This window comes from Eulemur rufifrons, chromosome 2, assembly GCF_041146395.1.
Source record: "Eulemur rufifrons isolate Redbay chromosome 2, OSU_ERuf_1, whole genome shotgun sequence".
NCBI lineage: Eukaryota > Metazoa > Chordata > Mammalia > Primates > Lemuridae > Eulemur > Eulemur rufifrons.
The window spans coordinates 19,686,280-19,829,191 of record NC_090984.1 but is presented as its reverse complement, the minus strand read 5'-3'; the positions used below and the strand labels follow the sequence as shown (position 1 = coordinate 19,829,191).

General features: G+C 47.5%; 3 protein-coding genes across 4 annotated transcripts; 2 read left to right on the top strand and 1 right to left on the bottom strand.

Annotated features, from left to right (window-relative positions):
* Positions 1–78,801: 78,801 nt before the first annotated feature.
* CHRNB4 (cholinergic receptor nicotinic beta 4 subunit) lies at positions 78,802–96,100 on the top strand. The gene is made up of 6 exons (XM_069456937.1): positions 78,802–78,856; positions 83,707–83,855; positions 90,702–90,746; positions 90,849–90,958; positions 91,655–92,639; positions 95,960–96,100. The coding sequence occupies exons 1-6, from the start codon at positions 78,802–78,804 to the stop codon at positions 96,098–96,100; spliced, it is 1,485 nt and encodes a 494-aa protein (XP_069313038.1).
* Positions 96,101–99,227: 3,127 nt separating this feature from the next.
* CHRNA3 (cholinergic receptor nicotinic alpha 3 subunit) lies at positions 99,228–137,233 on the top strand. 2 transcript variants are annotated; one of them, XM_069481530.1, is made up of 7 exons: positions 99,228–99,481; positions 101,377–101,516; positions 101,627–101,671; positions 102,846–102,955; positions 109,793–110,804; positions 120,106–120,234; positions 137,100–137,233. In XM_069481530.1, the coding sequence occupies exons 1-6, from the start codon at positions 99,427–99,429 to the stop codon at positions 120,232–120,234; spliced, it is 1,491 nt and encodes a 496-aa protein (XP_069337631.1). In that variant the 5' UTR covers positions 99,228–99,426; the 3' UTR covers positions 137,100–137,233. The 2 variants fall into 2 exon arrangements, with proteins under 2 accessions (XP_069337631.1, XP_069337623.1); XM_069481522.1 differs by lacking the exon at positions 137,100–137,233 and adding an exon at positions 121,205–122,124.
* Positions 123,342–133,077, bottom strand: CHRNA5 (cholinergic receptor nicotinic alpha 5 subunit). Its single transcript, XM_069481542.1, has 5 exons — positions 133,040–133,077; positions 130,247–130,291; positions 128,824–128,933; positions 125,985–126,816; positions 123,342–123,543 (listed from the first exon to the last, which is right to left on the bottom strand). The coding sequence occupies exons 2-5, from the start codon at positions 130,271–130,273 to the stop codon at positions 123,382–123,384; spliced, it is 1,131 nt and encodes a 376-aa protein (XP_069337643.1). The 5' UTR covers positions 130,274–130,291; positions 133,040–133,077; the 3' UTR covers positions 123,342–123,381.
* Positions 137,234–142,912: the final 5,679 nt, after the last annotated feature.

The window sequence follows — 142,912 nt, the reverse complement described above, 5'->3', positions numbered from 1 at the left end:
AAGCATTTACCCTAACAAACTAATTAAACATGTACATCAAGATTTAGTTACCAAAAGTGAGGGCAGCAGCAAACAGTTATGAGGCCATTGGGGAACTTTGAACATTAAATATTTGATGATAATATGGAATTATTGTTTAATCTTTTTAGGCGTGACAATAGTATTGTTATTACTATTAAGTTTTTTAAACGAGGGTCTTTATCTTTCACAGATATTTATGGGTGAAATAAAAAAGCAAAGATTTGGTTAAAATATTTATTCTAGCTCTTTTTATAATAGTAAAAGACAAGAAAGGACCCAGAGTCTTAGAATTGGATGTACCATGTTTTGGTAACGTCCATACAATGGAATAACATACAGTCATTAAAAAAAGGTTGTGTATGTATCTGGATGGATACACTGAAATGGTAACAGTAGTCATTTTTTGGTAGTGACTTTTCAGGTGATTTCAATTTTCTAGCTGTTTATATTTTCTGAAATATTTACTTTGAGGATATGTTATTTATGTAATTAACATAAATACCTAATTTTAAATTGGTTTATAGAGATTTAAAGTAGAGAAAGGTAAATTATAAAAGAATTTTGCAAAGAAATTTTCAAGGGCTAGTAAATATGTGGCTGTTGTTTTTTTTCTATCACAAAGAGACACCTGAAAGAGATGTAGCTCAGAGGCTAAATTACAAATACCTGAACTTCAGGGCCTAGGACTAACAGCCAATGCAACTGACACTTTTTTTTTTTTTTTTTTTTTTTTTGTTGAGACAGAGTCTCACTTTGTTGCCCAGGCTAGAGTGAGTGCCGTGGCGTCAGCTTAGCTCACAGCAACCTCAAACTCCTGGGCTTAAGCGATCCTACTGCCTCAGCCTCCCGAGTAGCTGGGACTACAGGTATGCGCCACTATGCCCGGCTAATTTTTTCTATATAGATTTTTAGGTGTCCATATAATGTCTTTCTATTTTTAGTAGAGACGGGGTCTCGCTCAGGCTGGTCTCGAACTCCTGACCTTGAGCAATCCACCCGCCTCGGCCTCCCAGAGTGCTAGGATTACAGGCGTGAGCCACCGCGCCCGGCCGCAACTGACACTTTTGAAATCTCACCTTCCATTGGAAGAATTCCTCCTCCCCAGATCAAGATGAGTGAGGACACTTTTGCTTTGGGTTTAGGTTACAGGCTCCTTACATAGGCATTTCCTCCTTTGGCAGATTTGTCGCTGGGTCTTTCACTTAGCTTGTGGTCCTTCTCCGCAGAGCAACTGCAGCGTGAAGCAAGACCTCCCCATGCCTGTGCTCCACGGCTGCAAGGTGGTGCTATTTCCAGGAGGAATTTGTGGAAACACAGACTTGATTCTGTGTTTGGGGTTTGCCATAATCAATTAATGCATTATGGGATTTTGAATAGCCGAAGTGCCTAGGATCTGTAGTCATCTCCCCGGTCACATTTAGGTCTCATCTTGCAAGATATGAAAAATTAAGTAATAAGAAGCACAATCCTTCAGATCTAATGGGCCAAAGGGAAGATGACCTGGCTCGCTCAAGGCAAGGATATTTTTAACATTTACAGACAAGCTTCTCCTGCTAAAAGCCTCGGGCTCCACTCAGAGATGATGAAGACAAAACCTGAAAGGAGACTGTTTGTGGTAGAAACCAGAGGAGTGGCCAGGGGACTAGGGGCTGGTTCTGGCTCTCTTGGTCACTCTGCATGGAACAGGTGGGCAGTCACGTCCTCTAACTGAGCGTCAGCTTCTGCGTGCATCAAGAGGTGTGCTGGACAGGGTTCATATTTTCATCATTCAAACATTTGCTTAGTTTCAAGTATGTGCAAGGCGGTCGGCTAGCTCTAAAGAGAATAAAGGGTCAAGTTGCTTATAGGCCCGAGGGCAGAGCAAATGTGAACACCACAAAGGATCAGATAGCCTGAAAACAGGATGGTAAGTAGTGCTTTTTTGGAATGGAGTGTGGAAGGACAGGGACAGGAGAAAGAAATGCTTTGTCTCAATTGAGGAACTGATTTGCTTTCTACTTTCTAAATATAACAGTTACGTTATTTAGTTTCCCTCGGGATTTCCAGGAAGCCTAGAGCTGGTGGTAGTTTGGGTTCTTCTAGAAGTAAACTCTGAGACACAGATTACAGTGCAAGTGATCTGTTTTGGAGGTGAGCCCAAGAAACACTATAGGGAACTGGGGAGATGAGGCAGGGAAGCTAAACAGCTCACCATGCAGGCAAGTGGGCTCAGTCCCTCCACGGAACTCTGGGGACATTATATATGTATGTCAAAATTCCCCCAACCATGGGGGAGAAGGCCGATGTGTTGATCTGCCAACTCCCCATTCATTATTGGTTTATGGGCTGTTTCTGCAGGCATTCACGCTCTGGCACTTTCGGCTTGCATTGTGCATGGCTGCACACGGCCCCGGGAGAGAGGGCTGCAAGTGCTGGCAGGCCAATCTTTGACTCTCAGTTTTGGATGTTTGTGGTCTCTCTGTGGTTGCCCCTAACCTCGGCCATTATCCCCTTTCACAGTAAGAGCTGTCATTGGACATGCAGCCACCTAACCAGAGACTTAAACCTTTTCCAACTTCCCTTGCAGGTAAGTGTGGCCACATAGCTAAGACAAGGACAGTGGGGTATGCCTGGAAGGGATGTGCGCCACTTCTCAGTCTTGCCTTTGAAAGGAGAGGACATGCACCGTCCTATGCCCCGCACCACTTCCTGCTTCCTCCTGCTGGACAGGCAGGCCAGAGCAGCCAGCCTGGCCTCGGGGATAGAAGCCACACGTTGGTAAAGGAGCCGCCCTTCCAGCTCTGGAGTGTGTTTCATGACTGCTGTGTAGGAGAGAAATAAACTTCTTTCTAGTTTAAACATTACATTTTGTGATCTCTTTGTTATGTCAGCTTAGCTTGTTCCCTCACCAGTACTCTCCCTTTCTCTCAGGACTGTTTTTCTTTTTCCTTTTTAGTCTTATTTTATTACTCTTTTGGATCATGTCTTTTAGCACGACTCCAGGCAAGAGGCAAGTCATTTTAAAAAATAAGGAACGACTAAACTCTCATTAATGATATTTGCCATATTCGTGGCTGCCAATCATCATCTCTTTACTTGGGAAAGGTTCTGTCAAAGAGAAACGAAGCCAGACATTAGTTAACGTGGTGAAAATAGGTTTTATCCAGTAACTACTGACAGTAGGGAGAGAGCTGAGCTCCATCCCGATCTGCACAGAGGTGACTGGGCATCGGAAGGGAGAACGAGGGAGCAGGAAGGGGGAAGAAACAGGGCTAAATGAAAAATTACCCAGGGTGGGTCAGTGTAAAGGAGATTAGGCCAGTGTGTCCGCTTGCTGCCGGGCGTCAAAGTTAGAATATTATCCTCCCACTGAGGCCGGGAGACAGAGGTCCAATCTTTCCTGATGATTACATTTCAAAGGAACGGCTTTCAGGACCTTGAGAAAAACACTCCTGAGTTGTGGGAGATACATATACATCCCAAAGAGAAAGAGAAAATATTCATAATCATAAGCCCATTTTAGTAAATGCTGTAAGAAGTGGGGAGGTCAGGGTCTATCTCAGGTGCTGGCTAGAACGAACAGTACATTTTTTTTTGACAGCCTTGAGCTTTTCCAGCTAAAAACTCAAAAGGGGACTGGTTTATCCCAGGGTCAGTGTCTCAGGCTGCCAGGAGCCGTTAGGGTTTGGTGCAGTCTGGTAGTGCAGGGGTTTGAGTGGAGTGTTCCTGCCAAGGGTTTTGCTGACCTCAGTTCCCCCAGGAGGAATCCCACCTCCTCCATGTTGGAGTCAGAACTCGCACCTCCAGCCTCCTGTGGCCGGGGTGCGGGCACTTAACCAATCCCTACTGTGCTCCTGGAGTTGTGAGCGAGCAGGGTGAGGAGGCCAGGCTGGGGAGAACGGTCGTCAGGTAAGTGTGGAGGTGAAGGTATTGGGGTGCGAGGGCATGGCGTGCCTGGGTCTGAGAGTGTACACAGGCTGCAAATGGAAGTGCTTGTGCCCCCGGAACCAACTGCCACCACCAGGATGAGGCTTGCTGCTGGGGTGGTGAAGTTAATGAAAACAAGAGACAAAAACAAAAGAACAAATCACTTCTCTTTTCTCCAGCCTTTCAGTCTCCTTCAAGGATCCCCTACTATCCTGTAGGCAAAGGAGAAATGTGTCTGTAGCCCCAGCACCCCAAGCCAAGAATAGAAGGGTCAGTTTGAAGCCAGCACAGATCTTAAAGTAAAGGTGTTATATGTTCTTAGGTGTACGTCACTTGCACAATGGCATAAATTTGATTACTGCTTCATTTATCTCTCTTCCCCTTGGCCTCTGCTCTCTCCCTAAATGAGCTCCTTCATTCCCATGGCTTCAGTTACTGTCTCTATGCCTGACTCCAACTTTCCACTCCCAAAGCAGACCTCTTTCCGGCACTGCCGTCCTGCACATCCAACTGCCTGTCCTGTGCCTTCTCCCCTTTGTCTCCCAGGCCCCTCACACTCAACGCGTCCAAACCCAGGGTCTGTCCCTTGGGCCTGCTCCTCCTGCAGCATTTCCCAGCTGCAGGCATGCACCACCCCTCCTATCTCACGCCAGAGCTGAGAGTTACTCTTCATCCTTCCCCTCTTTCTCTTCTCTCACACTCAGCACAAAGTGGCCTCCTAAATATCTGTAGATGTCATCTTCATTTCTCCCCGTCTCCACTAGCCCTGCCTTGGTCCAAGCCACCACCCTCTGCCGCCTGAGCCATTGCGGCAGCCGCCTGAGTAACTGCCTGCGTCTGCCTTGCTCCCGCCACCGCGGGCTTCTCAGTGACCTCATAAACATCTGTCATGACACCTCCATGTTTAAAAAACCTCCAGTGATTTCCCTCTACTCCTAGGGTAAAGTCCAGCGTGCTGGCCACAGCCTGCCAGGCTCTGAATGGTCTGACTCTGCCTACCTCCCCAACCCGTTTAAACCCCTAGACCATCTGTACACCAGGCTACAGGTTTGCTTTTGGTTATTTCAAAGCTCCGTCTCTTTTCTGCCTCAGAACCTTTGCACATTCCTTTCCTTCTGCCTCGATTTCTCTTCCCGTCTCCCGGGCCTTTTGCCTCACTATCTTCTACTCATCCCTCAAGTCTCAGCCAAAATGTCACTTCCTCAGAGAAGCCTTCCTGGATCTCACTACCATCATTGCCACCTGGGCTAGCTAAGGTGTGCTTTTATCAGCTCCAACAGCACCTTCTGATTCTGCTTGGCATTCATCACATGTGTAATGGTTTATCTGTGTAATTATTTGCTCAGTGTATCTTCTCAGTACACATAAGCTCCATGAGGACAATGTCCCCTTGTTCATGCTATAGATCTAGCACATATCACAGTGCCAGGCACAAAACAGTGCTCAAGAAATATTTGATGAATGAATGAATGAGTGAAAAGATAATGACTTTGAGAGGCAGCATAGCATAGGAGAAATCACACTGGACCAGCAGCCACAAGACCTGGGTTCTAACTCTGGTTTCATCATTTCCTGGGTAATCTTTAGCAATAATATTAATGCATTTCAGTAAGCTTTACTGCCCTAGTCTTTCAAACAAAAGGATAATGGTCTCCAAGATTTCTTTAGTCTCCAAAATGCAGTGGGGATTACTTCCTAATGATGACCCCTGTGGCCACGTGAAAAGATGTCTCTATCTTGACCTCAGTTCTGGAAGGGAAGAGCAATACCTTTCCCCAGGCTTCCCAATTCACCTTTCCCACGTCCTCCCAATCTCACCACTTTGGGCTTGATTTTGGAGTAAATATCCCTGTCATTACCACCAAACCTACAGTTGTCCGATGTATTGGGGAGATTAAGAAATGAGAGAAGTTAAGGTGTGTCGAGTTCCAGCAAAGACAGGAAACTGGTTCCCCTGAAACAACTTCCCCTCTCAGGCTTGAGAATCACAGGGTCAATTTAATGCAAGTCACCGGAACATTGCCCAAACCCATAAGCTGTTCCCATCCTTCCGCGGGGAAAATGCTGTTCAGGTGCGGGCAGGGAATGGTGCTGAGGGTAGAAGCCGGCACAAGCCTCGGTTCATGCACAGCGGGCGCTGGGATGGGTTGGGGCCTGCTTGCGTGTGGGTGTGTCAGGTATTCGGGAATTCATGTCAAACAAAATCACTTCTCTACGACAGGAAGGTCTGAATCACAAGGCCCTGACAAGCTGTCTGGTTTCCCCACCCTGTGGCCTTGAACTCTTCCTTCCCTCATCCCCAGCCCACCCAGGATCAGTGCACCCCCTGCACAAGGGGTGCCAGCTCCAGCCAGAAAGCAGTCCTCAGACCCCGCCCGGCCCAGTGCTCCAGGCGATTCTTACCCCATCCGCGCAGGGTGGCGTCTCAAAGCTCTCTCGGGAACAGCACAATTATATCCAGAACAGCTGAAAATAACATTTGCCCCCAAAGATCCCATGGCCCCACTGGATTACAATACTACCTATGCCAACTGTGCTAGCAAGGGCTCTCTTCTCACATGCAGGAAGCTAAGGAGGAACTGTGTGAAAAAGATCACTCTGCAAACAAAAATATCACATTCCCACAATATCTGAGCCGTAATATGCTTTCTCAGAGAATTATACTGAATTGGTCACCTTTCTGAGATGGAGTGACTTGCCAGCTTGCTCTACCTAGGGGAGACCAGCTGCTTAAGGCTGTGTGCGTTATTTGCAGAGAACACCTGACATGGGGCTGACAGCCTCCCGTGCCCCGTGCCAGGCCACGTGTTGCTCGGGCTGCATCCTTCCAGAGCCTGCGCCTTTTTCTAGTTTGCACAAAAGGCGTCATATGAGCTTGTGGTGGTTCCAGCCTAGGACTCCAGGTCTGCAGAGGATAATGACATGTCAGGAAGAAGCATGAGTTCACGTTGTGCCTTTGGTCCTCTCCTTTTCTGAACCGCCTGCAAAACATTATCTTATTTCTTCAAAACAGGATCTGGTCATTTATTCATCTTCTTTGTGCTGGGCAGGATGCGTCATTAGGAAGTTGTATCAGAATGTATTTCCCAAGAGAAACCAGAAGGTACTCTTAGATTAGGATAAGTCAAGGAAGAGGTTTATTAACAAAATAACAATTTATAAAGGTTGTGGGGGAACCACAAGGAAAGGTGCAGTAACCTAGAGCAGAAGTTCCCACCATCCTCCCCACCCTGCCCCCCACCCGCAGGAGGTTGGGAGGGCGGGGCTGGGAGGAGTGAAGCGTCACATATTTACATTTACAGCCACTCCCCATCTCTGCATCACTGTCTGAGCTCTGCCACTGCCCCCCCACCTACCCCCCCCACCCCAGTCTGTGGAAAAATTGTCTTCCATGAAATCAGTCCCGGGTGCCAAAAAGGTTGGGGGCCACTGACCAAGAGCTACTAGCAGCCAAGCTATTGTCATCCCTAGACTTAAAGAGATGGGAGCATTATCAACCCCTTGATTACCAGAAGTTGGAATAGGAGAGAATTAGGTAGAGCAATGTTATTCAAAGTGTGAACTGCAGACCTGTGCGGGTCTGCACACTGTCACCAGTCTGCGAGATACACATGACAGCTTGAAGCAGAGGTTTAGGCCCTCCTGTTATGACAGGGGCTCCGTTTGTTGTCTGTGGCAAACGTGTCTTTACTCAATAAACTTGACCTTGTGCTTGTCTTTAAAAACAAAAAGTAGATATTTAGAAAATTTCACAGGAATTTAACATTGCCATAATATCAAAGTATGTGATCAGTGTCAGCAAATGTTTGGAGTTTAGGTTTGCGTAGGAATAATAATGATAATGCAGCTGAAATGATAGGAAAACATTCTAGCACACTCACTCAGACTGAGATGCTCCCACCAGAATGGAAGCCGCCTGCTTCCCTCACTGAGAAAGTCCTGTTCCCTGCCCCGCCCCCTAAACAGACAGACAAACGAATGCATGAATGTCAGCAGAACTTTCGGTGTGCTAGGTGACATAGCAAAAAGTGTGAATTCCATCAAGGGTAGCTAAGGTGTTCAGTTTGAGCTTATCTTCTTTACTGTGTGATGATACGGAACGCTGATGGTGAACGACTGTAATCACACGCTGACGTAGGGGGGCTGTCTAAGGGAAGAGTCCTGTCAAGAAAATTTGAATGATAGAATGAACTCTTTGTGCTTCTGCAGACAGGTCGTGGGTTTGGTCCCAACTTTTCCAGGTTGCGAAATGAACAGCCAGGCCTGCTTTTTTGTTTGATATCTTGAGGATTTTAATAATCTTAATACTTTCATGCAAGGAAGGAATGCAAGCCTGGAAGAACAGAATTTCTACAAACTGGGATAGCACGTGCCATTACTTAACAATTATTAATGAAGTTGGTGATAATTCTGATAATCGTACGTATGTCAAAAGTTAACACCAAACATCTTACAAACAAATTTGAGAGAACATTTTCAGTTTTATTTTTCATCAAAAGAAGATCCACACATAGGAAATGGATAGATCCAGAACTATAAATTTATAGCATAAACTTCGCCCTGGCTACTGATGAAGGATTGGAGATGAATTTTTGAAAATTATAGCATCACTTGCCCTATTTTGTATAAAGGTAAAAAGTGAATAACCCAAACCTGCTGAAATTGCTGAAAATCTCTTCTTCCATGCCTATCGACATACCTTTTTATGACTTATTTTTCTATTATAAGTGTAATTTTTTTTAAATGTTGAAACAGTTTACACATACACCACACCATGCTGGTATCAGTGTTGTCAATCCAACCTAGATTAGGTAAATTAACAAGCAAAAATCAAGTTGTTTGTCACATTAAAAAAACTTAAAATATTAATATATACATTTTTCTTTCAAAGTATGTGTAGGCATTTAATATGCACAGTTACTATATCCTTCATAATGTTTAATTTAGATACAGTTATGGAATGACAAGAACTTAGGCATGTAGCAACAATTCTCTATATTAACCACCTGTATGTAGATTTTCAATAAGCAACATATATAGTTTTTTTGTAATTATCTTCTTTTGTTCTCTATGTTAGGTTTTTTTTTAAATTATCTATTTGTAATATAACTTTAGTAATAAAAAATATGGTCTTATATTTTGCAAGTCATTGCTTTTTAATTTTTCTATGAATTAATCTTTTAATAATTCACGTTTCATTGTATTTTATAAAAGTATGAGTCTCACTTGATTGGAAGTCAAATAAAACAAACTGGCTTTCCGCCCCTGATGGTTTGGGGAGCGCTTTTGTGGAGTCAGCTGCAGAAGACGAACCAGGAACTTCGGTGAGGGATGCAGCCAGCCCGCAGCTACTTTTTAGGGACAGAGGGACAAACAGACCCCTGACTGCACCCGCCTGCCTCCAGTCTCCAGCTGGGGCCCTCTCCCATTGGTCCAAACCAGCCAGAAGCCAGAGGCCCTGGCACCCTATAGAGCCGTCCTTACAGGTCAGCCTCCAGGACAGAGGGCAGGATGCAGGAGAGAAGGCACATCTGGGAGGGCACAGAGATCAAAGTAAAAGCCATAGTTTGTGTCCCAAGATGCTGGTTGTTTTGTGGGCAATAGGCAAATAGACAGTCAAGAGGCAGTGTAGGCCGGACGCGGTGGCTCATGCCTGGAATCCTAGCACTCTGGGAGGCCAAGGCAGGAGGATCGCTCGAGGTCAGGAGTTTGAGACCAGCCTAAGCAAGAGCGAGACCCCGTCTCTACTAAAAATACAAAGAAATTATATGGACAACCAAATATATATATAGAAAAAATTAGCCGGGCATGGTGGTGCATGCCTGTAGTCCCAGCTACTTGGGAGGCTGAGGCAGGAGGATCGCTTGAGCCCAGGAGTTTGAGGTTGCTGTGAGCTAGGCTGACGCCATGGCAGTCTAGCCTGGGCAACAGAGTGAGACTCTTGTCTCAAAAAATAAATAAATAAATAAAAATAAAATGTTAAAAAAAAAAAAAAAAAAAAGAGGCAGTATAATCAGTGCCAGGACAGAAAGACAGCTGGGGTGCCAGGGAGAACACGGGTCTACTCTAGGGCACATCTAACAGGCCTGGGCGTTCAGGAATGCAGTGGCTTCCTAGGGAATGTGATGTCCAAACTGAGGAATGAAGGAAGAATGATAGTTAGGCAGGAGACAGGCCAGCGGGGAGTCGCAGAAAGGGTCACAGCAGAGGGAACAGCCTACACAGAGCCGCAGAAGCTGAATGACGTGAACACAGAATGCAAGCAGGTGAGCCCGGACAGCTGAGCATGGTCAGACCATGGGATGTCAAGGACTTTGACTTTATCCTAAAATAAACCAGGTGTAGGTTTTATGCTACAGACGAAAGTATTGATCAAATCAAAACGCAGGGGAGCGGGGTAAGCAGGAAGAAGCAAAGTTTGGAAGGAGTAGAGATGATTGTAGCAATAACTGAGCCTTAGAGAAGGCTTATCGGTGCCACACACAGTCCTAAGCTCTTAACAGGCATAATTCATTTAATATTCCCTACACCCCAAAGAGATACCTTTATTATTCCCACCTTATAGATGAAGAAACTGAGGCACAGAGAGGTTGAGAAATGGCCCGAGTTCACACCACTAGTGGGAAAAAGAGCTAGGATTTGAACCTAGGGACATGGCTCCAGCATCTTTGATCTTAATCACACTCTGGGGCAGAGGACAAGCCAGAGTAGGGAGACGGGGGCCGGGGTGGGGTAGGGCAGCGTCTGCCTCCCTCACTGTCTCCTTTATGGAGAGCCCAGCGAGCATGAAAGCTGTGGCTGCCCCTCCTCCAAATCAGCTATTCCCCAGTGCCATGTTGGTCTTTGCCCCCACGCCTAAGATGCCCAAACCTGTCATCTGTGTTGGATGAGCTTTTCTCCTTTCCATTTGGCGTCTTGGCTTATGCTACAATGGCAAGAACACAAGAGGTTGGATGCCTAGTCTCACGTCCCAGCCTGACTCTATGGCCCTGGTCACTGAACCAATGGATGGACACCTGCCCGAAGTAAGTGTTCCTCCTCTGGTGGCCCCTTCTTTTGTCTTTTGCACAGCCCGATACAAATGTGCTGTCATTGCCGCATTCTCTCCCATTCTGGACATTTCGGTGATTGATAACTGCGTTATTTTATTATTGGTCTCTGACTGTATTTGCTTTTCCAGTTGATCTGTGTTGCTTGCGAAGTGCCTTGTCATCTATTAATCCAGGATAGTGTCTGAGTTCCTGTAGGGGGCACAAACAAGCAACTGGATGTGTGAGCCTGTGTGTCCCGAGGGAACAGGACACTGCTGAGTTCAGGCTAATTATTAGCTCGTGGTCTGTCAGCAAAATACATTCACAAGAAAGCAATGTGCTGTTTTGTCTCTCGCAGTGACGTCATGTTGTTCATGTTTTATGTTTTTCAGAGTTCATTAGTTTTTATTTGTTCCCGGTTACTATCCAGCTCAATGGATCGTGTAAGTGGAATACCCCAAACTCAAAGTCATCCACTTAAAATATAGTTGGCAATATGTGCTCGTTCATTTTGTGTAGCTGACACTGGAAAGTAAAACAGCTAAAGGGCACAGGATCTTGCAGCTAGACTGCCTGCTTCACATGCTGACTCAGCCAATTGCTAGCTGTAAAATACTTAACAGCTTTAAGCCTCAGTTTCTTGATCCAAAAAATAGGAATCATTAAATGAGAGAGCGAGCCCGTCTCAGGAAAGTCCTCAACCATTATTAGCTTCGATTATCATCATGTTGACTACATGTGCATTAATGAGAAGGAAAACGCTCCAGAACCACCGCTGAGCATGCCCATTCTCTCATCACATCAGGAGAGGCACATGTGTGCACACTCATGTTCTGGTCCAAAGCCCCTAGTCCAGCAAGGCTCTTGAACTCAGAGGCCTGGCCAGTATCCAGTTTACTTTACGGTGGAGCCATCACTTCTGCTGATTAATGAAATTGACATAGCGCCCACTTTTTTTTTTTTTTTTTTTTTTTGAGCACCAACCACATGCTTAAAGCTGTATATGTCAAGAAGAGCATGCTTCAATGGGTTGGAGTGGGCAATCCAATTTGGGGAAGAAGGAGAAATGAGAGTGTGGAGATGGCCGGGCTCGGTGGCTCACGCCTGTAATCCTAGCAATCTGGGAGGCTGAGGTGGGAGGATCTCTCAAGGTCAGGAGTTCAAGATCAGCCTGAGCAAGAGCCAGACCCCTTCTTACTAAAAAATAGAAAGAAATGATCTGGACAGCTAAAAATATATATAGAAAAAAAAAATTAGCCGGGCATGGTGGCACATGCCTGTAGTCCCAGCTACTCGGGAGACTGAGGCAGGAGGATTGCTTGAGCCCAGGAGTTTGAGGTTGCTGTGAGCTAGGCTGACACCACGGCACTCTAGCCCGGGCAACAGAGCAAGACTCTGTCTGAAAAAAAAAAAGAGTGTGGAGATAAGAATAATAAATGCTCAGGGTAGGTAGGAATCTCTGAAGGTCAGGAAAAGGAATTGGGGCCCATTAATGGGTCAGGACAAAGCTGGCCACGCGCTGGTCATACAGATGGCTCTTTGGAGAGGACATCATGCAGGCCCAAGGCTACAGATCCTAAGGGACTGCCTGCCTGCAGCTCCAGGCTATCTGTGGAAGAGGAGAGGGTGGCATCTGGTTGAAAGAGGGATAGGAGATGTGGCTTGAGCTTGTGTCTACAGGTGGAGTAACCTGATTCCTGAAACAGGGGTGGGAGATTATGCCCCGACCTGGGGACCTCAGATCAGAACTCTGCCCACTCACACCCCCTTCTCCTCAGAGCTTCCTTGACCACAAGCAATGGATAAACCATTAATTGTTGGAAAGCTTGGCAGACTCCCACGATAGTGTCTACCAGGCTAGGCCTAGCTGCCCTTAACCTGTGACTGAGGGTGATGCCACTTGCCCGTCAGCGCACTTGGGAAAATCTTTACATTCGTGGACACGCCATGACCCACAGAGGCAGCTGTGGAGGGTTCTTCTGGTTTGGGTTGCAGCCCTAGCAGTTGCCTTATAAATGTATAGGATTGAAAGGAGATGCCCTGGAGCTTCGCTAACCTTTCTTTCTCTCTCTCTCTCTCTCTCTCTCTAAAATGAAGGTACTGTAGTATTGTTTGCTTTATGAAAGATAGATCTGTCGCTGCTTTAGAGCACTGGGGAAAGATCTATTGGGAGGAAGCTAGCCTGAGCCCTACAGAGACACTGTGGTCCCACCTATCTGAGGTACCCAGCCCTCTTTCACTGAGCACCAGCTGTGGCGTCCCGGTTATTAATCCGGGTTCAGCCACCCTCCGGTGTGTGGCCTCTGAGCAGCTGCTTGACTGTGCTGAGTCCTGGCTTCTGCCGCTGTGAAGGAGGTGGTCACATTGCCACAGGCAGGGAGCGCCCTGCCAGGCACTCTTGTAGGGTGATGGTGAGGAGTAAGTGAAATAATACATGTGATTGGTACCTTAGTAAATGATCAGGCACATGCTAGGTGCTCTGTAAATTGTAGCCCCAATAAACTTTATACTTTTGAGGGAAGGGTTTCCCTTGGATTCAGCCAGTGACAGAGGCATTTGAAAAGACTAACTTGTATGATGGCTATTTCCTACAGGTGCGAACCTCCCCTATCCTCACCTCCAGAGACGCTGGGCATTTGCCCAGCGGGGCACCTCATTCTCTTTGCTCTTGCTCTGGACTGCAGCAATTGCCCTAGGGCTAAGCAGGACAGCCACTGCTGACTGGATTGGAGAGAATCCCCCTCTCCCCACGCTAAGCATAGGAAAGCCACTTGTATCCTATGACCCCAGGAATTCAAAGGAAATGAAAACCTCAATTTAGTCCCCTACTCTCCAGTTGATGGACAGTAGATGTTTGCTATTGTGAACTGAGCTGTTAGGAACATTCTCTGTACACGTCTCCTGTTTTGCATAGGTAGAGTAAAATTGCTGGTTTGGGAGGTGTGAATATTCAACCTTATAGGATGGAGGCAAACTGTTTTCCAAAGTGGTCATACCAGTTTACTCTCCTAGCTCCAGTTCAGAAGAAATCTCAGGATCTATGCCCTCTGGTGGAGTCACGAGCAGTCAAAAAGAATGAATACCATCTACAAACAGCAACAGGGATGAATCTTGGCAATATGATATTAAGTGAAAAAAGCAGTTCACAGAAGGATGCATACAGCATACTTTATATAACTTGGAGAACAGCCAAAAAGAATATATATATATATCTTCAGCCTTAAAAGGGAAGGAAATTCACCATGGATGAACCTTGAGGGTATTATGTTAAGTGAAATAAGCCAGTCACAGAAAGACAAATACTGGATGATTCCACTTACCTGAGGTATCCAGAATAGTCAAATTCATATATTAATAATAGAAAGTAGAAAGATGGTTGCCAGCGGTTGAGGGGAGGGGAAAACAGGGAGTTAGTTAATGGGTGTAGAGTTTCAGTTTTGCAAAATGAGAGGAGTTCTGGAGATTGGTTACTCAGCAGTGTGAATGTACTTAGCATTACCGAACTGCACACTTAAAAATAGCAGTGATGGTAAATTTCATGTTATGTATATTTTACAATTAAAAAAGGAAAAGAAAAAAAGGAACTTAAGGGAACAAGAAAGCTGAGATTCAAGGAAGTGATTACCTGTGGGGAAGGGAAGTGAGAGGGAAAGGCTTGGGGAGGCACCACGTAGCTAGCTGTGGGTTGTTGTCAAGGCCCGAACTTTCATTTTGAGTGGTGAGTTCCTGAAAAATCATGTTTATTATGTTTTTAAAACAAACAAACAAACACATATATTAAGATGCTCCTACATGTACCAGTGATGACAGTGTATCATGAACCAATTCCCAACACCTAAAGGGAAAAATAGCCTCAAAATCCTCTGTGGGAAATTATAAACTGTTTTAAAATTTTCAATAAGTAGGTAAACATCTCCTCTAACATTTTCCTTGTGTCATTTTCATAAAGTTCTGGTTTACATTATTCCAGATAGAAGCTGCAGATAGAAGTCCGAACCAGAAAGATCCCCGTCTGTCAATTTCAGTCAAATGTCTGGCACCCAGGAGGGGCAAAGAGAAACTTGCCCCTTCTCAAAAGCTAGATTTTAAACCAGTTAAACAAAATGCTAATTTATTAAATAGCCCAAGTGAGAATTTGGTTGCAAGTTGGACACTCAATATTTCCAAGTTTTTAATAAAATTGATCCATAATAATTTTTTTTTTAAACAGTGTCTTGCTCTGTCTCCTGAGCTAGAGTACAGTGGCATCATCAATAGCTCACAGCAACCTCAAGCTCCTGGACTCAAGCAATCCCCCTGCCTCAGCCTCCTGAGTAGCTGGGCCTACAGGCGCACACAACCACAACCGGCTAGTTTTTCTATTTTCTGTAGAGATGGGATCTCACTCTTGCTCAGGCTAATCTCAGACTCCTGGCCTCAAGAGATCCTCCAGCCTTGGCCACCCAAAGTGCTAGGATTACAAGCATGAGCCACCACACCTGGCCCCATAATAAATTTGATAATTGACTTATTCTGATTCAATTTTGTTATAGGATGCTGGCTTAACAAGGCTTTGTTTAGGTCTGCTTATGTCACAGGGTCACAAAATATATTTCAGAACTGAAAGTAACTGTTGAGATCATCTTGTCCAGAGATAGCAAATACTTGGCACCCTTGCCACTATCCCCCAAACCCATGCCCATGGCAGACATTGCTAATCAATTGTGGCATATTTTCCCAGTAAGCCTGGCCGACTTCAAAATCTTTTATGACACAGTTCTCCAAGCAGCCACTTGATCAGAGTCCATGAGATGAAACCTAGTTGACATCCCTTAATCTGGTCCAACCCTTTGCTTGTACATAAAGAGAAACAGAGTAAAGGAAGTGACTTATCCAAGGTCACACAGGAGACGAAACTCACATTTGTGTCCCCTGAGTTCCAGTCCAGTTCCTTTTCCACTACCTTTGAGTAGTGGAAAGTGGAAGTGCAGCATAGCCCTTCCTTTGGGGCTCTGACATAAACCAGACATTCTTGCCATCACAAGAATCCCAGCCTTTGCTGCTCTCATGAGCTGAACCCAACCCCCATCCAGCAGCCCCATCCACCAGCACTCTTCTTTCCAGCACTCACAGGCCTCTCTCTCACTCTCCGTCCTTTCAGATGCTACTGCTGCTGGCGAGGAGGCCCTCCAGGGAGGGGAAAGCATCCTCCTCATCTTCTATGAAGTTCCCCTGGCATCTCCCCAAACAAAGCGCTTGTGAAGTGCATCACAACACTGCCAGATCTGGGGCAGATGGAACCCATCCTGCGGCTGGTCACTGAGCAAGAGCATCTCCCTTCCCAGGTCATCTTGTCAACATGGAGCAGGTTCCACTCCATCGCCTGAGATGATTCCCCCTCCATAATAACCTCCCGCCCCACCCCATACCCAAATGACCAGAGCATGATTTCTCTAAGAAAACCTACAAACTCCAAACTGTTAGGCAAATGAAATGGAGAGAAAATTGCAGGCACAGGTAAGCTGGCCATGTGCTGTGTGAGATAGCTGTGGAAACAAAATGAAAGAACATGTGGTGCCCTCTGGAAGGAGCCTGGATTAGGATGCTTTGACAGAGCTGGAGAAAGGCAGCAGCAGCTGAGGATCTTTTAGCGCCACAAAATGATGGAAAGGCCTCGCACCTCTGCGAGAGGCACCGAGGGGCAGGCAGGGCATCGTCTTCTTCCTTGAATCATGTGAGGGCATCTTACAACCTCTGCCCAGATGCCTAGACTCAAAGGAAAGCTCAGGTGGTTTTGTGAGAAGTATTAATAAATACTTCATCTTAAGGCCACAGGAAAACCACTGGAGATAACTGGTCCAACCTTTTCATTTGGGGCACGGGAAAGTGCAGCACAGGTCAGACGGGGCCTGGCCATAGGTCATACCTCGGTAGTCAAAGCTTAGAGTCAGCGCCCACGGCTTCTGCCTAGAGTCACGGCTCTCCCTCAGACCCTGCACCATAACCAGTGGGCCTTGCTTGGGTGCCCTGGAAAAGGGATGTACCAAATAGAGCAAGGAAACCTAGAGCTGAAGGCTAATCTCCCTGGGGACACACTGCTGCTGGTTTATTGCTTGAAAGTCAGGGACCCCACAATGGGAGGGTCGGAGTGGACAGGCGGGACTGCGACTGACAAGCCGACTATGTGCTGGCATGGTGCTAGTGCCTTGCAGATACCTTCTGATTTAATGATTTCAACAAATCTGGGTGATTAAACCCATTTCATGGATGAGACCATGGAGGCTCAGAGACAGCAAGTAACTTGTCTAAGGTGGCCTCACTAGAAGTTGCTGTGCCATTCAACCCCAGGTCGGTCCCCAGACCCTGGGCCTTCCTGTCTGACACACACTCAGGGCCACCCGAGGCCACACAGAGTCAAGCCACTTCCACGTGGATTTTTAAGAACCTCAAAGTTAGGTAGAAATATATTTTATTTGGACGCTTCCAAGGAAAGCCCTGGGTAAGCAACAAGACTGGGGGTGGGGGTGGGGGACTTTTTATCTTTTTATTTTTTGTGGCAGATATTTAATCCTTTTAGGAGAATAAAATGTTCTCAAGCCACTTGGCGGTAGCTATTTTTGTAGAACTATTCTATTATAAGGTATTACTTCTAGCTCACTGGCCTACATCTTCCAGAAAAGAAAACTTTGCATTTAATGTTGAAAATGAAATAAATACTTATTTTCCTAAGGTATACTGTTTTGTTTCATTGTCAAGCTAAGGTATACTGTTTATACATTATTGCGAATTTGAGCACTATAGGAAATTGGTAACTGCTCTGCACACAGCGTTTCACAACGCGGGGTGCTCAACACGCTCAACTCATACTTTATTTGTGGACATTTATATTGTTTTCAGTTTTTAAAGTATTACCGACAACATTGTAACAAATATCCCCTAGTTAAGTCATGGCTGAAATACATTATTTCCTTATAATAAATTAATAGAAATTATTAGTCAAGTTTAAGATGTTTGATACATATTGTCAAATTGCCCTCTAGAAAAATTGCTCCACCTTACATTCAGATAGCACTGTATGAAAAACTAATTTTTCCAAACCCTCTTTAACACTGGGTTTATTTTGTCTTTTTTTTATTATTACTAATGAAATTGAATCTTATTTTATATACCCATTGGCCATCTGTATTTCTTCTTTTCTGAATTGTCAGTTCATTTCCTTGACCCATTTTTCTATTACTGTACTTGTCTTTTTCCCATTAATGTGTTTTGATATAGTGGGAATATCCACACTGATATATTTCACCGTATAGAAATCAAAACACCAGAAAAACAAATTAAAAGACAGAAGATCAATTGAGAAAAACAAATTTGCAACAGATGAAACAACTTTTCTGTGTGGCTTCCAAACCGTACTGGCATCATGCTTACAAAGTCCTTCATCATCCCCAAGATCATGCAAATATTTAATTTTTGTTTTCTATTAGTTGTTTAGTATGTTTAGAGTCTCATTTGTTAACATCATTGCAATAACTGGAATTCATTTTTGGTATGAGGTTTAAAGCAGTAATGATTCTAACTTGATTTTTCTCCAGGTAGTCAGTTAATTTTCTAACATAATTTACTGAATAATCCTTCCTTTCTCAGGGGTCTTTACACCACCTGTATCACATGCTAGCGTATGTTCTTATAACAATTCAGGCTTATTCCTGGACTTTCTATTTTGTTCTATGATTTGTGATCTCGTCTAAATTCTAAAGCTGCCCCTATTCCAACAATGGCCCCAAAATTGTCAGAAATGAAGTTTGCATTTACTTCGGAGACCTCTGTTCACATTCTTGTCTCTTACACTAGACTGTGAGTTCCTCAAGGGCAGGGTCCTGTCATATCCCCTCTGCGCCGGAGAGCCCAGTGCTGTGTAACAAAGGTAAGGCACCACAGCACCCTGACGAAGTGGAGCAAACCCCGGGCTTGGGGTTACCAGATTTAGCAAAGAAGAGTGCAGGATGTCCGGTTAAATTAGAACATCAGATACGCAACCGATGATTTCTCGTGTGAGTGTGTCCCGTGCGATATTGGAGATCTACTTAACCTGAAAGTAATCCAGACATCTCCACTGGAACACTCATCCTCCTCCGACCTCGAATCTCCTCTTGCCAGGGCGTCTAAGCTGGCGAATAAGGAATTCATCTCTACGTGCCAGATGCCGCAACCGACACAGGCTCGAGTTGGAAGCGCCCAGCTGGCTGAGTGTGAAGTAGCGCATGCAGCCTTCCACACCTGCAGAGACCGTGTCCCCAGCCAAGGAGGGACGGATTCACGGCCAGTCCTCCCCAGGGGCCTTGGCCTGCGTGGAGCAGGGCAGACACTGCACGATTCCTCAGCTGACCATTCACAGAGCTCATCCTCTCCTTCCCAGAGAAAGAGAAAACAGGACTGTCCTCCTCTGATGCCACTCAGTGTGTGAGACCGGGTGGGACACGCTCTGGGGACATTCAGGGGATGCTGGTGAAGCGGTCATTCTGCTTCTCTGTTTTTATTCTATGCTTTCTCCTCAGTGACAGCAAAAATTTTATTCACACTTCCACAGGGGATCCAAGCCCACATGGCCTACGTACTTGGTCCAAACGGCCCCTAGTTTGTGGCAGGCACAGTGCTAAACACTGGGCTTACAATGATGTCGTGGAGCTTATTGTCAATCACATGCTCAAATTTTATGCAATTGAAAATGTATAAGGAGACATGAGAGCATGTAGCAGGGGCCCTAATCTGATGGAATGGGCAGTCAACACCCCAAACAGGGGATATTTGAGAAGAAGGCCACTATCTATCTAGGAGAAGTATTTCTGGCAGGCAGAATAGCATATGCTCAGGTCCTGGGGTGGGAGAGCGAATGAGTGAGAGAGAAAGAATGGAGCAAGAGAGGGCTGCAGAGGCAGGCAGGGGCCAGACCTTACAGGCCAAGGGCGAGTCAAGGTCATTGCAGGATTTAGCAAGAGAATGACGTAATGATTTTGGGTTTTTAAAGATGAATGTGGCTGCAATGCCAGAATGGATGGTTGGAAGAGACCAGAGTGGAGGCCGCTGGGGATGTGTGTGTGAGAGCTGACTGTGACCTAGCGGTAGAAACAGGGAGGGAGAGAAGTAGACTGTGCTGGGCTTGGTCACCGTTGCATGCAGGAGAGAAAGGTGTCTGCGGGGTGCTGGCACAGCCAGGGAAGACTTCCGTCTCGCACTGGCATGGAGGAGGTGTGGTTCACCTGCGGAGAGAAGCAGGGGCCTTAGCAAGGATGGGAGAGACAGAGTGAGGGGGAGAAGGAGCAGGAGCGCTGAAGCTCAGAGTTCAGAGGGCCATGGGAATCCTACAGGGCCAGGTCACAGAGGTGGAGCAGAGGGAACTCACGCCTTGCCCAGCTTTCTCTCCTTTTAGCTTCAAAGAGATCCTGGCAGCCGGGAAGCATTACCCCCACTCTGCAGGGGAACCAGCCATGGTGCAGATCGTCTGCCAAAATTGCAGAGCCAGGATTCAAACTCAGGTCTGTCTAACTATGAAGCACATCCTCTTTCCTCTCTACCAGGAGCCCACCCTCCTGCTCCCCCCACCCCATCCTCAGGCTGATAAGTTTATCAAGGTCTAGCAGCTAAAAGGGATTCCCCGGCAGGGGAGGAAAGTGGCTAGGTGGGAGGGCTAATCCTCAGTTCCTATAGTGCTGAGAGGTGATGACGCTGGGGACCTGGAAGGCTGGGGAGTATGGGGAAACCGTGGCAGCCACAGAGTGGAGACAGCAAAGGGCCGTGGTTCTCAACCCTGGCCACCCACTGCAATCAGCAGGCGAGCTTTGAAGAACATTGGTGCCCAGGCTGTCCCCCAACCAACTGCCTCAGGATCTCTAAGGTGTTTTCAAGCTCTCCACGTGATCCGGTGTGCAGCCAGGTTGAGAACCACAGCTCCTTTCTTGAGACCATCCTCTTGTGGCCCCTCAGTCTGGAGTCATCTTAGAAAGGCCTCTCACAGCTGTGTCTGGGGCTACACTGCCCAGGATCCCAGCCTAATATGAGTTTAGGGCATAACTAAGATCTTTAGAGGCCCAAGACACTGCAAAAATAATTGTCTATCCCCCTTTCTTTTAAGTAATGCAAAATAGAAACAAGACTTGGCCAGGCTCGGTGTCTCATACCTGTAATCCTAGCACTTTGGGAGGCCAAAACAGGAGGCTCACTTGAGGCCAGGAGTTGGATACCAGCCTGAGCAAAGGTGAGACCCTCCCCATTCCGTACTCCTCACCCCAATCTCTACAAAAATGGAAAAATTAGCCAGGCGTGGTGGTGCACATCTGTAGTCCCAGCTACTTGGGAAACTGAGGCAGGAGGATCACTTGAGCTCAGGAATTGGAGGTTGCAGTGAGCTATGATGATGCTACTGCACTCTAGCCCGGGTGACAGAGTGAGCTCCATTGGGAGCATGAGACAGGACAGGAAGACTTCTCCATTAGGAAAGTGACCCTTGGTCTGTCTGGTTTTAATGGACGAGGGTGCTTGATGCAATGACCAGTTCTGGTGGGGGAATTAGTCAAGGCCACGGGCATTGTCTTTACCACTTGTGTTCCACCAAGGGCCCAAGCTTGAGGGACAAAAAGTTCCCAGAGGTGGATCAAGAGTGGTGTGCATGTCAAGGCTGCCCAGGCTGGGTTCTTCCAACCACCCCTGGGTTCTGCCCTCTGGAACCCTGGGCAGGTTGGCAGAGCCCTGCTTGGGGTCTAGGCTTCTGACCAGGATGCCCATGGCTTCCTGGCACCCAAATGGGGAAGCCTGGTTTGAAGACCCTGAAACTAGAACAGCGACTAGAACACTTGATGTTCACTAGAACATCAAGTGAACCCCAGATGTGACTAAAACTGCCTCTGATGGCAAAGCGCTTGATGGCAAAGGGTCACAGAAAGATGGCTCTGAGCATGGCACCTCTGACCAAATCCCTCACTCTGACCCCCTGAGCTTGTGAGCCCAGCCTTGCTCACAGTCAGGATGGAAGAAGGCCCCCACGGAGGCCAAGTGATATCTGTCCCTCCTATGTCCTTGTCACAGCTGATTCCACCCACACCGTCTTCTGCCCCACCCAGCCCCGCCCTGCCATGCCGTTGCAATCAGGGCTGTCTTGGGTGTGAGTTACAGAAAACTCACTCGAGTTAGCTTAGGCAAGAAAGAAAGTTCACTGGCTCAGTAAGTTAGCCATGGGCAGGGCAGGGAACAGCTGGGCCTCCGGGGCACCTGCGCTCAAGGCCACCAGCACTGTTAGGACTTACAGCCTCCTTCCTTGTCTGTCTTGGCTTCTGTCTGCGCACCAGCTTTGTGCTCTCAGAGCAACTTTCCCCACAAGGTTGGAATCAGGCTGTTGATAGCGTTAGGCTCTCATCTTCCTGGCTTTCCCCCAAAGAAAGGATGGGGGCTCCCCTCCATTAGTTCCTATTCAGAAAATTCCAGAGGAAGGTTTCTGCTTGGTCTGGTCTGGCTGGCTTTCTAGCCCATGGCCGGTGGCTGCCAAGCTCTCTAGTGTCACATGGTGTAGGAGGGTGGGAAGATGGATTGTCAGTTTGGAATGCCGTAACAAAATACCACAGACTGGGTGGCTTAAACAACAAATATGTATTTCTCATAGTTCTGGAGGTTGGGAAGTCCAAGATCAAGGTGCTGGCAAAGTAGCTTTCATTCTGAGGCCTCTTCACTTGGCATGTAGGTGGCTGCCACATTGTTGTGTACTCCCATGGCCTCTGCTCTTTGTATGTTTGTGGAGAGAGAGTGAGTGAGCCTCTGGTGTCTCTTCTTGTAAGGACACTAATCCTATTGGATCAGGGCCCCACCCTTTGAGCTTAATTACTTCCTTAGAGGCCCCCGTCTCCAAATATAGCTACACTGGGGTGGGTGAGTAGGGGTGGTTAGAGCTTTAACATATGAACTTGGGAAAGGGAACAAATATTCAGTCCATATGGAAGGGAAAATACTGTTCACACAAAAAAGGGGTGTAGTGGCCAGAAAAGGGGGGCAGACAAAACCATAGAAGTTCTCCTAATACACAACCAGTACAGTCATGGCTCTGCCTTTGCCCCATCCCCTGAAGGCCGACCCTCACCTCGTAATTATTTACCTTCCTCCTACCTCACCCTCCAGAGCTGCATCATCCTCTAAGTCGTCCTGTGGCTCACTGAACGCTAGGTGCATGTAAATGCAGCCTGGGACTGGGGGTTTCCTGGACCATGGGTGACGCGAGCCCCACCCATGGAACTGGGCAGGACCTGGGTCTCACCCATGTCTGTTGTCCTCATGCAGAGCTCAGCCCTGGGATATGAGCTCAAGTGGGTGCTGGAGGTTTGTTCCATTCGCCCCCAGTCCCCTTTCTCCACCAGCCAAGGCCTTGATACCACTGTCCTTGGAAGAAAGGGCTAGGATTACCCAGCTCACACCAGCCTGCTGGTGGTTTCCCACAATAACAGGACACAATTTTCTAAATCAAAAGAATCCAGAACAGTGAATGAAGAAAGACCTACAACAAGGCATATCATGGGGAAATTCCTGAAAACCAAGGGTAAAGAGACAAATCCTAAAATTTTTCAGAGATCAAAAACAAGACTTAGCATAAAGAACCAAGACTCAGTAGGACACAGGCTTCTCCTTGACAACCTGACAACCCTGGGAGCCAAAAAAAGCAATGCTTGCAAATGTGAGGAGAGGACACACCAATTAGAGCATGATATCCCAGCCAAAGTATTCATCAGGAGTTGGGTTAGAATAATGACATTTTCAAACATTTGAGAACTCTTTCTCAGGAAGCCACCGGAAGATGTGTCTCAACAAAATGAGAGGGTAAATCAAAGAAAAAGAAGATATGGGGCCAGGGAACAGGAAATCCACACAGAAGAGGCAGCAGGAAATTCATGTGATTTTGCAGAGAAATCCCAGCATACTAGCTGTGCCACAGGCTAACAGAGCACCATTCTAGTTTACAGCAGAAGGATGGAGGGGGTGGCTGGCAGGGAGGCCCTCCAGGACAATAATGGGGCACAGTGTGATATTTCAATACATGTACACAGTGTGCAATGATCAAATCAGGATAATTAGATATCCATCACCTCAAACATTTATCATTTCTTCGTGTTCAGAACACACAAAATCTACTCTTCTAGCTATTTGACATATACAATAAATTGTTAATTACAGTCACTCTATAGTGCTGTAGAACATTAGAACATATTCCTCCTGTCTAGCTGTACTTTTGTATCTATTAACCAAACTTTGGCTAGTCCACTCTCCCTCTTACCCTTCTCTGCCTCTAGTAACCACTATTCTAAGAAAATAGATCTTAAATATCCTTGAGACAAAAAAAATGATAGGTTTGTTAGGTGATGGAAATGTTAATTAGCCTGATTTAATCATTTTACAATGCATACATAGATCAAAACATCACATTGTACACTGTAAATATATACAATTTTATTTGTGAATTACACCTTAATAAAGCTGGGGGGGGGGGGTTTAACTATAATGTTAAAACAAAAAACGATTGCTAAAACTAAAGAAAATCACTAATCCAGACCAGTCTCTTGCAGATGAGGTCAATGAAGTTCAGAGAGGTGAATTGACTTGCTCAGTCTTACACAGCAAGGCACTGTCATGCTTCATTCACTTTCCTAGGGACAGTTCTCATGTTACATAGAGTTGAGATATAATAATTCCAGCCTCCTAATAAGACACTCCATGTTTTTGTTTGCAATATGGCCTTATATGGAGCAATATTAGATTTTCATGGGGCTCCTTGCATTTTGCAAATATTACTCAGGCCCAAGCACCCAAAAGAGGACCAGCTTTAGAGTCAAGGACCCCTGGGTTCAAATTCTAGCTGAGGGATTGCAAGCACGTCACTAGCCCACTCTGATCCTATATCCCAGTTGTACCATCCCCACTTCCCACTATTCATGAGGCCCGAAATAACGTATGTAAAGTGCCCACTCTGTGCCAGCACATAGTGGGAACTTAGAAAATTTAAGTTCTCTTGTTTCCCCACTATCCAAATGTATTTGTTAAGGACAGAGAAAGGAAGAGATGAGGGGAATGGCACCGACAAGGCTCCAGCTGTTTGCTTTACAGTCCTACCCAGTGAAATATCCGAATTAGGTCTCAGTTTCCCTTCTATAAAATAAGGCAGGACAGGGTTGGGTAGAAGGAGGAGGACCTTGGCTTTATCGGTTACACTAGGCCCGTCTGATTCCATAGCCTGGGCCTCACTGCCGATTCCAGCCCACCCCACAGCCCGAGCTTCGCACGTTCTGCGCGTCTCAAGGCCAAGGCCAAGTCTGGGGCGTCGGGGGCAGCACTTCCCCATAAAACCTGCAGGTGGCACCAGAGCAGCGCGGGAGCTGCGGGTTCCTCCCCCGCCTTCCCGGAGACTCGGCGCGGCAGGGCGGGCGGACCCGGGCGGGGCCGGAGCAGGGCAGGGGCAGAGCGGGCTGGCGTGGGCAGGGGTGACGGCCGGGCAGGGGCGAGGCCCGGGCGCACGCCGCTCAGCTGGGCAGCTGCTGGGGCCGGAGCGAGGCTGCGGGGCAGTGCATACCCATTGGAAAACAGCACCTGAGTCCTCTGGCTAATTTCCTCTCTTTGGTGGGGCGGTCATGTGATTTATTACCCAAATTCACACACTTCGGAGAGCATCTGAATTAATAATTGCGCGGGGACAACAGGCATAACCTTATCTGCACCTGGCAAACCAGAACATGTGGTCACCCTACTCTCCGGTCACTTTTTCTTCCCTGTTTCCAATCCTTCTTTTAATTTTTCTTTTCTTTTTAAACACGCAACACTCGTTCCCCAAGCACCATTGTCTTTGAAGATGCCCTGGCAATCGGAATATTTTCGAGCATGCGACATCTGCTTTCGCTTCTTGAGTCTGAACGGGGTCGCTCCGCATCCTCTGCGATGGCTGGTTTTAGCTCGCAGTCAGAAGACTCTGTTCCCTGGGTTACCGTCCCCATGACTCAAGCATTAAAGACGCCAGACGTGGAGCGGTGACCTTTATCTCAACTTCTGTGCCTCTTATAGTCCTCTTTACTGAATTTATTCCCGTAATTTTGTTCTGAGTGTTCATGTCCTTTATCTCTTCGAATTTAACTATATTGGTTTATTGAATTGCAAATAGACAAGTCCCATTAAGCAAGATTCTTATATTTCCAAGATCAGCCCATTACTGCATTCAACCCCAAATTAGCATGCCATTTGTCCCCGTGTTTCTGAACCCTCTTCACTTAATAGCCTCATAAACTTCCATCCGTTGCAAAAAGGGCTCAAACTTTTCTCAGTTCCATTTTTAGGTGATTCATTGAGATACAAGTAATGGATTTGTCTAGGGGAGTCATTAGTAGACAATTGTGCCCTTAAATTTATTTTTACGGTTGGATTATGCTAGTTAATACATCTCTCTCTGTCACACAGCAGTACAAATGGCTGTGGGTTTCAGTCTTAACCGAAAATCTAAGTTAGAAATTTGCTTTTATCTGAATGAGATAGATAATGTGAGAAATTTTTTTAAATTTACTGAAACTTTTCTCAGCTGAGAATGACTCTCGTGGTCACAAGTATGTGTGTAAGCAAGAGGAAAATTGGGCTCTCTATATTAAAAAAATCTTAAAATAGCATTAGATCATAAGATTTTTCCATTATTATTATTGCTTTTTTAGTAAAGTATATCTACTATGGTTTGAACGTTCATGTCCCTTCCAAAATTCATGTTGGCACTTAAACACCAATGTGATAGTATGAAAAGGTGGGGCCTTTGAGGCAGAGCCCTCATGAATGGAATTAGCACCTTCATGAAAGGGTTCCAGGGAACTATCCAGCTCCCTTTTGCCCTTTTGCCCTTTTGACCCTCAGTCCCGTCCACAAAGTGAGGACGCAGCGACCCTCCCCACGCACAGTGTTCCTCCCCCTTCCCCACGACCACTAACGACTCCATCTTTAAGGCACCATCTTGGAATGAGAGACCAAACCCTCATCAGACAACAAACCTGCCAGCACCTTGATCTTGGACTTCCCAGCCTCCAGAACTGTGAGAAATAGATTTATTTTTTATAAATTAACCAGTCTGGAGTATTTTATTGTAGCAGCACAAATGGACTAAGATAAAATCTTACATGTGGTAAGGTCTAGATACCTTAAGTTACAGCTGTATATTTTTTACGCACGTACACACCCACATAACCACCACCCAGCTCAAGACATAGAATGTTTCCATTGCCCCAGAGGGCTCCCTCATGCCCCCTCCAGTTGCTGTTCCCCTCAAGGTCAACCACTGTACTGACCTCTCGCACCAGAGGTTAGTGCTGCCTGTTACTGAACATCATATAAATGGAATCATAGAGTGTCTGCTCTTTTGTGGCTGGCTTCTTTCATTCAGCGTAATCCTGTGAGATTCAGCCATTTTGGGTACTAGTAGTTGCTTGTGTTTAATGTTGTGTAGTTTTCCATATTTTATTTATCACCCTTCTATATTTATGTCTAACTCGATGCCTTGTGGGGCCTACGTAGGTCCTTTGTGGCTTGACTGATATTAAAATTTTTCATTATAATGGAGCTTAGGGAAATTTTAGAAGACAAAAGCCTAACTTCACAATTTTAAACCGTTTGTTTCCTTCTCATGCCTGCTTCGCTTGCTGTTCTTCTGTGGTACTTTTTCCTCACAAGGCTGATGGGAAATTCAGGAGCCTGAAAGCTCCTGGTCGTGGCATCGGTTGGAGATGCCGGTCATCTGGGTCATGGCAGACACGTACAATCTGGAAGGTTAAAACAGCAATGGCAAACACCTACATAGCGCTTGCTGCTGCTCAAAGCGTGCTACATATATTATTTTCCTCAAAACGACTCGGAAATAGACACTATATTGTCATCCCCACATTTCAGATGGGGAAATTGAGGCACAGAGAGGCCAGGTAACTTTTCCAAGCTGGGATTTGAACCTGTGTGTGCTGGTTTTGGAGCCTGCACACTTCCCCACCACACCATACTGTGGAGCATGATACTTATATACTTGAAGTATTTTCTTCTATTAGCCTGGGAGAATTTTCTGAATATTTCACATCTTATAAATTTGCTTCAAAGAATATAACTAAATTAAAATGGAAGATCTAATATAGAATATGTGGCATTCATGAATAAATTACAGGACTCTCTGGTTTTAAATAATACCTATTTGCTTATCTTGTGACTTCTGTCAGACGGGGTTGTAATGTGCAAGCCTTTTTCCTTCTCTTCATTAAGAGAAGATGGGCTCAGAGACAGGCACGATTTATCATAAAATCTCATCATCCTGAAAGCTGGAGGTAGGTGAGTGAGGTCGTGGTTGAGAAGGAGTTGACTGCCACTTGTAGCATAGTGAATTTAAGAAAGATGGTTTTTCTCACCAATGCTGTTGCACAGGGTCACGTGAGCCTTGGCAATTAACACGTGATCAACAATTTTCTCACAAAAATTATTGGGGTTCTAGATGCAATTATCTTCAAGTTTTATTCTGCTGCTAAAGTTCTGTATTTTTCTAGATGAACTAATTAATCCTTAGTCACTTGTTTTAGAGAAATTAGACATTTCTCTGCCTCTTTATGCTGTGCTTTATGGCTCTTGATGCCCAGCCCCGGGATTTTTCTTCTACCTGTAAGAAAATCACTGAGATTTTCTGTCTCTCTCTCTCTCTCTCTACTTCTACTTCTTCTTTTTTAGAAACAGGGTCCCACTATGTTGCCCAGGCTGGTCTCAAACTCCTCAGCTGAAGTGATCCTCCTGCCTCAGCCTCCCAGGTAGCTAGAACTACAGGTGTGCCCCACCACACCTGGCTAATTTTCTATCTCTCTTTAACCCTCCCCTGTGTGTGTGTACCCATACGTACACACACATACATGCATGTAGACACACAGACATGCACACATATACACAAATTCACACAAAGACATACACACACACCTGCACATACTCATAGACATATATTCATACACACACACACACACACACACCCCTTGCTTCCATCTTCTCTGGACTCAGGGTTCTCAAAGAGTGCAGAGATCAACATACCCGCTAGTCAAGGATCAACTGTGCCACGTGATCCAGACGTCTTCCCTTTGGAGATCTCTGTTTCCTCAGAAGTAAAATTATAATAATAATATCATCCTTACCCACCAATTAGGGTTCTTTTGAAGATAAAAAAGAAAGGAATAATGTTGTATAGTAAAAAATTAAACTTTGCCCAAAAAGAGGTCTGGCCTTTGGTCCTAGGCTCCTGAAAGGTAATCTCCAGCATGTGATACCTGATAGAAGTGTCTTTGCCTGGGGGCCTTGGGTCCTGGTAATTAGTCTAAAAGTGAGATTTAATTAGGGTCGGGGACAGCCATGCCAGAAAAACCAGCTATGTGCTTTAGGGTGGGGATTATGGGTCATCCCTGGAAAGAATGGAAACTGAGACAGCCATGTGGCCTGTCCACCATGCCTATGCGACGGAGTCCAGTGAAACTCTGAACACGGAGGCTTGAGGGAGCCTCTCTGGCTGGTGACCGGCAGTGCCGGTGCTGGGAGAGCAATGCGCTCTCACTGCATGGGGAGAGGACAGCAGAAGCTCCGCGTGTGGTGCCCTCTTGGACTCTGCCCTGTGCCCTTCATCCCCTAATTTTAATCTGTGTCCTTTCCCTGCAACAAACCATAACTGTGAGCATAACCACTTGCAGTGAGTTTTGTAAGTTCTTCTAACCAGTTCTTAGAGATAAGCAAGCAGAGCTGATCCACCACCTGTCTAAAAATAACCCTATTTTTAAATCCCTGGACCAAAGAAGTCCAGAGCCGAGAGAGCCCTCATGAATCTTTTGATCCAACAGATTGTAAAGCCAAGGCTGAGGGCGTTGGCCTGAGGCCAGGCAGAGAAGAGGCTCCTAGAAGGGAACAGGTGAAGCCCTGCTCAGGCCCTGGCCTCCCGTGCCCTGGCTACTCTGGGCCACAGCCTCTAGGGACAGGGGATGGGACAGACCAGCACTTGTACTTATAGGACTCTGGTGATGAGCTGAGCTGGAAAATGGCGTGGCAATGGGGGGGAAATGTTTTTGATTTCCCAAATCATCCCCTCCCCTTGCTGTGATCTACATTAGAATTCAGTGTGGAAACAGCCCCTTGAACAGCCTAACCCTGAACTCTGGGACATATGGCCCGTGTCCTGGCTTGTTTCCTGGCCTCCAGCTGTGCTTACTCCTTATCAGATCCATCCTCCCAAATGTCCTTTTCATCATGTTACCCTCCCTACCCACTCATGACACTTTCCACACTACAGGAAATGCCTCCAACCTCGGCCTGGCATTCAAGGCTCTTCCAGATGGGCTGCACCACTCACCACTCCACCATATCTCCCTTGGCCCCTGCCAAATTGGATCAATTTTTCCTTCATACAGGCTGGACTGTCCCACCTCCATACTCTTGCTTAGCCTGTGACCTTCCTTGGAATGTTCTCTTCCTCCCTCTCCCCAAGTCCAAATGCTAGAGATTGAATTGTATCTCCCCTAACTTCATGCCTTGAAGCCTTGACCCCCTATGTGATTGTATTTGGAAATACAATCCAGGGCTTTTAGGAGGTAATTAAGGCTAAGTGAGGTCATAAGGGTAGGGTACTAATCAGATAGGATGAGCAGCCTTGAAAAAGGCACGTGTACTGGAGAAAGGCCGGGTGAGTACAAAGGGAGAAGGTGGCCCTCTGCAGCCCAAGGAGAGAGCCCTCTGCAGACACGGACCCTGCTGACACCTTGATCTTAGACTTTCCAGCTTTCAGAACTGTGAAAAAATACATTTCTGTTGTTTAAGCCACCCAGTCTACCGTATTTTGTTATGACAGCCCAAGCTAAAGCACCAAATTATATCCATCCTTCAAGGACCTGGTTTAAACACTAAGTCCCCAGAAAGAAGATTCTGTCTCTCCCCGTCCACGCTGGCCCTCTGTGTGTACTTACCTGGGGCATGTTTTAATAACTGACTTTGCACTGGAGTGGCGTCCGCGCTGCATGACCTCGACTAGACTGGAAGCCCCTTCGGGGCACAGACGTCGTCTGTTAGGCTCTGTGGACCCCACGACACCCAGCACACCACAGGTACTCAATGACCTGAGCAGATACAGGACTGAATATATTCTAGTGAAGCAGACGGTAAACACCATGGGAGATCAGAGAAAAGGAGTTACTCCTGGAGGCCGCGATCGGGAAGGTCTTCCATGAGGAGTCTCTGAGGCACAGTGAGGACCTGGACAGGCAGAGGAGGGAGGTAGAAAGATCTCAGAAGTGGGATCGTACAGGGGTGTTGGGGACAACGAAGATGCCAGGCTGACCAGAGCAGAGGAAGGAAATGGCCATGTTTGCAAACCGGAGAGAAAGATTTGGTAGTCCCAAGGGCAGGGGGATGGACTTGACCTTTGGAAATGATTCAAAATTAAATGGTCCATGCCAAGATTTTACAATGAAAGCTCCAGGGAGGGCCCCTCGAAGGTAAAGCCTTGGGTTGAAAAGTGATGGCGCAGACCCGCTGTAACTAATAGAGAAGCGTCCAAGAGAGATGCGTACGCACGTGCACATTCTGGAGGAGGAAGGGCTCTTAGAAGCGCTCTCATCAATCCTGCTTATTTGGCAGGAGAAACTGAGGCCAAGAGAAGGAAAGGCATCCAGACAGTGGTGGAGGCAGGACCAGATCTTAGACTTCCCGAGACATGTGCTACCCATGCCTCCCTGCTGACTGCTAGTCCTGGGGCAGCTGGGAAGCCAGTTGGTATTTCTTAGCTCAGATATTCCCAAGGAGATGGGCCACCCCAAGCCCCACAGTCCTTGGGGCAAACACTCGAGGTATCGTGTGGGTTTCAGCCTCATGGGTGACATTCTGCAGATCTAGAATGTCACAGTCACAGTGGGATCAGAGAAGGCCTTGAATGCCTGCCAAGAGCTAGACCTTTATCAGGCAGAGGAAGGTCTCTGGGGAGAACAGGAAATGCAGGGGCTGGGAGGACCCAGCCGGCCTGTGGCAGGTGGTCTGGGGGGTTCCGTCCTTGCACATCTAGGTGGGCCTAAAAGGGACAGCTCCCATCTGGCCTCCTCCAAGGAGAGTTTGATTTCCTCCCCCAGTTCCGAGCTTGTCTCTGCCTTTACACAGGGACAGAACTGTGTTCCTTTCCCCGGGTGCTGGAGATCAGTCAGCTGCAGTCTAGGAAGAAAAGGCTGGTGCAGAGAGTGCAGCACTAAACCACCCAAAGGCCAAGATCCGCTCCGTGGCCTGGGCTCCCTGGTATCTGGCTGAAAGAAGAGCAGAAAGACGTGGGGCTGGAGGTCTGTGCCCTTGTTGATTGCGTCTCTGCTGCCCAGCTGCTGTGTGCTGACACCCTACCTCTCTGAACCTCAGCTTTCTTAGCTATAAATTGAGAATGTCGCCATCCTCTCTGGGCTTGAGGGAGGATGAAATGAAGTTCAGCTCTGCGTAGATACTTGTCACTAATTTACCGTCTTCTTCAGCTGCCCCCTGGGAGCTATCAGCTCCTTATCTGCTGGGGCTGGAGACAAAAGGACCAGCCAGGAAGCAGCCGGACTCTCTGCAGACAGGCTCCTGAGTGGCAGAATCATGGAGTGGGACCGAGAAGGATTCTCAGTGGTAAAGGAGAATGGCAGGAGGGAGGGGAGAAGGATGGGAGGAGGGCTTGCGGGTGGGCAAAAGCCATTCCTTCATCTGTCATTTATTTGATCTGACTGTGTACAAGCATGATGCTAGGCCCTGGGGGTTCAAGTTACTGAGACTCTCGTGAATCCGTTCCTTCGCTGAGCAAACCACACTGAGGGACTTGTGCGATGATGCCAGGCACTGGCAGAGCCCGGGCTGGGGGTGGGGTGGAGTGAGGCAGGCAAATGAGCAATCAAGGCACAGGCTGGTGAGTGGCCCTGGGACGGAGGGAGGCAGAGGGCTTTGCAGGGGGAGGGGGGCTCCCATCTGAGGCTTCAGGGAATCCGCTGGGGCTGGAGGGGGCTGTGGGTGTCATGGTGAGAGGGGAAGCAGGAAAGACCAAGAAAGACTCTGAATGCCACCAAGAGTTGGGGCCACGTGGACATAGGGAGCCACTGAGCACCTTCACAAAAGGGCCAGGCCAGGCCAGGCCCAGATTCCGGTCTGGCTGCGTGCGGTGTGGCAAGCGGAATAGAAGCAGGGGATGGAGCACAGATGAAGGGAGGAAAGAGGGGGTGACACTCTGGAGATGGCTGGGAAGACTTGGTGACTGATTGGCTTTTAGGGAGTCGGGAGCGGGCAGGCAGCCGTGACAGCCTGTACTCACTGCGGAGGGGCTTGTGGGCCATCTGAGTGGACATGTCCAGTGGGCAGACCAGAGCTCGAGACTCTGCCTGGAAGTCCCCAGCATTAATGCGTGTTTCTCAACCCTGGCTGCCTGTCGCAGGCCCCGGGAACTTACTAGCCACAGGTTCCCAGGCCCACCCCAGACCCACTGAATCGGAGTCTCTGGAGGGCCCAGCCTAGTGTTCCCCACCTTTGTGGTTGTGTCAGGGGTCCCCAAGTCCAGCTATGGGCTTGACGATTTGCTATAAGTATTCAAAGGACCTAGAAAGGCCATCATACTCATGGTCACAGTTTACTACAGTGAAAGGATATACAGCTTAAAATCAGCCAAGGGAGAAGGAGCATGGGACGAAGTCCAGGAGAAACTGGGTACCAGCTTCCAGGTATCCTCTCCCAGTGGAGTTGCACAGACAATGATGAATTCTCCCAGCAATGATGTGTGACAACATTCGCTAAGTGTTGTCACCCAGGGAAACTCACCCAAGCCTTGGTATCCAGGGTTTTTCTTGGGGGTCAGTCATGTAGATATGCAGCTCCTGGGTGACCAGCCCTGGCCACTCAGTCTCTAGCCCCTAGAGAAGTCAAATTGACACAGAAGGCCCCAGGCCTCAGGCATGCAGAAACACTCTTAGCAGGTAGGATATTCCAAGAGCTCAGAAGTCATCTCCCCAGAGGTGGGCAAGGGCCAATCCCTTCCTTCGAACATGCAGGGTTTGAGTGACCCTGCCTGCTGAACTAACCCTTCACTGCACAGTGGGCTATTCTAGAATGCCCTGGGAGCTTTCAGAATGCTCTCTGCCCAGGCTGCACCCCTGACCAATTACTCAGAGTCTCTGGGGTCTGGCCAAGGTTGAGACCCACTGTCATACACAGTAACTGATACCAAAGGAGGTACTGAGCTCACCCCAGAGGGCATGAGGAGAGGGAGGAGGAAGAGACGGCCAAGGACGGTGGGTTAAGGAGCAGCAGAGGCTGCAGGCCACGGGGAAGAAGGCACACAGGGAAGGCACAGCCAGAGAAACGGGCAGAGAACCAAGGTCCCCAGGGCCTGGACAGCAAAGAGAGAGAGTAGGCAGTCAAGTCACATAGGTGGCCTGGTGCCTATTCGCCTCAGGCTGCTATAACAAATCACCCCAGACTCGGTGTCTTTAACAATGGGAATTCATTTCCCGCAGTTCTGGAGGCTGGAAGTGTGCGATCAGGTGCCAGCGTGGCTGGGTTTTGGTGAGGGCTCTTTTCTTGGTTTCTCATGTGGACGCCTTCTTGCTATATCCTCACAGGGCAGTGGGGTGGGGGTGGGGGAAGCTTGCTCATGTTTCTTCTTATAAGGGCACCAATCCCATGTGAGGGCCACAAGTTTAGCACATAATACCTGGGGAGGGCCAGTTAGGCCTGGGGGAGAGGCAGGAGGGGCAAAAAGTTTCGCAGGCCTGGCCCTTTCCCCATCCTCTTTCTCCTCCTCCTCCTCCTCTCCCTTCTCCTCCTCTCCTTCCTCCTCCTCTCCCTTCTCCTCCTCCTTCTGCTCCTCCCTCTCCTCCTTCTTTTCCTCCTCCTCCCCCTCCTCCTTCTCCTCTTCCTGCTCCTCCTCTGGCTCTGCCACTCCTCCTCCTAGACTTTCTTCCCAGAATCAGAGGCAGGGTGCTGAGCTGGCCTGGGTCACCCTGCCTGTAGGGTGCTGGGAGTGGGTAGTAGGGTCCCCTCTGCGGGCCTCCCAGCTACTCCCCTCCGTGGTTCTGTGGTTGTGACAGGATCTCCAGGCTGGACTTTGACCTTTAATGGTCTAAGCACTGACCAGGTTTTGGTGCTTCTCCAAGGGAGGAATTCAAAGTAAAAACAAAATCATAAACCATACAACCAACATTTATATGTATGCTGAAAATAAAATGGCTCTTTTCCTGAATTTTCCAATTGCAAAAGTCTCAATAAATATTCAGAAGCTGAACCTCTTTTGCCTTCTTTTCTCTTTTGGGGGATGTAATGGTTTTGCAGTTACCTAAACCTGCTTCAGTTCACCGTTCATTGGGTCTCCCAGCCCTGGGACCTGTGGGCCTTGAGCCCCTGGGGACTCCATGCACACTGGGGGATGGGAAAGGCCACTGGACCCACTACCATCCTTCCTGTGGTGGGGGCACTCCCATCCCCCACCCCAATGGCTCAGGGGTGCATCCAGGGGAGGAAAAGGACTTGGATGTGTTACTCAGGGCTCTCCAGGGCAAGCCCTTTGAAACGGTTGGGGTGACAAGGACCATAGAATAGAGTTAACCAGAGCACTGGCTTGCAGGGCTTGGCAGCAGTAGAAGCCGTTTCCCTTCCTAGACGACTGGACACCTCGCCTCTTATGGGGTGAAGGAGTCCTCAGGGGCAGGGTCTGGGTGGGGGTCGGGGGAGGAGCCTTCTGCAAAACCAGCTGTGACTGGCCACGGGCTGGAGCTCCCTCGGCTGAGCTCAGGGGAGACCCAGGTGAATGGGAGGCATCCCCGGCCTGGACTGGGAACGAGGGGAGGGGAGGACCATGTCCGACATCAGCCCTGCCGTATCAGGGACCCAGAAGTTTGGAGGTTCAGAGGATAGCTTGATCTGGGGCTCTGGGATGATCCAAGATGGGTGTCCAGAGAGAGGGGGTGCATGAGCTACTAAAGCCACATCAGAGACCCAGGCCGCATGGTGGCAGCTCGTGCAATGTGGGGTTCCTGGGGCATGGCCTGTGTCTAGCCATGGCAAGAGCTCAAAAACTAATGATAGGCCGGGCGCGGTGGCTCACGCCTGTAATCCTAGCACTCTGGTAGGCCAAGGCGGGTGGATCGTTTGAGCTCAGGAGTTTGAGACCAGCCTGAGCAAGAGAGAGACCCCGTCTCTACTAAAAAATAGAAAGAAATGATTTTGACAGCTAAAAATATATATAGAAAAAATTAGCCGGGCATGGTGGCACACGCCTATAGTCCCAGCTACTCGGGAGGCTGAGGCAGAAGGATTGCTTGAGCCCAGGAGTTTGAGGTTGCTGTGAGCTAGGCTGACGCCACGGCACTCTAGCCTGGGCAACAGAGTGAGACTCTGTCTCAAAAAAAAACCAAAAAACTAATGATAGGTTAAAGTTTCTACCCACCTCCTGCCTCCCTGGCCCACCAAACTGGGGTTCCGCCTCGCCGATGCTAAAGATCGGCAAGCAATAAGCGGCCCTCTCCCAGCCCGGTCCCTTCTGGCCCCAGACCACACACCACCTCCAGGAAGCCCTTGGTGTCCACTGCAGTGTGACTTGCTCTGCTCCGAATCTAGATCTGGGTGTAAGCTTGGCATTAGAAGTCACTTGGCTGAATCAGACTTCCAGTTCCAGTATAGCAATGTCGGTTACTAACCATGTGGTCTCAGGCAAGCTATTTAAGTCCTCTAAGCATCGATTTCCTCATCCTTAAATGGGAACTAATAGTAGTCCCTACGGTGGGAGTTCACAGAGTGAAGTGCGCAGCAGAATGCCTGGCACAGGAGAAGCACTAAGCAGGCACTGATGTCGGGTGAATGAGTAGACTAAGGAGGCGGGGCCTTCCCGGGGATTGACCCAGGGAAGCAGCTCTTGGCTTCCTCCCCAGAAGAATCTGGGCCAAACCCTCCCCGTCACTCAGAAGGCCCCAGGGGCCAGCAGGTGAGGGGGCAGGAGAGAGTGACAGCGAGGGGGACACCTCCAGACTTGAGGGGGGGGTCTGTGGGGCCCTTCCTGGCACCAGGCCATGCTGGAGAAGAGGGGGATAAAAGGTGGGACCTTTCCTAGGGCTAAATGGGATTCAAGGGCAGGTGCCCAATTTACACGATAAAACTCCTTTTGGAAGGAGTGCAAACACCAGAGGTTTTAACAAATTATTTAGCCTCAACGAAAAGTCTGCAAAGGGCAGGAATAACTGTGAATGCCTAATTCAGTCCTCTCAAAAAAGATCCCTGGAAAGTTGGTTTTGTAGAAGGCTTCTCCCCACCCCGCCCAGCCCCTGCCCCTGCGGACTCCCTCGCCCCTAAGAGGTGAGCTGTCCAGTTGCTGCCAAGCCCCACAAGCCAGCGCTTTGGTTAACTTTTTATTCTGTGACCTTTGTCACCCCACCCCTTTCAAAAGCTGTGATCTTTATGGGTTAACATCAAGAAAGCAGGAACTTGCTTGGCATGCTGGATCTTGGGAGATTTTGTTGCCATCCCGGGACTTGGACCTCTCTCACCTGGAGCTGCAGAGGACATTTGAGCTGCACTTCACAATCCTGATTTCAGTTCTCCCCTGTCCCACCCCTATGACCACCAGGGGCTCTGTTATTACTAAAAGGCCTCAGCCTGGCATTGTGACCTGTACCCCACACTGGGTGATGCCTCTCCAGGGTGCCCCCCGCCCCCACTGGCCTCTATTTGTGACATTCACCTTGACGTCAGAGTGCTGAGGACGTCCCCCCTGTGTCCAGCATCCACGGGGCAGACGAATACAGGAACTGCAGAAACCCTACAAGCCAGCCAGGGGAAGTGAAGACCAAACCACCCGAGGCAAAAGGCGGGTAGGTGATCTATTACTCATGGTGCAGGTTGCTTAAACTACAGACAGACAGGCTGACAAAGGACTCAAATATGGCCTGGTCCCAGAGAAGTGTGGGAAAGAAATGCCAACACTAGCAGTCTTGTGCTCGAACTCTGACAAGGAAGCAAAGTCCACATCTGCTGTCCGAATTATGATGGAAGCCATCAGTCGAAAGTTCCATTGGTGGCTACTACAAACCACCTCTCTCAGAATTCAAGGACTCCCACCCTGGGCTTAGTCATGTGACTCACTTTGGCCAATGGGACATTAGCAAGTGTGATACAAGTGGAGGATGCTACCCCTGTTGGAACAAGGCTGCCGTCCCGGGAGGAAGCCCAGGCCATTCTATCAGAGCGAGAAGGGTCGCACACACAGGCCCTGGAGGGTGAGACACTTCATGAGGGAGAAGCCACATAGAGAAGAGAGAACCGAGACACACCAGCCGGACTTCTAGGTGAATACAGTCACATGAGCGACCCCAACCAGGGGCAGGAGGACTGTCCAGCCAACCTACAGAAAATGAGAAAGAATAAACTGCTTAGCCACAAAGTTTTGGGATGGCATGTTATACAGCAATAAATAATCATAGAGCTTTATAAAAACGAGGTGGTGAGTTCTCCATTCTTAGGGGTATTCAGCAAAGAGCTAAAGTTCTACTGGGGGAAACTGTGGAGACAATTTTTACATTGAGTAAAGGGTTGGACTAAGATTACAGAAATCATCCTTCAACACTTGTCTAAATCATAACCATCCTTTGTCTCCACCAACTAGGAAAACATTCTAATACATAAGCCAGGCAGGAAAGTGCAGTGGTCAAAGCCCTAGACTCAGACTGCCCAGATCCAAATCACGGCTCCATTACTTACTAGCTGTGTGACTTTGGATAAACTACACAACCACTCTGAGCCTCTATTTCTTCAACTACAAATTGAGATAATAATATTAATATCTAGTCCATAGGAGGTGATTGTGAGGGTTGACTGAAATAGTGCATACAAAGATCTGGCAACAGTGGTTAGGACATAGAGGTTAGTAGCTAATGTTGCCCATAATATTAATGCTATTATCCCAGATGGCCTCTCACACAGCAGCCCCTTAAAACCTTTAGGAATGCCACAAATCCAGATTTCTGACTCATATCGTACAGTCGCAAGAACTAACATGACCTCTCAGGCTCTGTCAACGCTAGGACTCTCTTCTCTCCCTTCCTTTCTGCCATGCCACCATGGCATGGTGTTGGACAGCAGTGGCAAGTAGCAAGGCAAATAGGACATGCCTGAGCCAAGACGCCTGGGCTCCAGGAGGAAGGTCCGGGGGCCTGAAGGGCAAACTAGGGCAGGAAGAGGAGAGCGGACGGAGGGAAAGTGGCTGCAGCTTAACCTCCTTCCTTCAGTCCCGACAGGCACTTGAGCGAACCTTGGCCAGACACTGACCGCTGACCACTCAGGGATAAGTAAGACACAGTCTCCAGGTAACTCACAGACTTGGGAGGACAGAAATCTCACTAGATGATCTCTGAGTTTCCTTCTGAGTTTTTGGTTCCTGTATTCTAAACCTTGGCAGATTTGGTGATTCACACCATTAGTAACTAACCAAATTTTGCTCTGTGCATGTGTGAGCATAGCCTCAAGCTCTCCTCCCGCTGCCCACCCCGTCCTTCCCGCAACAGGTCACTACGTGTGTGGATAGATCCCAAGGTGACACAGGGCCATGTTTACCAGTGGGCAGGGCACTGCTATGACAGGCTCTGCACTTGGGCATGACATCCATAGACTCCTCCCCTCCATGGGCCTCCCTTCACAGGTCAGCTAAGCCTTGCCATCTTGCTTCCATTCCTCTCTGGGCCAGCGCCCTCCTGGTGCCTCAGTCTCCTGCCCCTGTACCAGCCTGTGGATGCTGAAATTCTGAGGTCCATGGGGATTAGAGCAGTGGGTCTCAACCAAAGAACATTGTCATGACCAGAGGGAGGGTGCTGCTGGCTTCTAGAGGTCAGGGATGCTACTAAATATCCTACAGTGCACAGGATGGTCCCCATAGCAAAGCATTATCTAGTCAAAATGTCAAAGAGAACCCCTGGGATTGGGGAAGGAGTGTTCCCCAGGGAACATGGCCTTAGGGTTTCAGTCCCTCTAAGAAGGAAATGGTCCTTGCCTTACATCTCTTGTGGGTCCAGATGGGAGAGAGAGGACAGTTATACCAGGGTAGGATCCAGGCACTTCTGAACGTCCAAGCCGAATATGGTTCTCCGAATAGCGCAATCTCTTCTATTAATGCAGTTCAAAATAGGGTGAGTAAGAAAAATACTTTCTTCCATCTTCTAGTACATGGATTTAAAAAATATGACAAGGACATTCACTGCAGCACTGTTAATAACTAAAAAGATCAAAAACAACCTAAATGTCCACTTATAGGGACCAGATAAATTATGATACATTCATACAATGGAATTATATGCACTTGTTAAAAAGAATGAGGTGGCAGGCCAGGCACAGTGGCTCACGCCTGTAATCCTAGCACTCCGGGAGGCTGAGGCAGGAGGATCGCTTGAGCTCAGGAGTTTTAGACCAGTCTGAGCAAGAGCGAGACCCTGTCTCTATTAAAAATAGAAAAATTAGCCAGGTGTGGTTGCACATGCCTGTAGTCCCAGCTACTCAGGAGACTGAGGCAGGAGGATCACTTGAGCCCAGGAGTTTGAAGCTGCAGTGTGCTATGTTGGTGCCACGGCACTCTAGCCAGGGTGACAAAGCAAGACTCTGTCTCCAAAAAGAAAGAGAAAAAAGAGGCGGCCCTAAATATAATGTTATGAAATAATCTCCAAGACATATTGTTAAGAATACCAGCAAGATGCAGGAATAATATGCCTAGTTTACCAATACTTCCGTGAAAATATATTTACAAATATTTTATAAACATATATGCTGTATATGCACAGACTCAGAAAAGATAAGCAAAAATCTAGTAACAGTGGTCGTCTCTTGGAACAGAAGCTGGGGCCTAGAGGGGGAAGAAATAGGAGAGAGATCTACTCTTGACTCTAGGTTCTTCCGAATCTTTTGAATTTTATACTCTGTGCATATGTTATCTAGTCAAAATCACACACAGATGGTTCCCAACTTATGATTTTTTGACAATGGTGCAAAAGTGATATGCATTTAGTAGAAACCATATGTTGAGTACCCAAACAACCATTCTGTTTTTCACTTTCAGTACATATTCAATAAGTTACATGAGTAGTCAACATTTTATTACAAAATAGGCTTTGTGGTAGATGATTTTGCCCAACTGTAGGCCAATGTAAGTGTTCTGAGCATGTTTAAGTAGGCTAGGCTAAGTTATGATGTTCGGTAGGTTAGGTGTATTAATGCATTTTTGACATATTTTCAATTTACGATGAGTTTATCGGGATGTAACTCTGTCATAAGTTGAGGAGCATCTGTCCAGTACATACAATGGAACATTATTCAGCCTTCAAAAGGAATGAAATTCTGATACATCCCACAACGTGGATAAGCCTTGAAAACATTATGCTAAGTGAAACAAGACAGACACAAAAAGACAAATACTGTATGATTCCACTTATACAATGTATCTAGAACAGGCAAATTCATAGAGACAGAAAGTCAAATTGAGCTTGCCAGGGGCTTGGGGGAGAGGGAATGGGGAGTTACTGTTTCATGGCTACAGACTTTCTATTTGAGGTAATGAAGAAGTTCTGGAAATGCATAGTCGTGACGGTTTACACAACACTGTGAATGCACTTAATGACATTGGACTGTACACTTAAAAGTGGTTAAATAGTAAATTTTATGTTACATGCATTTTGTCACAATAAAAAAAAAATCCCCAATACATAACAGAGTGTATTTTAAAAATTCATGTTTTATAATTTCATTGTCTGACAACCCCTTAATGAAAATGTGCCCCCTCCAGTGGGAATGTGTGGCATCTAAGTCCTGAGCTTTGGGATCAGACTGAACTGAGGTGGCTCCTGGCTCCACCATTCACTAGTTTTGTAACCTTCTAAATTAACCTTCTTGAGCAGGGATCAGCGAACTTTTTCTGCAAAGGGCCAGATAGTAAATAATTTCAGCTTTGCAGGCCAGACGTGGTCTCTGTTGCAAACAACTACTCCATGAGCAAGCAGCAGCTGCAGGCAACACACAAATGGACAGAGCTGTGTTCCAATAAAAACAGGCAGTGGCCACATCTGGCCCACAGGCCGCCATTTGCCAACCTCTGCTCTATGGCTCTCAGTTCCCTCATTTGTAAGATGAGGACAATAACTGTACCCACCTCTTAGGGTTGTTGTGGGAATGAAATGGGGTCATGTGTCAAATTTTTTGCTCATTGCCCAAGACACAATCAGTAGCTGATAAATGTGCATTATTTTTGATGTGGTTGTTGAGGTAGGTGTTGAGAGTGGGCAAGAAGGAAGTCACATGTATTGAGCACCCACTGTGCACACAGTAGGGCCAACTCGTAACGGGACAGGACTTCATTTTGTTATGTTTATTAGTCAATAAAAATATCTCGTGTGGGCAGAGAGCTTTGTGCTTTTGGTCCACTAGCTCATTCCATCTTCAGGACAGCTCTCTGGGGTCAATGTCCTGGGTCAGGAAGCCAGGCCTCCAAGTCCACTTTGCTAGGAAGAGCAGGGGCAAGGTTTGAATCCTCAGCCACCTTCTTCCAAAACCTGTGTTCTCAACCAAGGTAGAGCTGCCCACCCCTTCTCCTCCCAGTCCCCACAACCAGCCCGGGAGATTCGGGATGTCTGGGGGTGTTTTGTGGAGGTGGTGCTAAGGAATGAGGAGGCACTACTGGAGTTTAACCAGGGTCCAGGAATGCTAAATGTCCTGCAGTGTCAGTCATTTAAATGTCTATAAAATGAAAAATTATTCAGTCCCCAATGTCATTGGTGCTCCATGGGGGAACACTGCTCCACATCACGCTGCCTAGGTGTGAGTCCATTTCCACCCTGCGCTTGACCCATTCACAGTCTCACGTGGAGACAGGTTCACTGAGAGCACAGCGGGACTAGCACAAGGATAGAGGCATCTATGGGGGGCGAGCTGCCATGGGGAGGGTGCCCTCCCTTCCGCCGGGAGTGGAAGGGACAGGTGGTGCAAGTTGTTAAAGTTCAGCATATTCTTTATATTTCCCTCTAAATCTGCAGGAAACAGTGGCATAGCAGAAAGGGCACTTGATGGTCAGAGGCCAAAACCACTGACTTGACCACTGGCCAGCTATGCAAGTGAGGCAACTGGCTAGACCTCTCTAGGCTTTGATATCCTTGGAGTGAAAAGAGGATAATGTCACACGTGTGTCCCCTTGCAGGGCTGTAGCTAGGATCAGATGAAGCACCAGAGAGAAAGTACCTAGCTCTGTACAGAGGGAGAGCATTTTATTAAATGAATCGCAAAGCAGTTGTCAACAAAATAAAGCTCTTCCCTTTTAAATCTTCAGTGTGGCTTCCAAAGGCTATGTGGAGGTTTCATCAAACAGCCACTGGCTGCCTCCCACCCACTCCAGCCCGGCACACTGAGATTTCGGTTTGATTGCATCTCCAGCAAAACCAGCTGGGGTGAAAAATGAGCCCAGGAGAGAGCAACTGCGCTTCCTGTTGGTCATAACTCTTCAGAGTCATGGAGAAGCCATCTGATCCCAGCCAGATGTCGAGCCAGAAAAGGGGCTGGAACAGCTTGATGGGGTCACCTGCCGGTCAGGCCCCACAAGCTGTTTTTCCCCCAGGAGGGGAGGGAAGGGGTTAATAGTTCCCTTGGTCAAAATGCCAAGTTGGAATTAATCCACACAAATGTCAAGCCTGCTCTGCATGCAAAGACAAGCAGGTTCATCATAACAGAAAGCCTGTCTGCAGGACAAAGTGCAGGCATTTTCTCTACAAGACTCTAACTTCTAATTTCTGCTCAGAGCCCTGACGTCAGCTGGGTCCCCTGCCTCTTGAGATCTAGCTAATTGAGGTCCTAGCTCCGTAATTCTGCACCTTCCCAAGGCTTCCCCAAACCTTCTGCAAGGGTCTGCCAGCGACATCACATGGCCTGCCCTCCTACATGCCTTTGTCAACCCAGCCATGGAACTTGATCTCTTCTCTAGTTCCAAAAACAAAAACAGAAAAACAGTCCCAGAAGTTCCCAAAGAGAAAAGAATTTGAACAAGTTTTCCCCATGCCAAGACAGCAGGCAACCAACCTTGTTTTGCAGAAAACAGGTTTTGGAGTCAAACTTCTAGAACCCCCAACTCCCTCACTTACTAATGGGGTGACCTCAGGAAGTCACTTACCCACTGGTTTCAGTATTTTCATCTGTAAAACGGGGCTGCCAATCTCTACATTAAAAGGCTGTTGTGGAGACTAAATTAAATTTGTCAGGTAAATGGCAGGCACATAATACATACCCATTTCAGTTAGAATTCTTTTGGCCACAAATTGATTTGAATAGAAGGAATGTGTAGGCTGGCCAAACTGTAGAGTCTGGCAACTGGTCAGACAGAATTTGATCAGGGCCCTGGCTCCATTTTCTTTGTGTTCCCAGGGCTCTTCTCTCTCCTGTGTAATTGTTTTCTTTTCTGTTGTCCAACTTTCCTCATAGTCATAAAATGACTGCAGCTGTTCCGGGTCTCACATCTACCTTCTGCAACATTAAGAGGAAGAAAGCTCTTTTTTCTTTGCCATTGAACAAAAGTCCTGGGTTTTGTTTTCATTAGAACATTTAAGGTCAAGTACCCACTTCAGAAGCAATCGCTGAGGCCGGGGGATGCCAAGCCTGGATTGACTTTGGCCTGGGTGGCACAGGGGTGGAATTGTGCTCAGCACCCGGAGATACCCCAAAGTCCAGGCTGATCCATGTGGACTCTTGTGTTCACATGTGTGTCCCCAGAGCCTGGCACAATGTTTGACACACAGGAGATGCTCAGTAAGAGCTTGTTGAAGGAATGAGGATTATAAAATCGACAGAGAGAGAATGAATGTGTGTGGTTAGAACGTCTAATCATTCTCTGAATCAGTTGTCCGGTTAGCGGTAATTTCCCAAATATTCTTTTCAATAAAATCCATAGTTACAAATGTTGACCCTCACCTTTCCCCAGAGAACAAACAGCTGCCCCCACTGACACAGTGAGAACCTAAACAAACCCCCTCCCGGGCCCCGCAAGCTGCCCGAAGGCGGCCAGTGCTGTCTCTACACACTCACTTTAGCCAGGGCGCACGAGAATCAAAAATCCACTTCCATTCTTAATCATCGAGCCTAAGAATGGAGATTAAATTTATCTTTAAATAGACTTTTTTAAAAGGGAGATGAGGAGGAAATTGAGGTTTGAAAGGGCAGGGCTTTTTTTTTTTTTTTAAACTCAGCGTGTGTGGGCAGCCAAGCGCCTGAGGGACACGCTCCCCAGCTGGCCCAGAGGTCTGGGCAGGGTGAGGATACAAAGTCTCGGGACAGCCGGGCCACAGTGCCCAGGCCATAAACAGGGACACCTGCCCTGGGGTGTGTCGGAAGAGGAAGAGCAGTGCCCTGAGCTTCGAGAGGATGGGGACCCTCAAACAAGTACGTATTATAAGTCCCTGGGATTCGAACCCGAATATCTGTTGGTAATTACCTGGATGGCACCGTCTCCTCCAACTCACCACATCTAAGCCCGAACTCACCGTCTTGCACATGACTGCTGCTCCCCCAGTCCCAGCCCCAATCTCTGCGGCAGCCCCTCCAGCCCCCAGACTTCCTAATCAGTTGCCCGGCCATTGTGCTAATCACCCCCCACCTCCATCTGTCACGGCCATTGCTCACCAAGAGCTGTCAACTCCACCGTCACCACATCCATTATGTCTCCCGCTCTCCTCTCCTGGCCTTCCCATGCCCTCTCACCTGCACGGCCTGTCTGGCTCCAGCCTCACCCCTCCAGTCTTCCCTCTACGGTGGCGCACAGACCATGTCCCCCATTCACCTCCCAAAAAGCTTCAACAGCCCCCAAGGCCTACAGAATCAAGTCTGTGTTCTTTGCAAGGCGCCCAAGACCCACAGCTTGTCATTCTTCTCTCATTTCCAATGCAGGAGGAGCCTCATTCTCAGAACAAGATGACGCTTTCCTATCTCGGAGCCTTTGCTCACGGTGACACTGGCCTGCTTTGTCCCTTTCTCTTCCTGCTGGTTTTCTAGGTTCTTATTTCAATGCCTCCGCTGCAGGGCACCTCCTCAGGGGAGTGGAGGTGGGGGGTGGGGGTGGAGGGGTGAGGGGGTGGGCAACTGTTTCCTCCTTCCTGCCCCTGCCCTATGCCGGTGTCTCCATTTCAGTATGTTTTTCATTTTGCCCGGGGCAGTGAGGAGGACAGTGCCCTGCTAATGGGTGATATATTAAGCATTTATGTTGTACCAGGCACGGGCCAGGTGAATTTATACACGTGATCTCATTTAATCCACGCGGTTAGGAGAGGCAGTTTGATCCTATTCCACAGACAGGAACCTGAGGCTCAGAAAGGACAAGTGCTTCACCCAAGCAAATGACAGAGCGGCTTCCACTCCGAATCTTCTGACACAAGTCCAGTGACGTTCCTCCTCCACCTCCCTGGACAAGGCAGTCCCAGGGTGGGAGAAACCTCTGGAAACACATCTGTTCTCCGCTTTACTTAAAGAGCCCTCGAGCTCCAAAGCCGGCTGGCAGGACACACTCCGGTGATCACTAATTCGCATTTATCCTCCCTCGCCAGCCCCTGCCCCCCCAATGCCTGCCATGAGTCGGGGCCTCAGGCCCAGGACCGAGCAGGTCTGCATAATTTCCTGAATGTCACCAAACCCATCTGTCACTCCCTGGGCTCCCCGAACACCATCCCCGTGCACCCAGGGAGGCTCTGAGCCATATGGTCGGGAGCCCGCTGTGAAATCCCATTACCGCTTTCAGCTAATTGGCTTTAAAGAACGCAAAGTAATTAGGAAGAGGACCATACACATGTCCCCACCAGGGAACGGGAAGTACTCCAGAGCTTCTTAATGCCCCCCCTCCCCACTGTGAACTCATTTCTTCCTAAATGTCTTCCCTCTCGCCCCGTGGCTCAGTGCAACACTTAGATCCAGACATACAGACAGGAGCAGGTGCTGAGATGTTAACTCATGTTCCCCAGCCCCTCACCATCCTTCCCCCTCACTGCAGCCAGTAGCAGCTCTGGGCTTCACTGCTGTGGGGGAAGGACATGGTAGAGCGGAGGGAGGGGCACAGAGGCCTCGAGAACCCCCGACCCTCTTCCTGCTGCCACCAGCAACAGCGTGGTGTGTCTCGGGTGATCCTGGGCCTGCCACAGAACAGAAATGACAGCTGGAAAAGACGGATGCCTCAGTGGCAACCTGGGGGAAAGGATGGCCGAGGGCAGACGTCTCCCTGCACCCCAACCCCCCTGCCTCCCCATAAGACCACAGAGCCGGGGCACAGCTGACTGCACAGGAAGGGGACTTCGAGTTTCGAGTTTCGGAAACTCAAATGTTGCATTTAAGACCAAGAGTGGCGGTATTTCTTGTATGCTGGGTTCTGGACTGGGATTCAAGGTTCTACTGAGTGAGCACCCACCAGCACTGGGTTTTGTGTTCAGCATTTTGCTCCCATTCTCTCTGACCTCCCAGCAGCCCACTAGAGAAGACATCACCACCCTCACATCACAGATGGGCCTGTGGCCACAGGGAGCCATGGGGAAGAAGGAGAAGCAGGTCCCTAGAGTCTGAGGCTGGACTGGGATCGGCCAAGGACCCACACCTCCCTCCCTCTGAGGGCCACACCGACCAGCTCCCCGGGAGGCCGCCACTGGCAGGGGCAGAACTGGAGGGGTGGACGCAGTCACAGAACCTCCCGGGGCTGCTGCACCACTGCTGGAACCTTCTTTATGGAGGAACTTTTTTTTTTTTTTTTTTTTGCCAAGCACTTCTACCTTGTACCACTTTCCCTGGCTGGAACCCTGTCATTTCTCACAGTGGCCCAAGATGCAGGAAGGCAGGGCAGAGGCATCACAGCCCACTTGCCGGCAGGTGCGAGGGAGGCTGGGAGACGATGCACGAGCCCACCCAGTGAGGAAGGAGGGGGGCTGCGATGGGTGAGCAGTGAGCCTCTGCTGACGGCAGCTGCCTCTGCTGGCGGGTCAGGACCCAATTTCAATTGCAGGTTGAGTATCCCTTATCTGAAATGCTGGGGACCAGACGTGCTTTGGATTTCAGATTTTTTTGGATTTTGGAATATTTGCAATTATATTTACCAGCTGGGCATCCCTAAGCTGAAAATCTGAAATAGGTAAGCACATCCTTTGAACCCAACCTTTGAGCATCATGTCAGCACTCAAAACGGTTCAGATTTTGGAGCATTTAGGATTTTGGATTTTTGTATTAGGGATGCTCAACCTGTATTATCTTCTGAATGGGGTCACCATTCAGGAGACCCCAGGGTTGGGGGAGCTGGACCTGCAGGCCAAAGAGGTGATTTCTGAGCGCCCCCCCCCCCACCACTGCAGAAGGGCCTACGTCGTTAAGGCAGCCCACAAAATAGGAAACCCAATATTTACCTCATGGAACACTGACAAAACCTGCTGAAGATGTCTGTGTCTGACTAAGTCAAATAGAGCCAAACCAATTCGTTATTAAAAAAAAAAAAAAAGACACCAATCTGACTGCAAAAGCACTAAAGTGTAACATAAATCGTCAGTGGTGGTTTCTTAGGGATATGGAGGAGGCGTTTTCACAATACATCACACAACAAAACATCTCCCAAATCTCCTCTAGACATTTCTCTCCACAAGCCCTGCCCTTCCCGTAGTTGCCCACATCTCTGTTGCTCTCTCCAAAAGGCCACTGTCCTCTGTCTTTCTGTATCCCACCCTTCCCTTCTCAGCCCCCCCGGGAAGTCCCTACCTGCCCAGAGCCTCTCGTCCTCCCCTCCTGGCATCCTCCCTCTTTCCTCAAACGGACACTGTGGCCTCTCTTAGATTCTCCAACCTGCATCTCAACCTTCCTCCCTTCGCTACACAGTAATGTCCAGGAAGCCGAGAACCCACAAACAGTTGACACGCTCCCTTTTCAGAAGGGAAGGAGGGAGGTGACTAGAAATACTTGGTTGTAATTTTCTTCCCTGCCTTACGTACTTGTTTACATGGGCAGCACTGAGTCCTAGTTCCAGAAGATCCCAGAACCCAGCTCCGACGAGCATGGGGCAAGCAGGGCCCAGGCAGCCTCTGCTGAGGATCTTGCACCCCTGCCCTGACCTCTGCCCCTTCCTGTGCCCACTAGGCCTGCCGTGTCCTGCCTCAGCCTGCCCAGGGCCGCTGTCTGAGGCTTCCAGGAGGCCCACCCCCAAGCAGGTGTCAGGACCAGCCTGCAGAATCCAGCTGGGGTTTTGGACCAGCCGGGAAGCCTATGTGGACGGGGCGAGCCCAGAGCTGAATGCTGGGCAAGGCAGGCTGAGTCTGAGCCCTCCCCAGTGCCCTCCTGCCCCCAGCCCTGGCTTCCTCCTGGGATCCTGCCACCCGGGCCCCACCCACCCGGCGCTCTGCCCAGTCAGTGACTTCCGCCGTGTTGCAGAACGCCCTGTAAATTATTAGCTGAGCCCACCTCCCATGCCTCCAGATGGGGAGGTTGAGGCCCAGAGAGAGTCGGGGACCCTCACAAGACCACATGGCTTCTGACCAAAGGAGCTAGAACCCCGGTCTCCTAACTTCCAGGCTAGTGTTTTCCCCATAACACAAAGGGCTTAAATAACTTCTAAGGCATGGAGGTGGGTGTTGTTGAAATGAATGAAATTGAAAATGTAAATTGTAAGTCCTCTTCTGGTTATTTACATTTTAAGTGGAACACAAAGATCAAAACATCTTGACACACAGGCAAATCCGCAGAGACGGAAAGCAGATTAGCGCAGCCAGTGCCTAGGGGCCGGGGTGGGGGTGGGGTGACTGCTTCGTGCTAGAGCTTTCTCTTGGGGTGAGGAAAGAGTTCTGGAACTAGCTGGTGGTGATGGTTGCGCAGCATTGGGAATGTACTTAATGCCACTGAATCGCACACTTTCAAGTGGTTAAAATGGTAAATTTTATGCTACGTGTATTTTACCGCAATTAAAAAACATCTCCTTGACTCAAATACGCAAAACCTGTAGGGAGAAACAGGCTCGCTGCGTGGGGGACACACAGTGCATGGAAAGGATCTGCCGTTCAAGTGTGACCACGTGCTGGGAAACAGAACAAAATGGTAAAGGGGTCGCTCCTTGAGGAACATCTAGGAACAGGGGAGGGGCCCAGATCAAACCGCAGGGTCCGTGGCGATCAGTTTGCTCAACTGTGCACCACTGAATGCTCAGGGGAGTTCAAAAGCTGGCTGGTGTTTCCCTAGATCCCACACGTGAACGAGAACCGGCGGCCTTGCTCTCTGCGCCTGGCTCATTTCTCCCAGCACGATGTCCTCCAGGTGCATCGCATTGCAAAGGACAGGATTTTGTTCTTTTTATGGTCAAATAGTGTCCCATTGTGCATAAGACATGAAAAGTGCGTGAGGTGATGGGTACCAACTCCCGATTTGGTCATTATATAGCATATATCTGTATCGAAGCAGAAGATTGTACCCCCTGAATATGTACCCCCCGCAATTACTGTGTGGCAATTAACAAAAACAAGAAAAGCTGGCTTCCGAGAGCAGCAAAGCCTCCTGCCAGCTCCAAGGACGTCACAGGCTGCGGCAGGCCAGCTCTGCCCTAGGCCTTCAGGGCTCACCCCTGTGTTCCCAGCCACACCCCCCTCTTTACCATCAGGCCTTGTCCTCCCCTCCCTGAAGCCTGCAAGCCTGTCTCCTCCTTCCTCACCCAAAAGACTTGCTGTGTTTTCACCCCTTATTAGAAAATGACTTGAGCCATGAGGATTTGCAGAGTTTACCTGCTTTCCCTAAAGGTTTTCCGCTCAAGCAGTTTCCCGCAGGTTTACAGTCTCAGCTCAGGAAAATGGTAGATTTTTTTTGTTTCTTAATCCCCTCACTAAACTCCCTACAGTGCCTGGAACCGTATTCCAGTATTCCGCACACCGTGAGCCAGCTGTCAGGCAGGATGCTGAGCCAGCCCGGTGTGGGGGCTGTGCCGAGCGCTGGGGCCTGGTGGCGCTCCCTGGGTGTGGGAGGGGGCTCCAGGGCAGGCGCAGGCCTCAGGGCACCTCCAGAGCTGGCAGGGCCAGCGATTGTGAACTGGCCGTTTACACTTGCCCTCCTTTGGAGTTCTCTTGCAGGTGGATGTTAGATTTGTGCTTTAGGCAGGGCAAGAGCTCAGAACGGTTCCCCAAGGGCCAGAAACACAAGTCCTTACAAGAGAACAATGCTTGCCCATCTGTTAAGGGATAGTCCTCTAGGAGCCGTTCCTGACCCTGCTCAGCTGTGACCTCCCTTCCCACCCACCCCTCCTGCTCCTCTCCCCCCCCCCACCCCCGCCTGGCCACTGTGCTTGGCCCCCTCTCCTGTGCTGTCCTTCCCCTCTTGCACTGAAGTGTCAGGCCCAACATCTTCCCCAAGGGTGTGGCCCAAACTGGCGCTGAGAGCCGTCAGCCCGGACTGCTGCGTGAATGCACTGGCCGCCACCCCGTGGGGCACAGCCTTATCCCAAGGGTGAGCTTTGCAAACACGCCCCTCCCGAGGTGGGCAGGGGGCCCGGGTCCCGTCTCAGCTGAGCTACTGATCCAGGTGTGACCTTAGTCCCTCCGCTCTGGACCTCAGCTTTCCTCGCTGTATGATGAGGCTGCTGGACTCAGTGAACTCTGATTTCCTTTGAGCTGGAGTGTCACGCTCACAAAGTTGTCCTTGGTGTCACCCAGGCAGCTGCCCCCTCTCATGGTAAAAATAGGAATGAGGAGGTTTGGGTGGGTAACGCCCTTACAGACTGACCCTCCTGGCCTCTTGGCTGGCCCTGCAGGTGTCACCACTCTGCTACTGGCCGCCACCCAGAACCCCCGGACACAGGGCCCTCCACAGACCCGCTTAGGCCTGCCTGGAACCAGGAAGGGGCCTGTCGCCCAGACACACGCTTCCTACGGTGCTCCTCAGCCAACCACAGGGGAGCTTTGAAAATACCCCATAGAAAGGACTCCACTGGAGCTCATTCTCATCAAGTCCCTTTGGGGACAGGAGGCCGCAGAGTGAGAAGTATAATTTTTCCAGTTATATTAGCCATCAGCTTTGGAGGTCTGAGCCCTGAAGTCCTGGGCAATAGAGGGAAGGGGAGGCTGAATATCCACTTCACCCCAGAGGCTGCCACTGGCTTTGCCAGGCCCGGCTCAGAGGAATTGACCCCATGGGGGTGTTTCCTCCCTGAGACTCACAGAGATACACACAACGCCAAGTAGGCAGGTGGGGGAGGCCTCCACCGTGACAGGGCACCTACTCCAGCGCCTGGTCCCCAGAAGGTCCTCAGGCCTGAGCCCCCTTGTAGCACTAATTCAGAGTAGCACTGAACCACCACCCCTCCACTTCCCCAAAGTGTGGCTAGTGGGTCAGCTGTCCTGGTCCAGGGATTTTTTTAGCGAGCAACATGTAGCTTTGGAGATGATGTAATAGTTTTCCTGTGACTGCTACAACAAATAAAAACACATTTGTTGGCTTAAAACAACTGAAATTTGCTCGCAATTCTGGAGGCCAGAAGTCTGAAATCAAGGTGTTGGCAGGGGCCAGTCATGGTGGCTCACCCCTGTAATCTCAGCACTCTGGGAGGCTGAGGTGGGATGATCACTTGAGCCCAGGAGTTTGCAACCAGCCTGGGTAACAGAGTAAGACCCCATCTCTATAAAAAATAAGAAAAATTAGCTGAGCATTGTGGTGCACACCTGTAGTCCCAGCTATACCAGAGGCTGAGGCAGGAGCATTGCTTGAGCCCAGGAGTTCAAGGTTGCAGTGAGCTGTCATCCTGCCACTGCACTCCAGCTGGGGCAACAGTGTGAGATCCCATCTCTTAAAAAAAAAAAACAACAAAAAACAAAGGTGTTGGCAGGGCCATGTTCCCTTAGAAGGCTCTATGGCAGAAGTCTTCCTTGCCTCTTCCGGCTTCCAGCAGGGCTTCCAGATGCTCTTTGGCTTTAGCTCGTGGCTGCGTCACTCCAATCTCTACCTCTGTCTTCACATAGTCTTTTTTGTGGTTTTTCCTTTTCTCTGTGTGTGTGTGTGTGTGTGTCTCTCTCTCTCTCTCTTTTTTTTTTTAGAGACAGGGTCACACTCTGTCACCCAGGCTGGAGTGCAGTGGCACAATCATAGCTTCCTGCAACCTTGAACTCCTGGGCTCGAGCAGTCCTCCCGCCTCAGCCTCCCGAGTAGCTGGGACTACAGGCTCACACCACCAAGCCTGGCTAATTTTTCTGTCTAAGAACACTTGTCATGAGATTTGGGGCCCACTCAGATAATCTAGGATGATCTCATCTTGAGACCCTTTTTCAAAATAATGTCACATTCACAGGTTCTGGGGGTTTTTGCAGGGCCACCGTTTAACCAGCAACACGTGTCACTGGGTTTCCCCACTCCCCCAAATTGCCAGCCAGACTCTGCTGTTTGTTTACTCTCTGTGATAAGAACAACAGCAAAGCAATGCTAACTGATAACATTCCAGCACTTACTGAACACCAGGCATTTCCTTAACATATAGTAACTCATTTAATTGTCACCACAACCCTTCAAGAGGTTTCTATTATCTCCAAATCACACTTGAGGAGACTGTGGGTCAGAGAGGAACATGCCATTGGTAAAAGTCGGATACAGAACTCAAGCCCGGGGACCACAGCATCCCGAGTGGACATAGGCAAAGGGAAGAGCAGTTGACCCTGGGGCTGGAGAGGTGATGAAGGGACTCTGTCCGTGTCACTCTGCCCCTTCCAGCTGTGAGGGCCTGGCCAGCTATGAGCCTCTGTCAAGTAAGGTATGAAGTGGACTCTTCCTGGCCCAGGCCTGGCTCGAGGACACTGGTTCCTAACCCTGGATACACATTAGAATCTCCTGGGAGCTTTTAAAAATCCTGGTGTCCAGGCCACACCCCAGCCCAACTATAGAAGAGTCTCTGGAGCGGGGCTGGCATGGGTGGCTTTCGAAGCTCCCAGATGATTTCGATGAGCAGTCTGCACCAGGAACCGCTGCTCACGTCCGCCCGGTCTCTCTCTGGCTCGCTGTGTCCAGCAAGGAAGCCGAGGATCTGGAACTCTCTCTGAGTCCCTGCCCACCAGGAGTTCCTGGATAGGCAAGAGACGTGCCTGGTTTGGTGCAGGTGAGGGACAGCTGGGGCAGCAGTGTGGGGTGGGACGGGAAAATGGGAAACAGTTCCTGGAGCGGGTGGGAGCGGATGGATGGCCTGCCAGAGCCCCCCCGACATGAGCTGTCTCTCTAGGCTCCTAGTCCCAGAGGGAGAAGGCCTGAAGGGATACGCACACACAACAAATTTTGGGTGTCAGAGAGTGGGACACAGCAGGACACAGGAGCTCCCAATGTGTGACCTCTGGGAGGAAGGGCTGGGCAGCAAATGATGGGGGATCCACACCCTTCAGGACCGGCTCTGGCTGGACGTACGCAATCAGGACCTCGGGGACACTGTGCCGGGCTGGCCCTGGCCTGTCCGTCGCAGCTCTGACAGCAGCAGTAATGTCTGAAGCCCAGGAAGAGGCTGGTGCAGGAACTTCGTGCCAGGATTGGGGAGACTGCAGGGCAGCCTCAGCTGCAGCCAGCTGCCCAGCCGGCCCAGGCTGCCAGAGCTGCTCAAAACCTGGAATTCTGTGTCCCGGGTTGGAGACAACAACACGCAGAAGCCTGGAGAAAAACCCGCCATCCTCTCTTTTCTAAGAATGAGAAAACGTGGAGCCTTCTCTGACCATTTGGGAACTGGATTTTTAAGCCCAGGTTAGCAACTACTTTTTTTTTTTTTTTTTTTTTTGAGGCAGAGTCTCACTCCATCACCCAGGCTAGAGTGCAGTGGCATCATAGCTTACTACAACCTCAAACTCCTGGGCTCAAGCGATCCTCCTGCCTCAGCCTCCCGAGTAGCTGGGACTACAGGTGCACACCACCACATCTGGCTAATTTTTTCTATTTTTAGTAGAGACGAGGTCTCGCTCTTGCTCAGGCTGGTCTCGAACTCCTGACCTCAAGCCATCCTCCCGCCTCGGCCTCCCAGAGTGCTAGGATTCCAGGCATGAGCCACTGCACCAGCCAGAAACCATTCTTAATTAAGAAAAAAACGTCTCGGCTGGGCGCGGTGGCTCACACTTTTAATCCTAGCACTCTGGGAGGCCGAGGCAGGAGGATCGCTAGAGGTCAGGAGTTTGAGACCAGCCTGAGCAAGAGCGAGACCCCGTCTCTACTAAAAATAGACAGAAATTATATGGACAGCTAAAAATAATATATATAGAAAAATTAGCCGGGCATGGTGGAGCATGCCTGTAGTCCCAGCTACTCGGGAGGCTGAGGCAGGAGGATTGCTTGAGCCCAGGAGTTTAAGGTTGCTGTGAGCTAGGCTGACGCCACAGCACTCTAGCCTAGGCAACAGAATGAGACTCTGTCTCAAAAAAAAAAAAAAAAAAAGTCTCAAAGAATGCTCTGGATGTTGCCAGTCACTACTAAGTAATAAACTTGCAACATATAAGTCAAGGGAGTGCTGTTTTCCTGCTAGCCCTTTGCCTCCAGCCGCCCCCTCAAGGACATACACGACCTTTCCACTGCCCAGCTGTAGCTGAATCCCGCCCGGCCTTCCGGACCGGATCTCACCTCCTCAAACCTTGCCTCCTCCACGAGTCCCCTCCGTCTGCTCCAGCCCTCCCCTGGTGTCTGACCTGTCTCTGCCCCGTGGAGAGTCTGCCTGCCCTCTCTGTCGCTACCTGTCCACCTCTTGTGATCTGTCTCTCACCTTTCTCAGTCTCCCTCCTCACCTCTGACTCTTGGAAGGCTCATTCTGGGCAGTTACTGTTTTGTAGTGAAATTTTGGCTTCAGTCTCCTCTCCCTGTCTTTTTCTCTTTCTGTTCTCTCTCTAAGCTCACCTATATCTCTCTGTCTCGCTCTGTCTAAATGTCTCTCATTGTTTCTGTCTCTTTTTCTCTGCTTCTCTGTTCCTTTGTCCCTGCTTCCCTCTGACTCATGCTGCCTCTCTCCTTTCTGTCTTTCTCCCATTTCAGTCTTTCTCCCATTCTTTCTGTTTTTCTCTAACAGACTATGACAGCCCACAGAAGCAAGAATGTTAGCACTGAAGAGAAAGACTCACCCAAATCCATTTCTAAGCAAACCTGTACCTGCGTGAGCCCATATCCCTGAGCCCCAGTGCCCAGGCCGGGCTCTTTCTCTCGCACTAAACCTCCACCCACCACTGGCCGTCAAGGTCGTTGCGCGTGGCGGGCAGAGGCCCGGTGCCAGGCACGGTCTCCCTGGGGCAGCCACAGGGTGGGCCCAGCACCACACAGGACCCTGCCCTCCCAGCTCTCCAGGCTCACACAGCTCTGGCCTTCTAGGTCTTGTTTCTGGGAAGCCAGATTGAATTAGCTGCTGGGCTCACGTGGCCAGCCCTCGGCCTAATACCGTTTGGCAGCTCATGCCTCAATGCCATCCCCAGCCCCGTGGCCTCACGGCCAGAAATCCAATTTACCGAAGCTTAATTGAGCCCTGGACTCCCTGGGGCATTGGCCCTCTGGCCCTCCTGCTCGGCCAGCGGCAGATTTCCCGGTGATTAGGAAAGGAGGAAAAATGCAGGAGCCAAGTTAATTTCAATTACCCTCATTTTCTCCCTGGAGCAGCCCACATCCCTTGCTAAGTGCGTCTTTGTGGCAGCTGCAGTGAAGGCTGGTAAGTACCAGGTACTCGGAACTCCAGGCTCCCAGACACCTTGCATTCATCTGCCCACTCCAGAGAGCAGACCGCGCCCCTCCCCCGCTGGCCCTCAGCACGTAGTCCTATTTTACCGAGCCCAGAGAAGCAAGCTCAGATGCAGCCGATGCCTGTGTAGGGAAAAGGAAGAATACTTTAACAGTCTTCTCAAATAATTGTGGATGTTTTTCTGAAACACCACACCAAAACTCAGCAAGTGGTACTTCTTAAAGGTTAGCTGCACTGTGGGTTCAGAAATCGTGTCAGTGAAATTTTGGTACTCTGTTACATTAAAATCCATTGGTCTATCCTGCACTTTGTTTGGATCTTTTACCTATACATGATTTTGTGACAACATCCATTGGCCATTTGAATAATATTTGCTCTCTGAGTTAATGCAGATCTTTCAGATGTTGATGTATTTTTTACATATTACCACAGATCTCATCAGAAAAGACTATGAATATTGGAAAGATGTTAAGCTCGTGGTGGCAGATACAAGTTTTCCAAAATTCTCTTCACTTGAAAGCTCAGATTTTATCATTGCCAATAAGTACTGTTTTCCTTCAAGTGGCAAGCTTACTCTGTTCATTTTTGAGAAAATGCTAGCCACATACCCAACTCTGAATAACCAATTTGTCTGTCTTCATTTCAAGCAAAAATGATGTTTCAAGAAAAGTGCAACTAGTTCAGCTTGCAAGTCAGATGACTGCATAAATGCTTTTCCTGAAGACAGGCGTCATATTTTGGTATTAAGCAGGAGTGCTTTATGTCTGTTTCCCGTTTCATCCACAGATTATTAAAAAGATGTGAATTCAGGGGTTGAGATTTTTAAAAACTAATAATTTTCCATTTGCTTTATCAAGGGCAGCGATGAGTTTTGTTTACTGAGCGTGACGGTGGAGAATACAATGACGGCCAGGAGGGCTGGCGCTATTGCCTTGCTGGGGGTAGCGACCAGCAGTTTTAACCCCCATTGCTTTTTCATGATCGGTGCAAAAGGCAAGCATAATAGTCTATTGGTGAAAATAGTTTTGGACCTTATAGATCCCCTAAAAAGGTCTGGGGGACCTCTAGAGTTCCATGGGCCTCGCTTTGAAAAAGCAGTGTTCACCAAGCTGCAGTGCGGATGAGAGTCACCTGGATATCTCATTAATATGCAGATTCCTGGGCCCTGCCCCAAATTCTCTGTATTTTGAATTCTGAGTTGGGAATCTATGATTCTGTGTTTCTTTCTTTTTTTTTTTTTTTTTTTTGGAGACAGAGTCTCACTCTGTTGCCCGGGCTAGAGTGTCGTGGCGTCAGCCCAGCTCACAGCAACTTTAAACTCCTGGGCTTAAGCGATCCTTCTGCCTTAGCCTCCCGAGTAGCTGGGACTACAGGCATATGCCACCATGCCCAGCTAATTTTTTCTATATATTTTTAGTTGTCTATATAATTTCTTTCTATTTTTAGTAGAGACGGGGTCTCACTCTTGCTCAGGCTGGTCTCGAACTCCTGACCTCAAGCGATCCTCTCGCCTTGGCCTCCCAGAGTGCTAGGATTACAGATGTGAACCACCGTGCCCGGCCAATTCTGTGTTTCTTTCTTTTCTTTTTTTTTGGAGACAGAGTTGGACCCTGTTGTCTGGGTTACAATGCGATGGCGTCATCATAGCTCACAGCAACCTCAAACTCCTGGGCTCAAGTGATCCTCCTGCCTCAGTCTCCTGAGTAGCTTGACTACAGGCACTGGCCACCACGCCTGTCTAACTTTTCTATTTTTAGTAGAGACAGGATTTCACTCTTGCTGAGGCTGGTCTCGAACTCCTGACCTCAAGCGATCCTCCCGTCTCGGCCTCCCAGGGTGCTAGGATTACAGGGGTGAGCTACTGCAACCAGTTGCATCCAGAGATATTCTATGTCAGATGCTGGGGAACTCCCCACATTTCAGCTAGGTTCTTCCCTTCAGAGGCATTTGTGTAATCACTAAAAATAAATAAATCAATAAATAAAAGACTACACAGTGTGACAAATGAGACTGTGGAGGACAGAAGAGGGACCTCCCTCAGCCTGGGCAGTCACAGAAGCCTGCCTGGATGAGGCGATGCTGGAGCTCCTGGAGGGTGGGGGTAGGGGGTGGGGGGAGGTGAGGAGATGGGAGTCCAGGGGTGTTACGCCTATGGATGTCCCTCCACGTGCAAGGAAAAAACAAGAGCTGGGCTATAGGGGTTCCTTCCCCCACAGGTGGATTTGAACCATCTAGGAATAAAAGGGGGAAAAGAGCATTCCAGGCAAGGGGCCAGCATGAGCTAAAGCAGGAAGGCATCTAAGAGCGGGGCTCACTGAGAAACTACAAAGAGATGAGGCTGGAGACGCAGTCAGAGTCCAGCTCACAAAAGGCCTTGAATGTCATACTAAGGACGGTGGATTTGATCCTGCTGGCTCTAAAGGTCAGCTGAAGAGTTCAAGCAGGGAGGCACCATGCTCAGATCTGTGCTTCTGGAAGGTCGCTGTGGCTGTGGCAGTGTATGCTGGGGAAGGAGGGGCAGGAAAGTGAGGCTGAGTTAGGGCAGCGGCTATGGAAATGGAGGGGAGGTAGAGGCTGGGGAGGTAGAGGCTGGGGAGGTGCCACAGGTGGAGTCCCCGGGGAGGAGGCAGGGATCTCATCCGGGTGTGAGGAACCCTGGAGAAGCTGCCAGTCACACAGCTGTGGGGTGTGTGTGTGTCGTCAGGACCTGCAGAGGGTGTCCTCATGGAGTGGCCTGGCGAATGGGTATTCAGGGGCTCAAAACTGGCACCGGCATGGCTCCCACCCCTGTGACAACTGGCTAGTGGTGCATAAGGTCTCAAGACAAGCGGGGTTCAATTCAAGACGGGGACTGAGAAGGCACATTTATATCTTCTCTTGCCATTGGAGTGATGGATCAGTGACTTAAAAAAAGTCTAAGCCCACAACGACAAAGAGGTCGGAAGGAAGCCACTGGCAGACAAGGGATTTCAACGGGGTTAAAGAGACAGGAATTAAGAGATAAAAAGGAGTTAAGAGACCTTTGGGATAAAGCAGAGGGGAGAGAAGCCCAGAAAGTGCTCAGCGGGGCTGGCCCATCTGCCAACAGAGCCGCTGGGCTCCAGGGCAGGCATCCCAGACGGCAAAGTGAAAATCGGGGCTGGAACAGGCAGAATAAGTGAAGACGCAGGTGTGGACAGTTAATGTCCCTTCCAAGTCATGGATGCAGCCGGGCACTTAACTCCAAGGGAAAAAAACCCGGAGATTCTCCCTAAGGAGAGTTAAATACACTGCCTGGTGAGAGTGGGTGCTGCTAACATGGTCGCCGGTGCTCTTGTGGAGGCCGCCTTAGCATTTACAGGTCCCCTGGTGTAACGACTGCTCCCTCGTCTCACACTCACTGAGCTCCACCCACACGCACATACCCCAGGTCGGCCTGTTTAAATAGAAAAGGGCACCCGTAGCCCCAGACATTTGAGAAAAGCTTCCAACTTGAAGGAGCAAAGGAAGTCCTCAGAGAAAATTCAGAGAATAAAAGAAAAAAAGAGAGAGAGAGAAAATTTATGTCCTCAGGAAAACTCCAAGAAAATATTGCATCTTAAAACAAACACATAAGATGCTAAGAAAAAAGGAACAATTCAAGGAAAAAAATATATATTAAAAAAAAAAAAACTCTGGTAAAATATACGTAATATAAGATTTACCATTTTAACCATTTTTAAATGTACAGTCCAGTGGCAGTTAAGTACATTCACATTGTTCTAAAACTATCATCACCAACCATCCCCAGATTTTTTTTCATCTTGCAAATCTGAAACTGTACCCATTAAACAATAGCTCCCATTCTCCCCCCAGCCGCTGGCAGACACCGTTCTGCTTCCTATCACTATGAATTCGACTACTCTAAGCACCTCATATGAGTGAAATGTAGTGTTTGTCCTTTGGTGACTGGCTTATTTCACTTAGCATAATGTCTTTAAGTTTCACTCATGTTATAGCCTGTGTCAGAATTTCCTCCTTTTTTAAGGCTGAATAATATTCCATTGCGTGTTTATATATCCCATTTTGCTCATTCATTCATCTGGGGAGGGACACTTGAGTCGTTCCTACCCTTTGGCTATTGTGAATAATGCTACTGTGAACATGTGTGTACAAATAGAAAAGAAATAACTTTTTAGGCTGGGCGCAGTGGCTCACGCCTGGAATCCTAGCACTCTGGGAGGCCGAGGCGGGAGGCTCGCCCGAGGTCAGGAGTTCGAGACCAGCCTGAGCAAGAGCGAGACCCTGTCTCTACTAAAAATAGAAAGAAATTATATGGACAGCTAAAAATATATATAGAAAAAATTAGCTGGGCATGGTGGTGCATGCCTATAGTCCCAGCTACTCGGGAGGCTGAGGCAGAAGGATCACTTGAGCCCAGGAGTTTGAGGTTGCTGTGAGCTAGGCTGACGCCACGGCTTCATTCTAGCCCGGGCAACAGAGCGAGACTCTGTTTCAAAAAAAAAAAAAAAAAAGAACGTTTTAAAATTAAAAATACGATTGTCAAAATAAAACTTTTAATAGGTGGTTTGGAAAATAAAGTTTGCAGAATCTCCAGAATGTCAAACAAAATATGACAGAAAAAATAAAGTACTTAGAGAACTGGGTTAAGAAGCTCAACAACCAACCAGCTGACATTCTGGAAAAAGGGTGGAGAAAAACAAAGGAGAAGGAGCTATCAAAGAGGTAAAAAAAAGAATTTCCAAGAGCCAGGGGTTGGCTGTGCTGCAGCCCTGCTAGGTGTCGCCCACCCTGTGGTACCGGGGCTGTGTCTGACACGGTCTGGCCACACGCGGTGCTGAGAATCTTGGGAGAGACAGAAGCCAGATGGCTGCAGAAATTACTGTAAAATCACAAGTAGAACACACAACACAAAGGAGGCTATAGAAACAGGCCAGGAAGGGCTTCCCGGTACAGGTCAGCTCAGAGGTGATTGGGTGGGACAGGGAGGGAGGAGTGGTTTGGGGCAAAGAGAACAGCATCTGCAAAGACTGTGTGGCCAGAGGGAGCAGGCGGAGTTTGTAGAGTTGCTAGGAGGCCCCCGGGGCTGGGGCTAAGCCCAGGTTTCCTAGGCAGTGAGGGGTGAGGGTGGAGCCAACCACATGGTTCTGAGGGCCCCAGGGCAGTGGGAAGCCAGGTCCTAGAAAGAAAAGCAGATCTTAGGCAGACAGGAAACGCTTTCTATTCCTTCTGGACACCTCAGCAGCCACCTCCCTTCTCTGGTCCTGGGGAGGGTGGGGGACACATCCTACTCCCCTGAAAAGAGCTAAATCTGGCCCTGCCCTGCTACCACAAGGGGGCGCAGTGGGAAAGGCTGGGATGGGGCTCCTTAGACCAAAGTCCAGGCTTGTCTTGTCCTTAAACGTGGGATGGAGGACGTAGTGACTGCTGGGTGAGCAGAGAGGTGTCTGCATTCGTGGGTGCACATCTAGGCAGTTTCCATTTTCCATGCATGAGTGCCGCTGCAATGCATACATATTGATGCATTCATTTTGCACATCTGATTGTTTCTAGAAATGGAATTTCTGGTGCCGACAGAAATTTTTTAGAGCTTTAGCCCTACTGAACAGCTGTACCAATTTACAGTCCCAGCAGTAGGTAAATGTTTACTCAAACTCTCCCATCTCCCCTATCTTCTTATCTCTGCCAGTTCACACAAGAAGAGGTATCCGTGGTTTTAGTTGCATTTCTTTTATTATTAATACTACTATGGTTACAAATGCTTTCATATATTTACTGGCCATTTCTGCTTATCTTTAAATTACATGTCATGCCCTGTGCCCATTCCTATTGGAAATACATTTTTCCCTATGATTTGTACCAATACTAACATTTTGTCAGACATGTTGAATTCTACCAGTTTGTCATTTGTTTGTTAATTCTGCTTACGATATTTCTTATGTGCAAAAGCTTTTTGCAGTCACATTTTTTAATCTTTCCTTTAGGATGTTAAACAGAGAATGGCCTCCCCCTCCCTGACGTTATATAAATATTTTCCTCTACTTTATTTTATTATCTCTTGGGTGTCCTTTTTTACATTTAATTCTTTATGCCATTTTGAATTTTTCTTAGCATGTGGTTTATAGAAGGATCAAATCTTTAGTTTTTTTTTCAGCCATATTTATTCATTTCCTACCCATTTTGAAATGCCACTTTTGTCATAGTCTAAATATTTAAATTATACTTAGGACATCTGGGCTTTCATTCCATTACATTGGCACATCTTTCATAAGTATTACAGCCCCTTGCATTCTTCTTCTTCTTCTTCTTCTTTTTTTTTTTCTTATTTACTTGGTTTTTCTCTCCCATATACCAGTGATGTTTAGAGTGAATTTATCAATTTCACTACCATACTCTCCCAAACAATTCCTTCAGGATCTTGATTGTAATTTATAAATTAACTTGACGATAACTTCCTATGCAATGATAATGGTCCTATCTTTTGGCTTCGATGCCCCACATTAGAGCATGTTTATAATGAGCCAAGGTCAAAGCATCCGACGGGTGCCTGGCCCTGCTGGGGAGTCCAAGTTCTTCCCTGTCACCTGCCTGCCCTGCTGGCTGCCCGCAGGTCTTAAAAGGGCCATTAGGAAGAGGCCATCCCTCCATCATTAACTCCTGTGCCCTGTGGGCCAGACCAGAAGTTCTAGGAAGTAGGAAAGGCCTCTCCTCACCTCTCCCCACATCCTACCCACCCACTGCCAGAATGGGCATGTCTGGGAGCAGCTGCAGCTTAGCCACACCCTGGTGCCCACCCCAGCACATGCACCTGGAATTAGAGTCACTGGGGCTGCAGGGAGAGGGAGGGAGCTTGCCTGCTAGCAACCTGGGGTCCAGATTGGGTGGGCTCCCCTGGGAGAACATGAATGCAGATGTCCTGATGTTCTTTCTTTATACTATTGTTGGAGGAGGGGCATGGAAAAGGTTAATAATGACAATTTACAAGAGGAGAAGAGAAAGACAAGGAGAGCCTAACAGAGATAAATGAAATCAGGATGAGTCATCCCCCAAAGACACCACAGCACAGCTATTCTGACCTCAGCCTACCCCACCCCACTCTCACCTCCTCAGCACTCAGTGCAGGGCGGCAGGTGGACCACAGCGGCAGCATCGCCTGGGGCTTGTTAGAAATTAGAAACCTGGACCCTACTCTGGCCCTGCTGAGTCAGAATCTGCATTTTGATCCAATCCACAGGTGATTCGTGTGCACACAAAGCTCTAAAGGAGCAAAGGAGGTGAGTGGCAGGATCACCTGAGCTGCATGGAGCTCACAGCAGCAGCGGAGATAAGGGTTTAAGTCCACACCCTCTCCCCTGGGACAAGCCTGACCTCAGGAGCAGGGCCTGGGCCAAGGTAGGGGCAAAGCTGAAAAATGAAAGAACCAAAGCTTCTGTCAGGCACCAGGTTCACCAGTCACTGATGCCCATTTTCTGCATTGACAGCTGTGTGGAGTGCGAGACAAGCATAGGGTCAGTAAGACACACACCAGGGTCCCAGTCACAGCACCACTCTGCACAGGGGCTGTGACATGGGGCCCCTCCATGAGCCTCAGTTGACTCACCTGTCAAATGGGAGTAACTACTCCCACTGCATAGACTTGTTGGGCAGTCAGAGGAAATGCTTGTCAAATGCTTGGGAGGGTGTCACACTCACACTAGGTATTTACTAGAAAGGATAATGTTAATAATATCATGAATTACTACAGTACAACAAGGGTTTTCTCAAAGCAGGAGGTTATTACCTTTGCTTCAGCCCAGAATGAGAAGGAACAAGTTATTAATTCATCCAACAAATACTGAGTGACCAGCACTGTGCTAGGTGCTGTGGATATGGTGGCCAACAAAACCTGTACCTCCCTGTGTAAGTTTCCTAGAGCCACTGTAATAAAGTCCCACAAACTGGGTGGCTTAAAGCAACAGAAACATAAACTCTGTTACTTCTGGAGGCTAGGAGTCCGAAATAAAGCTTTTGAGGGCATTGGTTCCTTTCTGAGGTCCTGCGGGAACACCTGTTCCATGCCTCTCCCCTAGCTCCAGGGGGTTGCTGGTGGCAGCATGACCTGAATCCCTCTGTCGTCACTTTGTTCCTGTGTGTCTGTCTCTGACTCTCTGTCTCCCTCTTCTTGTAAGGACACTAGTCGTTGGGTTAGGGCTTACCCTAATTCAGCATAACTGCGTCTTAACAAGGTTATGTCTGCAAAGACCCCATTCCAAAAAGGGCCACCTTCACGGGTTCTGGGTGATGTCAGCGACAAAGCAGAAAGTAGTTAAATTGGTAAGGACAGATTTTATTCAGTAATAATGATTGTAACTCGAGAGAGGGTTGGAGTGAAATGAACTCAGCTTCAGCTTGTACAGCGGTGACCGGGCATCTCGAAGGAAGAATGAGGGAGCAGGGAGGGGGCCTCTCCAGGGAGGGGGAAGAAGAGGCTCCAGCAGAGAATGGGTTTGTTAAATGGTGCTTCTCTGGAGGAGAAGAAACTTCTCCATCTTTAGGACAGGAGGCCGCAGTGCAAGTTAGACAGAGGTGCCCACCAGCTGGGAGGGGAGCTATTTCCCTGAATGTTTACACTTCAAGGAGAGGCTCTCACGTCCTGAAGAAGACAGTTCTGGGTGGTGGAAGAGCTGCGTCTCAAAGGAGGAGAGAAAGGATTCCAACTTCGGGCTTTCTAACATAACTGCTCTAGGAGGTGGGGTGGTGATTCGGAGGCCTCTGTGTCTACTACCCAGGCTGTGGCGGGAACACACAGTGATTCTCCTGGCAGCCTTGAGCTTTCTTGGGCACACACTTTAAGAGGGGCTAGAGTGGTCCTAGGAATTTGACCTTGAGCTGTTAGACATCATGTTGGTGTTTGTTCAAGTCTTTTAGTTTTTGTGCTGAGCATCTGCAGTTTTACAAGCCAACGTTGAGGCCTCGCTGAAAAGAGGTCTCAGGGGAGCCTGTCCGAAGTTTGGTTGTGAAGAGAGATTAGCAGTGGGCATGAATTTGGGGGCACTATTCACCCCAGTACACGTCCCCATTCTCTCATTTCAGCAAGTGGCTTGTCACTCACCTAGTTATTCAGGTCTAAACACACACGCACCCCACACCCAGCCCTCCAGCAAACCTCTCGTCAGCTGATTTCTCTTGTCACCTTCTCTCCATCTCCACTCCCCCCACCCCCACCCGGGCCCCCCAGCCCAAGCCACCAGGGTCTCTGGCTCCCACTCCCACAAACCTCCTAACTGGCTCCCTGCTTCCATGTGGGGCACCTGGACTCGGGGCTGCATCCAGCAGCCAGAGGAAGCCAACAAAAACAATCAGGTCACGTCACTCCCCTGCTGAGAACCCTCCAGAAGGAAACCTAACCTTTGTCCCGATCTCAGACCTTAAGGGATACGGTTCCTGCCTCACTCTCTGTCTAACCACACATTCACCTGTTGCCCTTGATCATGTCGTGCCAGCCACACACGCCGAGTCTGTCCCTCTGTAGCACTTTGCATCTTCTGTTCCCTCTGCCCGGACTATTCTTCCCCCAGATCGCCGTATAGTTGGCTCCTGGTCACTTGGGTCTCAGCTCACGTGTTGCTTCCTCGGAAAGCTGGGCACCCCTTCCTTGCCACTCTGTGCCGTATCACTGCGTCTGTTTTCCTCAGAGCACCCGCCACAGACAGAGGTTATCCTGCACCCTTTTTCACCTGCTATTGTCTCCCTGTCTCGGGCCCCCACTGTGCAGAGAATGATGAGAATAGGACTTTGTTTTGGTCACTACGGCATCCCTAGGACCTAGAACAGTGACACCGCAAGTGCTCAGTAAATGTTTGTGAACCAAGGAGTAAAGATGCTTCTCTCCACCCTCCTGAGGCTTCCGTCTGGAGCCTTCCTGGTGGACCGTCTGCAGCGGCCGGCGTGCACCCGACAACCAAAAGTGGTGGGTAAAATACAGACTCCCAGGCATCGCCTTCAGATGGGTCAGTTAGAATTTCTGGGGGAGAGTCCTGGGAATCTTTATTTGGGGTCCACTGCTTTAGGTGACCAAGAATTGGTTCAGATGAGGGCCCTAAGAGAAAGCCTTTTTTTCCCCCAAAAATCTCGTGGCTGACTGTCTGCACTATCAAGAGGACATTAATAGCTTCCTCCAGTAGCTTCATCCTGGCATGCAGGAAGCCCTTACGAACCACGAGCTGGAAGGGGGATGAAGTGAAATCTGTACTTGATTGTCGCAGCCTTCTTCAGCATCACCGGTCTGGAAACAAGAGGTCTGGGTTTGCACCTCGCATTGCCCCTTCCGACTTGGGCAGTCTCTGAGCCTCGGTTTCCTCATCTGTAACAAAGGGGGTGATAGTACTTAGACCATGGGGTTGTTTCATTCATTCACACGTTCCCTTATTTATTCCTTCCTTCAAACACATATTATCTCCCGTGTTCTAGGACTGAGCCCAGGTACAGGTGGTACAGAAATAAACAAGAGGCTGTCATTGTGAGAAATAATGATATAATATATGTGTCCCCAGGACCAGAAATGCCCCATCCTCTTCCCACTTGTCGCTGTGGTCTCAGTGAGGTCCCAGAGTTAATGCAGGAAAAAGGACCTGCTCTGTGTACAGAATCTCATGAGCTGTGTTTAAATCTTGATGCCTCCAGCATTACGAGAGCGGGCAAGGGACATCCTACGCCGGCTCAAAGGAGTTAACTTTCTTCAAAATCTACATAGAGTAATTCACTTTCTATGCTGCGAGTCTTCACTCACTCAGCCATACGACAGTATTTACTGGGCCTCTCTGACTGCTCCTCTCAGGTGCCATGCAACTGGGGAGGAGGTTGCCATTTGCAGTTGGGTAGGAAGTAGGTTTGTTTTTTCATTTTGTTTTTTAGAGATGGGGGCTTGCTCTGTCACCCAGGCTGGAGTGGAGTGGTGTGATCACAGCTCACTGCAGCCTCGAACTCCTGGGCTCAAGTGATCCTCCTGCCTCAGCCTCCTGAGTAGCTGGGACTACAGGTATGCGCCACCATGCCCAGCTAAATTTTTTAAAAAAATTTTTAGGAGAACTAAATAAATGGAGAGATATGCCATGTTTTGGGATTGGGAGATACAAAATTGCCTAATGTGGCAATTCTTCCCCAATTGTTTTATAGACTTAGTGTAATCCAATCAAAATTCCAGCAGGCACTGTTGGGTTTTTTTGTTTTTTTTTTAGAACTTGAAAAGGTGATTTTAAAATGTATGTGGATGGCCAGGCGCAGTGACTCACGCCTATAATCCTAGCACTCTGGGAGGCTGAGGCGGGAGGATTGCTTGAGCTCGGGAGTTTGAGACCAGCCTGAGCAAGAGTGAGACTCCGTCTCTACTATAAATAGAAAGAAATTAGGCAAACAACTAAAAATAGAAGAAATTAGCTGGGCACAGTGGTGCATGCCTGTAGTCCCAGCTACTCAGGAGGTTGTGGCAGGAAGATTGCTTGAGCCCAGGAGTTTGAGGTTGCTGTGAGCTAGGCTGCCGCCACGGCACTCTAGCCCGGGCAACAGAGTGAGACTCTGTCTCAAAAAAAAAAAAAAAAAAAAATGTATGTGGAAATGTAAAATACCTAGAATAACTAAATCAATTTTTGAAAAGAAGAACAAAGAGGACTTACCCCTCCCAATTTCAGGACATACTTAAAACTATATAAATCAAGAGCATTTGTTAAAAGACAGACACACAGATCAATGGAACAGAATAATCTAGAAATAGACCCATATGTGGTCAGTTGATTTTTGACAAGAAGGTGCTAAAGCAATTCAATGGGAACAGGAAAGTCTTCTCAACAATTTTGCTGGATCAACTGGATATCCACTGGAAAAATGAACATTGCTGCTTACCACACATCATATCCAAAAATTTACTCAAAATGGATCAGACACCTAAATGTAAAACCTAAAACTATAAAGTTCTAGACCAAGAAAAGGAGAATATCTTTACAATCTTGGGATAGGCAAAGGTTTCCAAGACAGAATACAAAAAGCATGAATAAAATAAAAATTGATAGAGTGAACTTCATCAAAATAAAGAACTATTGCTCTTTGAAAGTCATCATTAAGAAAATGAAAAGGCAATTCACGTTCTTGGACAAATATTTGCAATTCGTATATCAGACAAAGCACTTGTATCCAAAGTGTCTCAAGAACTGTGGAATAGCCATCCAATGGAATACTACGCAGCAATAAAAGGAAGCAAACCATTGACTTATGCAACAACATGCATGAATCTCAAAAGCACTATGCTGAGGCAGAGCAAAAAGGATTTTAGAAAAGGTATGGGCTGTATAATTCTGCTCATATAAAATTCTAGAAGGTGCAAACTAATCTGTAGAGACAGAAAGCAGATCAGTGGTTGCCTGGGACTAGGGTAGAAGGAGTGATTGATGACCAAAGGGCACAAGGAAACTTTTGGGGATTACAGAAATTTTTGCTCTCTGAATTTTTGTTTCATGGGTGAATACAAATATCAAAACTAACCAAATTGTACATTTTAAATATTTGCAGTTTATTGTACTTCAATTATACCTCCATAAAGTTGGCAGGGGGAAAAAAAAAACTCTTTTAAAAACAGGTGAAACTAATCTATACCATTAGCAATTAGAATTAGTGACTCCTGGTGGGGGTCTTTGGGGGGCACTGGGGATGTTCTGCACCTTGGGCCGGGTGCTGGGTACACAGGTGTGTTCAGTTTGTGAAAATTCACTGAGCTGAATATTTATTATTTGTGAACTTTCCTATATGTATATCTCAGTAAAAAAGTTTTTAAGAAAAGCTTTTCTCCAGGCCTTAGATGAGTGACGTGGTTACAGACAGTCTAGGGGTCAGAGTCTGGACTCCGGAAGCAGCCTGCCTGGATCCAGCGTTGCTAATTTTTCACAGCACGTGTAAGGAAGATACTCTCAATTTCCCTATTTAACAGATGAGACACATGAGGCACCGAGAGGGTAGTTTGTCCAAGGTCACAGAGCTAGTAAGCAATAGGCTATAAACCCAGGAAACCTGACTCCATGAGTAGCCTAGGCAGTCTCTCCTAATCAAGGCTTTACCAGATGCAATTAGCATAGCGCCCAGCAGATGGGAAGCGCTGAATAAATGTTCCTTGCTGTCGCTGTTATTATTATTTAAGATGCTTCATTGTAAAGGCTTCTGACAAAGGAATCGAAAGGAAATCAGGCCTCATCAGGGCAGGTTTTAAAATCATCAGCCCCTTAAGCAGAGCACCCAGTAACGTCACCCAATCCCCTTTGCGTATGAGGCTTTCTGCTTGGTGAGCTGAAACCCTGGTGCAGAGCGTTCATCTGCTTCTGTCTCCCCAAGTCCTCCCAGAGCAGGGATCCTGCTTCATCCGTCTCTGAAGCACAGGGCCTGGCACAGACATGGCTCTCCATGTTACAGCAACATGTAAAAGGGGAAACTGGAAGAGATAGGTTCGCGGATCCCTTTTTAGCCCCTGAGGGCCTGGAGTCCTTGGAGTCCCCCAGCTTCCTCTCTGCAGCATCCCGCGCTGGAGCCCGTTTTGGCCCACTCCTTCCACGGTGCTGTGCTGGTGCTGGAGATGCTGAGTGCTCCGGACAGCAGGTGCTGCTGCGGTGTGGTTAGGAGTGGAAGAAGGGGTAGTGACTGTGAAAGACAAGAGGGGAGGAAGCTAGATTGGGCAGGGGAAGACCAGAGTGCCATGCAGATCCCACAAAGTCTCGGCCAACCCAACAGGGGCCTCTGGAGTCCTGGGTTGGGCAGAAATGGTCAGTCCCTAGGACTCTTGCTGTGCTCAGTTGCTGGCCTGGGGGCTGCCCAGCAAGAGCATGGCCTCTACTCAAAAGCTCGGGTGAAGGCTGAAGGTGCTATAGGCACCGGGGGCAGGCAGCTAATTGCATTCCTTGTTGCTGGGAGATCTGAACATCTCCTCAGTGGTCACAGTCACATAAGAGAAGAAAAACACCCAGCAGGTTTTCTACCAGCACTGCTAGCCTCTGCCTGGGTCCCAGGTGGGATAAGCTATGCAGAATCAAATGCTGAAATAGCAGGTCCCTCTAGAGATGAGACCATAAAGATTGGGAGGAATCAGGGCCGGCTTCCTGGAGGTGAGGCCTGAAAGCCCAGATGCTTCTGATCAGCAGGAAGGATGGAGGAGGAGATTCTAGACACTGTTCACTTACAGCCAGCGTTTGCGAAGCTTAGTGTCCTGGCTCCCTCCACTCTCAGATGAAAGTCCATGTCACTGGTTATGACTTTGATGATTATATTGTGAAAGGATAGTGCAACTATTAAGCACCTACTGACTTTCCATCTGTTGTTACAAAGGAGATAGGAGAAAGAGGGGCGATGTGTTCTCTGCATTCTTTCACATTCATATCCCACTTCAGCCTCAGACTAACCCTGTGGGAGGGGAGGTACAATTATCGCCCTCTTTTTACAGATGGCAAAACCAAGGCTCAGAAAGGTGAGGTAACTTGGCCCCACAGCTACTAAGTGGCTGAACTGGGACTTGAACCCGAGTCGATTGGACCAAAAGTTCTTGCATCTTCTCCCATGCCACAGCAACCACTCCTACTGCTGCTGTTGCTTGTGAGCGCTCCCTAAGTGCCCAGTCACTGCGCTACCTGCTTTACCCGCATTACCTGGTTCAAGCCTCAGGACGGCACTACAGGTGAGGAGAAGGAGAAAGGAATTAGTCCAAAGTAAGGCAGCTGCAAAGTGGCAGAGCCCAGGGGGGAGCCCTTGTCTGTCTACTCATGGCTGTAACTTCCACCCACAGATGGAAAGCCGTGGAGTCTGGAGGCTGGAAGGATCACAGAGAAAACTTGCTCCAGCCTGTGCATGGCAGGGAAGGATGTTCTGAGACGGAACGAGGCCTTAGGCTAGCAGCAGGCACCGAGATGGCACCAACCCAGACGGTGAGGCCTTGGAACTGCGTGGGGTGGGGCCGGCTGGAGGGTGGGGACTAGCTGTTCCTTGCCTCAAGCCCCTTAGTCTGGGTGGCTGTGTTCCCTAAGTCCTGGGGTCTGAGTCAGCCCTGATCCCCGATCCGTGTCCCCACTGACAGAGCAACCAGTGCTGCTGGCCCTGTGGCGTCAGCTACTGTGTGCCCCAACGCTGATGAGCATCTTAGTGAGCCAGGCTGTGCTGGAGGAGAGAGGGGCGGGTGGCGAAAAGACAGGCTAGCAGAGAGTAGCAGGGTCAGGGAGCAAGGGTCACAGGATCCAACAGAGGCCACACATGGGCTGGAATCACAGCTCTGCCTCCTGCCCTAGCTGTGGCAAGTGGAGGGGCCCATGGGCTTCCATGCTGGTAGTCCCAGGTTCAGACCCCAGCCCTCTCCCTCCCTCCCCGTCAGGGTGCTCCACCTTAAGATGGGGCAGTAGCTTCTTAGGAGGGTAAAATGAGAGAATTAATAATGAAGGATCTAGCACCTCGGTAGGCACCTGGTTTGTTGTGGATTCCTCCCCACCTGCCCTGACAGATGAGGATCAAAGACCCTACCCTGCCCTGGAGCCCTCTCAGGCTGGTGTTGAGCAAACACGACCCTTTTAACAAATAATTCTGCTAAGAGGTCAAATGAAGCAAGTCTCACCCTGGAGCTGCTGGGGAGAGAAGGGAGGCTGCCTGGGGAGGGAGCGTCCTCGCTTGCTTGTGCTCCCGGGGCCCAGAGCACTTGCCATTGAAGCCCACCTTGGAGGAAGTGTCAAGGTGCAACCAGGGGAGAAGCAGAACCACGTGAATTACGGGCTAAGGATGAATCCTGGGAGACCATGAAATCCACCATCTCACCTACAGATGGAGAAGCCGGGCCCTGACTCCTGCTGGGGACTGTGGCAGATCGCAGGTGGCTGCTCTGTCTTCTCTGGCCGGCACCACCGCAGCCTGGGCCTCAGCTGGTGAGCCAGCCCGCCTCGCCCATGGCCAAGGCAACTGCAAAAAGGGCACTTGGTGGTTATGGGCAGAGCCCAGGGCCAGGATGTCAGCCTGTCTGGCCTGTGGACAGCTGCTCAGCCTGCAGCTGGGGCCAGGCGAGGCTGGCTGAGGGACCAGGCGTCCAGCAGGGAGGGCGCCCACCGATCTCTGAAGCCACCATCCTCCTGGGCACATCTATTTTTTTAAAAAAATATTTTTTTATTATGAAATGTGTCCAACATGTATAAATCTGTAGGAACTCATGTAACACACATCTGGGTACCACTATCCAGCATTATCAGAATGTACTCACATTTAGCCATATTTGCCTCAGATTCTTCCTTGTTTTATGAAATAAAGCATTTCAGGTAGAAATAAAACCTCCAGAACCTCTCCCCGAGTTTGTTCCTCTTCCCATCCCCAGAGGCCATCACTACTGTGGATTTAGAGTTTATCACTCTCGTGCAGTTTTTATAGCTCTGCTACTTACGTGGGTATCTTTAAACATGTTTTCAAATATTAGCTAATATGTATATGTCCATATATGCTATATATTGTGTGTGATTCATACATATTATTCAAAACTTACTTTTTTGCTTAACACTATTTTTAGTAAGATTTATTTATGTTAATACATGTAACTCTAGATCAAGGGTCAATAAACTTTTTGCGTAAAAAGCCAGCTAGTAAACATTCTAGGCTTTGCAGGCCAGACATGGTCTCTGCTGCATAGTCTTTGTTTTGTGTTTGTTGTTGCTGTTTTGTTTTGTTTTCTACGGCTCTTTAATATTGTAAAAACCGTTCTTCTTAGCTCCTGAGCTATACGAAATCAGGCCAGATTTGGTGGGTGGGTGGTAGTTTACCGATCCCGACTCTAGGTTATATTCCACTGTATGCATACCCACGGTTGGTTCCTGCATGTTCCCACTGATGGACGTCTGAGTTGTCTCCAACCTTCACTGCTACACGCAGGGCCACTGTGAACATTACTGTGCAAAGGCGTGAGCCCTGCTAGGGTACACACCAAGAAGTGGGTCAGCTGGGCATTGGACACGAGCATGTTTGACTTCACAATACAGCGACAATTTCTCTCCAAACTGCTACTTCACATCCCCAGCAGCGGTTATGAGCATTCCTGTTGTTTCACATCCTCACTAGCACTGGCTTTGCAGGGGGTTCGAAATAAAGCGAAATGGCATCTCATCGTGGTTTCTATTTGCATGCCCCTCACTCCTGCTGAGGCTGAACATCTTTTCCTACGTTTGCAGGCCATTGGGGTTTCCTTTTCTATGAATTACATATTCATATTGTTCACCCACTTTTTTGGTTAGTTGACTTTTTAAAATACTAATGTGTATAGAAATTCCTTAAATATTCTGGATATGTATTCTTTGTTGATTATATGAATTGCAAATATCTTCTAATCTGTTGTTTCTCTCTCTTTTTTTTTTTTTTTTTTGAGACAGAGTCTCTCTCTGTCACCCAGGGTAGAGTGCATAGAGTGCAGTGGTGCCATCATAGCTCACCGCAACCTCCATTCAGACCATAGCAGTATTCTTTGTGAAAGGCGTTGCGTATCCTTTCCTAGATAAATTCTCAGGGTTTTGTTGCTACTGTGAATCTCTTTTTCTATTACATTTTCTAACTGGTTATTACTGATCTATAGGAATGTTGATAGTTTTTAAAAAGTTGATCTCGAATTCAGCAACCTTGTTAACCGTCTTACTAGTTTTCATAATTTATCTATACATTTATCTTGGATTTTCTATGTAGACAATTATATGGTCTGCAAATACAGGTAAATTATCTTTCCAATTCTTTATTTCCTTCTTTTTTATTTTTTTATTTATTTATTTTTGGGGGATAGGGTCTCATTTTGTTGCCCAGGCTAGAGTGCAGTGGCATCATCATAGCTCACTGCAACCTCCAACTCCTGGCCTCAAGTGATCCTCCCACCTCAGCCTCTCAAGTAGCTGGGACTACAGACTTTAGTCCACCAAACCCAACTAAATTTTCTATTTTTACTAGAGACAGGGTCTCACTCTTGCTCAGGCTGGTCTCAAACTCCTGGTCTCAAGCAATCCTCCTAGGTTGGCCTCCCAAAGTGCTGGGAGTACAGGCGTGAGCCACTGTACCCGGCCTTATTTCTTTATATTGTAGATTGAATCACATAAATTTCTGATGTTGAGCAGCTTGTAACCTAAAAAAAAAAAAAAAACAATGGCAATTTCATATGATTTAACCTAACACATTGCTTAGGACCTCCAGTGCTGTGTTAGATAGAAACAGTGATAGAAGTTTTCCTTGTCTAAGTCCTGACTTTGATGGAAATTCCTTCTAAAGTTTTACCATTAGGTATGATTATGGCTGTAGGTTAAGGAAGCTAGTTTGCCAATAGTTTGCACTGAATGAGTATTCAATTTGTTAAGGTTGTATATTATATTAGTGAATTATCTGATGTTGACTCACCGTTATATTGTTGGAATAAAACCTACTTTGTCATGTTGCATTTTTTTTGGTGTGTGTACACTGCTGTATTTGACTTGGTATTATTTTATTTAGAATTTTGGAATCTATGTTCATAATAACTAATAATAGCTAACATATGGGTATTTTATTTTCTGGGTACCCTTAAGGCACTTTCCACGAATTAATTCATTTTATCCTAAGAGGCTTATTTTGAAAGTTATTTCCCCCTTTTATATATGAGGGAATTAAGGCACAGAGAAGTCGAGTCACTTCCTTAAGGTCACAAAGAAAATAAATATTGGCACCTGAATATAAATCGGGATTGCCTGGCTCAAGAGGCCATGCACTGACCGCTACTCCATGCTCTCTCTCTACGACAAAGACCCATCATTCAGATTGGTGCATACGACACTTTTTCACATGTCCTTGTTCCAGTTTGATAATAAGATGATATTAACAGTATCCTTAATAAATAATTGGATAGCTTTTTCTCTTTTATTTTAAAAAGTATTTCTCAAAATTCTATAAAAACTTATTTCATCTGGAGTGAATTCACTGATTATTTTATTGGCTTTCTTAGCTCTTAGCCCTGTTGCTTCATATGTTTTCAAATGTTGTTTTGTAGGCTCATTTTGCTTTTTTTTTTTTTTTTTTTGGAGACAGGATCTCATTTTGTTGCCCTGGCTAGAGTGCAGTGGCATCATCATAGCTCACCATAACCTCGAACTCCTGGACTCAAGAGATCCTCCCTCCTTGGCCTCCCAAAGTTCTGGGATTACAGCTGTGAGCTACCATGCCAGGCTGTCAAATGTCCCTTTATCTGGGTTTGTCTGATGTATCCTCATGACTAGGCTCAAGTCATACATCTTTGGCAGGAATATCACAGAAGGGATTCTGTGTTCTTATTGTATCCTATCAGGTGATACACGATTTTGATTTGCCCCAATTTTGGTGATGTTAATTTGATTAGGGTGGTATATTAGTTTCCTATTCCTGCTATGGCACATGATCACAAAACATAGTATCTTAAAACAGCTCAAACAATTTTTTCTTTTACAGTCTGGAGTTCAAAGTCTAAAATCAGTCTTAGGGGGCTAAAATCAAGGCATTGGCAGGGCCTGTTCCTTTGGAGGTTCCAGGAGAGGATTCATTCTTTGTCTCCTCCAGCTCCTAGAGGCTGCCTTGGTGTCCTTGTTTCACTCCAGTCTCTGCTTCCATCTTCACGTCTCATGCATTCTCCCACTCTGATCTATTCTTGCCTCCCTCTGATAAGGACCCCTGTGACCACACGGAGCCCACCCAGATAATCCAGGATAATCTCCCCTCCTAAAATCCTTAATCGCATCTACAAAATCCCTTTTGCTGTGTAAAGTAACAATCCCAGGTTCTGGGATTAGAACATGGATATCTTTGGGGAGCATTATTCAAGCTACCACAGGTTGTATCTGCCACCAGCCTTCTCCTCTGTAAAGTTAACCCTTTTCTCCCTTATAAGTAACAAGTATTTTGTGGGCAGGTACTTCGAAACTATGTAAGCTTCCCATTTCTCATCAAACACAATCATTTATTTACTTCAGCATAGGCTTGTAGTTTCTTATTTTATTCAGTGAGTTATAATTCATGACTATCATTATTTTCATGCTCAAGTTGTCCCAGATTTAGCCAGTATAGTCCCTTTAAGGTAGCTTCTGTGTCCTTTTGACACCTCACATCATTCTCTGAACACTTCCCTTACTTTCTGGCACAAGTGTAGGCTATTTTGTTTTATTTTTATATATTTTTGAGACAGAGTCTTGAACTGTCTGTCACCTGGGCTAGAGTGCTGTGGCATCAGCTTAGCTCACAGCAACCTCAAACTCCTGGGCTCAAGCAATCTCCTGCCTCAGCCTCCTGAGTAGCTGGGACTACAGGCATGCGCCACCACACCCAGCTAATTTTTCTATTTTTAGTAGAGACAGGGACTCGCTTTTGTTCAGGCTGGTCTTGACCTCCTAGCCTCAAGGGATCTTCCTGCCTGGGCCCCCCAGAGTGCTAGGATTACAGATGTGAGCCACCAGGCGGCCAGTTGTATACTACTTTGAATGGATGTCATATTCTCTCCCTCCCTCTTTCTCTTCCTACCCTCTCACCTTGGCTTACCTAGCTCCTACAGTTTTGTAGTTGCCTCGCCTCCAGGTTTTATGGCATGTTCAAGCCCCAACCTGTGGTACACTGGAATAATACACATCCTATCCAGCCAAGGATACAGACCCCAGGTCAGCGGCAGGTCCCCCTCCCAGCATCCTTTCAAGGATTGGGGTGTACCGAAGCTCCTAGCTTCCAGCCAAGTCTTTTGTCCCAAAGGACCTGCCATTGTCTTTGGCTCCCAAAGCCCAGCAGGCCCCAGGCTTTGCATTTCTTTTCTGGTTTTGGTTCATAGAGGTGATGATCTTATTTTTCAGCCTGGTTATGTCTCTTTTATTCACTTTCTACGTCTCACCTGTTACTGTTGCAGTGTGGAGAAGACAGGATGCAGTCAAACCTCATTTCTCCAAACCATCCTAAGGGGGAAGTCGGCTCCATTTCAACGGTGTTTTTTTTTTTTTTTTTTTAAAGACCATATGTCAACATGTTAGTTATAGCAACAAGCTGTTGGAGGAAGCAATAGGAGAGCAAGACTGAGAGTCCTGGGGAGAGGGTGGCAAAGTTGCCTTTTTTTAGGTGATCACTCCCCCTGACCCTGCCCTTCCCACCTTGTTCCTCCAGCTGTTAGATTTGCCTGTTGGGCCCATACAGAGGAGGAGTCGGGGCTGGAATGACAGGGAGAGGGAGTGTGTGGGCTCCTGGAAGCTGCCACAGGCTCTTTTGGATCCCAACTGAGGCCACAGTTGCAGCCAGGTCCAGAGGGGGATGCCCTGGCGCTGACTGACACCTGTCCTCTGAAATCTCCCAACCCCCAAGGCAATGGTACTGACTCTCACACCTGGTGAGGACACCCTAGCTGGGGGAGGGGTGTGCTTGCCCTCTTGAAGCATGTGAGCTGTCTCTGGTCAGCCCAAGTTAGCAGGCCCAAGACGGAGGACACAGCCAGCCCACTCTGGCCCATCCTCTCCCTTTAACCGTGCTCCCTTCTTCAGTCCCCAAGCTGGGTGAGGGGACCCTGAGCTATGTCACCCTCCCAAATTCCTCACTTTTCCGAAGTGCCCTGCTGGCAATGTCTGCAGATGGCAGTGCCCCCGCCTGCTGGCTCACTCCAGCGGTGTCCTTTCTTTCAGCAAACCCCATGGCTATGAACTTGAGATCATTCATTTTCCTAAGGCACCCCCCAGTCCTGAGTTCCAGGTGACAGCAGGCAAAGCCCAGGGGTCTCCCCGATGGAGCACATCCACTTCCCTGAGCAGTACAGCGCCTGCTGCCCTCGCGGCCTCAGTCTCCCCAACTGTACAGAGGGTGCAGGCGCTGTGCTGCCCACCTCCCTTCGAAGATGGTGGGGAGGCCCGAGCAGGTCCGGAAGCGCCAAGGCCAGCCGCCGGGCGACCCCCCAGTCTCCGGATCCTGACAGCGGCCCTGCGCCTTCCCCGAGTGGGCGGGGCTCACGGCTGCTGCCCGCGCGGGGCTCGGCTGGGCTCCCCGCGGGGTCCTAGCGGCCGCCGCCGGCGCTCGGCCAGACACCGGGGCCGGGACCAGCGCTCCCTCGCCCGCTCGCGGCTCGCCAGTGCCGGCGGCCCGACGGCTGAGCTCGCGGCGCTGCCCCCGGCCCCGCCCGCCATGAGGAGCGCGCACTGCTTGGTCCTTGCCTCCCTGGTCGCCCTTTGCGGGCGCGGTGAGTTCCTTTCGGGGGAGGGAGGGGTGCCGGGTTGGGCGAGCGGGGCTGGCCACAGGTGGGAGGGAAGGGAGGGGACCCTGCGCCCGGGAGAGTAGCCCGAGCTGGTCCCGGGCGGGCGGGGGCGTGGGTAGGGCTGAGCCCCCTGGCCGGGGCAGCGGGGGCGGGCCCGGGTGCGTGGGTCCGCGGGTCCGCGAGGTTCGGAATGGGGGCCGCCTCTGCTCAGCGCTGCCTCGAGGGCCAGGGCCACCCCCCGTGGCCAGTGTCTTGGGGCTGGGGCAGCGGGACTGTGGGGCACCGGCTCCGCAGGCAGCCCCTGTCGTCCCCAGCGCGAAGAAAAGCTGGAGGTGCACTGACTCACTCCCCCGCGACAGGGCCGGGCCTCCTTCCTCGTCCAAGAGGCGACTTTCTTGGAGAGTGAGCATAGAGCAGCCCGCAGCCTGGGCGGTGTAGGCGCTTGGGAGCCAGTCTGCTGCCCAGCTTCGGAGGAGTCTCCTCCGACATAGCTGTTGTAGAGATGCAGAGACTTGGCCCAGCGCGAAACGGCATTGTATGGCACCGCCACCTGTGGTCACCCACCCCTGAGGGTTGGCGGCCTGCACCGCCAGCTTGTCTGAGGGCTGGGCTGCTGAAGTGGAGCCTGCTACTCGGGAACCTGCAGCCTCTGACACCTAGAAGGCAGCCTCAATCAGCCCTTCTCCAGGCAGAGTTCAGCTGTGGTGAGGCTTGCCTTCTCCCGGCCTCGGTTTCCCCACCTGAGTTCCAAGGGCTCTTTCAGCTCCTACACTGTGGCCCAACCTTTTCTTCTGAGGCCCAGTTTTCCTAGAGGACCAGGGTTGCTTCTTCCTTGGACAGAGACCCACCACAGAGGGCGCAGAAGGTAGGAGTGGAGGCGTACGACCAAGATTCCTTTAGGGAAGTGGAGCTCTCATCAAAGATGGTGTCCACACACAGTGTATATCATGGCTCTGCTACTGCTTGCTGGGTGACCCTGTGCCATTCCTTCGCCCTCTCTGGGCCTCAGTTTCCCCATCTGGTCTATGGAGATGATATGCCCTGCCTTCGTACTTGGGGACTCAGATGTGTATATGGGCCACTTGCAGTGTTTCTTAGGTGTGGTCCTGGGGCAGCCTGCATCACTCATTACAGGTCCCTGGGCCCCACCCTGGGCTCACGGAACCAAGCTCTGGAAACGGAGCCTGGGAATCTGCATTTATACAAGCATCCAGGTGATTCATGCACATGATTGGAGAAGCACTAGTAGTTTATTGTGAGCTCTTTGTAAAAGATAAACTCTCAACTTTTAAAAAAATCCATAGCTTCCTTTTTTTTTTTTTTTTTGTGACAGAGTCTTGCTCTGTTGCCTGGGCTAGAGTGCTGTGGCATCAGCCTAATTCACAGCAACCTCCAACTCCTGGGCTCAAGTGATCCTTCTGCCTCAGCCTCCCGAGTGGCTGGAACTACAAGCATGCACCACCATGCCCAGCTAATTTTTTCTATATATTTTTAGTTGTCCAGCTAATTTCTTCCTATTTTTAGTAGAGATGGGGGTCTCCCTCTTGCTCAGGCTGGTCTTGAACTCCTGACCTTGAGTGATCCAGAGTGCTAGGATTACAGGCGTGAGCCACCACGCCCGGCCCATAGCTTCCTTTTAATTAACACAAATCTTGTGTTCCCTTCCTCAGTTAAGGACACACCCTCCCCCCAAAATGAAAATCACTCTGCCCTCCCAGATGCCCACTTGCCATTGAGAGTCTGTGGACCATCACTTTCTGTAGTTTGTATTCCAAAACAGTAGGTGTATCTTCGATATAGATTTTTAAATTAGATATGATTTTTTCAAATTAGACACACACTGACACAGTTTAGAAATCTGGCTATGGCTTCCTCTCAGATCATTAGCCCCTTTCTGCAGGAGAGCGATTTTTCCAGGGAAGGCTTCGGAAGGCAAGACCCTGGACAGAGGCTGGTGGGCCCACTCCCCATTGGAATCACTGGATCGTGACTGACCCCTAGTGGCAGCCTCTGTTTGACTCTATCGGCCCACAGGCTGGGATGTGACCCCCAACTGTGTCCTAGCAGCTTCCACCCCTTCTGAGCCACCCCTATCAGCTGGGGATGAAAGGCCTGTCCCTGTCTTTTGAGCCCAGCAGGCCTCACCGGTATTAAGCAGCAAAATGAGAAGCCTAAACATGTGTGGTCCTGGGCTTCCCCAGCCCCCTTTTGGGGGGCAGGGGGTGCATCCCAGCCACAGCACCTCTGCTGCTCATTCTCGCCCCCCACCCCGCCCCGCCACACACACACACAAGTACAAACACGGGCGCAGTCACAGGCACACACCCACCCCAGACAGCACCAATTACGGCCTCTGCAGGGGCACTCTGCTTATGGGGAAGTTAGCGGGGCACTGAAGAAGGCACAGAGGTCAGGGGAAGGCCTCTGCCTGAAAGGGGCTCTTAGACCTGGCTCTGCTTCTGACTTACTGGGGGTCCTTGACAAAGTCCCTTCCCCTTGTTGGTCTCAGTTGTTTCCCCAGCTGAGAAATGAGGGTTGGGACGAACGATCTAAGGATCTGGGAACCTCTAACTTTGGAGTCCATACCTGGTCCTCAACATGGGGGAGAGTCCCTCGGGGTCATCTGAATGCCTGAAAGACAGGACAGGCCCAAAGGTGAGCAAATTGAACACATCAGATGGGCTCAGAGCTGGAACATGAGCCCCCACAGCCTACAGAGCAGCCCTGGACCCTCAGGAACCGAGCTGGACCAGCCTCCTGGGACTTCAGAGACGTGGGATGCAGCCTCCCCCAGTACTGCAGGGTTGGGGGCTGGGAGCTACAGATTACGATCCCAGAGCTGCCTCAGACATGCCAGATGGACTTGGGCAAGACACACCCCTCTCTATGAAATGAGGGGCCCGTCCCAATAGATATAATGAAGAAAGGCTATGGGAAGGACCCAGCTGTAGTCTGGGGCTATGGACTGGCTTCCAGGATATGCAAGCAGCTGGCCTCTGGGAGAGGGGGGTCCAGGGCATGGGAAGCAGGTCTCACAATCTAGGCCAAGCATCCATAAGACCCCCCCCTCTGAAGAGCCCAGGGCAGTCTGGGGGAGGGACAGCAGGCAGCAGGTGCACTAGGAGCATCTTACACAAGGCACTAAATATTGCATCTGCTCCAGATAGGCAGCGAGTTGGAAAGTGCATGGTATAGGCAGGGTGGCGGCTGCTCCCCACGGCCATGTGTCTGGCCCAGCACCCACCCAAGAGTCTGTCTCAGACTTGCTCAATCGGGCATCCCTGCTCCCGGCCCTCCGGCCCCACACAAAGAGGGAGTGCTTTGGTGAGACTCAGTGAACTGGCTCTTCGGGGAAGATGCAATCTGACTCCTGAGCCTGGCGAGCCCCTGCCAGTGTCCCTAGCCCCACTCTCCAGCCTCCCTTATTCCCTGCTCCTCCTACCTGCTGTCCTGCCCCAACTGTGCTTCCTCTGCTCACTCCCATCGCCTTTCCTGCTCCTGGGCTCTCCTGCTCAGGTGTCCCTGCCTCTCCTCTGAGTGTCCCTCTTTCTGAGGTGCCGCCGCACCTATACCTGACATATTCTCCCTGAAGACAGCAGAGTACATGCGCTCAAGTCCCTGAACCGCACCCTCACTCCCAGACAGGTGAGGGGATGAGACAAAGCCCCAAATCCCACTTGGCAGAGACCTGGGATGTGAAGAGTGGCAGATCTCGGGTTGTAGGAGCCCAAGGGGCTTCCCTGCAGGACGCTGCATTTAAGCTGGGTCTTGAACGTGGCACTGAGCTAAGACCTCTCCTTTAGCTCCAGACCAGGAAGCAGCTGCCAGCTGGACACTCTCTTTGGTGTCTCAGAGGGACCTAGTGCTTTGTAGGTCTCAGTCTGAACCCAGAAAATCCCCCGTCTCAGTGCCGTTTTCCTCCTATGGAAAGCACCAGCTCGCATCCGGTTCTGCACACAACACACGTTTGCGTGATAGTGCTCCTCCCCTGCACTGTGAGCTCGAGGGTGGCAGGAACTGTTTCTGGTTTTTTGCTTGCCATTATCCCAAGCACATGGCACAGTGCCTGGCACAAAATAGACACTCAGATATTTGATGGCTGGAGGGCTGGGGGCAGTCCTGGCAGAAGAAAGTGGTGTTCAAAGACCAATAAGTGAGACAGTGAAGGCCACGTGGGGAAAGGCAAGCAGTGGGGTATGGCTGGGATATAGAGTGCCTGCAGCAGAGACAGAGAGGTGGGAGAAAATCAGGCTGAGAAACATGAGCCAGTGCCCAGGCAACAGGCCTTGAATGCCAAGCCAAAACATTTGTCATGGGCAGGGAAGGGCCCCAGCCCAGTTTGTTATAAAAAGACCACTCTAGCATTGTATGGTACATGGACAACAGGGGCAGAATGGGGGTGGGAGACCAACAAGGAAACTACCGGATTGGCCCAGGGATGGTGAGCTGGGGCCATTGCCGTAGCAGTGGACATGAGAGGACAGACTGAGGGACTTGGAAAGTAAAATAGACAGGACTGGATGGCCACTTGGATGAACCAAGGGAGGGGGCAGGAAGAGCTGCCCAATTTCTAGATGTCTAGAGTGTGGGGTGCCATTCCTTGCTAGAAGGAACAGAAGGAGGAAGAGGTATGGCACGGGGGACAAAGCTGAGCTCTGTCTTGAAGGTATTTAATTTGAAGCCCCCAAGGAGAGGCAGGCTTGCCAGCCCCTTAGCTGCTTCAGCCTGGGGCACCCGTGCTCCCTGGCCCTCTCAGCTCTCCCCTTCGCTGCCATCAGCTGCAGTGGGGTTCAGCTGGGAGAGGGCCCAGCAGGTCTGACTATGGCTTTTCCCAGGGGACTGTCGTGTGGCCAATGCCGAGGAGAAGCTGATGGACTACCTTCTGAACAAAACCCGCTACAACAGCCTGATCCGCCCGGCCACCAGTTCCTCGCAGCTCGTCTCCATCCAGCTGCAGCTCTCCCTGGCCCAGCTCATCAGCGTGGTAGGTGCAGAGGGCAGCCGTGGGGAGGTGCAGGAGGAGAGGCGGGCTGGGCTTCAGTGCCCCTGCCAGGGCTTGGGGAAAAGGCCGGCCCTTCAGTGTGCAGGGCTGGGAGTCAGGCAGCTTGAGTTTTACTTCTGGCATTGCCCAGGTTTCTAGGCAAGGTCCTCGATTGTTCATCTGATCTTTTTTCATGTCTGTAAGTTAAGAAATTTGCCTAAACTTTGAGGGTCCTGAGCCTGCCTCTAAGTTATGATTCTTTCATTCCAAAAATGCTATCTGGGCCTTTGCACATGCCGTTCTCCTTGCCTGGGGTGTCCTACTCACTTTGTGCATCCTAGCTCCAGTTTGGAGCCACCTGCAAATCCGTGATCTCAGTATCAATTAACATGCCTTGGCTTCAAGTAATAGAACATCCAACTAAGAGAGGCTGAAACGTTAAGCACATGTATTAATATTACATTATATAACAGGCGAGCAGGCCAGTAATTTCAGAGTTGGTTAATTCAGTAATTCCATGATGTCAGACTCTTGGTTGTTGTCAGTGATATCAACACTCTGCAACTCTGGGTTTTTCCTCACAGTCACAAGACGGCGGCCACAACTCCAAACATAAAACCCTCACATGACAGTGTCCGTGGCAGGAAATTGCAAATCGTTTTTTAGGTTCCTTTTGGAGTATGAGGAAAACTTCTGCAGAGATCTGCCGCCTAGGCAGCCCTTATATCTCACTGGGAGAGCCATAGCCCACGCCAAGCCCTGGCCAGCCCTTGACCAGGGGAGTAAAATGATGGCAGTTGGCTTAGACTTACCAACACATGGCAAGGAGGCTGGGGGGGCTCACAAAGGTCGTGGGTGTCCAATAGTCAATGAAGTCAGGGTTTTGTGAACCCAGAAGAAAGGAGGGTGGGAGCAGGATGACCACTGGGTAGGCAGCCAATGGGCCTGCCGTAGACCCTGCTCAGCTGGGTCTCCAACAGGACTCTACGCTTCTCCTCCTTATCCACACAGCCCCACCATAGTGTCTCCCCCAGTCTGCTCAACAGATGGCCTCATGTACCCTCTAGTTACTGGGGAAAATAAGAACCAGGTGGGGGAAATTGACGGGTACAGAGGCCCAGGTGTAGGGGCAGGACCAGAGCCAGGTGGGTGAGGGTCTGGGCAGGTGAGGATGGTTGCTGCAGGAAGGTAAAGGAGGAGAGGATTGCAGCATTCACGTGGCTGAGGATGGGTGGGTGGTGCTGAGGAAGACCGAGGTGCCAGGGACTTTCCCTTCTCCCAGCTGCTGTCTCTGAGTTGGGGGTATTGAGGGAATTATGACCCATTGTAAACCTTCCCATGTCCCTACCCGCAGGGTTACCCTGTGCCTAGGAGCAGCTGTGAGGGCAGGTTCAGAGGGGAGAGGGCAGAGCACTGTGTCCAGCCATGGGGAAGGAGGTAACCTGGGGGGCTGAAGTTCCTCTGGACAGGTGACTGCCTTCTTAATCCCCAGCTTCTCTCTCCAGCACAACTGGCCCCCACAAACCCAGCTCCTCAAATCTATAGTCCTCAATAAGGCTTTGGCCAAATTAACGGCTGGCTCCCTCCCCTAGGAGGAAGCACAGCCCAAGAGTAGGGAGGGATGTAGAGCTTTGTACTCTCTGTCCCTCTCCCTCCACGGGGACTGGAAGGAACAAGGGCTTTCAGCCAGGTCTCACCCAGGCTGGTGTCTGAGATTGTTGTCCAGCCAAGGGCTTCTTGCTTAATGGGCGAGCCCAGCTGCGGCCGTGCAGCTGCCACCCTGGTGCGCGTGAACGGGCCGTGGCTCTGCTGCGCTCCAGGCTCAGGCTGCCCCTGCTAGACCTGCTCTGTGGGCTCTGTGGGATGATAGAGGCCACCGGAAGTGGGAGGGAACATAGCCACCAGCCCCCACCCCTGCAAGTACCACTGGGAGCTGTCAGATTCCTGAGAGCTTGTGCAGAATAAATATCAGGTTTTGGTGGGGAGTGGTCCTTCCATTTCTCAAAGTTTATTTGTTTCTTGAGGAGGGAGAGTTATAGACACAACCAGTTTAAAGATGGGCATTTCCAGCCAGGCACAGTGGAACGCACCTGTGAGATGGCATCTCTAAAACAATAAAAAATTTTAAATGGGCCGGGCGCGGTGGCTCACGCCTGTAATTCTAGCACTCTGGGAGGCCGAGGCGCGCAGATTGTTGGAGCTCAGGAGTTTGAGACCAGCCTGAGCAAGAGCGAGACCCCGTCTCTACTAAAAATAGAAAGAAATGATTTGGACAGCTAAAAATATGTATAGAAAAAAATTAGCCGGGCATGGTGGCCCATGCCTGTAGTCCCAAGTACTCGGGAGGCTGAGGCAGGATTGCTTGAGCTCAGGAGTTTGAGGTTACTGTGATCTAGGCTGAAGCCACGGCACTCTAGCCAGGGCAAAAGAGCCAGACTCTGTCTAAAAAAAAAAACAAAAAAAAAACTTAAATGGAAATTTCTAGAGAGCAGGCGGATTTAGTGCTGGGTAAGACAAGTAGGCTTTTCAAAGCAGCTCTTTTGGGGAGGCCGGAGTCCTATACCAATGTCTTTAGGTACATTCAGCAGCTGCTGGGGGCGTGCAGGGAAGTGTGGGACAGGACTAAGGCATACATGAACTTTCTGGATAATAGAAACAGTCTGTATCTCGAAAGCAGGTGGGTTACGTGGATAACACAACTGTTAAAGCTGAGTAAACTATACATTTCAGAGTTGTCATTTCATTGTATGTAAATTATTATATATCTCAACTTTAAAAATATTTTTTTAAAGACAGGTGAAGGTTCTCAGCTTTTGGTAATGGCAGAATAGCTTGTCTCTCAACAAGAACAAATAGAAAAGCTGGACAAAAAGTACCTCCAAAAAAAAAAAAAAAAAAAAACTGTTTGAAGGTGATTGGAGACCTTAGCCAGGACTTGAGTGGCCAGGGTCCAGGAGCTGACCTTGACAGTCTGTGGTGCTTTTCATCACATTTGATGATCGGTAAATAATCGAGGGCCAAGAAGCTAAAAAAGCGAGCACTAAGTGGTAGCCAAGAGGCTGGGAAGCCTAGCTAAATGTTCGGCACTGTCACAGGGCTGAAATGACACAATGCGAGTTGGGGTCCCACTAAGGAAATGGGACTTTGGTGGGGACCCTGGAAGGGCCACCTGTAGGAGTAAAAATGAATAAAAAATAGATCAGCCTCACAAAAACTGAAACTTGCTTTGAACCAGCTCAGTCCCAGCCTGGATTAAGGTGATCTGCCCCTGCTCCAACTGTCTGCCGTAAAGCCAGAGTGAATTCTCTCTGGAGAAATATAAAATCAGATAAAAATTCAGATTTTTATGGGCATTCCATAAGACAAGACAATGAGAAAAAAAATCAAGAGGAAAAAGACAACAGAAACAGACACACAGATGGTCCAGATATTAAAGTCATCAGATACACACTTCAAAGTAACTGCATTAAGATGGTAGATTTTATGATAAGTGTTTTTTACCACAATTGAAAATAAAGGCGGGCGTGGTGGCTCACGCCTGTAATCCTAGCACTCTGGGAGGCCGAGGTGGGTGGATCGTTTGAGCTCAGGAGTTCGAGACCAGCCTGAGCAAGAGTGAGACCCCATCTCTACAAAAAATAGAAAGAAATTATATGGACAGCTAAAAATATATATAGAAAAAATTAGCCGGGCATGGTGGTGCATGCCTGTAGTCCCAGCTACTTGGGAGGCTGAGACAGGAGGATCCCTTGAGCTCAGGAGTTTGAGGTTGCTGTGAGCTAGGCTGACGCCACGGCACTCACTCTAGCCTGGGCAACAGAGTGAGACTCTGTCTCAAAAAAAAAAAAAAAAAAAAGAAAATAAACAAATTTTCTTAAAAATAAAATAACTGATATTAATATATTCAAGAAAACTATAATGATGCAGAATTTGTCCAGAACACTGGTAATTATAAATAAGAATCTAAGGTAAATTTCAAACTAAAAACATACAAAAACTTTAAAACTCACTGGAAAAAAATTCGCTGGATAGATTTAATAGTATATTGGTCATAGCAGAAGAGATGATTAGTTAACTGGAAGGGAGGTCAATAGAAAACATCTAGACAAACCACAGAAAGAAGAAAAGGATGAAAAATATAGAAAAGAAGATATGGTATATGATTTTTTTTTTTAAAAAAGGTCTAACATGTATATTTGGAATCCCAAAAGGAAGATAAAGAATAAGACAGAAGAAATATTTGAAGTGACATTGGCTGAGAACTTCCCAAACTGATCAAAGATATTTATTAAGCTACAGATTCAAGAGGCTCCATGGGTGACAAACACAAAGAAAAGCACACTTGAGTACGTCACACTCAAACTCCTGACCACCAAAGACAAAGAGACAATCTTAAGAGTATCTAGAAAAAGAAGGAAAAACAAAAACAAAAACAAAATCCCAAGAACAGTAAGACTAACAGCTGAAAATGGAAGCCAGAAAACAGAATGACATTTTTTAAAGTACTACAGAAAAAAACCTGCAAACCTAGAGTTAGACAAGGATTTTGAAGCTATCCTTTGAAAATGAAGAAAATAAGATATTTTTCAGACCAAAAAAAAAAAAAAAGAGAGAGAGAGAAATTAATGCCAGGAGATCCAAATACTAAAGGAAATACTAAAGGAGGTTCTTTTACCATAAGGAAAGTGATCCCAGATGGAAACACAGATATGTAAGAAAGAATGAAGCACAAGAGAAAGGGTAACTATATGGATGGATTTTAAGTTGATTGATACTATAAAACAATAAAAATATCTTGGAAGGGTTCAACTATATGTATAACTAAACACATGACAATAGTAGCCCAAAAGTCAGGAGGGGGTAGATGGAGTTGAAATGTTCTAAAGTCCTTGTCTTGCTTTAGAAGTGGTAAAAGTAATAATTTATATTAGATTCTAAAAAGTCAAGTATGTATATTGTAGCCCCAAGGGTAACTACTAAAAGAAGAGTCACGTTACCATGGGGAGAAATGGAATAATAATTAATCCAAAACAAATCAAGGAAAGAGAGATAAGGGAACAAACAGAAAATAGATAGATGGTAGGTTTAAACCCAAATATATTAGCAACTACATTAAATGTAAATGGCCTAAATAATCACAATGAGATGATTGGCATGTATCCTTCTTCTCCCTCCTCTTACACTTCCCCCCCAACATCCTGGAACATGGATGTTGTGATTGGAGCTCCAGCAGTCATCTTGGACCATGCAGATGAGGTCCACACTCTAGGTGTGGTAGAGAACAAAGCTGGAATGAACCTGGGTACCTAAGAACTTTGTAGAGCAGAACCACCATATATGTCCAAACTGTTACGTGAGGGGGATGTAAATGTCTCCTTTATTGAAGGCAAGCCTGTGTTACTCAGGCTGTCTATTACTAGGAACCCAACCTTATCCTAGTGATACATTCCCCAGTTGAGAATTCAGGAAAGGTTCCTTGAGGAAATGAGTCCCATGGTGACATTAGGATGCTGGAGGTTATCTTGATGAAGAGGAGGCAGGAAAAATAGCACAGAGTGAAAGCATGAGACACATTCAAAGAGCTAAAGAAGGCCAAGGGCGCTGGAGCACAGAATAAAGGGGCACAGGGAGGTGAAAGGAGGCTGGGAAAGTTGACGAGGCCCTGTAGACCCTGTGAAGGAGTTTTTATTCTGTATGTGAAGGAAGTCAAGGAAGTGACCTAAACAGGGATAAGATTGAGGGGGCAAATGGCAGGACCTTTGGGAAGGTCATTCTGGCTGCACAGGAAGCATAGGTGTGTGCATGTGTGTGTGGTGTGCAGAATGGACATACATCAGCATGGAGCATCTTGCAGTGGTCCAGGTGAGAGATGGAGGATGGTATCCTGGATTACTGTGGTAGGATTCGTGTATTCATTCAGAAAATATTTACTGAGTACTGGACGCCTTCTTTCCTCAAGGTCCTTAGATTCTAGTGGGAAGTCGCAGACAATACACAAATAGATAAATTGTGTCCAGGGGTGATAAGTGCTATGAAGAAAAATAAAACGGAGTGTTTTATGTAGGAAGGTTGGGGAAGACTTTTCTGATAAGGTGACATTTCTGACACCTGAAGAAAGGGAGGAAGCCATCGGCGTGGATTTCTAGGGTGAAGGGAACGATGTGTGCAAAGGCAGAACCAAAGCACATGGCAGAATGGGAACGGGCAAGTGGCACAGTGTTGAGATATGAGGTAATGGAGCTAATTGGGGTGGGGAGATGGTGGGGCCGATCGTTAGGACCTTATAGACCCTGGGCGAGACTTTGGCTTTTACTTTGGACGAGACAGGGAAACAGTGGAGGGTTTGAGCAGAGTGACATAGTCTAAGGGGCTGAGATTTTAAAAGGATTCCCCTGTCTGCTCTGCAGAGAACAGACTAAAGGCAGGCCAGGGCAGAGCAGGAAGACCAGTCAGGGGGCTACTGCAGCAGTCCAGGTGACAGGTGATGGTGGCAGCAGAGATGGAAAGAAGCAGATCTGAGATGCACGTAGGAGACACAGCCTGCAGGACTTACTGGTGGATCTGAGAGCAGAATGTCAGATCAACTCCCAGGGTTCTGGCTTGTGGGACTCAATGGCTAGGGGTGCCAAGCACTCAGACAGCAATGCCAAAGAAGGACCAGGTGCGGGGGAGGGTCATGAGCTTTGTCTCGGACATGCTGCGTTTGAAATGCCTTTGAGCCATCCAAGAGATGTTGTGTGGTAGCCGATCACGTGGGCCTGGAGCTCAGAGCTTTGGCATGACAAAGCATGATCCATGGGTGAGGGCTCCTCCTTCCCTGTGAACTGACAGCTCCGTTTCCCTCCCCAGAATGAGCGGGAACAGATCATGACCACCAACGTCTGGCTGAAACAGGTAAGTGCCCTGCAGGGTCCCCAGCCCAGGAGATGTTTCCTCCAGTGCTGCCCTTTGATGGTGATGGACCTACAAGTGACAGGGCCCTGCCTGTGTGTTCAGGAATGGACTGACTACCGCCTGGCCTGGAACAGCTCTCGTTACGAGGGCGTGAACATCCTGCGGATCCCCGCAAAGCGCATCTGGTTGCCTGACATTGTGCTTTACAACAAGTGAGTGGCAGGGTCGGCCAAGGCCTGGTGACAGCCTGGCCGGGCAGCAGGCCCAACCCCTGGTCCTCCAGGCCCAAGTGCAACCCCGGGCCCCATCTGTGCTCCACCCGGACCTCAAGCTGGAGGGCGTGGAGATGAGCAGACCCAGCGCCCTCAGTCGCAGATGGGGCCTCACTGGGACCCAGTGCTCTTTCTGTCCTCCACACTGTCTTTTTGGGCCTCAGTTGCTTTGTCAGTGCTGGCTGCCGGCTGCACTGACTTACCGTGCGTAGGTATCTTAGGTGGGTGGAGAGAGCTAAAGAGACTCTTCCTGAGTCATAGTTATACCAGCAGTAGCACAGAGACCTGAGTTCAAGTCTCAGCTGTACTGCTTACTAGTTTTCTGACCTTGAAGAAGTCACTTTAACTCCTCTGGGCCTTGGCTTTCCTGTCTGTAAAATGGGGATAATAATAAAACTCACCTCACTGGACCATTGTGAGGCTTACAAAGCTATTCCACGTGAAGCCTTCAGAGTGCTTCATAGTAGGGCTCTCTCTACCACAGAGTTGCTGAGAAAAGCAGGTCCCTTTCAGTGAGGGCCTGGGGGGTGGGAAGGGTGATTAGCGGGAAATAATCCTAAAGGGATGAGTTCTGAGGCCAAGCCAGGCCTTGTCCATGGATTTCATGGTGTTCCCCCTGCACCGCCCCCACCCCAGTGCCGACGGGACCTACGAGGTGTCTGTCTACACCAACGTGGTGGTGCGTTCCAACGGCAGCATCCAGTGGCTGCCCCCTGCCATCTACAAGAGCGCCTGCAAGATCGAGGTGAAGCACTTTCCCTTCGACCAGCAGAATTGCACCCTCAAGTTCCGCTCCTGGACCTACGACCACACGGAGATCGACATGGTCCTTATGTCACCCACGGCCAGCATGGACGACTTCACCCCTAGTGGTGAGTGGGACATAGTGGCCCTCCCTGGGAGAAGGACGGTGAACCCACAGGACCCCAGCTACGTGGACTTGACTTATGACTTCATCATCAAGCGCAAGCCACTCTTCTACACCATCAACCTCATCGTCCCCTGCGTGCTCATCACCTCGCTGGCCATCCTCGTGTTCTACCTGCCGTCCGACTGCGGTGAGAAGATGACGCTGTGCATCTCCGTGCTGCTGGCGCTCACCGTCTTCCTGCTGCTCATCTCCAAGATCGTGCCGCCCACCTCCCTCGACGTGCCACTCATCGGCAAGTACCTCATGTTCACCATGGTGCTGGTCACCTTCTCCATCGTCACCAGCGTCTGCGTGCTCAACGTGCACCACCGCTCGCCCAGCACCCACACCATGGCGCCCTGGGTCAAGCGCTGCTTCCTACACAAGCTGCCCACCTTCCTCTTCATGAAGCGCCCTGGCCCCGACAGCAGCCCGGCCAGGGCCCCCCAGCCCAGCCAGTCTCGCCTGATGAAGACTGAGGCCACCACCTCTGCTGCCTCTGCCGTGGGCCTTGCCAGCCCCTCCAACCTGTTTGGGAACTCCACGTACTTTGTGAACTCCGCCTCTGCAGCTCCCAAATCTCCAGCCGGCCCAGACTCCAGGGATTTCCGGTTCAGGTCCTCTGGGAGGTTCCGGCAGGATGTGCAGGAGGCGATTGAGGGCGTCAGCTTCATCGCCCAGCACATGAAGAGTGACGATGAAGACCAGAGCGTGAGTCGCTAGCCCAGCCCCTGCCCACCTGCCTGATAGAAAGGGCTTGGATAGTTAGCACCAGTTTCCCAGTAAATTCATAGGAAACAAGGACTCTTAAACTCTGTTTGAAGAGGGAATCTAAAACTGAAATGAGTTTTATTATAGCTTCATGCTCAGGGGGAGAGGAAAGAAGTACCAGTGATCTTTTTTGGTTTGTTTTGGGTTCCCCAGAAGCAGACCCTGCGATGGAGACTTGGGTGCAGGGAGTTTATTTGGAAGGTGATGCTGGGAAGCGCAGTGAGGAGGGTGGGGAGTGAGTGGGGAGAGGAGGAAAGCCAGTGGAGGGTGGAATAAGCAGGACACTGCTGTGGGCTCTGGGGCTCAGTCCTCTTGCAGACCCTCTGGGGACCCATGGGAACAAGCCTCAGAATCATCGCCCTGGAGGAAGGCTGGGGTGTTTACCCACCCATACCCTGTGGGTTGAGGGAGCCCCCAGACATTAACTCCCCTGCACTTCCGGTTATGCCAGCTTTGCAGCTGGAGAAAGCCCTGGAGCAGAGAAGAGGAAAGGGGAGGCTGTCAGTGGGCTGGGAGATGACTCTGCAGCCTTTAGGGAACCCTGGTGGGCTGGGGCATAGGGGATAGGGGGAGCATCTGCCCCCATCCTCTTCAGACTTGCAAAATGCTTGCAGGAGTATGGAAGCATCAATTAAAATATAATTGTTACCAGGGCAATAAATTATCAAGTCAGATGACTAGAATTACAGATTCTTAAAAAAGAGGTTAAGTTTGCAGGACAAAGCAATGAATGCTAAAGTTTGGGTATGTCAAACGACTCCTTTGAACAAATAACACTTCTAAGGACAATTTTATGATAACTGAACACAGAATGTGACAATGACTGAAATTTGCACACACATTTCTTCACCAGGCAGGAGAGCAAGTTTCATACTCTTGTGAATGTTCTCATTTCCACACCTTAACAGATCAGATTCTTTGAACGGGTTTTTATGCCATAACGTGGTGTCTCCCCCTTTGCAGCTGCTTGGAAAAAAGAGGACATCTCCTCGTTCTTATCTCTCTGAGATAGCTTTTCACTAGCTGCATTCCCAAGGGAAGCACTGGCATTCCATTAGTTAGAGGAGAGAAAAGAGCAGGCTGAAAAGCTCCAAAATCACACTGTGCAAATGTATTACTGGTAACAAATGGAATATAGGACGCAAGATAAGTCTTCCGAGTGTGGTCCTTGGACCCGCAGCCATGGCATCACCCAGGAGCTGTTGAAATGCAGACTCTCAGGCCCCACCCCAGACCTGCTGACTCAGATTCTGCATGTTAAGCAGGTCCCCAGGGGATTCCTAGGTGCATTCCAGTTTGAGAAGCACAGCTGTACAGCACTCGGATTTCACTTCCTGAAAAATTAATTTGATCATGCTGTTTTTTTAGTTTAAAACCATTCAGTAGCTCAGCATCACCTAATTCATTGGCTCCTAAACATTAATGTGTAGCCTGAAGCCCCGCTGGTTAAATGAGAACCACCTGGGCACCTTCCCAAATGGCAGCTTTGGGGCCACCCTTTCTGATTGAGCCAGCATTTTAGCCAGATCCCCGGTGCGTCCTGTGCACATTCTAGGCTGAGAAGCACTGTCTCCTGCACCCCTGGCTGAGCCACCGCCCACCCTGGACTCTGTCTCCTAAAGGCCTCACCACCCCCTCGGCACTCATGGGCGTCCTGCTGTTTCTACCTCAATTAATTCCAAGCTGTCTTGAGGGAAGCAGCCAGGCAGACCCACTGTTAGTACAATCACCGGCGTTGTTAAAGGAGACGCTCTGCCAGGAGCTGAAGTACATCACTGCTAACCTTCCCAGGAACCCTGTGAGGCGGCTCTTACTAGCACCCCCATTTTACGATGGGGAAAGGGAGGCTCAGAGAGATTCACTGACTTGCCTGGCATCACACAGCAGGCGCAGGGCAGAGCCAGGCTCTCTACCCAAATCTAGCCAACGTCCTTAAACTCCCTTGCCCTTCCCAATGCCTTGCCCTGCACTGACACGTGGTGGACTTATCGGTTGTTGACTCTCTCACGTCCAGGTGGAGAAAAGAGGCTTTCTCCCCTTCCAGAGCCTGCCCGCCCCTAAGCCCGGCCAGGCGTTTCTCATCTTCAGCACCTTCACCCACCCTAGTGATTAACTGGTCACTATAAATAGCACAAAAATATAAAAAGAGGGGAAAAACACACACACCCACCAACAAAAAAGCTGTTTGAAATTAGGACTGTCACAAAGCAAGCCAAGGAGTGCTCTGTGCGGGAGCTGTGCTGCGCCTGCTGCATCTTAGGGACAGGTGCCAGCGTGTTTGGTTGGGAGCGTGGGGGCTGGCGTGTCGGGATTATCCTGGGGGGTAGATACACACCATTGACGGGGCCCTGCTAAATTGGGTCACTGACGTCAGCTTGCCTGTTGCCGCCCACATTTCCAGCTCCGGAGCCTCTGCTGACCTTTAGGGCCTTTGGATCGGGCCCTCTCTACCAGGAATGTGTGGGTGAGCCGACAGGTGGGGTGTGAACACAGGCACGGGGGAGGGAGGCCAGGGTGCTGGGCACACAGGCCTCTCTCCGGGCATCTCCCCCAGTGCAAAGGATGCGGGCCCATCTGTGGTGACACCTCTGACACCTCTGGAAGCCAGCCGGGTCTCCGCCAACCTCACACCCACAGCTGGGTCTGAGCAGGTGAGAGACAGAGACAGAGAGAGATGGCAGAGACAGAAAGAGACCCAGATGATGCAGCAGGAGGAGACGGGGTCTTAATTACAGAACACAGACACTGCTGCGAATGGAAGTGAGCAAATTAAACAGTAGGATTTCCAGGTGTTCGGCACGCCCCCCCTTACCCCGCTCCACTAAGCTAGGTGGGCCCCAAATCCTCGTTTAGATAGAACCAGCTCAGGCAGAGCGTTTGGGATAAAAATGAAAAGAAGGAGCAGGGGTCTTGCAGTCTTTGGGCCTCATCCCCCTGTATTTATAACCAGATTCGGTTTTCAAATCAGAATATGTGAGATCAATGACCCCTTAGCGTCCTCACTTTTCTATGCAGCCCAAGTTCCCAGTGGCCCTGCAATGTGATGTGTGGGACAGGGATGGATCCAGGTGGCGGATGCCCAGAGAGGCACAGGGTTGCCCAGCTGAGAGACCAGCCTTGGACTCAGATCTTGCCACTCCAGGACTCAGTGCCATGCCCGTGGCCTGTGGGGTCCCTGACCAGAGAGTGAAGCCCTGACTCGGGGGAAGCAGGGACTCCAGTGCTTGGCACCTGTAACCAGCCCCTCTGTCTACCTGCAGGTCGTTGAGGACTGGAAGTACGTGGCCATGGTGGTCGACCGGCTGTTCCTGTGGGTCTTCGTGTTTGTGTGCGTCCTGGGCACCGTGGGGCTCTTCCTACCTCCCCTCTTCCAGACCCACACGCCTTCCGAGGGGCCCTAGCTTGTGGGGTGCGGGGCTGCGAGTGGCCAGGTGGGCAGCTTGCTGCTTTCTTCTGGGTCATGGCTGATGAGGCTCTAGATACACATGTGACCATCGGCCCTCAACCCATCAAACCAGCCACAGCGGGGGAGAGGCAAGGATGGGGGACATGGACTATCCTCTCTGAATGCCTTGGAGGAACTCCAGGAAACCCTGGCTGCAGGGGGCTTCGAACAGTTTAATTGGGGCTCATCTTCCTTCCCTGCACCTGGCACTGGAGGTAAAGATGAGCACACTGGCAGCACCTGGGATGTGTCAGGATGGAGCCAGCATCCAGGCCTTCCTCTCCACGCCCGTCCCCTTGTCCAGCCTTCCCGCTCGGTGCCTGTGCGCTTGCTCCACCTTCCACCTGAGCCTCCCCCCAGTGCACCCAAGCTTTGTCCACCCTGCATCCCTCAGGGCCCTGCCCCGGTCCTTCCTTTGCTGCAATGACACCCCCTCCGAGATGCCTTCCTTAGTCACCCCTTCATTCTAAAGCAGCCTCCCCATGACCGCATTACCCCGTCACCTTCCTCCAGCACTCCTCGGTACCTGGAGCTCCTACCTGGTGGCATGTCTGCCATCCACTCGTCACCCACTGGAGTGGAAGCTCTGTGAGAGCAGGGTCTGCTCCTTCATGTTCGCTGTGGTATCCCCAGGGCCTGGGACAGAGTTCAGCACGCAGTGGGTGCTCAATAAATGTTCATCGAATGAACGAATGGCTCCGACTCCTCCTTCAAGCTCAGGTGCCCCCTGCTGTGAGCAGCGGTCCCTGGTTCCCCCACCTGAAGGGCGCGGCCCCTCCTCCATGACCCCAAGCGCAGGTCACACTCCACTCTGACATCAGGGCCAGGTTCAGGTCTGTCTCCTCACACGTGCTCCGCACAGTGCCTTGCATGTCGTCGTAGGCACTCAAAATACCTGTGGAATGGAGGAGGATTTCTTAAAGAATTCTATTTTTTAATTACTATACAAGAAAATGGACTTTCAAACGTACAGTTCTATGAATTTTAACACATGTAATAGATTTGTGTTACCGCCACCGCAATCAGGATACAGGAGAGATCTGTCACCCAAAACAACTCCCTGCTGCTATTCCTTTATAGTGCAGCCTCCCTCTACTCCTAGCCCGGCAACCACGTACCTTTCCTCCATCACCAACGTTCAATCTTTTCAAAAATGCCATTTGAATGGAATCATACAGTATGTCGCCTTTGGAGACGGGCTTCTTTCATTCAGCATAATGCCTGTAAGATTCCTTGGTGTGTGAGGGTATGGATGGTTTGCTCCTTTGTGTTGGTTAGGCAGTGTGCTATTGTGCGGATACTGAAGCACATTTAGGCGGTTTCTGATTTTTGGCAATTGTGAATAGAGCTGCTATAAATAGTCACGTATAGGATTGTGTGTGAACGAAAGTTTTTATTTCTCTAGATAAATACTCAGGCGTGTGATTGCTGGGTTATATGGTCAGCGTGTGTTTAACCATATGAGAAACTGTTTTGGGGAGCGGCTATACCCTTTTGCAACCCCACCAAAGTCGGAGCAGTCCTGCTCAGCATCCTTGTTTGCACTTGGTATTGACAGCATTTGCTTTTTATTTTAGCTATTCTAGTGGATGTGAACTGGCATATTATCCTGGTTTTAATTTGTATTTCCCTAAGGGCCAGTGATGAACATTTTTTACTTTTTATTTTTTAGTTCTTATTAAGGAACATTTCAAACATATTCTAAAGTAGAGAAAATATTATAGTATAACAAACCTCCAGGTGCAATCACTGAGCCTCAACAATTACCAATTGTTGTACTCTTTTGTCCTTTGTATATCCTCTTTGGCAAAGTGTCTAAATCTTATTTTTTAAATTGGGTTCTTGGTTTTCTTACTATTGAGTTTTACAAACAACTTGTTTGTTGGACGTGTGATCTGCAGTATTTTACCAATGAAGGATTTTTGCCAGGAGGATGAGAATGCTTTAATGGGGGGCCTGAAAGGTGGGTCTTACAAACTGTCTCCTTTTGTTTGATTTTAACATGGGTGAGCAGCCCATTCTGGAACTAACAAAGGCCACTCGCCTTTGCTGAATGCCAAGGGGAGCGTTTACCACAGATTCCTTCTTCCTGTGATAAAGGACATCAAGGAAGCCTTCTTGAGGTGCCCCCATTCCTGGTGGGTGGTCAGAAAGGCCAAGGACCCCAGGGCCGACCCGCCCCTGCACTGTTCGTGGGCGCCCCGGGTTACAGATTGGGGGGGGGCGGGTGGACAGGCGGGTTCTGCCAGGGATCACGAGTGGGAAGCCCGGTGCCCTCTCTGATTGCTTGTCAGAAGAGCAAATGAAACCTCAATTTAAATTCTGTTTCCTTTTTCGTGTCTTTTACTTTTGATTAAAGAACATTTCAGGCCGGGCGCGGTGGCTCACGCCTGTAGTCCTGGCACTCTGGGAGGCCGAGGTGGGCGGATCGTTTGAGCTCAGGAGTTCGAGACCAGCCTGAGCAAGAGCGAGACCCCACCTCTACTAAAAATAGAAAGAAATGATATGGACAGCTAAAAATATATATAGAAAAAAATTAGCCGGGCATGGTGGCGCGTGCCTGTAGTCCCAGCTACTCGGGAGGCTGAGACAGGAGGATCCCTTGAGCTCAGGAGTTTGAGGTTGCTGTGAGCTAGGCTGACGCCACGGCACTCACTCTAGCCTGGGCAACAGAGTGAGACTCTGTCTCAAAAAAAAAAAAAAAAAAAAAAGAACATTTCAAACACATTCTAAATTAGAGAAAATATTATAGTATAACAAATGTCCAGGTACAATCACCGAGCCTCAACAATTTTATCAATTCATGGTCAATATTGTTTCGGCAGACTTCAACCCGCCCCCCAGGCCCTAAACTATAAGGACTTAAAAAAAAATACTGGTATCACATCTGAAACATTTAACAATCAACAGCGTTAAATACTGGAGCTCTCCTTTTGCGCGTACGTTAGAGCCTCTCCTGCAGCGCCCGCCTAGCGCACCGCTCCCAGCCCCCGCGGAGCTGCACACGCCCCGGAAGCCGGGGACAGCGACTCGGCCCCCTTCTTCCCGGCGGGAACAGGACCTGCTCTGCCAGGGGGCGCCGGGCCGTCGGTGGGGTCCGCGGGCCCAGAGGGATAGCCCAGGGCGCGGGGGGCGGGCCGGTCCCGCGGCCCTTTCCCCTAAGCGCCCGCGCGCCTCTGCGCGCCCCGCCCTCGCCGAGACCGCGAAGCCTCGCCCGGGCGCCGGGCTCCGAGTGTGCGGCCTGCGGGGGAGGCCGTCCGTCTCCGCCGTCCGCGCCCCGGCATGGGTGCCCGCCCGCGCTCGCCGCTGCTGCTGCCGCTGCTGTCGCTGCTGTCGGGTACGCCACGGCGGGGGGCCGGGGGCCCGGGGGCTGCCGGCCGGCGCGCCGCGCGGGGAAGCGGACTGAGGGGCGCGGAGGAGCGGGCCGGGGCGCGGCCGGGCCGGCGGGGCACTGGGAGGGGACAGCCCTCCCGGAGGTTCGCGCTCCCGGAGCGTCGAGGGGCGCTTGCCTGCGGGCCGGGGCTCCGGACGGCCCTCTCGTGCTGGCGCGGAGGTCGCGGAGCCGAGTCCGCCCTGCTGGGCGAGCGGGTGGCCGAACTGGCGCGCCCAGGCCGCCGGTGCCCGTCTGCCGCCCGCCCGCCGCCTCGCTGGCGGTGTGGACGGCGGGACTGCGGCCGGGAGGGCTGCAGACTCGTCCAAGGCCGCCGGGCCGGGCCGCACCCCGGCCGTCCCCCGCCCTGGCTCTGCGCGCCCCTCGCGGAACTTAGAGACCCTGAGCCGGCGCGCCTCCCGCCTGTCTCCCGCACACTGACTGCCGCGCTAGGAAAAAAAAATGTTTTTCCTTGGGGCCACGGTGTTTTATCACGAAAATAGAATGGGTACTTCGAAAGCAAAACGATCCTTTCTAATTCAATGAAAAATTTGTTATTTTTAATCATTTTCTGTGAGTGACTTATATGCAACTTGAAAAATAATTCTCGCGGCTCTCAGGGTGAAGAGATGTGAGTTACATATGCTTCACGAGGCCCCGGCTCAAAACTAGCGTGAGTTAAATACAACTCAGGTGGCAGTTCGTGTGCTAGAGAATTAGAGACGCCTGTGAGGAGAAGCCGGCCCTGACCGGCGCCGCTAGAAGGCTCTTGTGGTGCCCTGGGAGGGCTGGGCCGTGGCGGGGCTGCCGGGGGGTTCGCGCAGCCCCCGCGCGGCCGGTGGTCTCCGTGGGAGAACGCGGCGTGGCCGTGCGCTCGGAGCGCTGTGCTGCACTCCCAGCCGGGCTCCTGGGGCCCCTCCTTTCGCTCTGGGGAAGAGCAGCGGAGGGGAGGGCAAAACCCTATTTCAGAACCCAAAAGAATTGGATTCGACTTCCGCAAGGACTCCCCTCCCCCGCCACTCACCCCAGGTCAGTAAGTGGGAAGCAGCAGACGCTGACCCAGGATGGCCCATCCATGCAGGAGGGTGGTGTATGAACAAAGCGGGCTCCCAAGGGTTGCAGAGAGGTCGGAGTCCTTATTCAGGATGTGAAGACAACCCCAGCAAGAACTGTGGGCCGCACTCCCAGATCACGGGAGCCGTGTGGGTACCCTGGCTTCTAAGAGGGCTGGTGGCCAAACTCTTACAGGGCCCTGGGTGGGATGAAGGAGGGCCCCCAACCTGGGCTGCAGTCCCCCCCAGGCTGGGAAGCAGAGCACCTGGGCCTGGGTGGCCCTGCCCCAGGGGTCATCTTTCTATCCTGGAAGCAGAGAGTGGCTGGGCCCTGGCAGACTGCATTTGCACCACACCCTGCCCTGTAGTGACAACAAAGGTAAAGGATAGTCCTTGAGCTCTTACCACATGCCAGCCCCAGCCTAAGCGCTTCATTCATGATAACCTTTGAGGTGGATACACTTATAATCTTTATTTTGACAAATAAGCAAACTGAGGTTCAGATAGGTTAAGCCACTTGCCTGAGCTCACACAGCTCACAATAGCGTCGTGTCAGGCTTTGCACCAGCTTCAGAGCCCAGGCTTGTGACCGCTGTGCTTCTGCCTGAATGTGTGTGACCTGGTGGGATCCTGCCCCTCTGGGACCTCAGTTTCCCAGTGTGTAACTCAAGGGGGAGGCACTAGCCTGGAAGTCAGGGGTTCCAAAGAGTACCCTCAGTCACTGGAGGGGAAGCTGTAGATGGGTGATGTCGGGGCGCTGGGCTGTGGATTCCAGTGATCACCCCTGGCTGACAGTGCTGCCTCCCGCAGTGGCCAGGGCCTCGGAGGCCGAGCACCGGCTGTTTGAGCGACTCTTTGAAGATTACAATGAGATCATCCGGCCTGTGGCCAACGTGTCCGACCCAGTCATCATCCATTTTGAGGTGTCCATGTCTCAGCTGGTGAAGGTGGTGAGTGCTGGCCGGGAGCCTGGCCATGGGGTGCGGGGCTTCTGGAGGAGCCTTCCCAGAGCAATCTTTCTTTGTGTAACTCGCCTGTCCGCTTTAATTTCTCTTTCCAGGATGAAGTGAACCAGATCATGGAGACCAACCTGTGGCTCAAGCAAGTAAGTGCCAGGCCCTACGCACTGCTGCCCCCTGGTGGTGACTGCGGTGTTTGCTGGCCGTGAACCTAGAAGGGCCCAAAGGCCAGGCTTCCTTGTCATGGACCCAGATCAGGGTCTGCCGACTGGCAGATCTGTCTCTTCAGGGGTTTGGGTCACAGACACTGCTCTACAGTGCCCCTGGAAGGACCACAAGGCCTGGCCCCTCAAGTCACAGGTGGACAGACTGCAGCCTGGAGACAGAGACCTCCGCAGCAAAATGGTACAGGCCTGGGAGTGTAGCCCTGGCCCCCAGCGCTAGGGTGGTCCCTTCTTCTTGCCAGAAACTCACTCTTAAGTCAGAATCAGGTGCTGTTGTCATTGTTGGTAGGGTGGGAGTAGGGACTCTGGGTTTTTCTGTTTAGATTGAGACCATCAAATTGACTTCCACGTGTCCTCCCCGGGAAGCTTTGTCCAGACCTCTGAGAGGCATAATGGCCCATTGGCCTGACGGTGACCCTTCTGCCAGGCTGGCCAGCCGAGCGCTCAGCTCATGCAGCCTTCGTCCCCGGGAGGCTGGAAAGCCAGATGGGCACAGTGCCCCACCTGCACTCGATGGTACATGCTCCTTCTGTGGCCACGGCCTCACCTCTCCCCTCCTGGTGCTCAGGATCCCAGCCTCTGCACCCAAACACTTCTTGGGCCTTGATGGGATCACGGCTCTTTCCCCTAGAACCTTTCAGAGGCCGGCCTTGCTTGACCTTGAGGTGGACAGGGTTCTGTGTGTGATTGGAGCGCATCCTCTTACTGGGGCTTCGTAGGGGACTTGTCTGAAACAACCCCTAGAGAGCCATTTCAGGGGATGTAAACAGCAGGAGCTTAAGGCATGAACCTGGACTTGGCACTAGAAGTGACCAGAGAAAGCACCAGTGGCTGCTGTTTTACTGGTGAGGAGCTGGGCTTGCACACAGTCATGGAGGCAGTGGCTCTCCTAGGGCCAGGAGGCGGCCTGCGCATCGGCCCAGCACGCTCCCTTGCTGCGCCCACATGAGAAATCGGGCCGCATGGCCGGCAGCACAGAGGCGGCTCGGTGACACACAGCAGGGGCGGGGAGTCACCAAGATGGGTGGTGTCCAGAGAAATAAAACAAGCTGGTCCTTTTGCTGTGTCCTTCTCCTTCCCTGCCTCTTCCCCCCAGATCTGGAACGACTACAAGCTGAAGTGGAACCCCTCTGACTACGACGGGGCGGAGTTCATGCGTGTCCCTGCACAGAAGATCTGGAAGCCAGACATCGTGCTGTATAACAAGTAAGGTGCTGGGTGGCCGGCTGTCAGCCTGGGCCCTGGGTCCTAGGCCCACTGTGCTTCCAGCCTGGCCTTCCTTGGGCCTTTGCCAAGAGGGCTGCATTCATTAGCTCATTCTGCAAGTTCTTAGTGAGCAACTACTATGTACCAAGTACCAGAGGTGCCAGTGAGCCACAGAGAGCAACTTCAAAGGGGGCCGTGTGTGGGTGGAGGAGGGGCATCTCGGAAAGCTGCGGGGAAGGAGTGGTGTTTGAAGCTGGTCTTGCAGGTCATGTAGGATCTGAGGAAGGGGAGATGGAGCAGGGACGGCTCAGGGAGGCAGGAGAATTGTCATGGGCAGCCAGAGTGACCTCCTTGGCTGCGCTGTGGGATGTAAGGCTGGAAGGATCTGGGCACCGGCCCCAGTGTGTGTGGGGGGCCCCGAGATGCCAGGGGAGGGCCCCGAGTGTGGCATCTGTTACCGGCCTGTGCACAGACAGGAACGGGAGCACACCGTGCCCTCCTCACTGTCTTCTCTGAGAGAGTGAGGGTGCTGGAGAAGGTCACAGCCGTGTGATCCTGAGTCATGTAGTCCCAGGGTTCCCAGCCTGCTGCCTGGCAGTTACCAAGGAGCTTGTTAAACATATAGGTGCCTGTATTTAAAATATTTTCTCATTGTTCCTCATTGTCTTTTCTGAAGTTAATATGTATTACATTGGCCAAAAAAATCTATATACTTGTCCCCGTCTCCTGCGCCACAGAAACACTCAGTGGGTATGGGGTGGGCCCAGGAACGTGTGTTCTCACAAAGCTGTCCTGGGGGCTGTGATGGCCCGCCTGCTTTGGGGATCACAGATCTGGCCCATCCCAACATTCCTCAGGTGTGGGATGAGGCCCAGAGTGACTTCACTCAGTGGACGTGTGGCAGAGCCAGGCCCAGGGTGGTCTCAGCAGTCCGCTGTTTGGGGCTGCTGTGAGCGGTGGGTGCAGGAGGCTGATGCTGTGGTTGAGAGGCTCAGCTGGGCACCCTCAGCCTGCCTCTGTCCCTGCCCTCGAACCTCTTCTTTGCTCTCCCCCGCAGCAAGCCTGCGAGCCTGCCAGCAGACGGTTACCCTCCTGCATGAGTGTGCCCTGCATGCCTCCTCCCATCGGGAAACACTCTGAGCCTTGGGGAAAGGATGGGTGGCCCCCCAGCAGGTGAAGCGGGGTTCCCACATGCAGAGTAGGATGAGCTGTCCGGGCCCCAGCATCCCAGCCCATCTGGGTGGCCGCATCCCAGTTGTAGTTGAGAAGGGTGAGTCCGGGACTGAGAGGTGAGCGGGTGGTTCCTGCCATGCAGGGAAGCTGCTCACGGGCAGCCCCCGCCGTGGACCACCTCCAGGCTCCTCTGGACCCCGCACGTGCACCTTCCCACCAGTGTCGGGAAGCTTCTCTCTTTTTTCTCTTGCAAAGTTTCTTCCCTTGCCAGTCTGAGCCTGCCCATCTCTCTTCCCTAAACCCGCACAAAACTGACACTTTCCACATTTAAGCTCTTTTACTGGGCTAATATAAATTTGAGTTGGTATTTTACAGCATGTACTAGTTTGTTCTCCAGGCATTGAAAAGTACCATTTTTGTACCTGTGCTTTATCTCCAGAGTTAGAATGTTTTTTGAGTTTTTTGTTTGTTTGTTTGTTTTGAGACAGAGACTCACTCTGTTGCCCGGGCTAGAGTGCCATGGCGTCTGCCTAGCTCACAGCAACCTCAAACTCCTGGGCTCAAGCAATCCTCCTGCCTCAGCCTCCCAAGTAGCTGAGACTATAGGCATGCGCCACCATGCCCGGCTGATTTTTTCTGTATATATATTTAGTTGTCCAGCTAATTTCTTTCTATTTTTAGTGGAGATGGGGTTTTGTTCTTGCTCAGGCTGGTCTCGAACTCCTGAGCTCAAAGGATCCACCCACCTCGGCCTCCCAGAGTGCTAGGATTACAGGCGTGAGCCACCACGCCTGGCCAGAATGTTTTAACCATGAAACATTTTTCAGCGAGACACTTCATGTAGAATTAGTCTAATCTGATTGTAGTGAATAAAAGCACTCTGTGTTTAGGTTTTTATCCTGTATTAGTACACACGAATATGTTTTACTATTAATATTAGTACTGTGGGTTTTACGTTAGTATTGGGACTAGAGAAGCTGTGATTTTTGCTGAATCCCGACTTCCTGGTCCCTGGCAAAAACAAAAGGGGGTCTCTACTCCAAAGACAGTCCTTGTTTTATTTACTGTTTTTCCAAGGAAACACAGCATTTATACATACGTTTCTTCTATGTCATTTATGTTTGTAGACTGGTCCTCAAAGAACTGGGAAACAAGATAAACTTAACTGGTTTGCAGAATTTTTTCCTTTTTCTGTGAACTGTCATAGAAATCTCATGGTCCAAAGGCTCTTAGGGAACTGAGCAGAGCGTAGAGAGTTTTTGCTAAGCTAGAATTAAGAAAATGGGCAAAAATTGTAATCTTATGTTTGGGGTTTTATTGCTGTTTTCTTGCTGGCAATCTTGGGTGAACCACTAGGGGGCTTTAGGATGTATGATTTTAACAATAATGAGAGACATAATGAAATGCTTCAAATTGATATGGAGAAGAGCAAATATCGTAAGGAATTTCCTTGGAATCCAAAGCTGAAAGCAACATCTTACAGAAAATCATCCACCTCGTCATCTCTCTCCTAGTGAGAACTTAGGATGCTCAAGACTGGCCCTGTGTTGAGGGTTTCTCTTCATTTTTAACACTAGAAACATCTTTTTTCTTATACCAAAGTTTCTCCTGTGATGTAAACTCACTGTAACCTTTCTAGGGAATACTTTTAGGTCACTTGGCTGGGTGTCGCATTCTTGCCTCCTGTTTTCCTTCCAGGAAAATCTTTAAAATGCTGCCTCACTGTCTTCTGGTGTAAAGTGTTGCTGTCAAAATCTGATGCGAATCTAACTGTGTTTTCCTTGTAAAATAGAGTGACTTTTGAGAGGAAAAGGAGACACTGTTAGTAAGCATGCCAGGACTGCAGATGTAGACCTGGACTTCCCTGGGAAAAGGGGGATGGTTGCCCATTTTATTTATAAGTGGATTGTTCTTTTTGTGTGGCTACCCAAGGGATTCTTCCCTTTGTCTTTAAAGTCTAGTTGTTTTACTCTGCACTGGGTACGTAATAAGCCTTCTTTTAGTCCAGGAAAGTTTTTTTTTTTTTTTTTTTTTTTTTTAAATTACAGTTGTTAAGCTTTGTTCTGTTCTATTGCTTTGATTTTCTCTCTAGAAACTCATTTATATATATATATTTTGGAACTTCTTTGCCTATATTCTCTATATGTTATAGTCTCTCAAATTCTTTCTCTTTTTGTTGGATTGTAAAAGATTTTTTTTCTCCTTTCTGTCTTCTATTTCCATGACTACGCTTTCCATGGTGTCTGCGTGTTCTTACGTTTCTCTTAATTTCATCTTTGTTTCTAAAATTATTTTTTTTTCCTTTTTCCTAATTCTTTCCTATGTTCTATCAGTTCTTTACACGTCCTCCTGTTGCTTAGCCAAATTATTTCTTTTCTATTTCTGGTTCATGCTGCACTTTCACAGTTTCTAAAGATTGCTTAGTTTCTTTCAGCGTAATTTGTGATATCGGATCATAGTCAGCTTCACTTGCTTCGTGGCTCTGTTTTTATGTCCTGCCCTTTTCTACTTGTGTGCCGTTCGGTCACTCGTTTTGTGCCTTCCTTTCAGGACAGGTTCCTGGAGGGGTTGTTGGGGGCGGGGGGAACAGAGAGGTCTTCTCGTTGCGGCTGCTTAAGAGTCCCCTCTTCAGTTAGTTACCTTCAAGTGACACAAGGCTGGCCTCTCTGGGTGGCCCCTCCACAGTCCACAAGCTGCTGCCTCTGGACGCCGACTTCTCTGGTTTCTGAACCTCCTGTCTCTTCTCATCCCCAGTTTCCTACCCTGTTCGGTCTGGATCCTGCCCTAAGCAGCCTCTTCTCTGAGTGGGTCTCCGTCCTGGCAGGGAGGTTTGGGGAGGCATTTCTGAGATGCTCAAGAGCCCACGGCAGCCCTGACCTCTCTGCGGACCCTAGGTGGAGTCCCACAGTCTTTTTTCATTCTTGCCCACAAGGCGGAACCCGGGAGCCCCTGTGTTTCGCTGTTCCCTTGCTGAGGATTCAGTGCGGAGCAGGGTCCTCTGTCGTGAGGGGCAGCCACTCCTTGGAGATGTTTAGGACATGAGAACCGCCCCCCTTCCCACCCCTCGGTTACCTCCACCCAGCGTGGATCCCACGTGGGCCCTGCATGTCCTGCTGGTGGCGCTGGTCTGGCTGCAGCTCTCACATCTGCGGGTCAGGGCATACGGTGTAGCCTAACTCCACAGATGATGTCAGTAGGTTGGTTCTTTTGCTATCCTAGTTGCCCTATTTTTCTGAGTGAATTTAGAGAGATTTAAAAAACCTATACCATCGTGATCTTTCTCATACCACTCGCCACCCTCGCCCTGTTTATGTTCTTCAGCTTCCCTTGTATTAAAGTGACAGCTCAGCCCATCATTTGCACCCCCGCCCCTCCCCCCCCCACCTTTCTTTAATCAGCCCACATGGATTCGTGGTGAGTCGCTCGGCCCCTCCCGCCTCTGCCACCCTTTGCTGCCGGCCATCTGTTGGGCTCCTTAGGGGTGTGTGATCCTGATTTCTATCTTGGTCCTTGGTTTGGTCAACATATATTTACCGAGTGCCCTTTATGTGGCTGGGGCCGTGCCAGACCCTGGTCCCAGGCTGAGTCTTCATGTTCTTTGGCTCCTGGTGGCAGAGATGGGACAGTTGACATTGCTCCGGACACACACAGGCCTTCTGAGCTGGGCAGACACAGCCAAGGGGTTCTGTGGGCAGCAGCTGTTGTGACCAGGACACCCAGAAACGAGCACTGCAGCCAAGCTAGGATTATCTCTGGGGTGTGTCCTTTGGGTACGCACACACTTCTGCGTCTCCTCGCATGGGGACCCAAGTGAACGGCCGAGGCTCTGCCACAAACTCTTTGTGGGACCTTGAGCAAATCATTCGTATTCTCTGACCCTCTGTTTCCTCTTCAGCAAAATGAAGGGATTGGACTAGAGCAGGGGTCAGCAAATGTTTTCTGCAAAGAGCCAGAGAGTAAATATTTTAGGCTTTGTGGGTCATATGGTCTCTGTCACAGCTACTCAGGTCTGCCCTTGGAGCTTCAAAAGTAGCCATAGACAGTAGACAACAAATGGGAGTGGCTCTGTTCCAATAAAAATTTAATTACAGAACTAGGGGCAGGCCCACGGGCCATGGTTTAGTCGCCCATTGGACTAGACCCTGGGATTTGAAGGTCCCTTAGTGCTCTGACATTTTGTTGATCCGAGATTCTGTAGGAATGTTGTTCAGGAGGCCTCTGTCTTCCTGAGGGTCTTTTCAACCTTCTGCTTAGCCCAGTGGCAGTGGGGGCCCTCGGGGGCTAGACGTGGACTGGGTCAACGGGGGCTGTGTGGTTCCCCACCTCCGTGCCAATCCTCACACTTCTGTCTGCTGCCTGGAGCTGGGGATAATCTTGTGGGAAATTGGGGGCACAGTGGGAGTGAAGTGTGGGCTAAGAATGTATAATATAAACTCAGCAGGGCACCTTTGGGGCAAACCAGCAGGCCAGAGTAAAGGTGGGTAGTGGCTTTGGCATTGAGCCTACAGGTGTAATGACTGTTCTGCTCGACTGAGGCACATGAGGGTACGAGGGCCAGAGACTAGCAAGGGGAAAAGACATGCCCCAGAACATCCCCCTTCTGTTTGCACAGGTTCCTATCCAGAAACAGCAACATAAGGACATCCCTAAGTGTTTAGGTTTTGTAACTGTTTTCAGCTCTGGAGGTACAAGGCAAAGGGGTGTGGTGGCTGCTCCCTTTTGAAGGACAAGAAAGCCTTGGCCTGCAGAATGCTAAGAAACCCAATAGGGCCAATCTAAGGAAATGCCACCAAGGCTTCCCTGGGCAGGGGCATTGTTCTGAGGACCAACTGGCCTTTCTGTCAGATGCCCCCATCTGGCCATTGTGGATGGAACGCCGCGTGCAAAACCCCGTGGTATTGAGTTTGTCGGCAGCTGACGTTCTGTTGAACGAGCCAACAAGACCACTCTGAGAAAGATGTGTATCTCTGTGTGAAAAGAAAGTCAGGGCACACATGGGGAAAAGGAAGGGAGAAGAAATATGGGGAGAAAATGGGGACAGATAGGGAAATAGAAGGTGAAGAAAGCTATTGTGCTGAATTTGAAGGACAAGGAGGCGGAAGACGTGAGTGTTCGCTGGGAAGCCGTGCTGGGAAGCAGGAGAGTGCGGGGAATGGAAGATTCGGGACCCAGGGGGAGGGCTTGGAAATAAACCCATCTGCCAAGGTTCAGTGTAATGGCAGTGGGCTCCCACAGGGGCTCTGTGCAGCCCCTTCCAGCTCCACAGCCTGGTTTCACATACGTGTTGGGTGCCCAGTGCAGACTGAATGAAGAACGGTCCAAACCACGAGGTTCGAGCCACAGGGACAGCAGGTGGCAAATATTCCCTAAGGCTGCCTAAACTCCTGGCTCCAGGGTGACTCCTCTCATCCCATTTCTTTAATTAAAAGGGGAAAAAATCCTTTTCTAGCATTTGGGAGTGTCTCTGTAAATACCAGCATGGAATGAACCTGTGCTGGGTCCCAGTACTCCCTGGTTAAACGGGGCGGTGAACTGGGTGACCTTTTATGGCACTTTTTTTTTTAGCTCTCACCTTCCGCAGCTTTACAAATCGTGCCTTGCCGCGAGAAGCCGGACTAGCTGGCCATGCAGTAGTGATGCTGCGCCTCCTCTTTGTCTTTGCAGTGCCGTTGGGGACTTCCAGGTGGACGACAAGACCAAAGCCTTGCTCAAGTACACAGGGGAAGTGACGTGGATACCTCCAGCCATCTTTAAGAGCTCGTGCAAAATCGACGTGACCTACTTCCCGTTCGATTACCAAAACTGCACCATGAAGTTCGGTTCCTGGTCCTACGACAAGGCAAAAATCGACCTGGTCCTGATCGGCTCCTCCATGAACCTCAAGGACTACTGGGAGAGCGGCGAGTGGGCCATCATCAAAGCCCCGGGCTACAAACACGACATCAAGTACAACTGCTGCGAGGAGATCTACCCCGACATCACGTACTCACTGTACATCCGGCGCCTGCCCTTGTTCTACACCATCAACCTCATCATCCCCTGCCTGCTCATCTCCTTCCTCACCGTGCTCGTGTTCTACCTGCCCTCCGACTGCGGCGAGAAGGTGACCCTCTGCATCTCCGTCCTCCTCTCGTTGACCGTGTTTCTCCTGGTGATCACCGAGACCATCCCCTCCACGTCGCTGGTCATCCCCCTGATCGGAGAGTACCTCCTGTTCACCATGATTTTTGTCACCTTGTCCATCGTCATCACGGTGTTCGTGCTCAACGTGCACTACAGAACCCCGACCACGCACACGATGCCCGCGTGGGTGAAGACCATATTCCTGAACTTGCTCCCCAGGGTCATGTTCATGACCAGGCCGGCAAGCAGCGAGGGACACACTCCGAAGCCAAGGCCCCTCTACGGTGCCGAGCTGTCGAATCTGAATTGCTTCAGGCACGCAGAGCCCAAAGGCTGCAAGGAAGGCTACCCCTGCCAGGATGGGATGTGTGGCTACTGCCACCACCGCAGGATAAAAATCTCGAATTTCAGCGCCAACCTCACGAGAAGCTCCAGTTCTGAATCTGTCGATGCTGTGCTGTCCCTCTCTGCTTTATCGCCAGAAATCAAAGAAGCCATCCAAAGTGTCAAGTATATTGCTGAAAATATGAAAGCGCAGAATGAAGCCAAAGAGGTAAGGATATAGCTGTTATTGTATCATTCATTCAGTCAACAAACATTGATGCGTTCTTTGTGGGGCGAGGCATGGGGTGGGGGTTAAGAAATTAGACTCTGGAGTCAGTAGCCTGTGTTCAGACCAGTTATATGTCACCTCTCTGAGCCTGTTTTCTCATCTGTAAAATGGGATGATAAAGCTTGCTAGCATTAATATGTGGTGCTCTGAAGTTAGCCACCAGGCTGCCAGCAGTCTGGACCATCAGAACGCCTGACACCGAGAGAGTGGATCGGGAGATGGGCCAGAAGGGGGATTGTGGCCAGGTCATCTCCAGTTAGTATTAATTAGCTGATGTTACATTTTAATTTTTACTTTGCAATCGTGTGTGTGTATGTGTGTGCCTTTTGAGGTATAATTTACATGGAATAAAGTGCACACTTCCTATACATCTCAATGAATTTTTACATTATGTATACACCCATGGAACCACGATCCAGGTAAAGCTATAGAACATTCCCAGTGCCCCAGAAAGTTCCCCAGTAACCCTGCCCAGTCAGTATCTTCCTCTCCGCTCGATAACCACTATCCTGACTTCTTTGACGTTGATTACTTTTACCTGTTCTTGAACTTCATGTACATGGAATCACATACTATAAACTCTTTTGTGTCTGACTTCTTTCATTCAACATAATGTCTTTGAGGTTCATCCTTGTTGCTATTTTTTTATTAGTGGGTAATATTCCGTAATATGACTGTAACACTGCCTTCTGTTTATGTGGTTTACAATATTTGGGCATATGGTTATTTCCAGTTTGGAGCTACTGTGAATAAATCTACATTCATGTCTTTTGGTGAACACATACGCTCATTTCTCTTGGATATATACCTAGGAGTGGAATTGCTGGATCATTGCAAAGATTTTTTTTTTTTTAATTTCAGCATATTATGGGGATACAAAAGTTTAGGTTACGTATATTGCCCTTCCCCCCCCCCCCCAGAGATGTATTTTTAACTTTAGTGGATACTGTAAGATTTCCAACATATTTGAACCATTTGACACTCCCCTGGCAATGTTTGAGAGTTCCAGTTGCTTTACATCCTCACCAACATGTGTGAAGTGGTATCTCACCACTGGTTTAGTTAGCACTTTCCTGTTGAGTAATTATTAGGGCTCTTTTGTCATATGCTTCTTGGCTATTCGGATATCTTCTTTTGTTAAGTATCCATTCACATTCTTTTGCCCTTTTTTTTTCCTTGTGAGATGGGGGTGGGTCTCACTAAGTTGCCCAGGCTGGTCTTGAACTCCTGGCCTCAAGCAATCCTCCTGCCTTGGCCTCCCAAGTAGCTAGGGCTACAGGTGTGAGCCACTGTGTCCAGCTCTTGCCCATTTTAATCAGGCAAACTTTGTTCTATTTTCTCCACAAATTTTATGCTCAAATTTAAGAACTTAGGGTTTATGTCAAATACTAAGAATAGGAAAGTTTTACACTAAATGTCACGTTTGGCTACTCTATGACTCTCTGTATACCACCAAAGTTACCAGGGTCACACTTAATTTTATAAAGAAGCTCTGCTTTAAAATTAAGTGGCTCTGCCTTAAGATGTTTATTAGCAAAGATCTAATTACCAGATAATTTCGGCCCCTGAGCCATGGCAGGTAATTAATATTGGTAAGGAATGTCTGGAGCCTCTTTAATTCAGTGTGAGTGTCACACTGCAGTAGACGACAGGGGGAGATAGCCATGGCCGCCTTCATCTCCTCACCTCCACCCACCTGAGTGTGCAAAACCTCCAGCTGATCCTAGTCATTGAGCCCAAGAGTCAGGCACTCAGTTGAAGCAATTGTTGGGTATTAAGTAAATGGATCAGTTAAAATCTCGTGTCTACCACTGGTAACTCTTGTAGACATTCTGTATCCTTTCTTTACTCATTTTTAAAATAATCATTTAAGTTAGCGATGATTTTACTAAAGGTTGAGAAGTAAGTACTCATACTCTAGCCTTTGTCAGGCTATTAGAAATTACCTTTATTCCCAAAATTATATACCGGACACTATACAAAGTGTTAGAGTTTCAGAAGGGTCTAAGACATGGAGACAGACATGTTAAAAAAATTCTTATTAAAAGGGAGGCCACAAACTTAAATATGAGGCAGGTAAATTAGTGAAATGGCCTGAATGTGGCAACAGGGAGGGGTGGAGTCTGTGGCAAACTGGTGGCACACGGTTGATCTCAAGCGGCAGCCACTGCTCAACCTCTGGTCATCTGTTTCCACGTGGGAGTGTGGACCCATTATTGCCGGGTCTTCCAGTTTTTCCAGAGAAAGCAGAAATCTGGCCAGCAGGCCACCAGATTGCGGCCTGTCTGGAAGAGGGTAGCAAGTGTTAGAATAAAGGTGCCCGCTCAGCGCTCAAAGTAGAGCTGAGCTGTCTGAAGGACTTGCTGCTTTCCCTCTTACTGAGCGACTGACACTATGACACCGTCTTCCAGAGATACTTTAATTTCCTACATGTCTGGCCCTAGCTTGGCTGGTTTTAACTGTCCTCGGCTCCTAGGAGCCTAGCCTGAGGCCGAGGCTGTTTTCCCAGGGCCGTTTCCTGAGGGTGCTAGGAGCCTGGACACACTCAGGGGTGCTGAGGGGGAGTCGCATCGGGCCTTGGCCATCCCCTTTGCTCACACTTAGTCTTATTAGTGAGGAGTTTCATTAGCAATAATACCCTAAGTTCAGAGCTAGGGCTAGGATTGGGTTACAAGATTAGGAAACTGGTTAGGGAGCTCACCTGTGCACGTGCTCTTTGCTGGCAGTGGTTCTGAGGGCCAAGGGCTCAGGGGTGGGTCCATTGTGGGACTTGCTCTCTGGGCCCTGGAGGTGTGCACAGATCGCAGCTGTGATCTTTCTAGCTAATGATGGAGACAACCTTTATTTTGTGTTTGGTTGAGATATATAGATACAGATAAAATTTCATTCCAATAGGAGCCTGACCTTTGATTAATGATTTAATTTACATGTGTTGTAATTACTGTTTTAGCAGGGTTACATTTCTGTCATTTCATGTTTTCCATTTATTCTTTATTTCCATATCAGATGGGTAATGGGCCGCGTATGTTCTGCATTTATTCTTCTGTAGCTATTCCTGACTCATTTAAACCCACACCAAGTTCCCTTCTCCATCCATCAGTCTCTTATGTTTTTCAGTATGTGTGTCTTACACCTGTGGTCCCCTAGGCCAGGGACTGGTACCGGTCTGCGGCCTGTTTAGGAACCAGGCCACACAGCAGAAAGTGAGTGGTGGGTAGGCGAGTGAAGCTTCATCTCTATTTACAGCTGCTCCTCATTGCTCACATCACCGCCTGAGCTCCGCCTCCTGTCAGATCAGCCACAGCATTAGATTCTCATAGGAGCACGAGCCCTACTATAAACTGCACATACGAGGGATCTAGGACACGCACTCCTTATGAGAATCTAACGCCTGATGATCTGAGGTGGAGCTGAGGCCATGCTGCTAGCGCTGGGAGTGGCTTGGCTTGGCTGCAAATACAGATTGTCATTAGCAGAGAGGTTTGACTGCAGAGACCATAATAAATCAATTACTTGCGGACTCATATCAAAACCCTCTCAGTGAGTGGCAAGTGACAAGCTGGATCTGGTGGCAGGCTTTACAGTGGCAAGTGAGTTGATGTACTTCAGTTGTACAGCTGCATCTGGTGGCAGGCTTTAAGTCTGAATCCGACACTTATTTAAGTCTTCATGTGGCCCACCCATTATTTTATTTACCACTTCTATCCGCGCCTCTTTCCCTCACTGTGCACTTGTCTCAGTCACAGTGTTGGTAAGGCGACAAGCTAACCCTGGCGAAAATGAGCAAAAACCAAACACATCTGGAGAGCTTCTTTGCAAAGGGAGAAAGACTCAATGATGAGACAGCAGAAGACTCTAAGGCTGCCAACAAAATGAAAGCTGCATTTAAAAGAAAATCCCAAGAGTCCTGCTTAAATTACGGGTTCATTGCAACAGGTGATTCACGTTCTCCAAACTGGCTTTGTGTAATATGTGACCATGAAACCGTCAGAACTGCTTCCCCACATGGAGACCAAGCACATGCCCACATTAAAAGACAAGCCTTTGGAGTTTTTCAAAAGAAAAACAAAAGTGAACACAAAGAACAGAAGCAATTATTGAAGGCCGCTACTTCATCAAATGTGTCTGCATGGATAGCACCATTCTTAGTGGCTAACCGCATTGCTAAAGCTAAGAAGCCCTTTACTATTGGTGAAGAGTTGACCCTGCCTGCTGCTAAGGACAGTTGCCGTGAACTTTTAGGAGAGGCTGCAGTTCAAAAGGTGGCACGGGTTCCTCTTTCGGCCAGCACCGTATCTAGACAAATTGATGAAACAGCAGAGGATACTGAGGCACAACTGCTAGAGAGGATTAATGAGTCACCATGGTACGCAATCCAGGTTGATGAGTCTACCATTGTTGACAACAAGGCAGCAATGCTTGTTTTTGTGCAGTATATTTTTCAGGAGGATGTGCACGAGGAGATGTTATGTGCACTTTTGTGGCCAACCAACACCACAGCTGCAGAACTGTTCAAGTCTTTGAATGATCACACATCAGGAAAACCGAATGGGTCATTTGTGTCGGTATATGCATGGACGGAGTGGCCGCCGTGACTGGACGGCTTTCGGGTTTCACTACTCAGGTCAAGGAGGTCGCTTTTGAATGCGAGTCTGCGCACTGAGTGTCATCCATAGAGAAATGCTGGCTAGCCGGAAAAGTGTCACCTGAACTAAACAACATTTTGTAGGATGTGATTATTAATAAAATGATCAACCACATTAAAGTACATGCCCTTAACTCACGTCTGTTCACGCAGCTCTGTGAGGAGATGGGCACAGAGCACGCACATCTTCTCTTACACACAGAAGTGACAAGGTTTTCTAAAGGTAGATCACTGACCAGAGGTTTTTGAGTTATGAGAGCCGCTCCAGAGATTTCTTTTAGAAAAAGTCACCACTGGCAGCACATTTTAGTGACAGTATGATTTGCAAAACTTGCTTAGTTGTGTGACATATTCAACCTGCTCAGTGCACTTAATCTGTCACTTCAGGAAAGAATGACAACTGTGTTCAAATCGGCAGATAAAGTGGCTGCATTCAAAGCCAACTGGAATCATAGTGGCAACGAGTGAACGTTGGGATTTTTGACGTTTCAAACATGAGCAGAGATTTTGAAGGAGACTGAGCCTGGGCCTTCTTTCTCCCAGCTGGTGCATGATCACCTGTCTCAGCTTTCAAAAGAGTTTGAGCTTTACTTCCCAACCACAAAGACCCCTGAACTGGGAAGGAATGGATCCGCGACCCATTTGTGAATAAGCCAAGTGAATCAACTTTGTGCTAGAAGAGGATCAGCTGCTTGAGATCGCAGATGATGGTGGCCTTAAAAGTATGTTTGAGACAACTCCAATCTCTGTACATTCTGTATTAAAGTCAAGGTGGAATATCCTGAGATTGCCACAAAAGCAATGGAAAGCCTGTTTTCCTTTCTGATATTCCATCTTTGTGAAGCAGGGTTTTCTGCAGTGACAGCAACCAAAATGAGATTACGGAGTAGACTGGACACAAGCAACACACTTCGGGTGTCACTGTCTCCCATCACCCCCAGGTGGGACCGTCTAGTTGTAGGAAAACAAGCTCAGGGTTCCCACTAATTCTGCATTATGGTGAGTTGTAGAATTCTTTCATTATGTATTACAATGTAATAATAGAAATAAAGTGTACAATAAATGTGATGTGCTTGAATCATCCCAAAACCATTCCCCCAGCCCTCTCTGGTCCTTGGAAAAATTGTCTTCCATGAAACCCGGTCCTGGTGCCAAAAAGGTTGGGGACTGCTGTCTGCCACCCACTCTCCTTCCCTCTGCTCTTTCTTCCTCACCACCTTTGGCCACATTGGATGTCACTAGAGCTTTAGTTCTGCATTTTTATGGATGTATTTGTTTTGGCTCCTCCTTTCTTTCTTTAGTCTGCAATGAACTTGACTAAATTTACTTACCCTTCACGTACATCTTACGGTGTCCCCTGGATTTATTTCTCTTATTGGCATGCCTTCCCGAAAGTGTTCATGGGCAAACCTTCTGAGGCCCGGAAGGCTAAAAAATGTGCCCTTACTTTTAGGGGAGGGTTTAGCTGGATACAAAATGCCAGGGTTGAAGTTCTTTTTCTTAAATACTTAAAAAACATCGCTTCACTGTCTTTTGCCTCAGCGTCACTTCTGAAAAGTTTTAAGCTAGTCTGAGTGTTGGTTCTTTGTGAATAATGGATTCTGTCTAGAGGCCATTAGAATTTTCCATTGAGAAATCTGCTGACATCAGATACTGTGTGTCTAGGTAAAGGTCTCTCCTAATCTGTCTGGCATTGTCATCAGTCCTTTCATTCTGAGGTTCCCATCGGTTTGTAATTCGGAGAGATTCAAGCTTCTGATTTCTGTAAAGATTCCTGCCTGCCCCGCTTCCTTTTCTCTTTCCCTGAGCTCCTGTTGCACAGCCCGAGCGCGTCTGTGCACGGCTCCCCGTCACTTAGCCTGTCCCACACACTCCGCATCTCCTTCCCCTGCTGCCACCCCCTGGAGAGCTCCTCAGTCTCTTCCCTCCCCTCCCTGCTGCTCCCCTGGGCTGCATCCATCCTGCCAGTGACCCGTCTCCTGAATTCTTTATTGCGACTTTCCTGTTGTTCAGACTTGTTATTTCCACTTGGTGTTTCTGTAAAATTGCTTGTTCCTACCTCACGTTTCCAGTACTCTCTTATCTCTGAGAATATCATGTTGTATTTTCTTTTTTTTTTTTTTTTTTTTTTTTTTGAGACAGAGTCTCACTCTGTTGCCCAGGCTAGAGTGAGTGCCGTGGCGTCAGCCTAGCTCACAGCAACCTCAAACTCCTGGGCTCAAGGGATCCTCCTGCCTCAGCCTCCCAAGTAGCTGGGACTACAGGCATGCACCACCATGCCCGGCTAATTTTTTTTCTATATATATTTTTAGCTGTCCATATAATTTCTTTCTATTTTTAGTAGAGATGGGGTCTCGCTCTTGCTCAGGCTGGTCTCGAACTTCTGAGCTCAAACGATCCGCCCACCTCGGCCTCCCAGAGTGCTAGGATTACAGGCGTGAGCCACCGCGCCCGGCCTCATGTTGTATTTTCAATCCTTGACCTGCCCCATGAATTTTCGTTGAATTAGCTAAATTGGCGTGTCTGTGGCCTGTAAGCTCACTTTTTCCTGGGGGCGTCAGCCATCCTTGCTGAACTGTGCTTGGGGGAGGAGCCCCTCCCCAGGCTCCACCAAGCCGAGGGTCCACCCAGCCACACACTGGGCTAGATAAACCTTCAAGTGTACTGCCTCCCCTACAAGTGACCTTGTCCCTCAAAGGACATCTCGCTACCTCCCACCTGGCTCTGATCGCCTCCGAGACCCTTCTGCTGGACTGAAGTCGTTGGGTCCTTGACGTGGGGAGGGGAGAAGGGAAGCCTCAGCCTCTGCCAGTCAGTGGGTACCTCCTGTTCCCTGCTCTGTCCCTCAGCCGGCCTCCGCTTGGCCTGTAGGTTACCCCCGAACCTGCATCTCTGGGCCGGCCGGAGTGGGCAGGCTGACAGGCAAGGTGGCAGGGGAGCAAAGAGTGCTACTCCGGAGCTGTCCCCAGCACTCCCCTCCACCCTGCAACTCTGTCCCGGCCACACCTTCCCAGGTTTCTGAGAGTCTTTAAAGCGTAGTCTTCTCTGGCTTCTGAGCCAGCTCCAGGGTTAGGCTAGTCCACCGTTTTGCCTAACACGTCTATTAATACCTGTGACTCATTAGTTCCAGAGTTTCCAAAGAATGGCCACTATCATTGTGCTTTAAAGACTTTAAGGGTTAGATATAAAATTCCTGTCCACCTAGCTCTTTTTGCAGCACAATTTATATTCATGTGCAAGACCCAAGTGCCATCTTTCTTCACTGGGCTAACCCATCTGGGAGTTACTGCCTGATGGAGATTTATACTTAGATGAGGGTCATTTTTGAAATCAACACTTACATCAATAGGTACCATTCATTAAAGACTCTGCTGAAATAACCCTATGAGGTAAGTACTATTCTTATCCCCATTTTACAGATGAGGAAATCGAGGCTAAGGAAGATCACAGCATTGACCCAGATTCTCACAGCTAGAAAGGAGCAGAGCTGAGATTATAATCAAATCTATCTCCAAGTCTCTGCTTTCCAGGCCCTGCCCCCAAGAGCCTTAGGAGGTTTGGCCAGCAGGCGGTGGGTAGGAGTCACAGTCTGTGGTGTATTTGAAGCGCTCACAAACCAGTCTTAGGAATTCAAATAAAGTACCTCTTGGCAAATAAGGCACCATAATTCTAACTTTACCTATGACTTCTTAGCTTCACCAAGAGGACACATTTACTCAGGCTCATAATGAGGAAATAAAATCGTCTCCCAGCCCCCTTTCAGTACACTTAATTAAATTGCTAAATTACATGCTGCCTGTTATGTGATTATTGCTTCAAAATCAGATGATTCATGGGTTCTCTCTTTCTCAATTCAATTATGTTTTCTTTGCTTTCTGAATTGTCTAGGAGTATAATTACCATATGATTCTTCCTATTTCAAGCCCAAATCGAGGCTACATTATACACGATAGTCCTGCCCTTTCTTCCATCTTTTACTTTATGGTCAGCGATTATCTGATGTTCCGCCTGCTCTTTAACTAAACAGAACTTGGAGACACTTAGGCCTGACGACCGAAGATGACTCTTGGTCCAGCTGCGCGTTGTCCAGGGGGCGGTGGGAGAGAAAGGGTGAGGATGGGCTTGTCCTGATGTGCTGATTTTGTTTTTGGAACAGACGTTGAAAGGAAATTCATGTCTAAAACTGGATAATAAGTAGTGCTTTGTAACAATGGTAAAGGATGTTGGCTTATATTATCCATTCTAATGAAGGCCTGGAATCCTACCATGGGAACATAAGTAGCTGGTTTTACTAGCTTTATAGAATTGGAATTCAATTTAGAAAAATTCAGTTATGTGTACATTAAGAAATTTCTGATTTGAAACAGCTAACCCTGTCAGTTATTTTATACTGCTCCTCTACTGTATAAGGAAAAACTTTGGGCACGGTGGATTTCCTCAGCTATATCAGTTAGGAAAAAAAGGCTTCTTGAATGTTAGAGACAATAGGGTTTCTTCTACCACTGCAGCATATGTATTGTTCAGTGTTGAAAAGGTGTTCACTTTGCCTTCCCCTTCGTGTTTTTCTCTTTTATGATTTTTATTTTTGTTTTGCAGATTCAAGACGATTGGAAGTACGTTGCCATGGTGATTGATCGTATTTTCCTGTGGGTCTTCATCCTGGTGTGCATTTTAGGGACAGCAGGATTGTTTCTGCAGCCCCTGATGGCCAGGGAAGATGCATAGGTACTAAACGGCTTGTGTGTGGGGAGGGAGGCGGGCTGTTTCTTAACAGTAACATACGTTCTGTTATCAAGCTACCAGCTTTGTTTTTTGGCATTTCAAGGTTTACTTATTTTCCAGTTGTCCTGATTTTTGTCAAAAAGAAAAATATCAAGAGTATTTATTGTGGGTAAATGAACACTTAACTAATCTTTTTGGTAAGGTAAAAAATGTCAAAATATAATTCTTCTGCAGTGGTAAATAGTATGCTATGCTGTGGACCATGTAAAAATCTTCCCTTTTTCAGTTGTTGAGAAGTAACTGGATAGAAAAACTTACTGTTCAGAAATATAAAAATGCATTCACCTTGGTATCACTATAGATCTTCCAATGGTTTTTCTTATTTAGCCCATAATCTCCTTGAAGCTTTATACTATTTCAGCAATACCCCATTACTACTATTTCTTACCATGCATTTCTCATTCTTTGTTTTGCAAGAGTCTAAGAGCCGTGCCTCGTTTTCAGAGGGCCTCAACTATTTCTCTTCCATAATTCTAAATTACTATACCATGAGAAATTATGCCTAGTCACTCATTCATTGTTAATGAACTGTCTTAGATCATTAACTAAGGTGGCTTAAACTGAATGGCTTATACCCAACAGAAATTCCTCACGGTTTTAGAGGCTGGGAGGTCCAAGATGAAGACACCAGCAGATTCGGTATCTGGGACCTCTTCCTCATAAAGGGCACCTTCTAGTATGTCCTCACATGGCTAAATGGGCTAGTTAGCTCCCTGGGGTCTGTTTTTTTTTTTTTTTAAGAGACAGGGTCTTGCTGTGTTGCCCAGGCTGGAGTGCAGTGGCACAATCATGGCTCACTGCAACCTCAAACTCCTGAGCTCAAGAGATTGTGCTCCTGGCTCAGCCTCCCAAGCAGCTAGGACCACAGGCACATGCCACCACGTCTGGCTAATTTTTTTTTGTTGTTTTTTAGATACAGGATCTTGCTATATTACCCAGCTGGTCTTGAACTCCTGGCCTCAAGTGATCCTCCTGCTGCAGCCTCCCAAAGAACTAGGACTGTGGGTGTGAGTTGTCAGACATGGCCAGCTCCTTCCTCTCAACCGTGCTTTCTAATACTATCACACTGGGGACTAAGTTTCAACATATGAATTTGGTGGGGGGGACACAAACATTCAGCTTCATAGCATGAATCTTTATAAGTGTTTCTCAACCTTGGCACATTTGACATTTGGGGCTAGATGAGTATGTGTTGGGGCACAGGGGATTGTCCTATGCATTGTAGGATCTTTAGCAGTACCCTGGCCTCTAACCACTAGGTGCCAATGACATACTCCCCTTCGTCACCAGTTGTAACAACCAAAAGTATCTCCAGTCTTTGTTAAATGTCTCCTGAGGGGCAAAATTGCTCCTGGTTGAGAAACACTGCGTTAGACAAATTAAGAAAGAATATCACATACTATTAATATGCTTCAGAATCTAAATAACCACTGACAGAGATGATGATTCACAGACCATCTTGACCACAGACCAGGTTGAATCTTCTCACTAGTCATTATGTTTTTCCTGTGCAAAAATAAGACAGAATTGCAGCCCACTGTGACTCATGTTTCAGTAAGTCAAAAGGAAGGGGTCTATAAAATTTATATATAAAAATCTTAAGTAGCAGTAATGGCAATGTAAGAGGGATCAGGGATACATACAAACTAAGACAGCTAACAGGCAATTTAAATTCATCAAATCAGACTTTGCTGTAGCAAAAGGCATTAAACGCCTTCCTACAATAAAATGCAAATTAGAGTCCCCTCTGCCTTCCAAGGAGTGTTGACTTGAACTTAGATGGGTTACTTGTTAGGCATTTGTTATCTCAACAGCTAAGAGTTCTAAATTGAATGCAATTTCTATTAGTGTTTTCTTCCTTGATCATACCTGAATCAGGGACATTAGAGATGAATTTTTGGGTTTTTTTTTTTTTTTTTTTTTCCCCGAGACAAGAGTCTTGCTCTGGTGCTCAGACTAGAGTACAGTGGTGTTAGCATAGCTCACTGCAACCTCAAACTCCTGGCCCCAAGAAATCCTCCTGCCTAGCCCTCCCAAAGTGCTAGGAATACAGGTGTGAGCCACCACACCTGGCTGAAATTTATCTGTTTCACCTGTGATACATTATACTGTACTGAATAATATATATTGCACTAGTAATAGGCTGACTTCATCTAAAGGCCCTTGCAACTCTTAAGATTCTATTGTAATTGGCAGAATGAAAGAAAATTGAAGCATTACAGGTATGTAACAATGCGCTTATGGCAAATTAGAATACTGTCTTTAATCTTGGAAGATGGTTTTCTCACAGAATGATTTAGACCTAGAGGTTTTCTAAAATGGGATTCATGTAATTGTAGTGGCCTATTCTAAGGTCAAAGATAAGGAGATGCTACCACAATTTATATAGAAGATGGTCCTATTGTAGGAAATGTAGTCAAGGGGATCGAAATTAGTGTTAAGGAAATGCCACTGCATGTCCACAGGAGTTGTCTGCTGTCTCTATCACCGTACAATGGAATGGAAGCTACAGAAACGCTTACTCACTTTAAGCATCTAGAGAATAAAGGAGTTCCTAATTCCAATTTTTCATTTATTACAAATGTTGGTTATAGAAAAGCAGCATTAAGTCATTATTACATCAGTAGTAAGCTTATTTAATGTAGCAGCGTATTACACTAAAGATACGGTATACTTTATCTGTTTAGCTGTTATTCAGTGAATATAGGACAGAGTTTAAAAATGTACACCTTTACTAAATGCATAAAAAGTTTTAAAATCAGTCTTCAAATACAGTTGGAATTTTCCACCACAGTCAAAAGATGAACTTCATTGTTGATTACAAATTAGTATTATTTGCCAGCATCCAAACATGAGAGGTTTCACTAGTACGGTTTGGATAATATTTTGCTATTTTTAGAAGATCAAATATTATTCTGTCAGTTACTACTTCAGTCATACAGGCAGATGTTGTATTGGATGATCTAGTAAGATAAACTGTTATGCTGTTAAAGCTTGCATCAAATTTCAAACACTGCTTACATTTTCATAATTTTATAGGCGCCATAAGATATATATGTGTTGGGTAACTAAATTCATACTTGGGAGGTTTCACTTATTTGCATTTCCAATATGGACTGGTATTATTATATTTGCCCATTTATAAATAACAGGAACAAAAAGCCCAAGAGATCCAACAATTGAAACCAAAAGAAAAGTCCACAGAAACATCCGATCGAGAACCTGGGCTATGAATTTCCAATCTTCAACAACCTGTCATGAAAAAAATAAAAACACATTAAATACTTAATTAAAAACTATGTACATATTTTAAAATGTAACCCAGAGTTAGAGGCCCGATCAGTTTCTGCCCCCCACTGATGCCTCTAAACAATAAGTGACCCTATAAATCAGTTCAGGGACAAATACTACCCTGATGGTCTATCACAAATATAGCCTCCTCAAGCTTTAAAAGTCACTAGAAAATTTGTTTATTTATACATCAACTTGTAATATATTACAAGTGGTTTATTTTGATAGATTTTTTTTTTTACCTTTTTTGAGACAAGAGTCTTGCTCTGTTGCCCAGGCTAGAGTGCAGTGTTGTCATCACAGCTCACAGCAACCTCAAACTCCTGGGCTCAAGTGATCCTCCTGCCTCAGCCTCTAATTTTTCTATTTTTAGTAGAGTCGGGTTCTCACTCTTGCTCAGGCTCGAACTCCTGACCTTTAGCGATCCACCCACCTTGGCCTCTCAGAGTGCTAGGATTACAGGTGTGAGCCACTGCGCCTGGCCTTATTTTGATAGAGTTTTAATAGAATTTAAAATATTTATACTACTTGGATATTTTATAGTAAACTAAAAAAAATTGTATTCTTACTATTTAGTTATTTCTGTTACTTATTCTTGCCTAGTACTGTTTAATTTTTTTAAAGAGACTGCACCCTGAGGTTAATTTTATGCCAAATTAAAAGTAGGTTCAAAATAATACGTATCAGAAGGCTGTTAATCCCCCCTCCCCATCCCCTACCAACCTGCTTAATTTACTTTTGGATTTCCTAGGGACCACTTTGATCTAAACTCATAAGGACAGAACCACCAGCCCTGGAGCCAGCTTTAGTAGGAAGCTGACATGGCAGGTGGGAGTTGCCACAAGGAAAGGGCAGGCTGAGCCTTGTCACTGAGCACCAGAGGGTCCTCTTTCTACAAGGCTATTTCCTTGACCAGGGGCTTCCCTGGCCCTTGGAGCCTCTTATAAAGCATGGGGTCCTCTATAGGGACTGTGCCCCGAGTTTCAGGATAATTTAGAATTTAGGGGATTATAAATACTCTAATGCTTTTCGGCTTCTAAGTTTTCCCTGAAAATAAAACCATCTCCTGGTCCCAGTAGTATGAACCCTGACACTTTGGCACAATACTTTGCAAACATTAACTTCTCAGTCTAAATCATTACCTGACAAATATATGTAGTTTTCAAGACTCCATTGATAGCTTCAAACCTTACAAACTAATTTAATTATACTAACACCAAATAGGCACTTTACAAATCCACAAGCATCAAATTTTTTTTTTCTTTGAGACAGTCTTGCTCTGTTGCCCAGGCTGGAGTACAGTGGCATCATCAGAGCTCACAGCAACCCCAAACTCCTGCGCTCAAGCCATCCTACCGCCTTGGCCTCCCAGAGTGCTAGGATTACAGGCATGAGCCATCACACCTGGCCAAAAGTTTTTTAAAAGTGTAGGTCAAATGTCCCTTTTGGGGGGACAGATTCATTATTCCATCTGCTTCCCATACCTGCTAGAAAATTTTCCATTTAAAAAACCTTTAGAAATTAGAGCTCACATAATTTTAATGGGACCATTTAAAGTAAATTCAATTATGAAAATATTACTATATAGTCATAAGTTTAAAATATTACACAATAGAAATAGCATTGAAAAGATAGAAATTTTACATGTTTTGAAAGAAAACTCAGGCCAATATGATCACATTAATAAAATGTATTCATATTCAATTGTTACATTTTAAATAACCTTAAAAGAGCCAATGAGTTATTTTTTTATAATATAGTTTTAAGCAAAATTTTGTTTTTAAGCAAATTAAGCATAGTAGGCACTATTACTAAGCTTCATATGAACACGTTAATGTATAATATGTAACATATCTTATGAGAATACCCTACTCCTTTTAATTTCCCCAGCATTCTCCTATAAATGAACATCAGAAAGATTTATTCTTGAAAAATATCTTGGCTATATTTATAATGCCTACAGTAGGCTCATGTTTTAAAAAATAAAATAACTTTTGATAACTGCATTATAATGCAGTCGTGCCTGTAGACTACTACAGAATTCAGAAACAAAGTTACTGAAGATAAAATTAAAACAGTTCATCACGTTAGAGCTAAAAAACATATGGCAGGATTATTATGCCTTAGAATACACAATACTAAATTATCTTTGGAGTCATCCAAGGTGCTGATGGGGGAAATGGACACGTGAGATTTGTGTAGATGCCCCATTTTACAGGTGTTTTAACTGAAACAAACTAGTAAAGATCTTTTATAGAGAAGTACGTCAACCATTCTGGCCCTCAATCTACGCTTAGTCTTAATTAAGGGTCATGCTGTTTACTCTGCCAGAAGTAATTAAGGTCACTTCTGAACTGAGAATGGAAGCAGATCTACATTTGTACATGCAACATGTCACAGACCTCACGGACATCATTCTCCTTCATGATGTGTCTTATAATGTAGCGGATAGAATCAAGTGCAGCTTCCAGTGTGTTTCTAGAACACTTTGGGCCACTTCCACGCTCGGCTTCCTCTTTCTGCGTGAAGTACCTATCGACGTGACTTCTCATGCAGAGCAGTTTGGGAAGCTTGTGAAGAAATACCTTGCGCACCCAAGGTGCCATCGCGTTATGTGTTGAGGATGAACGGTGATGAATGTTGATAGCGAAGACAGTTACCATAATTGAGAGAGTCACAAAAATCATGGTAAACACCAGATACTCTCCGATCAGAGGTATGACTTTTGAAGAGGAGGGTATGATCTCTTCAATAACCAGAAGGAAGACAGTCAGAGAGACAAGTACTGAGGTGCAGAGACAGATCTTTTCACCTTCATTTGAAGGAAGATAGAAGACGAGCACAGTTAGAAATGAGAGCCCAATACAGGGTATAATAAGGAACAAAGTGTAAAAGAGAGGCAGACGCTTAATTACAAATGAGTAGGTGACATACGGGTACCAGCAACAGCTGTCGGTTCTGTTTCCTTTGCTCCCCGTTGCGCTCACAATTTCCCATTCTCCGTTATCAAAAAAGTCTCTCTTGTCTACATCTTGGTCCTCTAGAATTATATCAACCTGTGATCCATCGTAAGTCCAAGAACCGAATTTCATGGAACAGTTTTGGAGATCAAATGGGAAAAATGTGACATCTATGGTACAGGAGCTTTTATAGTTCGCCGGTGGAGTCCACGTGACAGTGCCATTGTACCTGACGACTGTTTTCGTCCTGGTCCCTTCAAAACGTCCATCTGCACTAAAATACACACGTACAATAGCAACGAAGAAATTAACCCAAGAATGCATTTTACAAGCCTGATATAAAAACCGCCTATAATTGATAGCATGAAATAATTTTAAAATTACACTTCAGATGTACCTGCTATACATAAGGGACCCTGCTCTAGGGACAAGCTTCCTTAAACATCTAACTCCACTGGAACTGAACCCCTTCTTCCACACCTACTCCAGGACTGATGAATCTGTATTTCACAGACTCCTGAGATTCTAGTGGTTGAAAAGACCTCACTTTACACACAAAATAGAATCAGGCTATTTATACAGTGGGTATGCACAGAGCCAGGGCCTGAATCCACATTCCGAGACTCCCCACACAGTGCTCTTCCCCTCCATCACAAATACTGACCACTTGCTCCTTTGATGAGCAAAGACCATTAACCAAGCTGGGCCTCTCAGATTCTCCCACCAAGTGAAATCCTGTACTAGAAAAGGCTAGCAGGAAGCCATGCCGCCAACGTAAGATTTTTTTTTTTTTTGAAATATTGTTATCTTCAAATTCATGTGACTTTTGCACACTGCACTGTAATATATCCCTGTTTAATCTAAAAATGTTTTCAATTACTGAGAGTAAACTCATGCTCGAGGAAGCTGCATCACGTGACCTTACAAGCTTTGTTCACCCCTTATATGTTGGGAAGCACAAAGGTAAAAGGTTTCAAAAGATTAAAGATATTTTTGTGTAGCATTTGCTCTGTCTTCATGGCAAACGCTCTCTTGCAAATAAGACAAAGTGCTTTGGGATAAGCACAAATTCCCAGATTTGCCCTGGAGTGGTCCTTAAAAAAATGAAACCGGTACCCAGAATCATCCTCTCCTCCAAGTTAAAAAAATCATCCTCAAAACAGACCTAGGTAGGATGTGCATAAAGATGAGTTAATAATTAATCCAGCATTCTTCATCATGGGAAAATGACAAGACAGTATTTAAACAAAATTAGAGGGGTACACATTTGAACATAGAAGATAACCTCAACTATTTAAGAAACACACCAAAAAACGTATATCTGGAAGTCTGCCGGATATGTAGTCTAGCAAACGAGGGTAAACAGGGATGTCAGGCTGCCTTGGTGTGCACCCCCACCCTACCACATGCGAGGTATGTGATCTTGGGCAGGGTGTAATAACCCTAGGCCTCCATTTCCTCATGTGTAAAACAGATGTAATTGTACCCAGTACATGAGGTTATATGAGAATCAAATAAAGCACATAACGCACTTGGCACATCGCTGGGTACACAGTATGTTTGCTATATATGAAAGCTAATAACAGTGGTTGTCTCTAAGCAATGGGATAATGAGATTGATTATAGGTGATTTCCCTGTACTCCCTTACACCTTTCTGTACTTCCCAGATATTCCACAAATTTTAGAAATCAGAGGACACTTTTATGACCAGAAAACAATATAGGGTGGGAGTGGTGGCTCACACCTGTAATCCTAGTACATCGGGAGGCTGAGGTGGGAGGATTGCTTGAGGCCAGGAGTTGGAGACCAGCCTAAGCAAGAGCGAGACCCACATCTCTACAAAAAATAGTAAAATTAGCTGGGCATGGTGGTGTGCGCCTGTAGTCCCAGCTACTTGGGAGGCTGAGGCAGGAGGATCTCTTGAGCCCAAGAGTTTGAGGTTGCAGTGAGCTATGATGACACCACTGTACTCTGGCCCAGGTGACAAAAAAAAAAAAAAAGAAAGAAAGAAAGAAGGAAAGGGAGGGAGGGAAGGAGGGAAGAAGAACAGGATGTTGAAAGGAGGAGAAAAAAGAATGAAAAACAATACAGCAAAAAAGGGAGAGAGAATCCACAGAAATCTATTCACAAGTTCATTGGATAAAACAATGTAAGAGCAAGTCATTTGATTTTATAGCTAAACAGTTTTCAAAAGGGAGGAAACTTACTAGTGCCTAATAGCAATACAAGTATTTTCTTTTGAAAATATAAAATGGTATTTAGAATTTATTAATAACTTACTTATCAAACAAAACGATGTCTGGTGTCCAGACAGAGTCTGAAGGGACACGTATAACTTTTATTCCACCATAGTCATCAGGGTTCCATCTTAATTTTACATCTACCCATTCCTTTAAAACAAAGAAATCTGCCTCAATTTCAATGAAATAGTGAAAATTATACTTTTTGTCATACCTAGAAATTTTAGGCATGAGATCATCTCTACCCCAATACAAAAAAACCCACCTCTGCATCTTTCTTATGGGTGGTGGAGCACAACCCTGTCCCCTCATGCAGCGGCTCTCACCATGGTCCTTGTGAGACGCAGGTGAGGACCAGAGTTGCATGTGTTCACAGCTCTGCCCAGCACCTCCTCTCCCACCAACTGGATATACCCAGGACTTGAAGCCATAGGCACCTAATGTTCAGGTTCAAGGGAAACGTTCCCTTTTCCAGTTGCATGGTTACCTGATTTGGCTGGAATGGTCCATGCAAAGGGGAGTTGGATTTATTACACACTCCACATATTGAAACACCTCGTCCAATCTCCGTGCAGTTACAATTCTGTGATCATATCAAGGGTTGCACCCCAAGAAAGGCATACACGCCTCTTAGGAGTTGGAAGTTAGGGAATAAGTAGTAGGTTTAAAAATTAGGAATGGTAAAGCACGAGCAAACAGAGGGAAGAACTCAACAGCACCTGAGGACATATTATAGTGGGCCCAGAAAAAAAAGTCCTTTGTATAAAAGGGACTGTGTATATAAAATAATTTAACACATTCTTACCCATTCCCATCTCAGAGTAGAAGTCAAAATCCTTGCACCACTAGCCTCTGTTGCTTATCTGACCCCATCTCCTACACTCTTCCTCGTGGCTCACTCACTACTCGAGGGCCTCGAGGCCCTACTCACACGGGCCTCACTGCTCCTTAAACACACTGGGCTCTCGTCAACCAGGGCTTTTGCACTTGCGGGTCCCTCTGCCTGGAATGCTCCTGCCCAGAGACCCACTCGGCTGGCCTCCTCTCCTCCAAGTCTTCGTTCGAACATTACCTTCTCAGTGCCGTTTTCTCCGACCACCCTATTTATAAGTACAGTCCCCACCACTCCTATCCTCTTTCCCATTGTGTTGTTCTCAGGCTTATCAGCTTATCAGGTGCTATATACAACTCACATGTTTATTTTCCCCCACTAGAATGCAGTTCCTTGAGGGCAGGGATTTTTGTCTGTTTTGTTCACTGTTGTATCCATAGGGCCCAGAAGAGCATCTGGCACTCAAAAAACATTAACTGAATAAATACCAGAACTCCATCTGCTGTCATCTTTCTGCACCTGCTGCCAATCCACAAAGACCACATATTCATGTCCCTTTGTGCTATAGGTCCTATAATAAAAACACTGGTGCCAGTCATGCGTAGGGTGCTCATTTGAATTTTGTACATACCTGTTTCAACCAGACATTTGTGGTCATTAGCTGATTTTTCTCATCCTTTAAAAAAATTAAATAAGGTTGATTATTTCAATTGCAGAAATAATAATTCTTTAAATAAGAATTTTCACATTTTTATACAAACACTCCTGTCTATATAGTACACGTATTCTCTTCAACAATCCAGTTCTCTAGAAAAGTGGGATCTTTTTTCCAACCTAATTTCACATTATTCCTTTTAACATACTTTGTGTTTCAGATAAACCACCCTAAAGCACACCATTGGCATTTTTAGATTTAACATTCATGGTCTCAACTACTATATTTCCTCAAATGTAAGATGCCATCTAAGATGTAAGCACAGCATTATTTTATGTGCTTAGCACTAAGGGGGTGGGGGAGGGAGAGAAAGGCCATCAATGAATTGCAAGCTGCCCTGAATTATAAGACACATCTTGATTTCAGAGGTGTTAAAATGTAGAAAAGCGTGCATCTTAGAACTTGTGAGATACAGTATTTCTCCGCATCCCTGAGGGACTGTCTCTTGCAGTCAGAATCTGAATCTCCCTGTAGGTCTACTATACAGAAAAGATATTGAGGTCAGAGCTTTGAATGCCAATTTTGTGAAGCTTTTAGGACCTACTTTTCTAGTGTAAGGAGCACCTCGAATCATAATCGAAATGATCTTCACTGCCCTACTCCCATAACAACTAATTTTATCTTTCAAATTTCTGTGATTCTTCCATTCTAATCACCTAGGCTTCAAAATTTGAGGCCTTCCTCAGTCAAGTCTTGTTCCCCTTTCTACATGGTCTTCTAACTTGCCTCTCACACTCCTAGGCTCGTTTCACTCCTCAAAATCATGCACATCACTGTCTTACTGACCTGCCTGAAGTACTGCTTTTACCATGTCTGGCGCCTGTCAGATCTTGAGCTCATTCAGCGTTTACTCCGTGCCAGACGCCATGCTGGGCTCTGGGGCAGACACAAGGAGTAGAGCTCACCCTGCTATGACGATGCAGAGCCAGAGCCCAGGAGTGCCCGTCAGTGTCCTGGGCCCCATATGAAAATGCAAAAATCTGAATGGAGGAGAGACTATCTTGGGGAGTCTGCAAAGATTTCACACAGGGTCTGACGAATGTGCCTTGAAGAATAAATGGCGTGCGCCGGTAGGAAAGCTCTCCAAATAAAAGAAATGACAGATGCAAGGCACAGTGGCCTGCAGGGACCCCCTCACCTCCTCCACCACCCAGTCAGACTACTCACGTAGCGGGGCTTCTGACATTACTCTTGATCTAAACAGTTCCACAAAAAGGCTTAGTATCACTTGTACACCTACGATTACATTGTCTCTCTTTATTAGAGTACTTTTTTCTTGGACACATCAAACCCTATACTTGCTATAAGGCCAGCTCAAGTGCCACCGTCTCTATCCTGCCTTCTTTGATAACCTCAATCATTAAGATCTGAATTCCCAGCTCTTTACGGCATCACAGTTTAGTGCTGCGGTGTTCTGTACCATGTACGTGTCCATAGCCTCAACTAGAAAGATCTTTGAGAGCAAACCCCACTTATTTTAATGTCCACTTTCTTATTTTTATTTATATTTAAAACCTCTTCATATTATCCAGCCAAGGGCTGAGCACATAGTCCATATATATTCATTGACTTTTCTGGAAGCAATTATATGACATATATTAACAGACTTTAAAAAATGTATATCCTTTGATTCACTAACTACCTTTCTTAAGGAAAGGAGAAATTCAGACATTTGCATATAAATATATTCGTCATAGTTATAGTAAGACAAACTGGACCACACTTCTGCCAACAATAGGATGTTTAAATAAATCATAAATGTAATATAATGTACCCATTAAAATTATATCTGAAGATCAGGTAATGACATAGGAAAATATTCGTCATGTAATAGTAGGGGGAAAGGCAGTAATCAAAATTGTATCTAAAATATTATTTCAATTTTGTAACATATAAAGAAAAAACCATTAAGAAAAACAACAAATTACTAACAGTTATTTCTGGGTGGCAGAATTACAGTCACGTTTTCTTATTTGTATTTTTTTGCATTTTCCAAATTCTCTACAAAAGTCATACATTGTTTCTATAATCAGAACATAAAGGCACAGCTACAAAGGTTATTTTAAAACATTTGTTGTATATATATATATAAAACATATATATATATATATACTTATTGATTATTCTGGGAACACAGCAGGGAAATAATTGTTGACTGACAAGATCAAAATAAGAAAAAACTAGTTTAAAAATTAGTGTGAACTTTTTAGTTTAAATAGAAAGGCTCTCTTGACAATCAAAACAAGTTATCAAGGGAACTTATTCTCCCTGGTGAATGTCACATGGAAAAATCTCTGAAATGTTTTAAGTGTGATACTGAGATAATGACCTTTTGAGATACTTTTTGGTCCTAAGAATGTACGACTCTACTTTGCGGCTTTTTCTCTTAAACTTTTTGATCATATTTTTTAACACATTTAAGGAGAAATTTCAATATAAAATGTTTTAATGTCTTTGAATTTGTTAAAAATATACTTATTATAATTACCAAATGAGACAAAACAATTTCTAAACTATACAATATAATATAAACGCAATGTATTACTATGTTTGTGGCATAATAATTATTTTTCCCTGGTGAGTTCCTTTGGGAAGAGGACTGTGTCTCATTCACCTTTGTAATGCTGATGCCTGACACAGTGCCTGGACACACGACAGGCGCTCACTCCATCTGTGGGAAATTGAGTACATAATCATATGCACACCTACCACATCCACTAATTGAGATATTGCAAGGCCAAACTTTATTTTTATTTTGTCATTCAGGTGTTCCACAGGACGAACCCATTTTTCGTAGTCTTGAAATAAATCCTTAAACAAACTATCTTCATGTTTTGCAATAAAGGATGCTTCAGAAAATCCTGTATAACAAATTTTTAAAAGTCAGTATTGTTGACTTCTCTCCCACCAAATACCTATATTGTAAAACAAAGTTTGGCATTATTAACAAACAACTACAATTTAAGCTATTATTAATACAGCTTTTAAAGTGAAATATTAATACAAATATTTCTGACCAAATAAGGGACACTCTGGTGCAGACATAATTCTTGGTTAAATCAGACTACTCACTATGGAAATATGCCGAGTTCCTTAAGAAACACTCAGTACTTAATACAGAGTAATTTAAAATCTAAGTTATAAAAGCTTTTAAACTGCCAGGGCTGGGGGCATTGCTTGTCATAAAATTCCAAACCTAGAAAATAGATACCTTGAAGCAAAGTTCATTTATCAAGTATAAATGTAAAATAACCATGCTTTCATTTGCATCATTTTAATATACAAATATATACATATTGAATGAATTATTTAGCTTTGTCATAGCTTTGTTTACTACTCATTTTATAAAACTACTTTTAGGGAATGAGGAAGGAGGAACTCAAAGAGGGTGTGTTGCCCTGGAAGCCAAATGAAGAAAATGTCCAAGGACTGAGCATCCCACTCGACTGATGTGGCCTGTAAGAGGCGGCTGAGAATTGAGCAGTGGGCGAACACCAAGGTCAACAGTGTTTGACAAGAACCATTTACACGGAGAGATGAGACATGAAGTAGGTTTAAGACAATGCAAAGGCAAGAAACACCTCTTTCAAGAGGTTACGCTGATACGCGGAATGAAGGAATGAAGCAGTAGCTGGCAGAGGATAGAGTCAAGAAAGGTTTATTTCAAGATCAGTGAGAAAAGAACATGTTTATGTGTGAATGTGAACAGGGCTGGCTACATAATTCACAAGGCCTAATGTAAAATGAGGATGAGGGATTCCTTGTCCAAAAATCAGGAAAAAGTTGCCATTAAATACACTAAAATAAAAGCTTTTTCCTTTCTTCAAAAAGAAAAAAAACACTTTAGGGCCTAAGTTTAAAAAAAAAAAAAAAAAAAAAAAAAGACAAAATTTTACAAGTTTTAGACATCATGGCCAAAAACTGGTTAAATTTGTCCACTGCAGTTAAGTTTATACTTCTGCGGAGTTTAAATAAGCCTCTCTGAAGAAATGAAAATGTTCAGCGTTGTTTGAACTGGGATCACTTAAGGAAATGTGAAATGTGTGAAATTCAAGCATGACATTTACTCAAGACTAATGATTTTATGAAGAAAAAACATTTACTTGAAACAAAAATGTCACCGGCTTATTTATCAGCAAGTATGCGCATAGGAATTATAGTAGCTAGCGATGGTCCTTCTCCAACCTAAAAGAAATAGTTGGGGAGAAAATAAGCACTTTCACAAAATCTGCTCTTTTTATTACAATAGACCATGTTTTCTATATGGAGCTATTAGAGAGTATCTGGTTACTCAAGCTGCAGAAACCCATTCCCTGATTCTCTCCTACTGCCTGTTTCTTCATAAATCACCCTCAAGGGTTCTGCTTCCCTGAGGAGTTTAAGATACTTGGTTTAACATATAAACGCTGCAAAGTTTGTGTTGTGCCTCCCATAAAAGTCTCCTTATGCTGAAATGCACAGCACTGGAGATATTTAGATTCATTTAGAATATTATACACTGGAGAGTCATTCTTAATGTTTAAAAGCCATCAATTTTGGATCTTCAAGTTAAAATAGCATTATTGAACCACCTCTCCTCTTCTAATCCTATTTTAAAGATTTTGTAGTCTCTGAAATACCAAAAATTTAAAGTTTAATAGATTAAAAATATAAGTCTTTCAGTAGCATCTAAGGACCTTTAGCCCTAGGGGGAAAAAAACTAGCCTGAATTGCCATCTCAAATCTTGTTTGAAAGAAAGTAGATAGGCCATAAATAAAATGATAAATTAATCCCAACATTCTTCCTGCTGAGGACATTTAAGATACTGCTTTGTGAATACCTTCACAATACACTAGTACGAGAAATACCATTTTCTTAGCACACTTAACAGAAATGGCAGCTGCAAGTGTCAGCAATGTTTTAACACGAAGCCTTGATGGTGCACCTATTCTACTTAGCAGTGATGCTTCTTTAGCTGGCTCTAAATATTTTAGTTTATGCCGCTCAGAAACCTCAGAATGTTAAAAAGGAGACAATCCAACGTATCCCTGCATTTCACAAATGAGGACATATGACCAGAAGGGCCAGTACTACAGAGCTCATTAATGGCAGAGCTCTGAAGAACACCCAGAGCTCCCCTCGGCTTCCGGGTCTTGTCACCGTAACATCTTCCATCTTGTGACAACTTTCTAGAACTTATTACTGCCACACCCTGAGAACTCTAGCCCATGCTGACATTTGCTCATTCACTTGACAAACATTTATTGGACACATGCCTCGTACCAGGCAAGTGCTGGGAACACATTAGTAAACAAAACAGGCAGCATGCACATTTACCGTAAGTGTAAATTTACATAAAGACTGACACCGTAGATATGATACTACACAGCATATAAGCTAAATTCTAAATAAACTGAATCAAATGGAAAAATTCTTTTTTAGGAGTTGAATAGTTAACATTTGATCATCCTATCCAAAATAAATGCTTTTTTGGCATTGCTAAATTGTTAAGTATAAGGCTGACAGCCAGGCGTGGTGGCTCATACCTGTAATCTTAGAACTCTGGGATGCCAAGGCAGGAGGATCACTTGAGGCCAGGAGTTCAAGACCAGCCTAGGCATCACATTGAGACCCTGTCTGTACAAAAAATAGAAAAACTAGCCAGGCGTGGTGGTACACGCCTATAGTCCCAGTTACTCAGGAGGCTGAGGCAGGAGGATCGCTTGAGCCCAGGAGTTGGAGGTTGCAGTGAGCTGTGATGATGCCACTGCACACCACCGGGTGACAGAGCAAAGACTCTGTCTCAAAAAAAAAAGGGCAATGTCAGTAGTTACTTACTACATTTTAATTTTTCTTCCTTTCCCTGACTTAAAAATAATTGACTTAAAAAGAAGGCAACGGAACAAGACTCTATCTCAAAAAAAAAAAATAAATAAATAAAAAAGGAAACTCAGAAAAAATATTTACAAATCACGTATCTGACAGGGACGTGTATCTAGAATATATATAAGAATTATTACACCCAAACTTTCAGCATGTTTAAAGAAAAAAGATTACGAATCAATAACAAAAAGACTCAACCCAGTTTTAAAATGGGCAAGAAACTCGAATAGACATTTCTTCAAAGAAGAATGGCCAATAAGTTTGTGAAAAGATGCTAAACACCTTTAGGTGTTTAGCCAGTAAGAAAAGGCAAATCAAAACCACAATGAGATACCACTTCACAGCCAGTTCTGTTCCCCACTATGGTCCAGGTCTCTGAAATTCAAGAAGGCAAAACTGAAGTCCTCTCCACTTTCTGCTGTCTCATCACACCCCTTCCCTGAAGTACAAGCATAGAACTACCCAGCTTGAGCAGGTACCGAGAAGAGCCAAAGGGTAAAGGAAATACCAGGAACAACCTATTAATAAAAGGGGCATTAATATTTCAAAAATATTATCTTGGCACACTAATGTCTTATTCTCAAAACTAAAAAACACCCTATATTATCCCTTAAGAGATCAGTTATGGCTATTCAAGGTATGACTATATCAATGAGCTATGCTACTTGAGGACATCTGAAATCAGAAAAGTTGGGTTCAATGGTGTCATCAGTGAGGGGACATTTTTTTCAAGCCCTACAGTCTAAGAACTCATGTGTGTACTTTCCTCTTGAGAGCCAGGAAATCTCAGTGTGGAAAAACAGCGTCATATACGCAGTGCCTGTTTCTTCACACAGCGGGCTGAAAGACATGCTCGGTGCCTGTGACTTGATCTTACTCACAATGTTTTACTGTCTCCTTCCACAGTGATCCCAGCTCACACACTGTTCCCCCCCAACTCCTCTCCATGAATGGCAGTGAGGGACAGGCGTTCGCTGCAGCACCGCTGACTTGCAGAGCAACACCCCTCCCCGCTGCCCACACGGTTGATGCTCAGTCAGAATCGTTCTCAATGTACTTTTTCCAATCGCTGTCAGAGATCACAAAATAATCCTATCTAAAATTTACAAATCTTCTTCTGTAACATGGAGTTCTCAGTGATAAAAATAAAATGCTATCAGGAACACTTCCTGCGTATGCAACATGCACAAGCCAGGCACAAGCCATGCTCCATGTCAGGGGTTTTGGCTATCCATGACGCAAAACACCAGAACACGCGTGGGATGGTAACAACTCTTCCACATGCATGCTGTCAATATCAATGTGACGTCTAACACTGCCATATAATAAGGAATTTTGTTAAGTCTCTTCTGCTTTCTCTTCAAGCAGAATAATTTATGCCTGGTTTCACAAGCTGCTTATCAATAGCATCCCTTGAAACGATTTTGCTACATAGGATTCGTTCTATCCTGAATGACGTCTCTGGGATCTTTTTCTCCTCTCTGCCTTTAGCAACAAAATGTATCAATTTTATACTGTAAAATGTTATATTTATTGTAGGAAGAAAACTGGTTTACCAGAGGGGCTACTGTCCTTTGTTTGAAAATGACACAAATGCTTTCAGGGTGCCATTATTTGACAAAGTTTCACAATAAAATAACTCCTAAGGTAATGGGGAATGGATTACTGATAGGGTAAAATTTGATTTTTTGATATTCTTTGTTTTGCTTTTTCCTTTTTGGGTAGTATATCTGAAATCATTATATTTTCAGATTCAGTTGTCTCAGCACATACAGAATTTTTCTTGACATTACCGGTTTATTGTAAAGGGTACAGATGAGACGCACAGTGTGAGGTATGGGAAAGGGTGGGAGCTCCTATGCCCTGCCCGGGTGCACCACCCTCCAGGAACCTCCATGTGTTCAGCTATCTGGAAGCACTCCAAACTTGTAGTTTTGGGTTTTTATGGAGACTTCATACGTATACATCACTGATTAAACCATAGGCCACTGGTGCTCAACTTAACCTTTAGCCCCTCTCCCTGCCCTGGAGGTTGGTAGGTGGGACTAAAAGTCCCAACCCTCTAATCCTGCCTGGGTCTTTCAAGTGACCAGTCCCCATCCTGAACAGCCACCAGTCAACTCGTTAGCATATAAAAAGACATCACTTTGGAGATTCCAAGGATTTCTGCCAGGAAATGAGACCAAGTATACATTTTAGAATATCACAGTCCACCCCTGCCAATATTAGTAGACTTCTATTCAATCATTAATAATTAGTCCAGTCCATCATATATTGTATGACTATGTCTCCCAGGATGAGGCCTGGGAGACTCAGGTTTGCAGGCTTCCACTGAGCTTGTCCGGTTCTAAAAGCAGGATTGGTCTTGGCAAACACAGCTTCACCCTTTCACGCATCTGGTATAACTGAACTAGGGGATGATGTCATCTCTTGCTCCAAGTTAATGTAATATTAGATTTCCCTGAATTCATAACCATTAATATTTATTCTTCTACCCACAGCTACTATTTTTCCTTTCATTAATAATCTCTGTAAGGGACATTAGCACGTTTATGGCAAAATTCTGAATTGTGCATTACTACTTATTATCACTACTTCTGAGCTACTGATCCATTTTTATAAAATGAGATATAATGCAACACAATAATGACAACAAAACAAGCAAAATTAGCTAATGTCAATGATAACCCTCAAATTAAGTGAAGCCTTGCTCCACCCTGTTAACATGTTAGCTAAGACAAATCAATTCATTACATGCACATTCCTTAAGAATGCAAATATTAAGAACACAGTGGAATTTCCAAAAAAAAACCAATCTTACATTTCAAGTTCATAAAATGTATGCAAAAAAATTATTCCTGTTCAGACCACCTATATACCTCAGGGATACTTGTAGTTCTTGGGACACATTTTCAGAAACACCAACCAAGCAGAATCTTTCAGAAACTAGTGGCATGAACACATCTAGCCCTTACATTGGTAGGGCTTTTTTTTTTTTTTTTTTTTAAGGCACCCAACAATTACTTTCAGAAATTTTTCAGGAGGCTTATAAAATTGCTTTCAGCAATAGAGATTCTAGAAATTCTACTCTAGCTATTTATTTATAACAGAGAATCCCAAAAGATCATTCCCAAGGGTAGTGGGAATGATTAAAATAAGCTTAAGGAAAAAGAGCTTAAGGAAAAATAAATAAGCTTTTTACTTATTTTTACTTTTTATTTGTTTTTATTTTTATTAAAATAAGTTTAAGGAAAAAGAGAGCTAGTTTTTATGGAGTTTGTATCTCCAATACAGACCTCTCCTCTCAGTCCTGACCTGAATATCCACTTCCCACTTACCAAAAAGAATTTAGCATACAAGTAATTAAATGAAACCACATTTATTTTCAAAGAAATGTAACCTTGCTCCTTAATTTTACTGTGGTGAAGAGGAAAGAAAAGCAAGGCTGAAAACCTTCATTTGAATACTTGGCACCACTAATTACCTGTTAACCTCTGTATGCCACAATTTTACAGTCTATTAATATGTGAAATAAGGACATCTTAAAGGTACCACAAACTCAACATATATGAAACCAAATTCATGATCTTCCCCCAAATGGTCCCCTGCAGTGTTTCCCCTGCAAGGAGTGATTCCCTCATCTGCCTAATCCACAATCTAAAAACCTAGGAGTTATCTTTGATACCATCTTCTCCCTCATCCCTATATCCAATCCAACAGGAAACTGTTAAATTTAACTCCTAATATTTCTCAAGTCCATTCGTTTCTTACCCTCCCCACTGCCACCATCCTAGCACAAGCCATCTGCATCTCTCATCAGGACTAGAGCAAGACTGAGTGGTCTCTAACCATCTTCTGCACACCTGTCCTGTCCGCCTCCTCCCAACTAGTTCTCTGCACAGACACCCAAGCGATCGTTCCAAAATACAGATCTGATGTTATCCCCTTGCTTAAAACCCTTCTGAAGCTGTCCATTGTTTTAGATCAAAATTGTTAAGGCCAAAGTGCTACGGGTCTGTCTCCTCCAGCCTCTTTTGGCGTGGCCTTCCCCTGGCTCCCTGCCGCAGCTACACTGGTTCAGCTTCTGAAACACAACACTCTGTTCCCTTCTACAAGGCTCATGCTCTTCTTCCCATTCTGAAATACTCTCCCTTCCTCTTCGCCTGGCTACTCTGCATAGAACCATGTTCCTTATCTGGGTTGTAATTACACAATCTTGGGTATCTGAAGTAGGTCTGTTTTCCCTACTATGGTGTAAACTAATGGCAGCAGGTATTGTGTTTTATTCATCATTATATTCCCAGCACCAAACACCACACTGGCACATAGTAGGTGCTTAGCTTATTGAATGAATAAATACACGAATGAATAAATGAGTCAGTACCATCTGCCAATTCCCACTTATCCCTAATGATTCAGAATTTTATCATTGATTGTAAAGCAACTGTCACAAGAGCTATACACATTTGCTCTTAAGAATGATGAGTCACTAGACTAAGTTTCTTGAAATTAGAGACTTTGTCGTACTCGGATTTGAACATATAGAGAGGCAACGTAACATACTGGTTAAGAACTCAGGATTTAAGACAGACAGTCGAGTTTCATCTAGCCTCTAGTGCTTACTGTGTGACCGGAAGGCAAGTGACTACTCAACTTCTTTGCATATCCGTTTCTTCATCTATCAGACAGGTATAATAACAGTACCTACCTTACAAGGTTTTTGTGAGGATTAGTTAAAAGTATGCACATGAATGCCAGCACAGAGTCATTTTCATTATTCCACAAATGACTGTTAAAATAACCGTAGCCGATAGACCTTAATAAGCAAATACACAAAAGTTTTGTAACGGAAGCATTCAGTGCCTATACAACTACTGATATCCCAATATCCCAACAAAGATCGTCTCCAGACAGTCCTAGGCAAACAGAGGAAGAAGCGTTTGCGACATTGGGCACTCTCAACACAGCGCAACGACAGTTCACCATAAAGCTTTCAAGTCTTTGTTCCTTAAGGCTAATAATAGTAATTACATCAACCTACGAATAGCATATAAATCACATATCTCAGAAAAACACAGGGAACCAAGCAGTGAGGCACACTAAAAATAGGATAAGAACAAAAAGATTTTAATGGGGTAATTCTTCTGGAGTAGTTAAAAAGTACAACTAATAAGAGAAAAACAGGTGAATACCTAACAAAAGTACAAATGTGTACACAGTAATATCATTTACATTTTGAGAGATTTACATTTTCATTTTATAAACTCAGTTTTAGCTCTATCACTAATTGTCTCAAGTTTGAGGGGCTGAGAGAATGATATCAGAAAAATTTCATGGTTAACTCTTTTAGTGAAATCATATTTATTTTCAAAGAAGTGTAACCTCGCTCCTTAGTTTTAGTATGGTGGAGAGGGAAGGACACAGAACTGCAAAGCTGAAAACCTTAATTTGAATGCTTGGCACCTCTGGCGGTTTTCCATAAAGAATCATGATTTTCTTATCAAAAAATAATTGCTCTGGAAAAAGTTAACCAACATGTTCAGCAGCTAAATGTAGATATTAGGAGACTTTTGCCAACTTGCAGATAAAAATTAATTAACAGACATCTCCTATAATCTTAAGTTTCTTCCATAGATTCTTAATATTTAGCATCTGCTACAACTTGGGTCTACTAGAGCCTAATGTGATATCTAGTTCAATTCATTCATTAATTCAACAAATGTTGACTAGCTGCTCATTGTACCAGGTGCTAGGCTAGAACAGAAAATTAAGGCATAGTGCCTGCCTTCCTGGGGTACGAACTTGCGTGTTTATTTACCTTCACTATATAATTATAATTCTGTGGCTATGCAAAGTACACCCTATAGTGAGAATGGAGCCCCCTGCTATTGTACAGTGCACAACTTACACATTTCAACATGGCTGCAGCCCTGAAGTCTAACACAGGATTTCTCAACTTCGCACTATTGACATTTGAGGCTGGGTAAATCTTTCTTGTGGGGGGCTGTCTTGTGCATTGTATGTTTAGCAGCATCCCTGGCTTCTACCCACTAGATATATCACCCTCACATGTGACAACCCAAAATGTCTCCAGACTTTTGCCAAATGTCAGAGAGGGGTAGCAAAATTGCCCCTTTTTGAGAACCACTGTTATAACATTAGTAGCTAGTAAGTAGCAGAGGTAGAACTAGGACCCAGATTTATTTTTTTCTCAAAATAATGCTTTCAATGCAACAGTAATGTATGATCATTGTCAAAATTCAAACCTAGAAGCTCATAAAGAACATAAAGAATAAGAATTCAGGCCGGGCATGGTGGCTCATGTTTGTAATCCCAGCACTTTGGAAGGCTGAGGCAGGATTGTTTGAGGCCAGGAGTGCAAGACCCCGTCACTAAAAAAAAATTTTAAATTAGCCAGACACAGTGGCACACAAAATTAAAAACTTAGCTGGGCATGGTGGTGCATGACTATAGTCGCAGCTACTTGGGAAGCTGAGGCAGGAGGACTGCTTAAGCCCAGGAGTTTGAGGTTGCAGTAAGATATGATAATGCCACTGCACTCTGGCACAGGCAACAAAGTGAGACCCTGTCTCAAAAAAAAAAAAAAAAAAAAACAAGTAAGAACTTTCCCTTTCTCCCTCTCCTCCTCCCACTCTCCCTTCCTCCATGAGTAATCATTGTTAAGTTGAATGTGTAGACGCTTTTAGTTACACACATGC

What these genes read in the sequence shown, in the direction of transcription:
- CHRNB4 (XM_069456937.1), top strand. Translation starts at nt 78,802, where the DNA reads ATGAGGAGCGCGCACTGCTTGGTCCTTGCCTCCCTGGTCGCCCTTTGC. An exon ending in TGGCCCAGCTCATCAGCGTG is followed by an intron (nt 83,856 to 90,701) that starts GTAGGTGCAGAG and finishes TTCCCTCCCCAG; the next exon opens with AATGAGCGGGAACAGATCAT. An exon ending in GTGACGATGAAGACCAGAGC is followed by an intron (nt 92,640 to 95,959) that starts GTGAGTCGCTAG and finishes GTCTACCTGCAG; the next exon opens with GTCGTTGAGGACTGGAAGTA.
- CHRNA3 (XM_069481530.1), top strand. Translation starts at nt 99,427, where the DNA reads ATGGGTGCCCGCCCGCGCTCGCCGCTGCTGCTGCCGCTGCTGTCGCTG. An exon ending in CCAACCTGTGGCTCAAGCAA is followed by an intron (nt 101,672 to 102,845) that starts GTAAGTGCCAGG and finishes TCTTCCCCCCAG; the next exon opens with ATCTGGAACGACTACAAGCT. An exon ending in GACATCGTGCTGTATAACAA is followed by an intron (nt 102,956 to 109,792) that starts GTAAGGTGCTGG and finishes TTGTCTTTGCAG; the next exon opens with TGCCGTTGGGGACTTCCAGG.
- CHRNA5 (XM_069481542.1), bottom strand. Translation starts at nt 130,273, where the DNA reads ATGACCACAAATGTCTGGTTGAAACAG. An exon ending in CAAATGTCTGGTTGAAACAG is followed by an intron (nt 128,934 to 130,246) that starts GTATGTACAAAA and finishes TTTGTTTTAAAG; the next exon opens with GAATGGGTAGATGTAAAATT. An exon ending in AGGAGAATGATGTCCGTGAG is followed by an intron (nt 123,544 to 125,984) that starts GTCTGTGACATG and finishes TTTTCATGACAG; the next exon opens with GTTGTTGAAGATTGGAAATT.